The sequence below is a fragment of the Girardinichthys multiradiatus genome, chromosome 1, assembly GCF_021462225.1.
Source record: "Girardinichthys multiradiatus isolate DD_20200921_A chromosome 1, DD_fGirMul_XY1, whole genome shotgun sequence".
Lineage (NCBI taxonomy): Eukaryota > Metazoa > Chordata > Actinopteri > Cyprinodontiformes > Goodeidae > Girardinichthys > Girardinichthys multiradiatus.
Window position 1 is genome coordinate 39791469 of NC_061794.1, and position 121896 is coordinate 39913364.

The 121896-nt window shown below is 39.0% G+C and overlaps 8 protein-coding genes and 1 long non-coding RNA gene across 17 annotated transcripts; 6 read left to right on the top strand and 3 right to left on the bottom strand.

Moving 5' to 3' along the window:
* The first annotated feature begins 19672 nt into the window (after window positions 1–19672).
* On the top strand, window positions 19673–31400 carry racgap1 (Rac GTPase activating protein 1). Its single transcript, XM_047384038.1, has 17 exons — window positions 19673–19833; window positions 20145–20252; window positions 20365–20567; window positions 20653–20792; window positions 21693–21762; window positions 21867–21920; window positions 22494–22571; window positions 22775–22892; window positions 24915–25057; window positions 25292–25456; window positions 25539–25634; window positions 26757–26955; window positions 27246–27351; window positions 27651–27783; window positions 29250–29376; window positions 30279–30378; window positions 30478–31400. The coding sequence occupies exons 2-17, from the start codon at window positions 20168–20170 to the stop codon at window positions 30551–30553; spliced, it is 1893 nt and encodes a 630-aa protein (XP_047239994.1). The 5' UTR covers window positions 19673–19833; window positions 20145–20167; the 3' UTR covers window positions 30554–31400.
* A 4832-nt stretch (window positions 31401–36232) lies between these two features.
* On the bottom strand, window positions 36233–40384 carry si:ch211-210c8.6. Its single transcript, XM_047377306.1, has 5 exons — window positions 40172–40384; window positions 38552–38657; window positions 38250–38356; window positions 36701–36873; window positions 36233–36616 (listed from the first exon to the last, which is right to left on the bottom strand). The coding sequence occupies exons 1-5, from the start codon at window positions 40326–40328 to the stop codon at window positions 36338–36340; spliced, it is 822 nt and encodes a 273-aa protein (XP_047233262.1). The 5' UTR covers window positions 40329–40384; the 3' UTR covers window positions 36233–36337.
* Window positions 38712–47406, top strand: bin2a (bridging integrator 2a). Its single transcript, XM_047377294.1, has 13 exons — window positions 38712–38865; window positions 42158–42265; window positions 42351–42431; window positions 43282–43336; window positions 43424–43518; window positions 43683–43778; window positions 43969–44076; window positions 44173–44258; window positions 44347–44422; window positions 44498–44580; window positions 46217–46790; window positions 46899–46973; window positions 47070–47406. The coding sequence occupies exons 2-12, from the start codon at window positions 42182–42184 to the stop codon at window positions 46950–46952; spliced, it is 1392 nt and encodes a 463-aa protein (XP_047233250.1). The 5' UTR covers window positions 38712–38865; window positions 42158–42181; the 3' UTR covers window positions 46953–46973; window positions 47070–47406.
* Window positions 47244–49977, bottom strand: LOC124875289. The gene is made up of 2 exons (XR_007040007.1): window positions 47977–49977; window positions 47244–47883 (listed from the first exon to the last, which is right to left on the bottom strand). It is a non-coding gene; the product is annotated as an uncharacterized LOC124875289 (long non-coding RNA).
* Window positions 49978–50126: 149 nt separating this feature from the next.
* LOC124875279 (small cell adhesion glycoprotein-like) lies at window positions 50127–58433 on the top strand. 2 transcript variants are annotated; one of them, XM_047377331.1, is made up of 6 exons: window positions 50127–50339; window positions 50708–50740; window positions 53721–53771; window positions 53910–53969; window positions 54909–54956; window positions 55037–58433. In XM_047377331.1, the coding sequence occupies exons 2-6, from the start codon at window positions 50734–50736 to the stop codon at window positions 55207–55209; spliced, it is 339 nt and encodes a 112-aa protein (XP_047233287.1). In that variant the 5' UTR covers window positions 50127–50339; window positions 50708–50733; the 3' UTR covers window positions 55210–58433. The 2 variants fall into 2 exon arrangements, with proteins under 2 accessions (XP_047233287.1, XP_047233296.1); XM_047377340.1 differs by lacking the exon at window positions 50127–50339 and adding an exon at window positions 50395–50523.
* Window positions 58434–59592: 1159 nt separating this feature from the next.
* dazap2 (DAZ associated protein 2) lies at window positions 59593–65279 on the bottom strand. The gene is made up of 4 exons (XM_047377318.1): window positions 65124–65279; window positions 62751–62869; window positions 62405–62653; window positions 59593–62322 (listed from the first exon to the last, which is right to left on the bottom strand). Exons 1-4 carry the CDS (start codon window positions 65134–65136, stop codon window positions 62194–62196), a joined length of 510 nt encoding a protein of 169 aa, XP_047233274.1. The 5' UTR covers window positions 65137–65279; the 3' UTR covers window positions 59593–62193.
* Window positions 65280–66796: 1517 nt separating this feature from the next.
* pou6f1 (POU class 6 homeobox 1) lies at window positions 66797–82807 on the top strand. 6 transcript variants are annotated; one of them, XM_047379959.1, is made up of 13 exons: window positions 66797–67167; window positions 67703–67794; window positions 69899–69979; window positions 70058–70128; window positions 71198–71387; window positions 71507–71643; window positions 73902–74127; window positions 74292–74551; window positions 74652–74780; window positions 78658–78891; window positions 79077–79212; window positions 79298–79466; window positions 81466–82807. In XM_047379959.1, exons 5-13 carry the CDS (start codon window positions 71207–71209, stop codon window positions 81806–81808), a joined length of 1815 nt encoding a protein of 604 aa, XP_047235915.1. In that variant the 5' UTR covers window positions 66797–67167; window positions 67703–67794; window positions 69899–69979; window positions 70058–70128; window positions 71198–71206; the 3' UTR covers window positions 81809–82807. The 6 variants fall into 6 exon arrangements, with proteins under 6 accessions (XP_047235915.1, XP_047235922.1, XP_047235898.1 ...); XM_047379966.1 differs by lacking the exon at window positions 70058–70128; XM_047379942.1 differs by lacking the exons at window positions 69899–69979; window positions 70058–70128 and having other exon boundaries at window positions 66797–66947; window positions 67053–67167.
* Window positions 82808–86474: 3667 nt separating this feature from the next.
* tfcp2 (transcription factor CP2) lies at window positions 86475–102841 on the top strand. Its single transcript, XM_047365054.1, has 16 exons — window positions 86475–86776; window positions 87062–87248; window positions 89306–89457; window positions 92182–92258; window positions 92350–92455; window positions 92654–92760; window positions 94313–94465; window positions 94583–94693; window positions 95227–95315; window positions 95464–95512; window positions 98436–98529; window positions 99084–99174; window positions 99295–99401; window positions 100073–100215; window positions 100356–100407; window positions 101786–102841. Exons 2-16 carry the CDS (start codon window positions 87127–87129, stop codon window positions 101821–101823), a joined length of 1491 nt encoding a protein of 496 aa, XP_047221010.1. The 5' UTR covers window positions 86475–86776; window positions 87062–87126; the 3' UTR covers window positions 101824–102841.
* Window positions 102842–106972: 4131 nt separating this feature from the next.
* Window positions 106973–121296, top strand: csrnp2 (cysteine-serine-rich nuclear protein 2). 3 transcript variants are annotated; one of them, XM_047365038.1, is made up of 6 exons: window positions 106973–107390; window positions 107549–107667; window positions 112116–112346; window positions 112484–112746; window positions 114922–115218; window positions 117580–121296. In XM_047365038.1, exons 3-6 carry the CDS (start codon window positions 112187–112189, stop codon window positions 118510–118512), a joined length of 1653 nt encoding a protein of 550 aa, XP_047220994.1. In that variant the 5' UTR covers window positions 106973–107390; window positions 107549–107667; window positions 112116–112186; the 3' UTR covers window positions 118513–121296. The 3 variants fall into 3 exon arrangements, with proteins under 3 accessions (XP_047220994.1, XP_047220980.1, XP_047220986.1); XM_047365024.1 differs by having other exon boundaries at window positions 106973–107667; XM_047365030.1 differs by having other exon boundaries at window positions 106973–107667; window positions 112174–112346.
* Window positions 121297–121896: the final 600 nt, after the last annotated feature.

Here is a 121896-nt window from a genome sequence, read left to right on the forward strand (position 1 = left end):
GATTGAAAGCAGATTGAAACTGGATAAAGTGAAATCAAAAACTAACTGTAAATAAAAAAATAAAAAAAACTGTTTAAAATTTTGTTTTGGTACTCATAACCGATGCATTCTCCAGGGTAAGAGCACTGGCATGCTCATGCTTCTGCTCTGTGCTGAACAGCTCTGCAGACACATTTACATTTTGTTGCTCCCCTCTCCTGACTTAAAAACACCAAAAAACCTAAACAGTGATCTTTTTCAGGCAGCGCCTTATACATGCTGAGCTCCATTCACCTCTGAATTCAAAAACTGGAGCTGTGAATTATGGTGACTGATTTTCTTTGGTTTTGGGTGAAAAATGATTTGTATGGCTGATCAGCTGCTCCAGTTTTCTTTTAAGTCTGCTCTGTACAGCTGCCGGTAGTTCCTGTTGTCTTTCAATGCAGTGTTTAGCCTCTCTTTCACACCTGGTCCCATTTACTGATAACCACAGTTGTTTGTCATGTTTAATTTTTTTTACCTACAGTTTTCATGCTTCTGGGTTTACATTGTTCAGTGCTAGATCATTTTGACTGTTTACTCAGCCTTTCTGGTCTGTTTCTACTCTGTTGGGTAGTTATCAATGGTCTAAAATAGAGGTTGTGTATCATTTGAATCTAGAAACCCATAGGAGGAATGATTTGCTACTCATTTGTGCTGTCACGCAAATATAATGGAGGGTACCCATTTGTCCCAAATGTGAATTAAATCTTTCCCCTGAATTGTGTTTACACCATCCATCCATCCTCTATACCCATTTGTAATTGAGGGCGCTGATGTCAATCTCCAGAGGTCATTGGGTGAGATTGGGCAGTTTCACAGGGTACCACAGAGGACAAACAACCATGCACATATACACTGTGACCTAAGGGCAATTTAGAGAGACCAGTTAACCTAACAGTTATGTTCTTGGACTTTGGGAGGAAGTTGGAGTACCTGGAAAGAGTCTATGCATGTATGAAGAGAACTCGCAAACTCAATGCAGAAAGACCCTCGGTCAGGATTCGAACTGAGAACCTTCTTGCAGCAAGGTAACAGTGCAACCAACTTCATCACCAGTTTGATTTTACACCAAAACTTAGTTTACATCATTTACATGAATAATTATAAAATACATTGAGGGTAAAAGGAATGTCAAAGACCAGCTCTGTTAGCTCCACAGAAATTGCATTAACTATTTATTCTTTCACCCTAGGAGAGAAAACAGGAAATGAAGTAACCTGCTGCATAACTGTCTTTGTAAAAAGAGGGCAGGAATTTTACTGAGGAATTTACCCTCACCTTGAAGTTTGCCTAACAATCTTAAGAAAGATTTCTGTGATAGACAAATTCTCCAGCATGTTGCATAAATCCAATTAAAGAGATACATTGTCCCAACATCGAGTCAAAGCTGTGGCACTAAAGATATGCATTTATGCCAATTAAGAAATGTCATTCTGATGGCGTTTCCTCCCTGATAAGGAAATTATTTTGCTCTTAGTTTCAAGGAGAACTTAATTATTGTTAAGACTCACTGTATAAGCAAACATTTCCTCTTTCTCTTCTTGATTTTGCACCTGCATATCATAATTAGATTGCCAAGCGAGGAGAATTAAAACGGCAATTTTCATTTACAGATTGATATTGTTTCAAGCAATAATTTTGATGAAAAGCATTGATTTATATAATTTGTGTTACAAAAATGTTGGCCTGCTGAAAAGTTTGTTCGTTCGTTCGTCGTCTTCCGCTTATCCAGGACCGGGTCGCGGGGGCAGCAGACTCAGCAGAGACGCCCAGACATCCCTCTCTCCAGACACCTCCTCCAGCTCCTCCAGGGGGAGCCCAAGGCGTTCCCAGGTCAGCCGAGAGACATAGTCCCTCCACGTCCCGGTGGGTCGTGCCTGGAACACCTCCCGAGGAAGGCGTCCAGGAGGCATCCGGTATAGATGCCCGAGCCACCTCAACTGGCTCCTCTCAATGTGGAGGAGCAGCGGCTCTACTCCGAGCTCCTCCCGGATGGCCGAGCTCCTCACCCTATCTCTAAGGGAGTGCCCGGCCACCCTACGGAGGAAGCTCATTTCAGCCGCTTGTATCCGGGATCTCGTTCTTTCGGTCATGACCATAGGTGAGGGTAGGAACGTAGACCGACCAGTAAATTGAGAACTTTGCTTTTCGGCTCAGCTCTCTCTTCACCATAATGGACCGGCACAGCGCCCCCATTACTGTGGCAGCTGCACCGATCCGTCTGTCAATCTCCCGCTCCATTCTTCCCTCACTCGTGAACAAGACCCCGAGATACTTAAACTCCTCCACTTGAGGCAGGAACTCCCCTCCAACCTGAAGAGGACAAGCCACCATTTTCCGGTCGAGTAACATGGCCTCGGACTTGGAGGAGCTGATCCTCATCCCAGCCGCTTCACACTCGGCTGCGAACCGCCACAGCGCATGCTGTAGGTCTTGACTAGAGGGGGCCAGCAGGACCACGTCATCCGCAAAAAGAAGAGACGAAATCCACTGGTCCCCAAACCAGACCCCCTCCGGCCCTTGGCTGCGTCTAGAAATCCTGTCCATAAAAGTTATGAACAGGACCGGCGACAAAGGACAGCCCTGCCGGAGTCCAACATGCACTGGGAACAGGTCCGACTTAGTGCCGGCAATGCGGACCAAACTCCTGCTCCGCTCGTACAGGGACCGGATGGCCCCTAATAAAGGGCCCCCGATTCCATACTCCTGGAGCACCCCCCACAGGGCATCACGAGGGACACAGTCGAATGCCTTCTCCAGGTCCACAAAACCTGCTGGGGTTGGACTCTTTCATCACCCAGGCTGAAGTCACCGAGGTGGTTAAAAAGCTCTGCGGTGGCAAGGCTTCGGGGGTGGATGAGATCCGCCCTGAGTACCTCAAGTGTCTGGATGTTGTAGGGCTGTCATGGTTGACACGCCTCTTCAGCATTGCGTGGCGGTCGGGGACAGTGCCTCTGGACTGGCAGACTGGGGTGGTGGTCCCCCTTTATAAGAAGGGGGACCAGAGGGTGTGTTCCAACTACAGGGGGATCACACTCCTCAGCCTCCCTGGTAAGGCCTACGCCAGGGTATTGGAGAGGAGAGTCCGACCGATAGTCGAACCTCGGCTTCAGGAGGAACAGTGTGGTTTTCGTCCCAGCCGTGGAACACTGCTGAAAAGTATGTCCATGTATTTATTGTGTAACATTTGCACTTAACAGTTCTTTTGCATGAGTTATGCATTAGCATGCCTTGTATGGAGGCAATCAGCCTGTGAAATGCAGGTTGCTTCAGCTTGTATGCATCCACAGGATTGTAGGCCATAACATTTCTGCATTAAAAATCCTATTTTTTTAAATAGGCCTTTTTAAAATATTCTTATTTTATTTATTTTCATTAGCTGTAAGCCATTATCATCAAAATTAACAGAAGCAAACACTTAAAAAATATCACTGTGTGAAAAGAATCTTTAAAATCTATGAGTTTTAATTTTAGAATTAAATTATTGAAATAAATAAACCTGTATCTATTCAGAATCATTGAACATCGGCTTTTGCAAACAATTTTCTTTCTTAAAACCCTGATCTCTTTTTCTTTATCAACAGTTAGAAGGTGTTGTTAGAAGAAGTAACGAGATGCACTGATTAACAAACAAGAGACAAATTTTACTGGAATGAAATCCAAAAGTGTTCACAAACAACTTATTTCTGTTGAAACAGTAACTGCATTATTTTTGATCTATTTTTTAACTAAACCTGTAGTTTAGATGTGAAGCATACATGTTACGCAATCTTTTTCTTAAAATATGTCTAGCAGGAGCTAGTTGGGTTCCTCAGGACTTAACAACTCTAGATCAAGTTGTTAACAAGGCAATGAAATTAATAAGCATATTAAGAATGTATGAAGATTTGACTAAACCACATCCAGGAGCACCCAGTTTAACCTCACACTTCTGCACACCATCTAAATGTAACCAAGGGGAACTGATGAAATGAGCCTGCATCAGCATTATTTGCAATTAACCACAAGTGTGTGCCTTCCCCACACTGTATGCGGCTCCTTCATTATGAGGGGCTGACACTGCTGGAGTCATGTGCCTGCTGGAGTGAGAGAGCCTGGAAACAGAGTAGCCATAAAACTCAGCCTTCATTATGGTTGCTTTGTCCTTTGGTCTAACTGGAAAACCTGGCCCAGCCCCGCCTTGGAGAGGCAGGCAGCGGAAGAGGAAGGCATCTATGTGCTTCAGCGGTCAGCAGATTGCTGCTTTTCCGTGCCCCCTGGGGGGACACCAACTGTCCCCTATTTAAATATTAGTCCCAATCCATCTAAAATTCATATTTAACAGCTTAACACTTCTCCTGTGCAACCACGTCTTCACCTCCTTTGACCATCTGGCTGGATGTTCCCATAACAGACAATAGATTTGAAATCTCTTGTAAAAGTCTTCATACTTCAGCCTTAAACTTTTTCACATTATGTCACATTAAATCTACAACTTACAATCTATTTTATTGTGATTTGTGTGACTGACCAACACAAAGAAGGGGATATTTGTGAAGTGGAAGGAGAACCGTACATGATTTTGAAAGGTTATTCTTTTCACAATAAAATCTGAAAAGTGTGGCTTACATGTATATTCAGACCCCCTGAGTTGAAACGGCATTCACAAAATTACAGCCGCAGTCCTTTAGGGTATTTGGGGCATTTATACAAAAAAGTTTAAGGTCAGACAGATTGGGTAAAGAGCATCTGTTGACATGAAGTCTTGCAAAAGAAGCGTAATTGGATTCTTTTCTGGATTGTCATGTCCCCTACGTAAATTTTGAGAAATTAATTCAACTTCTTTTGGCTTTCTTCAATACCTGCCTTGCCATTCTTTTACTAAGGCAGGAATTGTGAAGCACATAAGTGTTTATGCACACACAGGGTTCTGTAGGTAGGCCAGAGGTTTTGGGCCAATTTTGTCCTATAGAACCCTGCCATGGCAGGTGTGCAGTTGTGCTGTACTCTTTCCATTTTCAGATGATGGACTGAATAGTGCTTGGTGTAATGTTCAAAGCTTGGGATGTTGTTTATAACATTTCCCGGATTTGAACTTCTCTACATCTTTATCCCTGACCTGTTAGCTGTGTTCCATGGTCCTCACCATGCTGTTTGAGGCCTTCACAGAACACACCGATTTATGCTGAAAGAAAACTGCCTTCATGTGAAACTCATTGGAGGCAGTCGGTGGCACTTCATTTCAGGGGAACTAAATACAAAAACACTCTTTTCCAATATACATTGAAGACCATGTAATCTTCTCCTTAAACTTCACAATTATGCACTATGTTTTGTTTGGTTATCACAATAAATCCCAATAAAATACACTGAAGTTTCTGTTTGTAACATCAGAAAACAAGGAAAACATGAAGGGCTACAAATACTAGTAAGGTATTGTATATCACTTCTGATGAAATACCAAAAAATACTATATTCTTCACTTTTTTAGTAAAGAAAAACTATATCTTCATGATCTGAAGATACAACATTGCACTTTAACTTAAAATTCTTGTTTTATCAGCTTTTCCAACAAATCTGTGTGCATTTTTCACCTAACTTTTAATAATCAATGTCAATAAGATTTCTGATGTTCTGAGATAAGCAAGTTCACTTCATCCTTGAGGTGAGTGAAAAAAACAGCTCTGGTAGCTCAAATATCCCGCCAACACCTCATCTTTTAAAGATCCACTGCAGAATCAAAACATGGTCGGATTAAAACCACAACAAGCTGCAACAGCAGGGACAAACCCTAAGTGAAATTTGAACTCTTAGTGGTTGGGTGATTGATGTCCAAGTGGGTGTATCTGCTCACAAAACACAAACCCTTAGGGAAGATCCATTATTATTCCATCTGAAACAGAAATCTACAGTGTGTGGTGGCTTTGATACAGTCATAATGCACCTTTAGTGCCTCCATTTACAATTCTGAGGCAGAGAAATTTAATTAAACCTAATTAACATAACATAGTGGTTAAACGCTGCAAATATGCACAGCGAGACGCATGTGTCATTGTATCTGTGCACAACACTATTAAGTTTTAAAATAAAGCTGCACTCGATTTCAGGGTCTTGCAGTGAACAGAAACATTTTCAACTAAATTACTCGGATGACTGGCTTCAATATGCAGCTATATTATTTCCATGTCTTCCCTCAAATTATCTGAGCATCCTCCTTCTCAGGAGGGGATACCCGTCTAGTCTTGTTCCCCTGGAGCAAAGACATTACTTCCAATTAAGGTCAAATCACTGAAAAGACAGTGGAGGAGAATCCCGCATCTAAGTGAGTAAGGAGTTTTGACATTCCTGCAAATGGGGTACAGATGCGCTCAGCTGAATTCCCCAGAGTACATGCGGGGAGAAGCTGCTGGTGCCGCCTGGATGCTGGTCATGCTGCATTTGAGGAATCTAATGCAGCACAGTTTGCCAGCACAGGTGAACAGATGACAGGGCCAAGCTGTGTGACAGAGTGGGTTTATCACAGTCAACAGCCTGATTGACAAGCACAAATATCTGCCAGCTGGTTTTCTGCAGAGCAACATCAAGAGGGGATCTTTTGTCAGTTGGCTATCCATTTCTAACAGGATAAAGGTGCAATAGAAGGGGTTTTCGATGAGGCGTCGGACAAATGGCAAAGAGTGTGAGAATGCAAACAACTGTTAATGAATAAATCACCAGAAGGCATGCCCCTGAGAGGATTTTGTTTTTTTGGCAAACCAAGCACAACTGAATTAGAGGCAAGAGAGGGCTGTTTCATTTGCCAGCAGTGCTGTGGGATTTTCACTCATCCAAATGAGGGAATCGATAACGTGGACAATTGTACACGGTCCGCAGGGAAACAATTAATAGCGGGAATACAGCCATGAAGGAGACTTTTAGACAGCCGCTCTCCTTCCTAAACACTGTTACTGGAAAAGTATGGTACCTCCTTGAGGATTTACAACAACCGTTTCCACCATGTCAAGATCATCCCCACAGACTGGAGCTATCCATTACACTCCTCACAAACGCTTCTGTTTTTCTCAAAGTTGTCCAAAAAAATTCAAACCTTCTAACCTATTGATTGAGTTTGCAGACTAAAGAAAACAAGTCACACTGAACACAATTAATCCAATCTACAGAGCGTGCACCACAACTAGGTTGTGCAGGATTCAGGCAGTGCTTAAAATTCATAAATTAGACTCAGGAGACCTCCTTAACTCCATCTTCTGTGTCTTTGAGGCATCCAATAATAAATCACATGAAGAGGAATGAGTGAACTGATACACACTGTTGTTGGATTTACATACATAAAAATCTCCTTAACAGTGGCTGTTGATGTAAATTACATACAAAGCACAGACATAGGCATCAAATAAAAACGATTAACATTAAAGTGAGTATTTTATTGGCAGGGACATACAGGCCCCAATATAACCTATAGGCTGATTTTAATGATTCATTGTTATTGCTCACAGGGGAAAGATGCAGATTGACAAGGAACCCATATGCATTATCTTGTCAATATTTCTCATTACCTCAGTAAAAATAAAGGTCATCATTAGAGCACACTGTAATTTTAGCATGGTTCAAATAAATAGCAACCAAACATCTGTAATGATTAGATACCACGAATCGGAATTAATTTCAATCTTTCACCAAATTAAAGAAATATCTGTGTACCAAAGCAGTACACTGAAATTTCCCTACTCGGTTTGCATTGCAACAAAAAGAGGGTAAAGACACCATATGAGACTATATAGAGATTTCTTTCTCTTCTTTTTTTTTTTTTAGCCCTCAAGGCTATTACGAGACAATGCAGTAAAAGCCTTAGTGAAATGAAAGACCAGCTGCTTAAGTCTACCGCTGCAAGGCTCCCCCATCTTCTTTTCATGCTCCCCATCGCACACAAGAAAATTACATCACAAAAGGATCCTGTACTTTCAGTTGCTGCCTTGGGGAACAAGCAGCATCAGGAAAACACGAGGTGGGGGAGCTATACGGGTGACATGATGTAGAGTAAGAGTAAATATGATGAAGAGCACTCCTTTTTTTCAGCCCGCCAAGGCTTCTTGGAAAAGATTTGCCAGTAAATAACATGTGCACTGTTGAAATTCAGTGCTATTTTAATACTGAGCTTGAGCCGAGACTGTACCAGAACAGTAACTTTTCTGTGTTTAGTAACCATGTAAAAATAAACATTGTTGTATGGAGTTATTGTGGGTAATGTAAGCATGCTGTACTATACAATAGAGCTTTGCATAAGACGTTACACACACTATCCTAAACGATAACTCCAGAGTGGAATTAGGATTTTTTGTAGCCAATACTAATTTCTGAGCTGCAGAACTTTAATTTTATTCAAATCCATTGTTTCTGAAGAATTATAACACATTAAAGAGAAACTATTTGCCTTTAACAGAAGCAGTAGTTATGAATTCAGAAGAAAACAAAGGAATTACAAAATGTTTGTCATTTATGCATTAAGGCATACATCAACTGAGGGGCATCAAACTACATGCTGATGCTTTTATAGACAATTTATGTGAGTTCTTGGTTTGTGGACTTTAATAAAAAGGGAAATAAAATCTAAATGTTCAGTATTTGACCTGTCAATTCCTTGATCAGAAACAATGAAAAGAAAAATGTTCTATTCCAATCTCACTTGATTCATTGGTGCACCTCTCGATAAAGACAGAGGGTGTATGCAAATGGCCACATGCAGTTTACAACCAAATTCAAAAATAATGTTTCCATCTTGGAAATGAGCAAATACGAACTGTTTCAATAGTTTTACTGTTTAAAGCACATTGATTTATGACTGACATGACCTGACATTTGCAGCTAAAAAGGTCGTCTATAAATCCTGTGTTCTGCTGTGGTCCTTTCAGACAGGGACAAATTGCGTCAGGATTATGAAACAGAGGGTTTCTGGCAAGTTTCAATAGGGTTTCATCATGTAAGTGAAAGCCCTAAATACCTGAGTGCCACTTAATGTCAAGGATTAGCTTTCTCAGTATTATACCAACTAGGTATGCATTGTAATGAGTCCATTCACTGCAATCCCCAAAGCTCCAGCAGAGCAAATGTGCAGAGGCTGAAACTCTTTTCCAAGATTGTTGATGGTTTTATTAATAATTAAATAATTTAACATGGATTTTATATTATACTGCACAATCAATTAAAAAGTTCAAAATTGAAGAAAATATGTTGTTATTCAGAGAGTACATACATGGGTGGATATTTGAGGACATACATAGACTCGATCAGATCTAAACAAGTGTGATAATCAGTAGACATTATAAAAAGGTAATTTTGGAGGGTGTTAAATATAATCTAATAAAATCATCTAAATTTAAATCGTGTATTTGCACATATTTGTTGATGTAATTTTCAATAATGTTTGACTTCTAGCATTTGCTATTTTATTTTGTTAAAACTTAATTGTGGCTAATCATTTTGATTATAGAGTATAACTGTTTTAGTCATTTGTTGTGTAAATGGTAAGGATGATATGTTAATATGAGATGTAGAAGTATAAGTTATGACTGTCATAAGACTGCTGTTTGGGAAATTGTCTGACTGTAAGCCTGTATAGCTTTAGCTAGCTTAGCAACAGAGCTAATGCTAAAGTTAAGCTTGTGTCAAGCTGAGACCATAGACATTAATACATAGACGCCTCTTTGACTGGTTTGGCCCGCTGCTGAAACGTAACCATGTGTCCGCCATATTGCTGGAGGCAAGGCTGTGATGTGAACTAATACAAATAAAGGGATTTTATTTCATAAAGCACACTTTAACAGAGATTTACGTTAATGCCTCGCCTTATTTATTCACACATACACGTACGTATGTTCGTAGGTACAACAGAAAATTAGGGCCAGGCTAAGAGAATTTTTTTTTGGTAAATTACAAGAATAAAGTCCAAATTTTTATGAGAACTCTTACAAAAATGCGCAACTCCATGATTTGGTTTGGACACCTAAACGGTTCAAACAATTACATGCTGCACACGTAAGAGGCATTTTGGTTCTCAGACTTGACTCCACAAAAATGGCAGCAACGTTGGAACACTGTTCAGCATTCAATTGGTCGTCTACGTATTAATGTCTATGGCTAAGACTCTTTGCCCTGAGGAGGTTGTTGCTAATGGATGACACATTGTAGCTGTAGTCCCAGGAAACAAGTTTCATTCCAGCTTTTTAGAAGAGAATTTAAAAGTCTAAATCCAGCTTTGGCTTGTTTAGAGACATTGCTAATGCTACAGTCAAACATCCCAGCGATTTCAGCTTCTTAACCTGGAAGAAATCTTTTCCAAGAAACAACCCAGCTGTGTTTACCAGGTGGTTTAATTTCCATCTTCATTGAACAGACTGAAAAGGTTTATGGCTATTTTGTAATGTTTAATGCCTTAATCACAAACCAATTTTTTTGGTTGTTGCGGTTTCCTTTTGACTTAGGAAGACAAACCCGATGAGTAAAACAATCTTAATAATTATTTAGATTTTCCTGTCTATCATTGTATCAATTTTACTTCAATTATAAATATTTAGAACTAAGGAAGTTGTACCCAAGCGTTTTGAAGATAAGTGGAGCAAACCAAAAACCATATATCATTAAAACAAAAACAAGAAAATAAACGTTAAACATAGAAACAAATGTGATGTAAAGTGATCAAATCCGTTTATCCTTGATAATAGGCACCAGCCCCCACGAGTCTTTCAAGATTAAGAGGGCATGGAAGATGGATGGATAGATAGTTATGGTATATACAGTCTTATTCAATAAGTTAGAATATGCATTCCCATGAGGCTTGTCAGATTAAACTTGCATTTTGAAAACAACCTTTAAGCAGGTTATAAAGAAACTTTTCATTTAGCGAACATTTCTGTATAAATTTTATTTTTATTGGTCTGATGTAATTTCTAATCTTAAATGTCATGTTTTCATTCGCTGTAGGCAGAAAATAAAGGCTTCTCATGTAAAGGCTTGTGAACGTCTTAATCACACCTCTGTGATTAATCTCTATGTGTTTCACTGTGAATTGAATTACTAAAATAAATAACTTTTCAATATTTATCAAATTTCTTGAATTGTTTTCTACATTTTAAAAAATGGTAGGATTTGAACTGATTAATTTTAGTGTCTTACATAATTTCTACTCAGGAACAGTGAATAAAATATATTCAAATAAAATGTATGCAAACTGTTACACCAAATGTATTTATTCGGTCCTGTTTTATTTTGTTATCTGTATTCTCCGCTTTCTCACTTGAACGCAGCTCTGCAGACCTAAACAAAAATATTATGGGATCAAATGCTGAAAAAAAAAAAAAAAAACATACTATTAATAAATGCATCCTACATTTTGAGCACAGACAGCTGAAAATAAGGCATGAAAACCAATTCAGTTAAACAACGAGGACTGTTAATTCCTCATTGTCATTTTTTAGTTAGAACTGTTTAAATGTAGTGCAATTTAGAAAAGGTTCTGCTTAATAATCTTCAATCATTGACCATGCACCTTTGCAGCAGAGGGCTAATCAATCATACTGTGCAGGCTGCCCCCCTTTGTCAATGTGCGCGTCCATGCTGGAGGGGACTGGCTGCTGGGACTAATTATCATCTTGGAAAATTAAGCTTTTCTGAAAGGTGCGGGGAAACGCTCTGTGAGGCTGCATGGGACAACAAGATTACACTAAGCCACAGCACAGTGCACACAGGCAAGCCTGTCCGAAAGATGGACAGGAACGGGAAAAGTGTCAAGGAGCGAAATCACACAATTTCCCCGCTGCGTGTCTACATCAGAGCAGAGGACACACAGAAAACCCCTCTAAGAGATAACACACACACTCACACCTCTGCACTGCATACAAGGAAAGGAAACACAAAGTAGGAATAAAACACCTGAAAGGCACACCTACCAGCTCCGTGGTCATGTTTTGTTGAGTTGTAGCAATCATGGTGTAATCCGCAACAAGCTCCGCTCTGCCGTGTGAAGGTAGCCTCGCAAGCCGCCGAGCAGCTGCACTGTTGTTTGGCGGAGCTTTTTCTGCATGCTCTGCTTCTTGCAAGTTTGTCTTCAGCGGGCTGGTGGTCCTCCCTCTCTCTACACTTCTCTCTCTCTCCTTCTCTTTTTCAGCTATTTCAATTCTTCCTTCTGCTGCTGATTTGGTCGGAAATTAATCGTGACGAGGTGTTGAGTGTTAATAGACATAAAAACAGCTTGAACTGTTTCAGCTTTCTCGCAAATTTAAATTAGAATGGCAAACAGGAATGATGAGCCGTGAATTTAAATTAAAAAAACACAGACATTGTTAAAATCCAATAAAAAATTATTGCAATCATATTAACACAACCAAAAACAGTTTTTTCAAGATTTTATGTGACAGACCAACACAAAGTAGTGCGCTTTCACTGGTAATCAGAAGAAAATGATACATGGTTTTCATTTCTTTTTTGTAAGTAAAATCTAAAATCTAAAAAGTATGGTGTGCGTTTGTATTCAGCCAATACATTGTAGACCCACCTTTTCACTACAATTACAGATGGACATATTTTAGGGTACATTTCTACCAGCTTTGTACATCTACACACTACCTTTTTGGCAATTCTTTGCAAAATAGCTTAAGCTCAAAACAACTGGATGGAGAGTGTCTTTCAACACAAATGTTCAAGCCTTTGCTTCAGATTGTATAGCAAAGCAGCTCTGGCTGGATGTTTGTTGCCATTATTGTGCTGGAAGGTGCAGCTCTGCCCCTGTGTCTAATCCTTTGCAGTTTCTAACAGGTTTTCATAAAAAGTCACATTGTAATTTACTCCACATATATATTCCCAATAACAAGTTCCCATGTGGCAAAAGCATCCCCACAGCTAGTTTTCTGCTAAACATGGTGTTTTGCAAGTGCTTTTATAAAGGCCAGATTTGTGCAAACTAATGCTTGTGTGTACGACTAATAGTTGCTGAGGTGTGGATTTTTGCAGGTCCCCCAGAGTTACTGTAGGTCTCTAGGCTGCTTCTCTGATTGATGCAGAGTAACGTCTTCAGTGTAAGACTACAGTCATGTCCTGATAAGTTTGTAGCTGTACCACTACATTATTTGCCTTTTCAAATAATGGTTTGAACGATGCCTTGTGAGATGTTCAAAGGGAATATTGTTTGCCATATTCTTTTGGAATATTTAAAATAATAAATATAATAGTCAGTAATTTTCTATACCACTTCTTCCATTGTGGGTTGAGGGGAATCTGTAGCCTATCTCCAGCAGTCTATGGGCAGGAGGCAGGGACAGATTGCAAGGGCAACACACAAACAACCATGCACATACACACACCTAAGGGCAATTAAGAGAGACTGGTTAACCTAACAGGCATGTCTTTGGACTGTGGGAGGAAGCCAGAGTCCCCGGTGAGAACCCACGCATACACGGGGAAAACATGCAAACGCCATGCAGAAAGACCCCCGACCTTCTTGCTGCAAGGCAACGGTGCTACCAACTGCACCACTGTGCAGCTCATAGTTAAAATAATCGAAAAATAAATAAATAAGAGAATTGAGATCAAAAGAAAATGTAGTACATCATATAGAAAGTATGCAAATTCTAACATTTATAACCTAACCTGTTTCAGTCTCTGCAACTTTAGGGTGTTCTTTGGTCTTCATAATGCTGTTTGTTCACTAATGCACTTGGTTGAACACATTTCATCCAGAAATATCAGAGTAAAAAAGAATGAATATATATATATATATATATATATAAATGGGTCGCATATACCCAACTGGTCAAAAGTTTTAGAAACACTTTCTCATTTAATGGTTTTCTTTCTGCTTATGACTGTTTACATTGCACATAGATTCTCACTAAAAGGCATCAAAACTGTGAATGAACACATGGAACTATGTAGCAACCAAAAATGGTAAAATAATTTTAAATATGTTTTATTTTAGAGTTCTTAAAAGTAGCTGCCCTTTGCTGTAGTGACTGAAATATTAACCTTTGGCCGTCTCTCAATGAACCTCTGAGAAGTTCTTTCAAGACTCTTTGAAAAACCACTTCAGGTGACCACCTCATGAACGCCAAGAGAGCAAAGCGGCAATCAAAGCAAAGGGTGGCTATTTTGAAGAATCTAAATATAAAAATATTTAGAGTTATTTCACACTTTTTGTTTATTATATAATTCCATGTGTGTTCATTCACAGTTTTGATGCTCTTGGTGAGAATCTATGTAAATAGTCATGAAAATAAAAAGACCCATTAAGTGCGAAAGTGCATGTAAAACATTTGACCGGTAGCATAGAAATAAGTGTGTTTGTGTTGAGTGGATGTGTGTGAGTTTGAGTTTGTCACCTGGAAGTGTACATTTGTAAATGTGGCGAGAACAGTAGGTGGCCTGCAATCCCTAGCACCTAAGAGCAGCAAAGGGCAAGTAGATCCAGCTCTGGAAGGCAGCATCCCCCACAGCAACCATATAGAAGTAGAAGTAGGCACAGAAGTAGGTTGCCAGCAGGGCACAGGAGCAGCGACCCTTAGACCAAAGAGGCACAGAGAGAAACCCAGGGCACCAAGCAGAAATTATTCTAGGGTTCTAGAGGGAGGGATGGCGGGCAGCCCCCTGCTGGGCAGCCTCATGCTGCTGTCAGAGACCCCCAGGCCATCCCCACAACCCCAGTCCCTGGGGAAAGTGTGATCTGTTGTGATGAATGTGAATGTGTATGTCTAAAGTACAGTAAAATTGAGGTTGTAGCTGGGGTGTAACCCATTGCTTGTTGAAAGCAGAGTCTCCAACCACCTCAACCCCAAGAGCCCTAATTATCTCTAGTGTATTAAAATTGAGGTGCAGGATGGGGCCAAGTATAGCAGAGGGGTGGGGCACTGCTCCCCCACACCCACAAGGCCCATCATCCCACACTCCAAGACCCTACTGCTGTGTGGTGTTTCATATCTAAGAGAGGAGAGGATGGGTCCCATGGCACCAGCATGAATCCCACCCTTGGGGGTCAGCTCCCCAACTGGCCCCCTCTTGTCCTGCCAACGCCAACCGAGGCCAGGGAGCCCTCAGAGATCCCCAAAGGCACCATGAGGGAACCCCACAGAGTATACCCAGCAGGGAGGTAACAGGGGTAACATAGAGGTAACAGATCCAGCAGGGAAAACCAGGCTCCAGATTTATTTTCCCAGTGACACTTTGTAGCTCCTTACAGGGAACACAATTGCTGTTAATGTCAGATGCTTATATCTAGGATCTTGTTCTTTTGTTAATAATTCATATGGATCATAGATTGGGCAAATCAAGAGCTTAACGTTCAACTTAGCTTCTTCTATGGTTTGTATATGTTAAAAAGGTTTATGTCCCTCAAAGCACCGTGTTGGGGCGTTTGCTGGTGGCATGGTTGCTTTCATGAGCTAGATGGTGCAGTGGTTGTGTATAATTTTTCACAACACTTGTGCTGCCCCATGTCATCAATCTTGTTTGTGGTGTTCATGGACAGCATCTCAAAGCGTAGGCATGGAGAAGAGGGTGTCTGGTTTGGGAACCTCAGGGTCTCAGCTTTGCTTGGCAATTTTTTTTACGTTTGTGTTAATGGTCAACAAAAATTAATAATGTTAGAAAGTTTGATTATTAATTTAACAATTTTATATTGGATTCAAAAAGCGTTTTAACAAGAAGATGACTAATTCATTGAAAGACAATCATTCGATGAATCTCTGTGTATTAGTTCGTGTTTTGTTTATTTCAAACTTGGTTTAGTCTGTGTTTACCTTCTGTTCTGTGTTATAATGTTAATTGGTGTCATTCCCTCTGTCTTCCTGCAGTCTGTTACACCCCTGTCCTGAGTTTCCCCTAATTATCTGATCTTGTTCTTGATTGGTTCTCCCTGTACTCTCATTTGTATTTAAGCTCTTTAGTTTCCATTGTTCCCCACTGGTTCCTTGTGTTGTCTTCCATGTCGTCCAGTCGTGTCTGGTTCAATAACTGCACCAGACCCTGATGTCTGGAACTGTGTACTCTGGTCTAGTTGGAGCAAGTCATACTCCTGGTTGCCTACCTTGTCGTGTAAATAAGGATAATTAAAACTCTACTTACCTTCATTCTGCTGGCTCATGGAACCTTCTCTGCACTTTGGTCCTACCACAAACCGCACATCATGACAATAAAGCGACAGGGTTGTTGAATGTGTTAAAACTGTCTTTTATTTAAAAAACTTTAAAACCAAAAAGATAATTTCATATTTGAGATTTAAAAGCATATAGCAAAATAGGATTTCAATTTTCTTTTTTGATGAGGCTAAAAAATTGTTCATTAGTAACCAGTGTGGTTAACAATAATTAGCAGATATTAGTTGATTACAGTCTAATCTTTAATATTGTGTTATGTTATTATAAATAAAACTGACAAGAGACGCGTTTATAAAGCATTGTGGTGGTAGCTTGTCTGTTTACACATGGTCTTAATTTTACATCCTGCATCTTAGTTTGTATTTCAAACGCCATAACCTGATGTAACCTGACCTAGATAGAGGTAAAAAAATGTTTAACATTCTTATGGAAATTGCTCTTTCATCATACATTTGTCTAAATCTGCATAATTGAAGCTTGCTCACATTAAAGACTGAATATCATAGTGCAGCCCATGGGGATGATTGGATTTTTAATTTATCCAGACAGGATCACTTGGAAAACTGAATTATGATGAGGAACTGTATGTGATGAGTTTTGTCTTATGCGTGTTAACTAAGTGAGGGAGTCCTGAGGTTGAGTTCTGCATCTGTTGTATCTATATTTTAAAAACATACTGAGTTTTACTTGCCTCAGGTAAATCAGATGGAAATTAGCCAGGGGCAATATCTGTGCAGGGCATATCTTCTCTTGTGAGATTAATGTTCCTGTACATGGTATTGAATAAATAAACTCAAACTCAATGCTGTACATTAAAACTGAAATTCCATGTCCAAATCTTGTTATCATATACTTTTTGCACTAGTTGTGTACACCTGAAAATGACTTGAATCTGGAAGTCAGTTGCTGGGGAAACACATTAAAGGAAAATAAAATATTTGACTCATTAGAATAAGATTATAAATATCACTTAATCACCAACTTTTTAAAAAGATAACTGTTTTATAATGCAACAGGGTGCAGTTTCTCTTCTGGATTGATGAAAGATGAATTAATTTACAGTTTACTTTTTATTGCAACTCTTGCTGTTACAATTTCCTGAATTTGCATTTGGTTCTTTAAATTGATTTTAGTCATTAACTGCTTAAGGACTTCCTCTGCAACTCCACGTACACATTCCAGTTATTTCATGAGGACATATGGTCAATATTAATCCATGAAGTACAGTGTTAGCATAACACTAATGATTTGAAGTAGTCTACTGACACATTTACTGAATGTTTAATTCAAAACCAAAACATTCCTAATTTTTAGTTTCTGGTGCTCAGATCACATTTTAAAATGTAACATATTAGATTATATTAACACAACACTCTTTAGTTGTCAGTATAGTGTGAGTGTGCGCGACTGATTTCACAAGATACAGTCAACAGTCCAAATAAAGTTTGCTTGTCCAACTATCGGTGCATTGTGTTCACATAGAATTTCACCAAAAAAGTTCAGTTTCCAAATACAAATAAAATGCATCATAACCCTAACTTCAAAATTAAATTGCATTAGCCATACACTCCGCTCAATTTTTACTGAGAAGTTGGAAAATCTGGGTTCCATGTTATCTAATTTAATGCTCACTTAGTTTAAAATCACAATTTTAATATTGACGATTCCTAAGAAACCCCAGGCCAATCTTCCTCCCATGTAAAGGTTGCAGGAATAAATGTTAACTTAGCTCAGGTGTGATATCATCCCTAGATTTAACATAATTGTTAACAAAGCCCAGAAACCACCCTGACACTCTCCCTTTACCCCACACCCCACCATTTTTTTGCTGACAGGACAACTGTAACCTGCAACTCTATGAGTTACATTAACGCTCAGCTTGGACTCCTGCTTTACTTGCACTGCCATACTTGCACACCGATCACCATTGTTGTACCGCTCTGACATCCTATACTGCTCTACATTTACTCTCACTCACTCAAAACTGTGCACATATATTTATATTATATTGTAGATATGTTTATACTGTTTAATTTGTATTGTATTGCACCGACTACGCCAAAACAAATTCCTTGTATGTCCAAAAATGTACGTGGCAATAAAGCTTTTCTGATTCTGATTTTGATTCTGATTTGACTTCTGACTTCCAAGACAAACCAAAATCACTAACAGTACTGTACAACCTTTAGTAAGCATTGGTATAGTGTTCAAATGTATAAAATTCAGGCTAGTACGCCATTGTATAATTCTCAGTTAGTTAGCCTTGTCTTTAACCACAGTATTTAGGAAATCCAAATAGTTTTCTGATTTGCAGCTTGAACAGTGTAAAATGGGTGTGACATAATTCTGAGATCTGACTTCCCATCTTGGAGGCAAATGGAATGCACATTCTAAATGCAAGTGAAGAAACGAGACATAAATGATCATTAGAATTTAATATGTCATTAAAGGAACTGAAATGATAAAAACCTAGGACAATTACGATGTTTTAAAAGCTAAAATTCTAGGCTGCTTTTTATGTATTGAAACCTGTGAAATATTGTAACCCAGAATCCCAAAAAATGCTTAACCTAATCCTTTTTAGATATTGCCAGTGTTCAACAAACATTTGCTGATGAATGACCTGTATTTTCAATGGTTAAAATAAATGTCAGTTGATTAACTTCGATACTCCTTCGATTCAGGCGAAAAGTCATACTTGTTATGAAGGAATATTATATTTTCACAAAATTTTTATCAAGTAACCACAGCAGAGAATATCCTGTCCCCAACCAGCAAGACATTCAGCTTGTATTCATTTTTAAGTGAAACTTTATAGTTAAATATTGAAATGAAAGTTCTGGATCTTGCGCAGACCAGTTAAGCTAATGGGTACTTGAAAGCATCAATTTACAGAGTATTTGTCTTTGGGGACTTCAGAAATAAGCAACTAATAATATTCTGGATAGATTTATGTTATTTTTTAGAAATTCTCAAAACTGCAACTCGCAATATAAAAAGCTGTTGTTGCAACTGGAGCAAAAACTGGAGCCAAACTCTAACTGACATTAACATGACTTCTGTTATTCGTGTGGCAGCCATGTTGGATTGTTTTTCTGACTTGGAACTCGAAACTTTGACTGCCCTGACGAATTTAATGCATCCAATTATTTGCTTGTGAACATATTCAATACTTCAGAGAGAAAGGACACTTTGGTGTCAACAACGTTGGGATTACATTTCACAGTCGAACCTCCATAAATATCTTGAAAGTAAAGAAAATCATACCCGCTTCAAAAAGTTCGGCTTTAAAAGTAGTGACCGGAAGTGTTCTATTTTCATTCTCATTTAAAGCCTTCTTTCTTTACCGTTCAATTTTATTTGGTTTGTAATCCACCCATAAACTTAGTGCATTACATTGGAATTTATATAGATATTTTCCTTGCTTTAGGTTTTGATTTTTAAGACTCGAGTGACCGTTATGTTATTTTTATTTTGAAAAGAAGCAAACGGATGTCGTAACTGTCCGTCACCTTGACAACCCACGAAGTGCTCATTTATTGGCTAGCGGCGAAATTTGAAAATAAACGCGCTCCGAGTAGATGCGGCTACACAAGGATGTGGACAAAGACGGTGACCACTACGAAGAGAAAATGAGGACAGTCTGCTAAGTGAAACAATTCTCCTGAGGGCTTTACGGAACAGAACTTCTCCACAGGTAACAAACTGTAGCTACATCCAGTGTTCGCAAATAGGAAGGGCAAACAAAGTTAGCTTAGCTGCTGTGTTAACCCTAACTAATCGGCTAACGAGTTTAACGCTACTGTAAAACCTTGCTAGCTAGAGCGTAAAGAGAAACTAATAAAAATAAATTACCTCACAGTAGATTTATGATTTTTTATTTTTTTATTTGTTTGAAAGGTGCAGCATAATTCAAAACGAATCAGAAGTTTATAGATCCCCTCAAGTAGAATTATTTTTTTTTATGGTAATGAACCGTTGTGTTTTTTGTTGTTGTTTTTTTTGCAGAAGGTTTTGAATTGTTGGACATCATGGATACTACGGTGCTGAACCTCCAGAGCCTATATGACAATCTGAGGACACATGTTGACCTTATCAGTGAGAATATTGAGCCCAGTAAGTGGCTTATTGCCTTTGGTTTTTGTCTTTTATTGTCTTCTTTTGCCACATATGCTTTAATTGATTGTATAAATGCCTGCTGTATCACAATTTTGATTGTCCCTCAAAGACTTCATTCAGACAGTGCAGAACTTTGAGGATTGTCGTCGCAAATGGGTGAGGACTCTGGAGGAACTGGGATCTTGCAAGGAGATGCTGAGAAAAGCGGAAATGGAGAGGGGAGCCTTGGATGTGAAGCTGAAACATGCCCGCAACCAAGTGGACGTGGAGATTCGGCGCAGACAAAAGGCTGAGGCTGACTGTGAGATGCTGGTATGGTCAGTCATTGCAAACCTTTGTTTTATGGTTTTCCTTCAAGCAGCTTTTAATTTTCTCCACTTACGATTTAAATATACAGGATCGTCAAATTCAGTTGATCAGGGACCTCTTAACCAGTGAGGGATCCACCAACAGCATCCATCTGAGTGCCGAACAGCGTTCTGCTCTTGCCTTCCTTAATACAAACTGCCAAACAAACAACCAGAATACCAGTCGGAGGTAAGATAAAGATGTTAAATACTGTCACCTTCTAACCTGCATTCTTGGTAGTTTGGTGCTTTTTAAAATAGTTTTAAACATGAAAACAAGCAACACTGGATGGCCATTTATGGCAAATATAAACTAGATTGCTAATATTCCATGTATTTTTATCTAGAGATTTATATCTATATCTGAAGTAAGGCAGGTAACATCTCTGCAGACCACGCACTTACTACAAACTGCTCATACTTTTACCTTCAGACCGGCGCTACTGAGCGCTTTTTACAAAACCCAACCACCACAGAGACGTTTTCTTTCCCCAGGCTGTCTCTCTGATGAACAGTGTGCCCAGATCAATTACATATACAGTTGTGCAATTAAATCTTGTCTTTCTTTTAGCAAAAACGCTGTATATATTCATATTTACAAATGAATATGTTTATTTCCCTCTTTTATATTTCTGAAAAAAAATTTCCTCAGAGCAAAGTAAAACCGAAGCCCAATTTTTTGTTTGTGTGCACAAATTTGGCAACTAAAGCTCATTCTGATTACATATTGCCAATTTACAGAAAATCTAACCTCAAGGCACTTCACAAGATGGATTCAATTCATTTCCAGAAATATATAATCAGATTAATTCAATCATATAGATAGATTTAAAGACGTACATTCCTATTTGATCCTCATTGTAATACAATGCAGTCAAATTCAATTCATAATGCCAATTAGTTAAAAATATTCTAAGGAACCCCAGGCGATTCCATATGTCATTGACTTTGCAGCAATTTGTCATTCCAAACAAGCACATGGTGACGGTGGAATCAGTTGAGTCACACTCTTCCTCTCTCACTTCCACTGTGAGTTTTAAAAAGGATTTGATTTGCCAAAAAAAAAAAAAACATTTGATGCTTTTTGCAGATTGGTGACAATAGACGAGTCTGCCTCCATCTTGTCAGATATAAGCTATGACAAAACAGATGACTCCCTTGTAAGTACTTTCCTCTTTCAGGATAATCTCCAGTCCAGAGAAGATCTCCTGTGTGATCTGTGTTTTAGATTAGTATGTGACGCGATATGTTTTATGTGTTGTAGAACTGGGATTCTTCCAACATCAGGACGGTACGACTCAAGAAACGCGAAAAAAGGGTATGTTTTGTTATGCATTTCATTTTTTATTAAGAACAGAGTCAAGCAGTGGGTATAAGATCATCTTATTTATCCTCGTTGGATGTACTGGATCTGTTTAACCCATTAAAGGCTGTGGTGACTTAAAATAAAATAATAAAATCTAAACATTTATTTGAAATCTAAATGTTTTCTACCAAATGTTATATTTGTCTAATATTGTGTTTATTCTGAAATCCTTTTTTAAGATACTGTTGTGTGTATTGTAAATGCCTTTGTTCTTATATTTGTCAGTATTTAAAGACAAACTCTTATTTTTTATAGAGTGCAATATAATTTGAAACACATGCACTGCAGATCACAGTTCAAAAAGAAAAAGTTGTACCTTATGTTGCGTTCTATCTTCAAAGACTGATCTGAATTGCACTGGGTGTGGTTGGAAAAAAAACCATTGAGGTTTATTTGGATAACACTGGTTAGGAGAATCCTTGGTTGTTAAAATGTGTTCTTTAAACAGAAGTAGAAATTACAGAGTGATGAATGGAAATATGTGGTTAAAAAGCATAGGTGTCATACCTTGTGCCCTGATTTCAGCGCTCCTCAAGAAATCTCATTGATGGTCCTCCAAGTGCTTCTAAAAGATCACGATCGACTGGCAGAACCTCAGAAAGGGTATGCATCGACATTTTCTGCATGCTATCAGGTGGCGTGCAATTTATCACTATTGGTCAAGGCTACAATCAAACGTATATTTCAGGACTTTATTCTTTTAGCAGGCAGAGGCTTCCTGCAGCCAAGTGCAACATTTTCCATACATTTGTCTGATTATTTAGCTTTGTTTGTGATCATTCTGAATGTGAGTTTTGATGCGACAGGGAAGTGAGACCCTTGTGACCAAGACAACAGTGACTGTGCCTGTGAATGGAGGACCTGTTGAGGCAGTTTCTACCATAGAGACTGTTCCTTACTGGACTCGCAGCAGGAGAAAGACCGGTGAGATTTCTGTGACATTTCCATCATGTAAGACTGTTTAGCTGCAGACTCTATGTTCATGATGATGATTGAAATCTGTAGGGATGTGCATTGAATCAAATCTGTGTTTCTGTTTCTAGTGTAGCTCCAAGCGATCAAGAAAAATTATTAATTTATCATAAACAATTGGCAAAACTATTTTGCTACATTCTTCTTTGCAAGGATGCCATTATTTTGTGCAATGAATGCTTTGTGTCAAAGCTCAACTAATAACTGATGTCAATAATGACCAAATTAATTGTGGTGTTCTGTAATCAATCTAGTAATGCTGTGATGAGCTACAATAATTTATATTTATCATCATACTGTGAATGCCATAGACTCCTGTTTTATTAATCAAGGGAATTTGGTTTTTCTGGTTTGCCATAATTATATTGCAGTAGACGAAGTTTATTTCGCTTGTCTTCCTCTGTGAGTGTCATGTACTTTAAAGATTGTGATTAACATTCTTCAAGAATGGTTCCTATGTAGTTTTGGGGTTTTTGGAAAAGTACCACATTTGATTTGATAATTTTCCCAAGTCTTTTAGACTTTAACAAAAAAAAACAAAACAAACGTATTTCTAAAAAAGAACCGTGTATACTTAGATGTCAGCCTTTTTTTATTTTTAATTGGCCACATCACAACTTGAGTTTTTGTCAACTCATTTAGTGTTTAAGTTGAGTTAGTGAAAGACTAATAAATGCCAACGTATTTAAAGAGATATCCCTTTCACCTTTTTTGGCCTCCAGATCTCAACTGAATCAGTGGTTTGTAAAATGGGTCATGCTGAGTCAAACAAAGCCCCTTTTTTGTAAAAAAAAAAAAAAAAAAAGCAGACTTTTATTGATCACTATTTGTATTTAGAACAGCACAATCCAGGTCAAGTATATTATGAGCTAACTTGACCCAGATGACAAAGTATGGAAATGTCCCTTTACTCCACTGCCCATTTGGAAGTCGACTCGAGCTTTGTGCTGTTTCTTGATTTATGAGACATGCACATTAAATTCAGTGTTTTGTTCATATACTAAAAACTATCTTGAAATTGGAGTCTGGAAAATTATGCAACTTTGAAATTGGGAATTTGTAGGGGTTTAGTTTAGATCTCATCAGAAAATGAACAGTTAACTGGTTACATGTATGTTCACGTGTGCAGATCAGTTTCAGGGTTGTTTTTTTTTTTAGTGCATGTTTTAAGCCTGTATCTGCCATCACTAGATTTAAAAACAAGTTTTTCCCCATTTCTCAGAATCTTTCTAAGCGGATAAAACGATGATGGGATTACATTTATAGGTCTAAAGGTGATGTCATAAAATGTTTTTGTAGTGAAGGCGTTGTATTTTCAGCTCTATACATACAGGGTAAAGACATTTACTCAGATTTGCACATTATTATTTTTTGCCTTTTTTAATTAATATACCTAAAGGTTTAAATAATTATCTGGTAGTCAAGCAGTGGCGGCGTATACTGCTGAGGATTGAATAAGATTATATGATTTATCCTTGTTGGATGTACTAATCCCTACTTGGATCTGTTTAACCCTTTTAAGGGCTGTGGTGACTTTTATAAAAAAATTATAAAATCTAAACATTTACATCAGATCTTAATGTTTTCTGCCAAATGTTATTTCTCTAAAATTGTGTTTAGTCTAAAATCCTTTTTTCAGACACTATTGTGTGAATTGTAATTGCATTTGTTTTTACGTTTGTCAGTATTTAAAGGCAAGCTGAAAAGATTGATCTGAATTTGCACCGCTTGTGGTTAGGAAAAAAACATGTGAGGTTTGTTTGGATAAACATATTGGTTACAAGAATCGTTGGTTGTTGTTCAAATCTGTTCCTCAGATAAAAGTAGAAATTATCTGTTGTGACTTATCCAAATAGAGAGAGCACCATATTTCTGGCACAGCTCAGCCTGTATAATTGATTTCTTTTTAAGTGTTTTCTGATAACTGTGGAGAAACTCTGACACAGATATTTCTATTGAATCTCTCCTGCTCAGCTGCCAAGGAGTGGGACTCTGAATCTGTCAAGTCTGAGGCTGTTTTTAAGGCACCTGACTATCCAGAGGGAGAAAATAAAGCTGAGCCCAGCACTCCACAAAGCAAAGGAGGTGTCCGCCTGCACGAGTTTGTCTCCAAAACTGTACGTTTATCATTGATACTAACGCTATTTTCTTTGTAACGGACTTTAAAGTTGGTTCTGATTATCTTTAGCATAAATATTTTAGTTGAATCGTTTCATATCTGTAGATTCTGACATTATTTTGTATCTGAGGTTTTTCTGCAGTTTTGAGAAATAAGACTCCCTCGTTTGTGGCGCTGTTCGTTTCGAGGCATTTCTAAAATGTATGCGTCAGCTAACGGCTGCCTCTTACAGGTGATTAAACCTGAGTCCTGTGTGCCGTGTGGAAAAAGGATCAAGTTTGGCAAGATTTCATTGAAGTGTCGTGACTGCAGAGTGGTCTCGCACCCTGAATGTCGCGAGCGATGCCCGCTGCCATGCATCCCCAACCTGGGTGGCACACCAGTCAAAATTGGGGAGGTATATGGTGACATCTTTATTAACTTTTCACCTGATGTTCAGCCTCAGGTTAACCAGGCTTTCTGCTTCTTTTACACCTCAGGGCGTCCTTGCAGACTACGTTCCAGACACGGCCCCCATGATTCCTCCCCTTGTCGTCCACTGTGTGAGTGAGATTGAACAAAGGGGTCTGCACGAGGTAAGCGGTGCGATACTCTGATTTAATACCAAAATAGAACGAGCAGTAAAAACCTCACATTCCTACAGTTATATTTGATGTCTTGCCCTTTAGTCGAGACAAGAGACTTATAACTAGGTTTTGCCAATCTGTTTTTGTGAGAATACATTTTTATTTTTCAACTGAGCTGCACAAAAGCTTTAAATCAGGCTTGATCAGTTTAGTAAATAATTAAAACAATTGCAACAGTGAAAAGATGATAAACGTTTTGTTCCATTTGAAATGTATTCATACTATTTCAACCACATTTTCTCTTATTAAAACATCATATTATTTAATTTGGACTTTATGTGAAAGAAAGTAAAATTTCAGTCTCTACATGTGCATATCTGGTGGAGACACACGCCAGAAGACCTGCTGCTGTAACTGCAGCTAAAGGTAGTTCTATGAAGTATAGACTAGTACTACATGAATGAAAAACAAAAATGTCAGAAGCAATTATAATGGTAGGCTTTTATAATAATACATGTGTCTTGAGAAATGTCATTATTGATCTATTCAATGTTTAGTTTGTGCCAGTTCTTGAAAGAACATCTCGCCAGTTACTAATGTTTTATTACTTATTTTTTTATTTCAGTTTGTTTTGAAACATATGCCATTTTAGAAACCAGGCTTTTAATAGGAAACTGTATCGTTATAATTATTGAAACCGTTCAAAACAGGAAAAGTATCACAATGGCCTTTTTGTCCATATCGCACCGCCTCAGGCTGAACACAGATTCATTTAAAAATAAAAAGCTAAGGATTGTAAATAAGTTTGAGCTCTGAATCATTTTCCTTTCACTTCATAATTCTGCATCACATGAAATTCCAATAAAATACATAAAAAAATGTTTGGTTCTAATGTGACAAAATGTGGAAAGCTTCACTGAGCCTTAATATTTTTGCGAGTCTCTGTATGGCTGTGTCATATGTCCTGTTTCTACAATAAAATCTTTGTATTTACGTATACCTTGGATGCTGTTTTACTTTTACTTGTGTTCAAACAACACATTTTCCCCCTTTTCAGTGAATTAGAAATGCATCCTCAGGGATATTCTAACAGTGTGTAGTTGATAATGATACCTCCCCTCCCACTTTCAGACTGGTCTTTATCGTCTGTCCGGTGCCGATCGCACAGTGAAAGAGCTGAAGGAGAAGTTCCTCCGCAGCAAAACCGTTCCTGTGCTCAGCAAGGTGGACGATATCCATGCTATTACCGGCCTCCTCAAGGACTTCCTGAGGAACCTGAAGGAGCCTCTGCTCACTTTCCGCCTCAACCGTACCTTCATGGAGGCAGCCGGTATGTGTTAGCTTTATGTGCCTGATCTAAAAGCAAAATGCTGGCATATAAATAAAAATAATTTGTAGCTGTTCTTGAGATAGCCATTACATCAAAACTGTAAGATTTCGTAAATAAACCTAAAATGGCCATTAAATGCAGGTATACAAAAGCTCAATTACTTTCTTTCTTCTTTTTTTTTTTTGGTTTTGGTTAAATTTGTTGAGAAGTGAAGAAAACCCCTGAGAAGCAGAAAAGTATTGATCTTTTCCTCGTTTCATCTGAGAAAAGTGTTTATTTTTATCCCACAGAGGTTTCAGATGACGACAACAGCATCGCTCTGATGTACCAGACAATTAGTGACCTGCCGCAGCCTAACAGAGACACCCTGGCTTTCCTGGTTCTTCACCTGAAAAGGTCAGAGTGGAACAAATGTCTCCTTAATTAGTACAACTTTAATTGCTTTGATATTCCAACTAAAAAGTGGGATTTGTTGACATTTAGAATAAAATTTCCTGCTGTACTCTTCAATTAATAAAGTTGATAGATTTAAACATGTGTTCATGAAATATTAAACTAAATATTTGATTTTCAAACACTTTCTTTTTTTCAGTTTATAAAAACTAATTAAGCATATGATGAATCCACTATTGATATGTGGAATTACATTTTATATACATCAATGAGGTGTTAATTGGTCCAATAAAACCTTGCAGAGTTGCTGACAGTTTGGACACTAAGATGGACATCAGCAACCTGGCCAGAGTCTTTGGCCCAACTATTGTTGGCCATGCTGTTCCCAACCCAGAACCCATGGCGATCCTTCAAGATACCAAACGTCAACCAATGGTAGGTCTGACCCAGCTGTCTTACGGTTTTCCATGCATGTCTCAAACCTTTTACCATTAAGACACTTTTGTGTAGTTTTAGAGAATAATAAATTGTGTTTTTGTTTAAGAAACTGATAAAAGATCGAGAAATGCAGTTTATAGCATCTGAAATCTGCTTTTACCAGTTTTCAAAAAGTAAATAAGAAAACGTTTTTACATAACCATCTGTACTTCTGCAATTTCTTCTACTAAAAGAGAAAATTTAAATTCTAATTTAATCCAATAACAAATGACTTAAACACCCTTTTTTTTGTAAGCCCGGTCGATGCCCTCAAGTCACCATTCCACACAGGCCATGAATAATCTGAATCTCCATAAATTGCCATGTTTAGGATTTGTGAGGATTCTTGGAATTTTGCAAATATTTGGGTTCAATTTGTGACGCCCTAAGTATGATGGATAAAAATAAATCATGAGATTCTGCTTTTTTTGCACAAATATTATCAAGAATTCACTTCAATTTCCAAGAATTTATTATGGATACTGCACAAATATTAAGAATCAGTTGACGATATTACAAATGCATGTAAGAATCAAGTATGATTAAATTTGAAGTTGTTAGTCTGACCTTATTTTTTCCCCTCATTGAGATAAAATAAAAAAAGATCATGTAGAAGTTAACATGTTTTAAGCCTGAATTGTTTTTGCCAACAAAATGTAGATACTAAAGTGCTTGTTATTAGACATAAACTGTAATGAGAAACAAAAATGTGAAAAATTAAATTTTAGATTGTTTTATATTGTGGATTTTATTTAATTATAACTTTATAACGTTATAAAATGATAACGGTTCTAAGTCTGCAGTCATATTTTATGTTTGTGCAGCTTTTCTACCACACTGTTTTCCCTCCACTCAACTTTCCATGAATAAGCTTCCCCATAACAGTTTGTGAAAGACCAGCGTCTTTAGCAACGACCTTTTAAGGCTCACCTCCTTTTGTAGACGGTGTCAGTGACTGTCTTCTTGTCAGATCAGCAGTCTTCCCAATAATTGCGTAGGCCATGACATAAGATCATTTAATTCTGTATTAAAAATACTTTCATTAATGTTCTTCTGAAATATTCTCATTACCTGAGAATTTTTTTCATTTGGTAAAATTATCAAAAACCAGACCTAAATGCTTGAAAAATATAGCTTTTTGTAATAATGTTTTATAATATATGAAATCTACTTTAAATTAATTACTGACAAAGTCCGAAAGGTCGGTACAATAAGATTTTCCCCCTCACAACAATCGGCTCCCACCAAAACACCTATTAAGTCGTGTAATTTCACTCGCCAAGAGACCGTTATAGCCCCAAAGAGCCCTTTTTTTTTTTATTAATTCCCTCTGTCCTGCTCACTGCGAGCTAAATCAGTTCAGCACTGGTGCAACAAAATGAGGCAATCCACTAAAATAACGAAGCACTCCATTTTCTGTTCAGGTTGTGGAGCGTCTGCTGTCTCTGCCGGTGGATTACTGGACTCAGTATGTGATGGCTGAAAATGTGCAGTCCAATTTGAATCATTTGATCATCGAGAATGCAAACTGCTATGCCACCCCTGAGAGAAGTATGGGTCCACTTTCCTTTTCCGTTTCTGCAGCGTTTAAGTGCTGCAAATAAGTTTCCTTCGGATTTCTTCTGTTTTGCTTTTTTTGTTAACTTTTAATGTTTTAGATTGTTAAACACATTTTAATATTAGGCTAAGATAATCTGTAAAAATAAATACAATTTTGAAAGGATTATTTCGTTTATTATCGGGTAAGCCTGTCCAAAGCATCCTGGTCCTATGTGAAAATGTAATTTCCCCTTCATGCCAGTAGGGGGTTGTCCCACCTTGCCACCATCAAGAGATGGTGGAGGGTTTTGAGCATGAACATCCTGTTTAAGGTCATCCACAGCATGTCAGTCAGATTTAGGTTAGACTAGGCCATTGAAAAGCCAGCTTCTTTCTTCTTGTTTTTTTTTTTTTTTTTTTTTTTTTTACCATTTAACTGTTGACCTGTTGGCGTGCCAGGAAACATTGTCCTGCTGTATAACCCAGGCCTTTTGGGACTGCTGGAGTCCAAAGCCTATCAATGACTTCTTATAACTTGTTCTTGAATTGCTTTAGCTAGTAGCATGTTGACCTGCATTTTTGACATCGTTTAGCCTCCTTTGTGTTGTCAGACAGGTTCTGTTTAGGGAATTTCGTGATCAGCTTTTCAAAAAATATGGTTAATCATAGTTAATTTATTATGTCAAAAGAGGGGAAATTACATTTTCACAAAGGCCAGGATGTTTTCAATGTCGGTGAAAATGTTCTTCCTTTTAATAACTAGAAAATTGCCTCTTTTGTTTTGGTCTAATGTTTTAATAAATCTGTAAGGGGAGATACTTAACACAGAATTTTACAAGTAGAGCCATTTATTAGCTTCTGAACATCTCATGAAATCCTATAATCTGATCCTATATTGACTGTTCATGTTGCAGTGAGCATGCTTGGACCCCTTACCACCCCAGAGCAGCATCTAACCAAAACCCCCTCCTCCAGCTCCCTGTCTCAGCGAATGAAGTCCACTCTGACTCCCCGGTAAATAAGCATAAAGTTCTTCGCTGCTGGGCTGTTTTATTATTTTTCCGTGACTTGCTACTAATGACTGATTTCAACATGTGGACGTGTTTGTTGCAGATTTGGGAGTAAGAGTAAATCAGCCGTGGGGTTTCCACATCAAGGAAAGTTCTTCTCTTCTCCACTCCTCAAATAAAAAGCAGCTCCAACTAATCTTTATCCATATCCAGATTCATATTACTCTGTAATAAAAGATGAGTGGTGATATTTTTTTTATTTTTTTATTATTATAAACGAGCATTTTAACCACTTAGTTGGTTTTGCTTTCTGTTGCTTTTACTTGATGCTGAACATACCGCTTCCATTTCAGATCATTATAACAATGTTGATATTTTTTTTTTTTTTTTCTGAAACTTGTTTACTGATAAAAAAAGAAATATGTATTTGCTTTTTTTATTGTGGCTACATGTTATTTGTTTTAAGGATTTCAGCTCATGTGTCGCTTAGAAGCTGAAGAACCGTGAGGCATTTCTTTCTAGGATGTAATTAATTTGCTTATTTCAAAGCCTGAGCTTTCAGTTTAACATTTGTTTCATTTCCTTTGGTTTTCTTTTTAAGAGGAATGTCTTCAGTAGCCGGTGGTTCATAATCTAAATGTGTAGAATCATCCATGTTCTCAGCTTCAAATGATCATTATAAGGCAGATCTTCTCATAGACAAGATCTTGTTGTCTGTTTAATAACTGAACCGGTTGTGTGTGTGTGTGTTTTACATATTGATTTTCTGAGTGTCTTGAGGAAAGCAAAAAGCTAAATGCATCAAAGTTGCACTACCAACGGTCATTGTGGGTTTCCTGCCTGGTTATTTCACTCCTCTGGTGTTTATTCCTATCTGTAATGTTTAGGCTCCTGGGGACCGAATGACTTGTCCCTGGAAGCCAGTTTAGTAACTGTGGCATTATTTGGCCAGATACTAGCACAGTTTGTACAAAAGTGTGCTCCTTAAAATCTGTGTACATTATAAAACACATTTTAACACCTGAACCTGTCTCCTGTTCTTACTGCTGCAGCTTCTAAACTATTTAGTCTTTTAGTGTTTAAGTCTGAAATTCTTTGACCTCAGTCTTGATCTGTTTAAAAATTCATCTGCTCAATCAAAGGAAGCTGAACAACCCATTCCTTTTCTTAAACAGCTTCCTCCTCTGGTGGTTGGGGAATTTCTTGGCATTTAAACCTTGTGGACCTGGAGATGAGAGCGATCGCTGTTATACATTATTAGCCACATTTTTACTTTAATTGAACCAGGTTATGTCTGATGCAGTTATTTTTTAATTCACTATAATGACAACTTGAATGTTAATTTGAATATTGACAGTTTTGAAAAGTGTTATAAGAATATTCAATTGATTTAGGTTTTTAAATGAGGTCATGTGGGACCGATGATAGATTCCTTTAAACAGAGATGTAATTCTGTAAATGCGTACAGTATTGCATCCATTTTGTAAGATATTTAATCAGTGGTTTCAAGAGAAATATATCTTAAAGAAATAAGGTCAGACAAGAGAAAAACAACTGCAGTCCATTGAGTGCTTAAGGTTGCAATATTAAGATGTTCAAGATTTAGTCAATTATGTTTTTATTAGAAGCTCGTGGGAGTGTCTGAACACCTTCACAGTTTAACATCACATAATATCTGTCTCCATTCAAGTTTACATTTCTATCCTTATTGGGTCGTTGCATTGACTTCTATTCATATTTATTAACCCAAAGCAAACTAAACCTGACTATTACCAGTACCTAACCTTAAATCACACCTTGGTTCTAATTACTGTAGGAAGTCATACCACAAAACATCCTGAAGATGTAACGTGTTCATATAGGCAACATTCACACACACGGTTCTACCTACTTATGAATATATATACAGTTAACCCCAAAATCTAAGACTCTTGACAGATTTTATGTTAATCTTTTAATTCACTGACATGTTTCTTCTGTCAGTAATTAAGTTTCTTAGTGACCCAGCCAAAGACCTGACTGGAATCTGATGGACAATCTGAGGATGGGACTAAAGATTAGGGTGATGGCAAGGAGGCCTTCCAACCTCAGAGTCCTCTCAGAGAGCTCCTAACAGCCTATAAATTCCTGCCAAGGAGTTTTAGCTCAAGCGTGATTCAGCTCACAGACTATAGACTGGATTAAGAAATGTTTTAGTCATGATTATGAAACTGAGCAAAATCAAATAATTGTCACACACCATCAAAATGTTGGAACTTTATTTTTTTTATTTACTTATGTTTACTTGCCATGCTGGTCAATTCAAACTTTATCTGTTTGATATTAATGTGGACACTCACCTGTCAACATTCTACTGTGATTACTTTCTTGTATAAAGAGGTTTGGTAAAACAACCAAAACAAAATGGAGAAAAAAAGGTGGAGAAAACCAAACTGGGCAGAGGAGCAGAGCCTGCTGCTGGCACAGCTCATAGAGGAGAATAGAGAAGTGTTAAAAAGGTAGGTTTGGACCCAGGATCATAAAGAGGCAGATTTGGGAGCACGATGACGAGCAGATCAATGCATTGTTCCCTCTGCTTTCAGCACCAGCTACAAGCTAGACAGATTACAACAATCTTCACAGGCAGAGGTATGAATGACCATTTAGGCCCAGGCTACTGACATTGTGTATAATACAGCAAATACTTATTCACATAATTTCCTCTATGTATACAGTGTTTAGATCATTGTACATTATCTTATCTAGAGAGTGTATTTATGTGCGTTTCGTTTTATGGCTTTTTAAATTTTTTTTTCAAATGTTTATTTTTGAAAGCATTTTACAGTCTGTAAATATTTAAATTCTTTTGTGCTATATCGTGTGTAATATAGCTCACTTTTTATTCACGGTTATTCATTGTTATCCTTATATTACCCTACTAGAGGTTCAACTTTAACCTGTCTTGCTGATGAAACTATTCAATTTCCCCCTAGGTGGATCATAAAGTTGATCTAATCTCTATATTAATAATTATAGGATTGTTATAGAAGTTCATGTGCTCATTTGCTCGATTATTATGGGGGTGGATCCCTGCAAGATTGAGTCAGTTTTATTAATTCACTGTTGTTCACTGTAGGAGAATATCTCTCCTTTCCCTCTGTTCTTCCACCTACTTCCCTGCTTAAGACACTCTTAGGCTCACTCAAAATCCTCCTCACTACTCTCATCATTCGTTCACTCTAGGAGTTCTCTTAAGGCCTAAGGTGCTTTGTGAGTAACTTATATCTTACCAAGGGAAAGTTCAAAGAAAAATCTTAGACTTTTAGAAAGTCTAAGATTTTTTTTAGAATGACGTCACCAGAAACTACTATTAGTCTCAGTATTTTTTGGGAACAAGAGCCTTGGAGATCATTACCAAAGATAAATCATCTTTGGTTGCACCATAAGCTTCTATCATACTTTTAGGTAGCTATTTGGCCACTACTCTTTGTAGAATCAGTACAGTTTAAATAAATCAGCGTTTAAGAATAGCAAAAAAAGATGTCAATAGTGTTTTGATCAGTGAACCCAGACACATGTCAAAACTGGTTTTGGTGTGTGTTTGGAGTCACTGTCCTGTTGGGAAACCATCTAACCCAAACTTTTACATTTAAAAGAAAAAAAAGTTTCAGGAAAATTGATTAAAACCCCAAAGCTCAAGCCTGTTGTGAACTGGAAACCGCGGGAATATCAGTGTTATTGTCCAGAGTGAAGCCAGTTTAACATCAAGAAGCTGAGTAGAGGGAGCTGGTGGACCGCTTTGTGGCATGGTGTGGTAGCGATCATCTCATCTTGAACGTCAATAATACAAAGGAGATGACTGTAGAACTTAAGAGAAAAAAGAAAAGGTCAAACACTATTTCTATCATTGGAGAAGAGGTGGAGGTGGTGGAGGAGTACAAATACCTCGGTGTTCACCTGGACAACAGACTGGAGTGGAGATGCAACGGTGAAGCCGTCTACAAAAAGGGACAGAGCAGACTGTACTTCTTGAGGAAGCTTAGGTCCTTTGGTGTTTGCAGCAAGATGCTGCATATCTTCTATAAGTCTGTTGTGGATCAGAGCCAGGGACTTAAAAAAGCTCAACAAGATGATAAAAAAGGCTGGTTTTGCTCTGAGGACTCCTCTCGAACCTCTGGAGATCATTGTGCAAAGAAGGATTCTTCATAAAATGAAGAACATTATGGAGAACCCTGAGCATCCTCTTCATGAGACTGTCCTACAACAACAGAGTGTCTTCAGTCAGAGGCTTCTTCAGATCTGCTGTAAGACAGACCTCTACAGGAGATCCTTCCTTCCCACAGCCATCAGCATCTACAACGACTCTTTAAAGAAACCTTCATAATATGAGCTACAACAACATTTAATTTCCCCTTGGGATGAATAAAGTAGTTTTGAATTTGAATTGAATTTGAATTGAATTTAATCAGCATGGACTGAAACAGTACCAACCAGAAACTAAGTGTTAGGGTTTTTATATCTTTTGTATTGTTTATCACTCATGTAAGTGCTTTTCCTTCCTTACATGTTACAGGAAGGGAGATGGTCACAAGAATGAGTTAAGCTTTTATTATTTTATTAGCAGCATCTGGGGGCTATTCACCAGGACCCCACTTCCCACTTTCTCTGTTTGTTTATAATTAAGACAAATGAACCCTAACCTTTCTGACCCCACACCCACACACCCTGAATGTTGTTTGAACTGTGTGTGACCAAGCATGTATAAATAAAGAGGGAGGAGTGTTAATACTTCGTAGTTTGTAGTGCACAGCTACCCTTGCCGCAAGTAAAACTGACTCTGTCGTTCCTTACCTCTGAGTTGATTAAATAATACCTAACATTAAGTCTCTGCTTCAAAATGGATACTTTCAATCTGAACTATAATTTACATAGACTATCAAAATAAATGCCTTCGGGAGAAAAGTCGATCTATTTGGCCAAAATAAAGAGAACTATCTTTGGAGGAATCATGGTGAGTTTTTCTAACTAAATAACTACCAACTTTCAAGCATGGTGGTGGGAACCCCATGATATCAGAGAAACTGATGCATTGCTCAAAGTCGTTGGACTAATGACTATCTGAAAATTCTTATTTTGCCAAGGAATATATAACCTAATAGTAGAGGGAGTGTGTGTTTATGTATCTGGCAAAAAGAAAAAAAAAAACCTAACAATTGCCTCCATAAAATCCCAAAATGACTCCCAGTCATGGATGGGCATGGTGAGTGAACGTGAACTTTTCATCTGCTCTATATTTCCACTTTACGGTCAGAAGGGCCTGATTTTTGTTAATTTTTTTTCTGGTTCTCACCTTTAACTTTTTTAGGTCAAGATGAAAATGAGGTTTTCTGCAGCTGACAGCCCACAAAAATGGACTCCTTTATCCATCCATTTTTGTTATATTCTTGCTGTTTTTTGTTGTTATAAAAGCCTGTTGCTTTTAGAATGGCACTGCAAACTCATATCCATGAAGGGATCCATCAAATTATTTCTTTTGCAAATGCAAACAATGAGATAATACAAGATTACTTTTTTTTTTTGTTCTATTTGATCTGAAAAAAAAAAATCATTATTCAAAACTGTTTGGTTTTGATTTTTGCTTTATAAAGCCAGATTGTTCAGTTGTTAATTGTTTTGTGGTATTTCTGATTGCATCTTCACTTTAAATTAATTAGCTCATAAAACATTTTCCAAAACTGTCTCATTTGTTCCCCCTGTGGGGTCTCTGATTATACAGAGATGAAAACTGCTGTTAATGATGTTTTTTCAGTTTCACATCAATGACATCATACCACATTTCGGGCCTATTTAAAACATGACTCATTGTTCAATACCGTATGGATGATGGAATATTTTAAAACTCTTATTTATTAGAGTAAAATCATGCAGGCATTCAAAAAAATCCAAATTTAAATTTTTTATGTGTACAGCAGCTGTAAACAGTATCAAAACTTTGGCCATGGCCAGAGAAGAGGAGTGTTTTTAATATAGTCCTGGAAGGCTGGCTCAGATCCCCATTTCTTCAAAGCCTGCCTCTCCAGAATGGGGATACCACTGACGTAACGCAGTAAAAACCACACGAACAGCGGAGACACCACACTCAGGTACTGAGGCCCCTGCATGACAGACGTGGCCGAGACCCACAGACCCGACCACTGCAGGATCTCTCCAAAGTAGTTAGGATGTCTGCTGTAAGCCCACAGTCCACTTTGAATGAATTTCCCCTGCAGATGTAAACCAGAAAGTCTGTTTTTCACACCAAACAAGGCATTAAGGGTCTGCTTAGAATAACAAGCCTGATTACTTACAGCATTATCTGGGTCGCGCTTGAAAAGCCACTTTTGCTGATCCGCAATAGCCTCAGTAGCGAAGCCAATACCCCAAACGGTCCAGCCAATGTAGTCCCTTGGCCCCAGAGGCACATTATGCCTCTCTGTGTTCAGCATAAGGGTGGGCAGGAGGGTCATAAATATCCACGCAGCTTGGAGGAATGGAAACAGATGAATCAGTTTCATTCAGCCTTGCTTTAATCCTTCTATGAAAAAAATGCATTTAAGGCAGTGTAAATATCAGCCCCTTTCTTGAATAAATGCATACAAAGAGCTACAAAGCAGACAGTGATTTATACTGGGAATCTCACCATGCTGTTGTGGGCTGATCTGATGCAGAAAGGGAGGAGTTAAAGAGCCTTTTTCATATTTTGTCACATTAAAACCATAAATTTTGATGTATTTTATTGGGATTTTCTGTGATATGTCAATGCAAAGTAGTAGTATAGTTGCAAAGTGATCAGGGTTTTCTGAATTTTTCCTGATAACATCTGAAAGGTGTGGTGTCTATTCACATTTAGAACCACATTTTGCTGCATTTATCTACAAATCTTTTGGGGTTTATATATCTACCAGGGTAGCATATCTGGAGACTGAGCTTTTTATTCTTCTTCTTTGTAAATAAGCTCAAATCTATTCAGATTTGATTCTGAGAGAATTTGTAAACCTCAATTTCAAAGTATTGCCATAAATTCTATGTTGATTTAGGTCTGGACTTTGACCTGACCATCCTAACACATGTTTAGGGTCATTGTCCTGCTGGAAGGTGAACCTGCCCTTGTCTCAAGTCTTTTGCAGCCTCTAACAGGTTATCTTACGTGATTTCCTATCAACTCTCAACTCCTTCCCTGTCCTTTCTTAACAGAAACATTTCCACAGCATGGTGCTGCCACCACCATGTTTTACAGCAGGGATGGTGTGTTCAGGGTGATGTGCAGTGTTAGTTTTCTGCCATACATAACATTTTGGCTTACATGCAAAACAGAAAGCTCCACATGGCTTAAGGTAAACTTGGAATTTGCCACCAGTCATGCAGCCTACCAGATTTGTGGGCTGCATGACTAATAGTTGTCCTGTCGACTGATTCTCCCACCTGAGCTCTGGAACTCTGGAGCTCCTCTAGAGTTACCATTGGCCTCTAGGCTGCCTCTTGAATTATTGCTCTCCTTTCTGGACTTTCAGTTAATGAGGAAAGCCATGTCTTGGTAGGTTTGCAGATTTTTTTTCTATTTGGGGAAATTGTGTTATAACCTAACACTGCTTTGAACTTCTCAACTTTCTCTCTGACCTGTCTGTTGTGTTCCTTGGTCTTCATAATGCTGTTTGCTCACTAATATTCTCTAGCAAACCTCTGAGGCCTTCACAGAACAGATGGATTCATAAGGAGCTCAAATTACACACAGGTGGACTCTTTTTGCTAATTAGGTGACCTCTGAAATTTATTGATTGCACAGTATTTTATGTGAAGGTATTAGAGTAAGGAGGGCTAAATGCAAATGCACGTTTTCGCATCATAATATCCAAGTACCTTGAACACTCCAGTATACAAAGAAAGTCCCTGGGCTGTCTCTGACATTGTTGAACCTGTGATCATGACCGTCCTTCAAGATTCTTAGGAAAAGGAATGTCCCTAGCCTGCAGTGAGAAAAAAAGTGGTTAACATTCATTTCCATTAACTAAGGCGTTATTCATTAACTCAAATGACATGACTTTAAAGTGTAACGTTCATTATTTCCCGTTCTGACCTCTCCAAGAACCATCCATGCTTCAACTTAACACAAAACCCCCTCTTCGGTTTGCAACATTTGGGATCTTTGCTGCCTTACATACCTGAGTCCCCATGCTGTCACCAACCCAGTCTGCACCTTCTGTCGGGTATGACTTGCTCCTCCCCAGATACGACTCAAGTGTGCCAATAGAATAAATGTGCCAGAGCCTTCAAAAAGACAGACAGCTGAATTACAGAGGTTGGGGTGAAGATGAAGGTGTGTTGCTCTACTTGTTGCAAGGCAAGGCGTGTCCAATAAATCTTTTACCCAGAGTGCTGTAGACAATTGGTTCCAAAGTTCAAAGCAGAGTGGAGAACGAGAAGAGAACGAGTAAAGAAGCGTCAAGTTGTTTCGTTCTTTTACACCCATCTATAGGTAAGCTATGTCTTTTGGAAATCTTGAAATATAAAAATTTACTGTTTTACAAACCACCTAATTCTGATTGTCTAAATTACTTTGAAAATCTGTAACTTCCTGATTGGACTTTACTCAGATATTTCCATGTGAGGTGTTGTAGATATCTATTTTATCATTTAACTCACAGTAAGTCTTTAAGACACTGCTGATTTTCGTTGTTTTTGCATTTAAATGTCTAATCATTTTTCTCAATTCACTAATAAATTATTAGGTGCATAATGTTGGATTTGTGCAAAACCAATATATTAACTTTGGTATCAAATAATAGAAGGAAGATATTATTAGCTGGAAAAATAAAATAATCTGGAGCAATTTAAGAAAAGCCATACTATTACCTATTCTCTCCTGTTTATCTTGTTAAAGCATCTTGGAAAGGACTAAACTGCTGGAAAATATCATATCAATACACAGCATGCTTTTTTCTGAGGTATTAGAAATGCCAAGAAACATCTACTGCAATGCTTAACATTCCTCAAAGCCTTCCCTCTTCTCTTTTTGATCATGCAAGACGTCCTGCTCATATGTGTTGTCAGACCAAATTTACTGGGGCAATGAGACTGCTTTATGAGGTTGCTTATAATTCAAGAATGCACCATAATAGTTAATGCTATTAAAGAAATGTTGCATATATATGTCCAAACTTGAAAGTTGTGAATTTGTCAGAATGTCTATTTCAACTGTAAATTGAAACATGGTTAAACAAAAAGATCAATCACAAATTGAATAGGAAAGAAGGTGCATATATCCAGTTAAACCTCAAATTATTAATAATCCTGCCAGATTTAAAATAAGTTCCATTGTTCGAGGTTTGATGGCCTCCTTGCCACCGCCCTAATGTTTAGCTCCCTCCACAGATTTGCTTTCAGATTCGTGTCAGGATTCTGGTTGCGCCTAACGTGTTGGTGACTATAAAAAACTTTATATCTAAATATGCGTCATGTCAAGCAACGCCCCTGGTTCCATGATTGCTTTGTGCGCCCCTGCTGTTGGAGGCGCTGATTGGCTCTGCTCGAAGGAGCTTTGCCTTGAGACTTGTTTCACAACAAACCCACATTAGATAATGCTAGAAAACAGCTTTCATAATCATTACATTTCATTATCTATATGCATAAAGCACGTTTTTCAAAAATAAATCACATAATCAACAATGAGTGGTTTTCCAGTTTGACTTCATGTGGTTTAGTCGTGCAACATACAAATCTAAAATGAAAACAGACGCTACATGGCTGAAGATTGTTGCTCAAAGAGATCTGTTCTGCATTACCTGCCAAATCATAAAACTTCTCGGTTCTGAAAGCTGCAGCCAGAGCCCAGCCGGCCCACTGGATCCCCAGGTCGGTGAGGGCGCATTTGGCGAGAGTGCTTCCCATGATCATGTCCTGGAGCTCGGCGAGCAGCTCTGTGATCTGAGCGCCTGTCATAAAACCAAACAAATACGGCGGTTTGGGTAAAGTTCACCACTGCGATGCTACAGGAAGCCGATTCAGCAGGGAATGCTGGGTAGTGTAGTTAAAAGAAGTTTAGCGCAAATGCTCAGAAGTTAAAAATACTCATGACTGGTAGGTTAAGTCACCACTGGCAATCAGGTTAAATAGTAATTGTTTTAATCAACAACTGATGTTTGAATTATTGATAACACACTGGGTTCCTCCGCAGGTCATTAGTATGGAATTTGATTTAGGTATAGAAAATTTAACTTTAAAATAATTGAAATAAAGAAAATAAAGTGTGCAAAACATTCACATTTATAGACTGTATTCTTGCTATTGCGTACATGATGAATATCTAAAATGATAAAAAAAAAGTTGCTTCAACCAGTGTGTTTGAATTGCTGGTGATTAAAGAAAAGATGCACATGATGTGTCCATCTTTGATAATGGTGATGTCCATCATCATCTAATTTATCCATCCTTCCTTTCATCCATCAATCCAACTATTCATTCGTTTACCCATTAGTCCCCCCATCCAGTCCCTGACGACTGTGGGAATATCAGAAGTGTGCATTTAACCTTTATATGCACAGACAAACAATGCCTCAAACATTAACTTAAAAATCTGGGAATTTGATTCTGGAAAAGCATTTTTTGTCTTAGAAAATATGTAGGAAATACTGAACAGAATGAACACATTTCACAGAAGCTCTGATATCTACAAACATGTGTTTTTGAAAATAATACATACATTTAGACAACTCTCTTAGGGTATGCTGCCAGTTTTGTTTTTAGTGACACTATTAAAACTCCGCTTAATTTTGAAATTATGAATGGAGAGGGACCTTTATGTTGTGAGTTTTAATATCTAGATAGTGTAGAGACAGTCTGAGGTGAACCTCATGTTATTGGAGCAAACTCACTGATGCTGCTTTCATTTATTAACATTTAATCCCTAATTTTTACCATTCATGGCCTCATTTAAAAAAAAGGTACAATAATATATAATTGTAAACAATATTAAAGGATATCCAACAGTATTAGAAACATTAGTTTATAAAAAGAGGTTCTCTTTGTCTGAAGTATCTGATCTTTATCTCATGTTTTGTTAATTAAAAAAGGCATAAAATGTTCTATCATGTTTGGTTTGATTTTTTTCTATTTTCTTAGTCCATGATTTTTTAAATAAGTCAGTGCATGTTTGTGGTCCTATTTACTATAAAGTTAAAATTAAAGCAAAAAACATAGTTAATTAAAGACAAAAGCTGTGTTGTACCTAACATATTTAAGACGATTTGAAAAGTTCCCATCTGCATCAACCATCTGTGCTAGAAGGCCAAATTTGAAACTAATTCTAGAGTTATGGTCGTGGGTAACACAAAATTAATTCAAAGCCTGCAAATGGCACTTGAGCCCTACTTTGGAGACCCCCATTGAACACCCTCCTCAATCCATTATCTCATCTGAACAAAACACCTCATATCCACTGTTAACTATAGTGGAGGATCCATGATACTGTGGGGCAGTTGTGACCAAAACACTGTTTTAGATAAACTCCCTGCAACGTTTGTAATGTGTGATGACAAGATAACTATGGGTCCTCAATCTGTCTTTTTTGCCACAGTTTCATTATTATATAAGTTGTATATTTTGTTGCATCAGTTTTCTGAATAATTAAGATTATGACACATCTGTCTTGCCTTAAAATCATGTTTTACCGTCTTTCCCATTTTAAACAGTGACTAAGAGAAATGGGCTTCTGTGTCACATCCTATTTATAAAATGTATGTCATAAGGTTTTTTTTTCTGTTTCTTCTCAGGATTAAACTCTGGCAAGCTCAAACATGGCAGACAGCACAAGTCCAAAAGGCAACTCTGGTGTTTTTGCTAAAAAAGTGCAAAGACAGCTGAGTAGAGGGAAAGAAAAGGTGCACACTCCACAAGATCTTGTTCCTTAAATACTAAAACAAAGGAGGAAGCGTGAGACTTAGATTTCACTTTACTTTAATGCAGGTGATGCAAAGGCTGGGAAAGTCGCTGGAGACCAGAGACGATCACTTTGAACACTCCCTCCAGATGTTTAATGACCAGCAGGTAACAAATGCCCACATAAATTGTATTAATACGCTTTGAATGTGTTTATTTTAAGACTTCTAGAGGCTTAATCATATCTTATTAATTATAGAGGACTTGTTCTAAACATGTTGCGGACCAAACATGCAAAAGTATTCATCTCTCATACATTTTGTCACTTAACACAAAACAAACTTTAATGTTTTATTGAGATTTTATCTGATAAACAAACACAAAATAGCTCAAGCTTGTGACATAGACGAAATGAAATATGTTTTTTTTACAAATAAAAACTTGAAATGTTTTGTGTGTAATTGTATTCAGCTCCCTTTACTCTGATATGCCTAATTAAAATTAAGGTCAAAGGTCACTGGATAACATACAGCCAGAGCTATAATGAAATCATATTCACATGTTAGTTAAAGTCCTGACCTAAATCCAATTGAGAATCTATAGAAAGACTTGAATATTGGTTATCACGGACTCTGTCCATGCTTTCTGGCTGAGCTTGAACTATTTTGTAAACAAGAATAAGGAGCAAATTAGATATGCAAAACTGTTAGAGACAAACCCCAAAAGACAGCTATAACTGTGGCAAAAAGTGGTTCTACAAAGTAATGAGCATGGCTGAATATAAATGCACATCACATTTTCAGATATAAAAGGTAAAAAAAGAACAACAAACAACTAAACATCATTTTCATAATTCACAGTTATGAGCTTTCTATGCTGTGTGTCACATATGCATTCAAATATTTGGCTGTAACATAAAAATTTAGAAAAATTCAAGGGCTGTGAATATATCTGCAAGGCAATGGATTGGAAGTTATAAATAAACACAATTTATTGCAAACCCTTTCTCTGTTTACAGACAGATGGGAACCGGATATACAAGGACTTAAGGAATTACATTAATGCAATAAGAGGTATGACATGTTTTTGCTATTAGATGCTGCAGGGATGTAGATTTGTGCAACCTGCACTTCTCAAATAAGTTGTTCTTCTTTTTGCAGACATGAGGGAAGCTTCAAGACGGCTCTCTCAGTCACTGTTTGATGTTTATGAAAGTGAATGGGCAGGGGAGGAAGATTTGGGAGCCATTGTAGAGGTGACAGGAAAGAAACAGCAACATGTGTAGGACAGAGCATTTGATTTTAACAAACAGGCTAAAGAAGGAGGAAAATCAATTCATTGCCATGGGGATGAAACCCTTACTTCTCTGTCTATTTATGAATAATTAATGAAATGTTTACGTCTGGCCTTTTAATGAAGGGGGAGGACCTCCTGTGGAACGACCATGAGGTGAAGCTGTTAGACCAGGCCGTGCGCACCATGGAGTCCTATGTGAGCCAGTTCCCAGATGTTCGGGTAAGGCAATGAGGAAGCAATAATGCAGGCAAACACAACTGAATATGTGAACAAAAGGAAGCCTAAGAGCAAACACACACACACACACACACACACACACACACACACACACCCACACACACACACACACACGTTGTTCAAACGAACATGTGTACTCAGAGGATTCTATGAATCTACTTTTAATCTTTAGGAGAAAATTGCCAAAAGAGGAAGAAAACTGGTGGACTATGACTCGTCTCTTCATCACCTGGAGGCTCTGGAGATGGCCAAGAAAAGAGACGACATCAAGATAAACAAGGTCTTCAAAAGAAGATTCAAACCTCTATAAGATTGGTTTCTTGTGCCTTTATTTGTTTAAATATGCCTCATTAATGTAATGTTTTTCATAATGCAGGCAAAGGAAGAGATGAAAGATGCCAAAACTGTCTATGATGGGATCAACAATGAGCTGAAAGAGGAGCTGCCTGTTCTCTATGACAGGTCTGCCAGTTGTCTTTGTAATATTAGATTATTTTTCCATCTATACTTTTTGCTATATTAATTGTATATGTGTGTTTTATCCCTCTAGCCGCATTGGATGTTATGTGGCAGTCTTCTCAGCTGTGTCTAATTTACGGGACATCTTCTATAAGGAAATGAGCAAGGTATGCCTCACTTTGAAGTGAAACACAACTATATTGCAGCAAGACTTTTTTTTTACGATCTGTGTCCTCTTTTAGCTCAATCTTGATCTGCAGAGTGTGATAAAAGAGCTGCAGGCTCAGTATCCTGACAAAGTGTTTTCTGTGAGGGGGCTGCAGAGGTACGTTTCCCCCTTTAGGCTTTAAATCTTGTTGATTTAAAAAAAAACAGAAGCTTGTCACATCTATTTATCACAGCTGGAGGTTTATTGAACCGTAATGGGTCAGAACACACTAAATCTATTCTCCTTTTCTTGGCTCTTTCCTTATGAAGTGATTAAAGCATGATTTTCATCTTATTTTATACAGTGCCTTGCAAAAGTATTAATACCCCATGAATTTTTGTATTAGGATTTTATGTGACAGACCAACACAAAGTAATGCATACTTTTGAAGGAGAAGAACAAGACATGGTTTTTAAAATGTTTCACTGATAAAAATCTAAAAGATGTATCATTATTTATATTCAGCCTTTAATCCGAAACTCTGAAATGAACTGCTGTGCATCCAACTGACTTCTAAAATAAATTCCACCTGTGTGTAATATTACCTCGCTGTAAATAGAAGCTGTTCTCTAGAGGCATCAGAGGTTTGTTAGAGAACATTAGAGAACAGACAGCACTATGAAGACCAAGGAACACAAGCAGATGCTTGAAGTAGAGTTTGGTCATAAAACAAGTTATAAAACAATATGGCAAGCTTCTCACAGAGCTCTGTTTAATCCATCATCTGAAAATGGAAAGAGTACGGTACAACTGCAAAACTACCTAGACACGGCTATCCAGCTTACCTTACAGGGAGGGCAAGTACGGCATTTATCAGAGAAGCAGCCAAGACGTCCATGGTAGGTCTGGAGGAGCTGTGGAGATCCACAGCTCAGGTGGAAGAATCTGTTGGACAACTATGGACTAGACCGGACAACTATTGCACTCCACAAATCTGGCCTTTATGGAAAAGTGCTAAATAAAAGCCACTGTTGAAAGAAATCCATAAGAGATTGCCTTTAAAGTTAGGTATGTAGGGAACACAGCAAGCTTGCTGAAACAAAAACTGAACTTTTTGGCCCACAAACAAATTGTTTGCTATGTTTTGTGGAAAGCTTCTATTGCATATTTGTAAGAGTTTATGGGAAGATGGATGGAGCTAAATACACAGCAGTCCTGGAAGAAAACCTGTTAGAGCCTCCAAAAGACTTGAGTCTGAGATGGAGGTTTACCTTTCACCAGGACCATAACCCTAAACACACAGCCAGAGGTACTATGGAGTGGTTTGGATTAAACCACATTCATTAGTTATAATGGCCCAGTCAAAGTCTAGCCCTAAATCCATTTGAGAATCTGTGGCAAGACTTGAAAATTGACATTTAGATCTGACTGAGCTTATGCTATTTTGTAAAGAAGAATAAGCAAACATTTTGGTGTGTAAAACTGGCTGCACACACCCTGGAAGACTTGCAGCTATAATTGCAGTGAAAGGTGGTTTAACAATGCGTTGACCCAGAGGGGATGAAGACAAGTGCACACCCTACTTTTCAGATTTTTATTTGAAAAAATGTTGAAAACCATGCATCGTTTTCCTTTCCCCACACAGTTATGTGCTACTTTGTGTTGATCGGTCTCATATAATCCCAATAACTGTAAGGTGATATATTGTTGGATATAATTTGAAAAGGTTTGTTGGCTATGAATATGTTTGCAAAGCTACAAATTAGTTTTATCTCTTTGTGTAAAGAGATCACATTCCTGTAAATTATTTCAGGTATGGTTCCCTGAAGAGAAGGAGTCTGATCTCCCCTAAGGCCTGGAAAGCCAGTTTTTCTGAATTTCACAGGATCTACAATCCCAGGATGAGCCAGCGAAACAGTTTCAGGTCTCCAGACAAGCCCCCCCACAGTTCTCTGTCCAGAGGGAGCAGCACGCTTGGCTTCTCCTCACGGTCATCCACCCTGGAGAGAACCCTGACCGAACCCAGAGAGCTGGACACAGCTTCCTGTCACAGTGAGAACCAAAGCGCTGAGGCACAGGGGACATCTGGAGAAGGGCAGAAGTCAGGAGAAGCCAGCAGTCAAGTTGAAGAGGAGAAAGGCTCCAAGGAGACAGAAGATAAAAAAGATGATGAAAAAGCTCCGCCTAGTGAGAGCAGCTCTGAACTGAACAACTCCTATGAGTCTGGGAGCTTGGATCTGCAGCTGTCTGCAGCCCACAGTGGAACGCTTCACATTGAGGAAGATGAAACCCCTGCAACCACTGACTCTAAGGAAGCAAACGAACTAAAGAACGGCGACGTCGGTGGGTTGAGCTCTGACACCAAGGACCTGAGCATTCCTCAAAAGGTTTGTCTCCTAACAAGCTCACAGCTGAGGCATGGTGGTTCTATTTCTGGCTTGTTTTAACACATGTCTTGTCTCATAACTCTTGCTGATTTTTTTTGTCCTGTCTAGGATGGACCAGGGGAAGAAGCAGCACCCCATGACTCAAAAACCACAACCGTTTGAAGTTTGCACATTTAAAAAAAGGTTTGTGTGTTTTTTCATTGAATCATAATGCCAATATACCTTATTTGGTGTTTATTTTCTGTATTTGACGTAATTTTTCTCATCCTCCCTGAACAGAAGACTGAAGACATCTGGTCGAGATGCAAAAATAAAAAGAATGAGGACAGCCGTGCAGACGAGTCCAACTGTTCAATGACTGATGTTCCCATGCTGTTAGTTTTCTCATTTATCTTTAAACAAAATCAACTTTGCATGACGCTGCAGGAAGAGCTGATTAATTTAATCTATTTAAAAAAAAAACCAAAAAAAACAAATGTCCTTTAATTATCGGTTTTGGGTCAATATAAATGCACAACAGGTTTAGATAGTTAAAGACTTCTGATTGGCTGCGTCATGGTGAATGCACACTGATATATTGTGCTCATCTTCCATTAAAGAAACTAAACAGCTTAAACCAAAAAGAGCTGAGTCTTTTATTTCCCCAAGGAGAGTCAGGGATGAACACCTTACACGATTTATGTGTAAATATTTCAACATGAACCACTCAAAAAAAACAAAATCAAATTTTGGCAACATCAGTGTGTTTGGCCTACTAAGGGCTGAAAATGCTTTTAACTTGTACATGTGAAGTACCCTGCAAATGTGTACACCTTGAACTTATTTACATTTGATCACATCACAATCATTAGCTTTGGTGTAATTTATTGTGGCTTTGTAATAGACCAAAGCCAAGCTGTACACAATTGTGAGGGAAAAGACAAAAATACATGTTTTTCAAACGTATTTTTACTGGTGTGCATGGAGGAAATGAACTCAGAGTTGACAGGAGTGTCTGTCATTTTGTTTGCAATAGATCTGACCCACAAACAGAATATATAGAAGATGTTTATTGTGACAAAGATGATCGGGAACGTAACTGATGATTCTCCAACTGTATGGGAAGAAGGGAAGAGAACTGGTGAAAATGGGGGAACTGAATGATGTCGAAGAACAAGGAATTAATGCAATTAAGAGAACCGCTTACTAAATAGGTATGGTCAGGTCACCAGGGCAAGAGGCATTCAGGATCCAGGTTTGTAGAAGTTTCTTTAGGTGCTGTTCAGTGTGAGCTCGGAGCAAACAGGACTGAGTTCGGTGTGCAGATGCTTACGTTGGAGGGTGGACAGGGTACGCTTATGGCTTGGTCCAGGAGGAGAAGGTAGCAGGAAACTGCCAGCTAGATGCGAATCCAAACGAAGACTGTAGATAGGAAATGAAATCCCCTGAACGTAGATAGCCTTGATCATCCAGGAAGAACTCCGGACACGTAGTCAGTATTCAGTGACATAAATCCAGGGTTCAGGTTTACTTAGCCTGCGAAGGAGCATAAACAAAGTTACGAGGTCGAAGAACAAAACATAGACTTAGTGTTTGGCTTGAGTTTGTTACCACTGTGGGCAAAACACTCTGGCATCGAAGTGCTGGCAGGCTCCTGCTTAAGTACTCCTCAAAGTAATCAGTAGAATAAGTCACACCCGTCACCAAACACACCTGAGAACACTGAACACATATAGCAAGCACAAAACACAAACACAACCCAGATCCTGACAGTCTGTGAACATCCCTTTCAAATTTTGTCACAGATTCTTAATTAAACGTAGGTTTGGACTTTGACTGGGACATTCTGATACATGAAAATAATTTCTGAACTATTCTTTTCAATCCCATTTGTAGCTTTGGTTGTATATTGGGTTATGATGCTGCTGAAGCTCTGCCCTCAGTATTAAGTCTTTTGGAGCCTTGAACCGGTTTTCCTTGTATTTATCTTTATTTATTTTGGACTACTTTCTGTTGGCCTATCTCCTAAAATCCCAATAAAATACACTGAAGCCGGTAGAAAAATGAGACAAAATGCAAAAGAGTTCAAGGGGTATTGACACATTTGCAAGGCATTTCATAAGGGACATTTTAACTAAAAATGTTTATTTGAGTGATAAAATGCAGTTCATTAAAAATTGTATAACCTGGGATTTAACAAGATGGCAGAAACATCTTGAGCGATCGTTGCTCACATAAAAACCAAAACAATTTCTCTCTGTTTTTGAAAAAGAATTGTCTTGCTATTCTCGGCTTTTCCCAGACAATATATGCTGTTTAGTTATCTGTCACACACTTTAAAATGTGTCATGTAAACAGGCCTTTTGAGTCTGAAGGTGTAAGTCTTGTTTACCTTTTTTTGAGATATAAAGTAATAACTATGATACATAACCTTTAATTGAAAAACTCAGACATAACTAAAAACACAAAAGGCACACCTCAAATACACCCCTTCTCTGTGTGACATAATCGAAACATCAAAATAGACAAGACAAGACAAGATTTCAAAAAGATAATTGTGGACGTCCATAAGTCTGGTGCATCCTTGGGTACACATTTCTTGATGCCTGAAGAAGCCAGGTTCATTTGTTCAAACAATTATTATACATAAGTATGAAAAAACATGGGACTGTCCAGCCATTATAATGTTCAGGAAGGAGACGAGTTATTATCCACAGTAGAAGCCAGTCCTATATACATTCTTGATGTTGACAGCTCCCATCATTAAAATAAAGCCTGTACTTCATGAGATGTGGCAACACAACTTTTTAGATTTATATTGACTTCGGCTGATTTTGCATTTACCAGAACATTAACACAGCACTATAGTACTGCTGTAGCACATCTTATAGTAGACTATTAATATAGTGTATAGTAATTATTAATAGCATAATAGTCGTTATTTGCTAAATACGTAGATGAAAAAAGAAACAACTAATAGGAACAACACATTTATGAAAATTGTTTTAATAAATGAAGCTTGAAGATCTGAAAAACCGTGAACCATTTTTTTGTTTGGATCTTCATAACAACACTGATATGTAGGAGTGTGTGTATGCTTGTGTTTAATAAAGACAAAACTATCTATCTATCTATCTATCTATCTATCTATCTATCTATCTATCTATCTATCTATCTATCTATCTATCTATCTATCTATCTATCTATCTATCTATCTATCTATCTATCTATCTATCTATCTATCTATCTATCTATCTATCGCTCGCTCGCCTGTTGGGTCAGACTTTAACTGCGAGCGTGAGGCGTCTGTTTCATAGAGGATCTGTGAGGCAGAAAAAGAGGAAAGGGCGGGGCGGAAGCGGAGAGCGTCACTCACGAGTCTTCTCAAACTTTCTGCTCTTATTGAATTTCACCCACGCAAGTTAAGTTTGATTTAGTGGATTCGCGGGGAGTTAAAAGCTTAAACCTCGAAAAACAGCAGTGAGTGTTACTTTTAGACGCCGTAAAACAGTTAGCTTGTTGACGCTTTGTGTCGCGGTTGATCCACAGCGGCTGCTGCTGCGCCCTCAGGTAAGCCCAGACAACAGCTGCGGTGAAACAATGTCTGATTGATGAACTGCTGGATGGAGGAGCGGGAGAGCTTTATCTGGGAACCATGGCCTTTAATGGGTCTGGTTTTATCATGGAAGTCGAACAAGTGAACTGACAGTAGTGAGAGTTGGCTAATGTAAAGAGGTTTGGGTCTGTTTAAAAGGTGAGAGCATTCATCTAACAAAATAAGTTCAGCTGGTTAGTGAAGTGTGCTGGTAACGAAGCAGGAAATGTTTTCTGAGCTGCTACTGGAACAACTACACCTGTTAGAGAAATGCCAGAAAGCTGTTGGCATGTTGTTTATTAATATATATATATATTTTTTACAATTTGTGCCTTTCTTTCAGGTTGCCACACACATCCAGCATTCACAATGAATAGTAAGTTCATATTTTGGTTAAATTAAATACATATTGGCAGGTTTTCCTCAAGTTTATATTTCTTTTTTTCATTCTGATTGTAAGTATTTATGAAGTCTATGTTTTTGTAGTGACTAATGTAGGACTGTTGGTCTCAGAGCTGACACAAGGCATAAGCAAACCTGGACTCCTCAGAGTCCTTGGGTTTACACAGAATATGTTTACGATTGCCAGTGATATTCATTGTAAGGAATGCGTTTATAATCTGAAAACTGTCAGGTAAGATTGTATTAATTCCCCAAAGGGGGTACTTGAACCTGCCACGGAAGCAAGACACAATAAAAAGCTGCACAACTAGGAAGAAAAAATATTGATGAAAACAAATAGTGCAAAAAAACAATTAACGTCAAAGCTAAAAATAAAACTAATATCTACATAAAAAAAGAGACATAAATGAGGTGAAACATGTATTAGCAGTATTGTACATTTATAAGTTATTGTAGAGTCTTGTTGCTGAAGGGAGGAAAGACCTTCTGAAGCGTTCCTTCCTGCTGAGAGAAGGGTGAGAGGTGTTGTTCGTGATGGATGTCAGTTTCGCCAACATCCTCCCCTCCCCCACCTCCTCTTTACAGTCCAGTGCACTGCCACAACTGAACTGACCTCCTGACCAGCTTTCCCAGTCTACTCCGGGCCCACTCTGTGCAGCGGTTCCCTGAGCCGACCACAGCATAGAACCTTGCAGAGGCTACCACCGTGTCGTAGAACATTTTGAGCAGAGCCCTGCATGCATTAAAGGACTGGACCTGGGTCTCCTCCAAAAGGTGGAGGTGACCCTGGCCCTTTTTGTACTAGGCATTGGTGTGCACGGACCTGTCAGTCATATCGTCATAATGTTTGTATGATCTTTGGCTACATTTTATGGGAAATATAGTTGCTTGTATGTAGATTTACAAGTAATGAGTGTGTTGGTCAACATTTTCAAAGAAGATGCATGTCACTGGTCCTGTTCATAACTTTTATGGACAGGATTTCTAGACGCAGCCAAGGGCCCAATGGGGTCTGGTTTGAAGATCTGCTCCTCCAAGTCTGAGGCCATGGTTTTCGACCGGAAAATAGTGGCTTGTCCTCTTCAGGTTGGAGGGGAGTTCCTGCCTCAAGTGGAGGAGTTTAAGTATCTCGGGGTCTTGTTCACGAGTGAGGGAAGAATGGAGCAGGAGATCGGCAGTCGGATCAGTGTAGCTGCCGCAGTGATGTGGATGTTGTGTTAGTCCGTTGTGGTGAAGAGAGAGCTGAGCTGAAAAACAAAGCTCTCAATTTACCGGTCGGTCTACGTTCCTACCCTCACCTATGGCCATGAACGTTGGGTCATGACCGAAAGAACAAGATCCCGGATACAAGCAGCTGAAATGAGCTTCCTCCGTAGGGTGGCCGGGCATTCCCTTAGAGATAGGGTGAGGAGCTCAGAGTAGAGCCGCTGCTCCTCCACATCAAGGGGAGCCAGTTGAGGTGGCTCGGGCATCTATACTGGATGCCTCCTGGACGTCTTTCCTTGAGAGGTGTTCCAGGCACGTCCCACCGGAAGGAGCTGGATGAGGTATCTGGGGAGAGGGACGTCTGGGCATCTCTACTGAGTCTTCCTGATGATGCAAAACACGACGGGTACGAGTGCATGTCAAAACAACTTATTCTGAAAGAACACTGGACGATGCAAAGATCATGTTTATTGGGTAAAAATTAAGACAGGTATTGTTTTAAAAGCTATAATTCATATCTAACAATTTATACTGAAGGCTCTGCAATGAAATGTTCAGCAATCAAATGAATTATCAACTGTTTTAAAGATGTATAAACAGTTGACTTAGAATACAATAGAGCAGAATAAATCATATTGTCCACCAGAGGGGAAATTTGCCTAGTCCTTTTTATTTAGGCCAAAGGTCATGTTTCTAAAAGTGGAACATATTTTCCTTAGGGCTGCACGATATTGGAAGAATCTTGCGATAAAACCACATTGAAAATTTTCAGCGGAAATTAACTCTTAACAGCAACAGGACATAAAAAGCAGTGCAGTCAGTAAGGGAACCACCAACCAAGTGGTTGATGGTAGATTGGCTGATGGTAGCTGCCAGAAATTCAAATAAAGTTGTTTGAGCGACTTTCTGTCAGGGTTTAGACCTCAGGGGGGCATTGTTGCTTTTTTCTGACATGAAACTCAGAAATTCAAACTTTGAGAATAAATCGAAGGCAGCATTAGTTCCACTGAGCTACATTAGAAGACGATAAATAGTTGCATAATGTAAATAAAGGTAAAAGGCATTTATCTGGTAAACATGGGTTAATTGTTCTTGACCAAATGCAAGCTCAAAGGTTTATATACTCAAGATTTAATGCTGAACTATTCAAAAACATAACTATAAACTTATACTTTTGAAAATTGTAGTAAGGTTTCTTTCCCTAGTATAATACGGCAGCAAAAATAACAAATAAAGCTTTAGTAATGACCTTAATTTCCAGCTCCTTTAACTTAGAAATGCATGTGAATATTGAATAACAATGACTCTCTAAGATTGGAGCCGGTCTGACACCTACTGAATGCTTTAGGTATATGAAATATATTCTGATTACTGCATGCAACTGTTCAGTGAAAATCAAATGTCTTAATCAGTCAAGAATAAATACAAATAAATTCTAACTTATACACTCAAATTTAAAAGAAAAAGTTATGTTTTATATCATTCCAACCTGGTTCAAATAAATTGATAAAACCTAAAATGAATGACATTCCTGCTGACGAGTGCCGCTGATATATTTCTCGTTTTCCTTTCTCTCCTTAAAGTCATTAGGTCAGTGTCTCCCAGATAACTGAGAGGTTGATATGTTAACTCCTGGTCCAAAATAATCTGATTACGTTGTCACAACTTAAACATGCTGCTTCAAAAGTAGCTCTTGTTCGTCTAGATTGTGCACTCTGACATTTTTAATGAGCTCCCTTATCTTGCAGGTACAGATCTGAACTCAACGACCACGTTTACAGGGCGAACTGTGACGAGGAGTGAGTATACCGTGTTTAACAGATGTGTTACCAAAGTACTGCAGCTTCTTCAGGAGCAGAATCACAACAAACAGATGTTCTGATATCACAGCCTCTTAAGTTTGTTCTGTTTCATGAACATATTTATTGTTCCACCAGCTTCAGCTCTGGGGTCGCCGTCACCATTTCCCACACAAGCCGCCAAAACCGCCTTTCAAGGTAACACCTTCACTCCTTGTTTTTTACTGTCTTGTTCTCCTAATGGACTTACTTTGATATGCAGTAGAAGAAGAATTAGCTGTCTTACCTTTTTCAGTGCAGCTCAATAAATTAAAATTCATTTATTTCAGCTGATCAGTCGTTAAACAAATGGCTATATTTCAATTGTTTACATCTTTTAATTTGAACGATTATGGTTCACAGCTTCTGAAAACCCAAAGTCAGTTTATTAGGAAATTAGATTATTTAAGACCAATAAAAAGATTTAATACAGAAACAAAATCTTAATGAGAAGTATATACATCTTGTCTACTGTATCTGCACTTGATGCTTGGTTGGTGGTCCTCAGTTCAGCCTGGTATAGAGAAGATCAGCCTGTGGCTCTGTTGAAGTATTAAGGAAGCTCAGGTTGCATTAATAGATGCCTTTAGCTTGTCTATATTTTTGGGTCTGTCGTTTTTCACCTTCGTATTGACAATGCTCCATAGATTCTCTACAGAGTTAAGATCAGGCCAGTTTGCTGGCCACTGGTCAGTCAAGCACATTGATACCATGGCCAGCAAATCAGATATGGTTAGCAGTATGGATGGGTTCCAGGTCCTGTGGTAAAATGAAATCAGCACCTACATGAAGCTTTTCCCCTAAAACACTTGAATTGTCTTTGGCTCAGTTTTTTCAAGGCTGTGGCTATCCCTGTTGGTTGAGCACCTTTTACATCCACACGTTTTCCTTCCCCTAAACTTTCCAATAATTTGTTTGGATACTCTGTGAACAGTCAACGTGCTTAAAAATGATCAGAAATAAACACCCTTGACCTGTATCACTGTCTGTAATAAATCTGAGTTGAACGGTTTTAACTGCATTACTGAAATAAACCTTGATGATGACATTCTAGTTTGAGAAACACAATGAGCACCGTTTTAATTTGTCTTTCCACAGTGGTAACAACAGTAACCCCTGCAGGTTCAGATGGTACTCTTATTGCAGGTATTGTTTTATACTCCAGTTATGTTTCCTATATCACTTTGAGGATATGGTTGGGTTCTCAATTCGCTCTCTTATTTTAGTGGTCATAGTTCTCATCCTGGTGACGGTGGCTGTTTTAGCCTTCCTGCTGTACCGGTACCTGTGCCACAACAAAGGCGACTACAGAACGACGGGGGAGGTGGCTCCAGGAGAGGATCCTGATGAAGATTTTAGCAACCAGGCTGAAAGTGAAAAGAAGGAATACTTCATATGAACCAGGGAGAGAAAGAAATAGGTGGAAAAATAAGAAATGGGATGAAATTATTTCCCAAGAGGCTGCTACAGGCTGAAGAAACTGTCCACCAGTGAAACCAAAGACAGGAGCCAGACTGTAGCCATGAATGTTGATGGATGTGAAGCAGCTGAAAGACAACGGACGAGTGCAGAAAACCAAAGCTTGGTATGAAAAAGTGGGTGGGATTTTAAACGTGTCTGCAGTCTGCTATAAGATCAGAAAAACATTCAGCAACCATCGAAATGTAACCTTGACACTATTATCATGATTATAAGCCATGTTTTCAGTTTCTCTCCTGGTTCCCTGAGACTTGCGGTGTTTTTTTTTTTTTTTTCAAACTTTAAGATGTGCTGTGTGGGTTTTTATTCTGAGTTTTATGTTCTTTTAGTTAAAAAAAATGATTTCAAAGCATCTGCGTTTGTTGCACCTGTTTCTCTATAAACTGTTACTGGAGACTTTATGTATCGAAGATGGTAAAGATTGTTTTTTTTTTTTTTTAACATGTTATTGTGTGAGAATATTTCTTCAGAATTTTTAAATTCATTTTGAAACATCTTTCCTCCAATAAAAACATCTTCATACACCAATGTGTCCCCTTACTACGAAAAAGGTTTGGGAAAAACAGGATTATGTTAAGTGTAAACATTATGCAATGATTTAAAATAATTTAAATTCAATATTTTAAGTGATTAAAGTGTATTCTCGTTCTAAAACAAAAAAGTACACTGGCTCTTTTAACTTATGTATAGAAGATGCGCTCGTCAAATTAAAGTTACGTAAGATTTATTGAGTACATAATTAAAAAATATTTTACGAAATCATACACAGTTTACCAGGTTAGTGATTGTCTCCATGCCTTTTTAAAAATAGAAACATACCCACATTTATCAGGTCCCTGGAAGGATTCACTGCTGGCCACAAGATGGAAGATGCACATTACAGGTTGGTTAAATTATAAAAGGACACCCTAAAGATGTGAAGTAAAAAGTTCCTGCTTGGGTATTTGTCTTGCAGCATACGGGTAACTTGACATGAATTTTGCATTAAAAATAAATTGATGTTAGTGTTCCTGTAGGTGCAGCGCTGAAAATGGCAAATGGACAGAATTTATAGTCATTTTGACCACTCGTGCTTTATTCTAGAGCCACATTCACATCCATACACTGATATGCAACCTGGGGTTAAGTGCCTTGCTCAGGGGGCACATTGACATGTGACAGGATGAAGCTGGAATCAAACCTTAAACTTTGGGACTGGGAGACAACTACTCTTCCCATTGAAAACTATTAGAGAACTATTGTTACAGCTATATTTTTTTAATATCCTTTCTATGTAGAACTGAGCTGAGTTCATGCCTCAGATTGGAGTGAAAACACTGTACTGCCAAAATAATCTACCTTTACAGGTACATGAACTTTGAAAACATCCTATTCTTAATCTATAAAGTCCAATTTGTTGATGCACCCACCGTTGCCAGCATTAGCAACTTTAACTAGTCTGTAAACATCTTCCGAAAGGTTTAGGAGTGTGTTCATAGTTAGAACACCAGAATTGAAGACTATGTTTTAATTAATCCCAAATGTGTTTAAGAAGGTTGGAATCAGGACTCTGTTCAGGCCAGTCAAGTTTCTCCACACCAAACTTTCTACACCTGCAGCCATAGAAGTGATTGCAACACCAGAATTCATTGATTTGGTGGTGTGACCCAATACTTTTGGCAACATGGTGCAGTTGAACACTAATTGCAATGGTCCAATCAAGTCCAAACCTCAATATATTTGTAAAATGCTGTTTTGGGATCATAAATAAATGTCTGCTCAATGAAATGAAGCAATGTTGTAAAGAGGAATGAGCTAAAATTCTTCCGTATGAGATAATACAGACTTTGCTTGAAGTTACCTCTGTTGAAGATAGATCTACAAGCTCTTGAATAATGGGATGTACTTAGTTTCTACATTTTGGCTTTGTTCCTGTTTGAATAATAATGATGTGGTGGTTATAGGGTGTTTTTGTACATTTCTGATTAGATTTAAAGACTTTTAATGGCCTGGCGAACTCCAAATCATTTATACCAAGTCCCGATACATGAAACCTTAAATCATAAATCATTTCTGTTCCCATGACTGAAAAGGCTGGATCAAAATCTCCAACATGATTGATTCCCAGGCCCAATAACACACCTAACTGGGGCCATATGGCCCGTTTAACCTGCTATGGGTCTACAGATGAAAACTAGCCTCTCTAGCTAAATCTGGCATATTTACAGGATGTAATTCATGTTGATTAATATGCATTATCCCCTTTATCAAAAATAAATAAATCTAAATCTAAAAATAAATATGGCAGCTGTATTGACAACGCTGTCTTAAAAAGGTGAATAAAGCCGTGTTGGCTGTAAAATGAGAGATTGTTGCTTTCATCCCTTTTTGTGCGCATTGTAAGGTTGTCAAAGACCAGATGCACAGTAAACAAATCACTAACACTCACTGCCCCTCTCCAGGCCAAAGGTTTTAGTAGACCCGCACCATTTACCAGTCGGCAAGGCAAACAGCACACTGGAAAGGTGGAGCTGTGTTTGAAGCTGCAAGCAGAGGAGGTCCGAATTAACCAAGAGGCTGACAGATATAAAAATGTTTGGTTGCTGAGATGACAATTTTGCCACAAATGAATGAGTAAAGTCAATGAATTAACTAAACATGATGATTTCCAGGCTGCACATTAACCAACAGGTGAACTCCTGCAATTCACGTTTTAATATAGCAAATTTATGTTGTTGACAGTTACTGACATTACAAATCATCTCCTTTCTCACTTGGTCTCCATCACTTTACCCAGGTCATACTGACAGTTCAGAGATCTGCTCCTCCCTCCACAGTCTGGCATTAAATATCTAGTTTGTAACATGGCACTGGGCAAAGAAGCTTACACAGGAACAAATAACAGTAGACCTGTGGGTTTTCTTGGATATTACCTTTAATATGTTTTTTGGATGAGGCCCCATATTTTCTAAGTATTGTTTAAGGGTATAGTACCTTGTAGAAGTATTTGTAGGTCTCAAGCCTTTCCACATTTTGTCACGTCACAACCACAAATGTCAAAGTATCAAAACTGGATTTTATGTGACAGACCAGCACAAAGTAGTGCATAATTGTCAAGCAGGACGTAGTTGTTGCATGGTTATATCATATTTATTAAAAATAAAATCAGAAGAGTGAGGAGTGCATTTATATTCAGCCTGCAGTACTCTGTCTACCTAATCTAACAGGCTGGGCAAAGAGAATAATAGTCAGTGAACCAGCCAAGAGGCCCATGGTAACTATGGAGGAGCTGCATAGATCCACCGCTCAGGTGGGAGAGCCTGTTATCACAAGTTGTGCACTCCCCAAACCTGGCCTCTCTGACAGACTGGCAAGCAGAAAGTCATTGTTAAAAGAAACCCATAACACCTCCCAATTGCCACAAACAATGAATAACGGAGGAATACCACAATGAAGCACTTTTGTCGAATTAGCCTTAAATAGACCTTAATGCAAAGCGCCATGTGGTGGAAAACTAACTCTGCAGATCTCCCTGATCACACCATTCCCAGGGTGATATATGGCACCATGATGCTGTGGGGATGCTTCTCTTCTCCAGGAACAGAGCTGATGGACAGATGGATGGAGCTAAATTTAGGGCTATCCTGAAAGGAAACCTGCTAGATGCTGCAAAAGACTTGAGACTAAAAGGTGGAGGCTTACCTTTCAGAAAAAAACAACGGACCTAAACTTACATCCAGAACCACACTGGAATAGTTTGGATCAAAGCATATTCATCTGTTCAATGTCCTAGTCAAATACTAGCCCTAGATCAATTTAAGAATCTTTCCATCCAATCTTACTGATCTTGAGCTGTTTTGCAAAGAAGAATGAGCTAAACTTTCAGTTTCTAGATGTGAAAAGCTGGTAGAGACGTACGCCAAATGATCTACTGCTGTAATTTCAGCAAAAGGTGGTTTAAGAAAGTACTGACTCAGTGGGGGGCTGAATACTAAACCTTTTCAAAGAATTATCTGTATTTTAAAGCACATATCATTGTCCTGCTTTCCAATTATATGCAAACACTCTTGAAGGCACTGTATGTTCTAGAGCTTTCATACTGGGAAACAAGTTACTTAAACTAGTTGTCAATTCAACAAGTGAATGAATCACATGCCTGTCCCTGTGCCGTTGTGTTACGTCATTTACTGTGTAAATATTGGGTTTAAATAACTGTGCTCTGCTTGACAAAGATTGTTTGCCTTTTCAGAAACAGGAAGAACATTTATTAAACTATTAATTGCCAGTGGAAACAAACCAAAACCAAAATAATAACAAAAACAAATCTCAGATGATGTTTAATCGTTAACATAAGAAAGCTTTTACTATTCTACTAAAAGACTAAACAAATGCATACAAGAACAAACTTACCACATTTCAAATTTCCAAAATAACCTTTATTCTAAACTTACATTTTAAATTTTAAGTTTAGTATAAAAAAGTTAAGTGCACCTAAGTTCTTTTTTTCAAAGTATTTCATCTTTGACATGTCTCAGCAAACTGTAGTGACACTCATCTCCTTTAGTAATCTTAAAAGATAGAATGTGTACCAAAGTACGTCACATCACTTTAGTACATACATCTATTTTACAAAATGTTGTAAAGAGAATCCCTGAACTATAAATGTCCATAATCCCTCAACAAAGAATGTCCCGTTTGCTGGCTGTGGTTGGCATAGCATCTACTGGTGAGCTGTAAGTTTACAGAACTTCATATTGCTTGGAATGAAGCCACTATTATGCTGCTTTACAATTGGAGCAGAGATGGAAAAACAAGAAAACTTCCGTTTGAGTTACAGCTCTAAAGTTTTGATAGCCGTGGTCTTTATTTTCAGTTGAGCTGCCTGAATTGACGGCAGGAGTTGTGAGACGTGTGCATCACAGAATAGGTTTCTGGTCATTTCGGAAGAGCAAAGCAGGTTTCCAGAATGTTGGCTTTGGATTTTACTAATATTTATATCATTAATTGTTCGCTGACAGTAACAGCCTTTCTGTTAGCCACAGCTATTAAAACTTTATACTGTGTCGGATACCCAGCGACACTCATTCACACCACAATGATAAATGCTTAGAAACATTAGTTCGTGGTATCCATACAGACACGTTTAGCTTCAAATACTTTATTTAGTTTTCATTGACTCCAAAAATGCTTGAAAGCATAAAAAGAAAATGACTTAAACATGCGGACAGTCATGTAGCCTCGTTGCAAGGTCTTTGCATACTCTTTCAGGCTTTGTAACAACATGGCACATCTTTACATAAGTTTTTCTAATGGAATAAAAATGGACCCAAAACTGTAGAAAAATGTCACAGTTTTTTCACTGAAAAAGTCGTGAAAACAGAACATAAAAAGAGATTAGCCCCTTTTTTCTGCAACTCCTCAGTTTTGCTTAGCAGTACTGGTATTTCAGATAAAAAGGTACATTAGCAAAAGGTGCAAAGTATGCAGCAACTGAAAGATGCAGGTGACCTACACACAGTGACAGAAAAAAGAAAACGCTAAAGATTGCAGTCATGGCAGACCGAAAGCTGGAGGGGCCGACAGTGTCACAACTTCTTGTTCAAGGATATGTTTGCTTTTTAAAACCGTGACGATTAAAATTTGAAGTTATTATAAATGCATTGTCGGCTAGATCTTTGGTACAACCAGCTCATTGGTTATACTGTCAAAATGTTTTTATTAGCCTAACTAAAACACACTCAAAATATTAAGCCAAGAAAGCAAAACAGAAATATTAAATGAATTCTTGTGAAATGGTTCCAATAAGTTTAACGATGTGTGTAAACCAAAAAAAAAAAAAAACCTAAAAGCATAGCTCTGTATATGTGAACAATAACAACTCTGGGTATCCGACTGTGGAATAGAAACAGGATACATAAAAAGCTAAAAATGTTATACCAACCACCCCTTTCTAATCATCTTACTATTTGGATTTACTTTAAAATTCTTTCCTTTAAGTTTACTGAAGTTAATTTGCTTCGATTCAGGGTTATCCCCAGTGCTCTTTGGCACTTAACTATGTTCATCTACAAGTTGCCCAACAAGGTACAGTAAACCACTTGAGATATTGCATTAACTCCTTAAAGACATTTTGTTTTGCTTTAAATTAAATTTATTTCATTTACAACTGATTGAAATGGAACAATCTCTCAGACAATTCATTGTGCAACAAATTTATTGTGGTGTTTTTTTTTATACTGTGCAAAAGACAAGACAGTTCTAACTAAATGCATCCAGGATGCTGGTTCTTTTTTTTTTTTTTTTTAAATATATAGCAGAGGTGTTAACATCCCCTGATCATCATACTGGTATTTACACAAAACTATTACACTCCTATTAATTAAACTACACTAGAGATTTTTAAAAACGACAAGTGGAGATTTCTTTTAGTTTGCGCTTTGCGACTTTGTTTCTTTGCGTTTTACTTTCACCATAAAGCAGCTAAACTATATAACGTAGGTCTGTTATTTCAACATTTCATCTAAATAGTTGTACAGGAATACATGAATATCTCAGTGTTATTTTTGACTATTTGATTAAAAAGGAGAATAGCTCTCCTGAGGAGACACAGAGGCCTGAAAAAAGTCCAATCTGAAGCAACCACAGACTTTTGATCTAGTAAAGAATTATGGAGAGACTTATATTTTAAATCTGTAGATTTTATTTCCTCTCAGGCGATGAAATTAACCATTTGATCTTTAGGTCAGAAGTGGAATACTGTACCTTTAACAAGGGCTCTATAATATTACATTCCGTTAGGTGATATCAGTATTGTGGCATGGCCAAGCAGCCTGAAGAGGAAGGCGTATGGAATAAAGAAGGAACTTGGGAATCATCTGGGATGGGGGCACGGTTTAGGCATGAACAAGGAGGGGAGTAGCTGCTGTTACCAGATAGTATAACCTCCATTGGATCCACCCAGGAAGAAGTTATTCTTGCGCTGCGCCATGACAACATTGGCGCCCTGCATGGCGGCCAGCTGAGCCGCATTAGGGGGGTGTCCAGGAGGTGGGGGCTTAAGAAGGAGGAAAACAGGCTCAGTGACTGCTAGACAGTTGATCAGTTTTGCAAAAGAAATGCATTTTGACAACACTCACTGGGAGGGAAACGCTGCTGCCGGTTGTGAAACGAGCGCCGGCGTCAAAGCCACTTTCCACCATCACGGTTGATCCAGGTGGGTAAACAGCTCCCATGTGGTAGTAAGCCATGGGGACATTTTGGCCCATCGGACCAACCTGCATGTGTGGCTGCATGGGCATATACACCTGATGGCCAGCGTAGGGTGAGGACATCTGTGGCACCTGACCAGGCACCTGAGCTGGAAGCACATATCTGGGCTGGTATATCTGCACACACAGAGATGGAAAATAAAATTAAGACAATTAGAAATTATATTCCGAGACTTGACTCTTATCTTGTTGAATTTCCAGATGCAACAGTTACCTCAGAATATGCAGGTGGTGTGTCTGTGTAAGGAGGTGCCTGAGGAGACATTTGCATAGCAGGAGGGTATACAGGTGCACTACTCTGCTGAGGGTACACAGACTGCTGTGGATATGAACCTGCAAAACAACATGTTTTGTTTTAAATTAAATACTTATACTTCAGGGACTGATGGGGAATTCCCAGGTTCAGTGAGGGAACATTCCACCAGCAAAGGATGGTGACAAAGCCAGGAAATCTGTGTGTGAGGTCAGGACAAAATTAATGGAAATGGCATTGAAAGCAAAGTAGAATAAAGAAATAGTACAACTAATTATGATAAAACCCAAATGTACCCAAAAGACCCAGATCAATAATTCTGTACAGCTTCTGATGTCATAATAATAATAAATAATAATAATATTACTCTGCAAACATTCTTGACCATGACCAAATTTTACATTTAAGTGAAAAGCAAAAAGAAATAAAATCTCAAACATCACCAGCATTTCTCTTGGGATTAGGAATGGGTTGATTACCAGTAGGAAGGTATTCCAAGGTTTGAAAAATGTACAGTTTTAATACTGCAAAAAATGTCCTATCATAACATTCTTACAGTTTAAAGTCATTTTAATGAGATGCCAGAGAAATGCCAGGGGCTCTGAATTTTTCTTTCGCTGTATGGAGCCTTAAAAAAGGGAAAAAATGCTGCCCCTGCCCCACTTGTTGCTGCACACTGCCGGTAAGCTGGCTGAAGAGAGGCTCCAACACATTTCTCTAGCTTACATAAAAGACATGTTTGGCTGCATAGAAGTATTTCTGGTCACGAAAACAGTCATGGTGTGAAAACTAAAGACTCCCCGTCTCTTGTAATAAGGTAACCTTGTTTTAAAACTAACGTTTACAAACTAAAAGTGACAGCTAAGCAGCCAATTACAGGCTGGCTACCCGAACAGACCACCTGACCAATTAACCAACTATTAGCTTGTTAAGACTTCTGTTATTCTATAAACAACATAATAGCAAAAACGGATAATATTCTGCTTATAAGCTATTAAGAAATTACTGGGGAATTTAGTGTATCGTGTTAAAAATAACATTATTATAACTGTAAGAATCAATGTCATTTTACTCAAGCAGCAGTATGTTTTTGCTTTAGTCTACTAAATAAAGTCAATTGTACAATTTTGTGTAAACAGTGATATCATATTTGTAAAAAAGACTACTATACAATGAGAATCTCTAACCCACCCATGCCATTGAGAGGAAGCAAAATAGTGAAAAATTAAGTAAAAATTGTGATGAAATATGATATTTAACTTTTATCTTGATGTTTTATGCAAATAAGAGGGAAAGAACATCTATTGATTACATGATGATAGATAGATGATAATAGCCAGCTCAGTCAGTTGCAATCAAACCATTATGCTTTAATAGGAAAGAACAAAAATATAATCTTTAAGATGATATCAAAATCTCAAAACGTTTAAACACGTGTACAAAGAATAGGATAAAAAGAACAAATATAAAAAATATATTCAAATTAAAGACAAATACTAAATAAATGGATGTAACCTAATTGCATTTTAAAAAGGAAAATGGTAGATAATTTCTAATCTTGATATTTCACATAGCCGTTTCTGCAGTTGACATAGTAAGGAGACTTATTTTATACAACCCATAACCAGTTAGTATCTATTGGTTTCCAGTCAATTCACTTTATTCTAACAGTCAGGCAGAAATCTGTGACGTAGTTAAAATAAATATAAACAGCATTAGGAAATTTCACATTAGGTTTATAAGATTATTAAAACGTTGCATTGTTTTTCTATGTGGTTGATTTTCAAATAAGCGGGCAATTAAGGGAGAACAAAATGGTTAACTTACTGTGAAAGCAAAAATAGCATCAGCCCTTTGTTCATGAAGCTAAGCGTGTTGACCCGCTATTATAATCTAAAACGGTCAAATAGACAATAAAACAACATGTTCACCGTGGCATAGCTGTAGCAAACTGCGGTGGAAACGAAAACATTCCATCAGACTGACTGGAACAGAACGGGACTTCCATGTTAACAACACTACAGCGACCCAAAACAGTCCGGTTATGGCAGCCTTGCCTTTATAAACGATTATAGCTGGCAAAAAAACAAAACACGATCTGATCAGAATCCGTACAAGAATATAACGAGAAAGTAAAAATTGTATTTATGACAGCATTTCAGACGCATTTGGATTAAGTAAGTGAGCTTCCCAGAAGTCGTCAATTTATTGTTATGTACGTAGCTAAACGTGAAGTCCGCTTTAGATAGCGACAGCCCGTTCGGCTCTAGTTCTAACAGCAGCGACGACTGACGGACAGCTAGCTGACAAAATGAAAACGCTGTGGAGAAATACCTTTGTTATTCATTGTTGTGGATTAATTCGGAGGCTGAGGAACATCAGTTTTTACGGAGCTCAGCGTATCTTGTCTCGGCCTTGTTACGGGTTTCGGATTGACACTTCCTTGTTTCTTCTTGTTGTTGTGGAAGTGGTTACGTCACCCGTTCTTTATCTGCGGCGGCACGCACGCACGGCTCACCTGCACGCCTGCGCCCCTCTGTGGTGGAAACAGGAAAAGAGTTCCAGTGAAAAATAAAAATGAAACAAAAAATAAAAAAGCAAACTTTAAAGCAAAAAAACCAAAAACAACAAACAACAACAACAAAAACCTACGATAAATAAATAAATAAACTTGAATTGCCAATAAACAAAATATCTTTACTAATTACAAATAATTAGCTTCCGCCCATGGATTGCTGGAGATAGGCACCAGCTTCTTCCACTATGGAAGAAGCGATATAGAAAATGACTGACTGACTGACAAATAATTAGCATTACGGAGAATTACGGCTTACGCTATATAAAAAGAATTTGGTTTTATTAAGAAATAAGTTCAAGTTTAAAATAAATAACAATTAAACTTAAATTACAAATAGAAAGGACAGGAAAATAGTATATTTTCATTACAGATCTTCATTTTGTCCAAATCAAATAATCAGGTTACCAGATTTAAGTCAGTAATGCAAGATTTCATAATAACAGATTAAATCACCATAGAATTGTCATTTCTGACAACATTGTCCGATTACTTTTTTGTAAGTAAAGTAGGTATATTGTCCTTGCGTTTATTTCTTATGTTAATTACTGAATATTAATGGGTTTTTTTTAAGTTATTTATTTTATCCATATTATAGAGAATACATTTGAAAATTAATAAATGAATGTAGCATACCCAACTGCCAAAATACCGGGAGAGAACCCCCTCATGCACGGAGAGAACATGCAAACTCCATGCAGAAAGACCGCCGCCTGGGAGTCGAACCTAAGACCTTTTTGCTACAAGGAAACGGTGCTACCAACTCCACCACCGTGCAGCTCATAGAATAAACATTGAAATAATAATAACTAAAAAAACAAATAGAAAAATAAAAAACTTGTACTTCTTTATGTTAAACAAGCTAACAAAAAACAATCAAATAAATAAATAAAATTTCAAAACAGCTAAATATTCAATGTTTTATATTTTATCAATAAAAAGAATAAATAAATGATAAATTAGGATGTACAAAAGCGCCATGCCTCTTTCACATATAATTTACTGTCTGACCAGACAAACAGGAGACATTTTAAACCAAAATCAGCAGAAAGATTACACAAATTGACTTTGAAAAAAGGACAACATTTTACCCCAACAATATTTGTGAAAACATGATTAATGTAGCCAAGTAGCTGATGTTCCTGTATGCATTATGTTTACTGTATAGTAGCCTAGTAGGGTGGCGTTTCTAGTCTTACATAAGATTTTTTTTAAAACAACAGATTTTTGGGTTTTCATTAGCTGTAACCAACAATCGTCCAAAATGAAATAACATAAACGCCTGCCATCATTTATCGCTTTAAGATTCACTACGATGCAACTGTATCTGTATTCCCCCCCCCCCCGCCCCAACATGTTTATTTCAGTGTCACAAACACTGCTCGGCTTTCTTTATGAGGTGTACGTCCCCTTTAAGAGAACCATGGCACCGCTCAAGTCGAGGCAGACATTTTTCAATGCAAGATTTTTTTTCTTGCATAAATTATGTTCATGACGTAGTGCAAGAGGACAATTTGGGGACAATTTTGTCCGAGTTTCCAGCTCTGGGGGGATTCCGGGAGACACCTGGAGGATTCCTGATGGTGTGAACTGTTGTAGAAAGGCCACCGTCATTAAATATTAAGGCAGAGGAGATCCTAACATTGCAGCCCTCCTTATCAATGCAAATACCTCTCTTTTGTGTGCAGTCACAGCGCCTGTCTGGAAGCTGAGATGAATTTCTAATGATGTGTGACTGAAACAAACTGTGACAGGGAGCCTTTTAAGAGCGGCGGATTACGGAAAGTAAGCTGCATTTCCGCGGTAAGTTGCATATAATAACCGCACTGTGTTGAAGCTCGCTGCTGGCACGGAGCAGCGAAATGGCGAAAGGAAATGAGTTTTGGTTAATATGCAATGCTCGTAATTAGCATAATTTATATATTTATGATAAAGAGAGGGAAATGCATAAAATGTGGGCTCTCGGCACGGCTTGACAGGATTTCCCTCGGCTCTGAATGGTGCTCGTCCTCAAAAAAGTGCCTTTTATTGGCCAGGATGGGGGTGGGGTGCCCATCAACAGCCGCTGAAGTTTTGACAGGTCCTCATCTCTCTGGGGGATTTGCTGCAAGAAACGCACCATCTTGAGCCTTTTTGGACTTACAGGCCCCATTAAACAGTCAGTCTGCAGTGACTAAAATGGCCAGGAATAAAAAATATCAACATCTCGTTTTTTTTTTAAAGCAGCAGTTCCAAACAAGTACAAATGCAACAAAAATCAAGAGATCTCTATCTTTCTAGATGCATGATCATTTTAAAAAGCTTGTGATAATTGCATAATGAGTATTTGTTCATGTAGAATGCCAGCAAGACATTGTCTGAGGTGGTGCAGCAGCCATGAACTCCCAGGATCCTCCTGCCAAAGATGCCCCGCTCACTGTCAATGAGCAGGTAAAAGCTCACCTGTTTATCCGAAGCCTTTTCCAGCAACACTTCCATGTAATAGTATTCCCCTTGAACTTTTTCCACATTTTCTCACAGCACAGCCACGAATGTCTGTAGTATTTATGATGTATTTTCTTTGGATATTGTGGGATTGACTAACAAAAAGTAACACATAACTGTAAAGGTGAAGGTAAATTATGCCTAGTTTTAAATCAAAAATCTCAAAAGTGTCACCTGCATTTGTATTAAGCCACTCTGACTCAAACCTTTGTAGAACCACCATTCACTGGAATAACAGCTGCAATTCTTTTAAAGTATGTCTACTAGCGCTCCACATCTTGAGGCTGAAAATTTCGTTTGTTCTTCTTGGAAAAATAGCTCCAATTCGCTTCAATTGGATGGAGAGGATTTGTGCATATTAATTTTTAGGGCTGCACGGTGGTGCAGTCGGTAGCACTGTTGCCTTGCAGCAAAAAGGTCCTGGGTTCAATTCCCAACCAGGGGTCTTTCTGCATGGAGTTTGCATGTTCTCCCTCCCACAGTCCAAAGACATGCCTGTTAGGTTAATTGGTAACTCTAAATTGCCCTTAGGTGTATGAATGAGTGTTTGCATGGTTGTTTGTGTGTTGCCCTGCGATGGACTGGCGACCTGTCCAGGGTGTACCCTGCCTCTCGCAACCCACTATGGAATAAGCGGTAGAAACTGACTAATTTTTAAGTCTCGCCACTGATCAGTTGGTTTTATGTCTAGACTTTGACTGGGCCATTCCAACATGTACTTATACTGTCATCTAAATTAAGGCTCCGCAATATTGTCATCACATTAATGTTTGCAGTATTAGAATCACAAAAGGACTTCTTGGGTGTAATATTTAGTTGGATATATTTTACGTGCCATGCTCTCACACTCTGCATGCCAATTATATGCTGCATCTGCCCAATTGGATGGTCTTTAACTTCCCTTGAAGCACATGACATGTATGTTTAGTGATCATAAACCCTATCAGGAAATTATGGGTGAATTGTAACAATGGAACATGTGGCTGAATCATAACCAATATCATCATTGGCAATATTCAGAAATGGTATTGAAACTACATGTTTTCCTGATATCATGTAGCCCAAACCTAATCCAGTCCATGGCTGTATTGTCCTGCTGGAGGATGACCATCCTCTCCAGTCTCCCCAGGTGAACTTCTGCCTTATGCAGCCTCTAACAGATTTACTTCCAGGACTGGCCTATTTTTAGCTCCCTCCATTTTCAAATCAACTCTGAACAGGTTCTTGCCGAGGCAAACCATCCCAACATTATGATGCTAACACCACCATGTTTCTCTGTGGAGTTAGTCTGTCTGGGGTAGTGTTTCCCACTGCAAATAGTGCAGACCAGAATGTTTAGCTTTATCTGACCAGAGCAACTTCTTTGATACATTTTCTGTGCAATGCAAACAGGATTTCTTATGACAATTGGTTAAACACAGTTTTGATTACATATATTTGTTTACACACTTCACATTTTAAGCAGTGGACAGAAGTAATAATTTTCCTTCCACTTCCCAATTATGTTCTACATTTTGTTGGTCTGACATAAAATCCCAATTAAATATGTTGAAGTTTGTGGTTGTATTGAGAAAAGTGTGAATCATTTCCAGGAGTATAAATACTTATTTAATGGACTGTATGATTACAGTTAGCCAAACCTGGCAGTTTCCCATACCTTCAAGTTCCTGTAATCCCTGCTCCTGTAATCCCCTCATGCAGTATTTTACCCCATCACAATAAAACATAGCTATCTGCCGCACAGCTGGCCACAGGACCCAGAGACTGCCTAATAATACCTGCTACTCTATGCTTCAGAGATTATCAGTGTTTAAACTGCCATGCTTATTAATACTTTTTGTGGGTTTCTCACCTGTAATGCTCTGTGCAGACATAGCCAGCAAGCCAAAGCAATGCTGTTCACAAATGCACAAAGAACTGTGTTGCTTGAGCTTCTTGTTGGCTGATGTTCTCTTTGTCATTTCGGTGAACTCATACGCCTTTTTACGTTAGTTTTGTTTTTGTTTGGTTCATCTTGTCCTAACGTGCTCGGCTTCTCTGTCCTCCGTAGCCATTCACTGTCTGACAGCAGAAGTATTTTTTCAGCCATTTAAATCCTGCACTTTGAAATTCCCCTGCCAGGGACAACCAGGTACGCATTACCCCTCTCTCTCCCTGCGTTGTGTCTCCTCTGCATCCTGTCTTCCAACCACCTTGCTGTCTCTGCTAGGTCTTTCATCATTTCACTCCATGAATCATCAACTATAAGTCAGCACTGGGTTTAGACCATGCAGGCAGCGGGTGAGAATAACTAATGTTGGCACACTTACACTGCCTTGCAGAAGTATGCATACCTCTTGAACATTTTGTCAGGTTTCAGCCACAAATTTCAATGTATGTTATTGGGATTTTATTTGATAGACCAACAAAAAGTAGAATGTGCAGAAAAAATTATATATGGGTTTTATTCATTTTTTAATAAAAAAAAAAAATCTGAAAAGTGCAGCATGCATTAGTATTCAGACATTGGTTTGTTACCTCTAATTTTAAAAGCCGCTGTTCTGTAAAGGCCCCAAAGGTTTATTTATAGAATATTAGTGAACAAACATCATCGGGAGAACACATCCGACAGGTCAGGGTTATAGTTTTGACAAAGCTTAAACCAGGGTTGGGTTATAAACAACATTCCAATCTTTTAACAGTAAGGCACAACTACAAACCTAGCAAGACAGAACTGTTAAGCTAAACTAACGGGCCGGACAAAGAGAGCAATATTTAGAGAAACACATTAAATACGCCATTCTCACCTTGAAACACGATGGTTTCAGCATGATGCTATGGCGATGCATTTCTTCTCTAGGAACAGAGAAATTGGTCCTTTGATGGGGAGATGGTTGGAGCAAAATACAGAACAATGTTGGGAGAAAATATGTTGGAGGCTGCAAAAGACTTGTCCTTTCATCAGGAATCATACAGCCAGAAACTTACTGGAGTGGTTCTAATCAAAGCAAACTCATGTGCTAGAATGGCCTAGTGAAAGTCCAGATCTGAATCTAATTGAGATTCTGTGATGAGTGAAAAATTCATGTTTACAGAAGCTCACCATACAATCTGACTGAGCTTGAGATGTTATGCAATCAACAATGGGCAAAGTGAGCGCTGGTTCTACAAAGTATTGTCTCAGAGGACCAAAATCTCAAAATGTTTAAGAGGTATAAATATTTTTGCAAGAACCTGTGTATGATTTGTTTCAGTTTAATAATAGTTTAATAGTTAGTTCTCATGTCTTAAATTCTCATCCTGTTTGAAAATTATTTGGTGGACCATGCAGGATTCTAATCACATCATAATTTGCTCCTTGCTACTGCAGGTTATTGTCATGTCTGGTCATGAGACTATTCGTGTACTAGAAGTTGAGGTTGATGCATCTCTGCCATCATTAGCACCTGATGGGAAGAGTGAAGGCAAAGCTGAGGAGTCAATAACTCAGGGTGCAGAGAATGCTGAGGCCGCCAGCACCCAGGATAGCCCCACCGTGCCCCTCAGCACTGGTGAAGCAGGTAAATCACTGTTACACCGGAGGGTGACGGATAACAGGCAACTCATTTCTCATACATGACAGAATTGTGTTGTGAAATGTAAATAACAATTCAAACATCTGTTGGCTGTTCTACTGCAGGGATTGGTGAGCAGCAGGTGGCGTCTGTTGATGTTTTGGCTCCTGCTCTCCAAACAGTGAATCCTGCTGTTCCCTTCAGCGTGTCCCTATCCCAGCCCCAGGCCACCATGCCCTTTACTGTACACGGCTGTCCACAGGTACTAACTGTGACAATAGAGACATGCCATCATTTCTACACATTTTCTTTATTATGTAAGGTTTGTCCCATCAAGATCATGGATCTCATTTGCAAAGGAAACCTGGCAAAGGTGGCATCAACAAAATTCAAACACAAAGAACAGAAAACAACATAGTAAATTAAATAGCAAAGATATGTCCAGAAACACTTGCACGCCGTTAGCCTAGAGTCCAGGGTTGTGACCCAGGCTTTGAGTTCATCCAGGGTTACTGAGCTTTTTCAGGTGAAGTTTTGTCAGAAAACTTTTCCAGGTGTACCCAAAAAATCCCAAAGGCTTTGTTTTTAGTTCAGTTTTTACCCTGGGAGACATGGTTTATAAAATGACCATTCAATGAAGAATGTAATTTCCTTGTTTCCATACCAAAAAGGGTGATAAATAAGAGAGAATCTTAGAAGAATGGTTTTATGACCACATACACAAAACTGAAGTAACAAGCATATAGAGTTGACAGGTTTATGTTAATAATATACAGCAATGACGAGTGAGAAATCTGCAGTTTGGAAGATATCTCAGTGCTTCGTGATATAGATTATCCCTTATGTAAAGACAATCAGTAGATGCATTCATGTACAGCATGTCTTCAGAGTCACAGACAAATAAATGTTATATTCTACCAGTTTCAATTTTAAATTAAAAGAAATTAGTGAAACACTCGTTCACTCATCAATAATTAAACACTTTAGCCAAAATAGAGTTTGAAGATGGGTCTATAGTTACACTACAATGCCGAAGGTGTTCACTCACCCACCGCAGTAATTGATTTCAGGTGTTCTAAGCATTTCCATGGCCACAGATGTCTAACATCAAGCAATTAAGCATGTTATACAAACATCCCTGGAACTCAGTGAAACCCAGCGTGGTACCAAGATAGGATGCCATGTTTCCAAAAAGTCCTTTTGTGAGATTTCCTTCCTCCTAAATATTCCAGTCAACTTTTTGTGGTATTATAACAAAGTGGAAGCGATTGGGAATAACAGCTACTCAGCCATAAAGTGGTAGGTCATGTAAAATCACAGAGCAGGGGTGCCAAGTGTGGAGAGGTCACCATGTTTTTGCAGACCTTTGAATTTCATGTGGCCCTCAGACAAGCTCAAGAACAGTGTGCAGAGAACTTCATGTTGCATCCAACCCTTACATCACGCCTATGTGTTCTCTGCAGGGGTGAATCAGGCCTCTGTCTGTGAATTCAGTGGACGAGTCTGGGTATGGTAGTTGCCATTTTTGTCAAGAACTTGGTTGACTGCATTGTTACAAGTGCAAAGTTTGGTGCAAAGGAGATTATGGAGTAGAGTTATTTTTCAAGAGATTGTATTGGCTTCTCACTTCAAGTGGGAGTAACTCTTAATGGTTCACCATATCAAGACAGTTTGGACAATTTCATTCTCCTAAGGTCCATAAAGACATTAGTGAATGAGTCTATTCAGGAAGAACTCGAATTGACCTGCACAGAGTCCTGACATCGACCCTATAAAACACTTTTAGGATGATTAGAGCACACGCTGTGAGCCATGGTTTCTCATTCAATGTCAGCATCTGACCGCACAAATTTGCTTCTGGCAGATTGGTCAAAAATTCCCATTAAACACAAAACCTCGTTAAAGCTGTTCTAGCTGTAATGGGTGCAGTGATACCATTAAAATCCACCACTATGGATTAGGAATTAGATCCCACTGGAGTTCATGTGTGCGAAGGTTGATGAGCAAATACTTTTGACAATATAGTGTATTTAAAACTCCTGAATCCACTCTTTTCAAGAGGACAATGACGATGGCTGATTTTCACTCTTTGGAAATTTCAGTGGGGGATTGTTAAATTAAAACTTTGTATATCTATGAATTCAGATGTCACTTTAGAAAGCCAGGATCAGGTATTCCATATCTATCCATATTCATCATTTTTCAAGGAAACAAAAATTGTGGTCATTTGAGATTGAGGCAAATGTATGATTGGATAGAGGAGGAAGAAAATGATAATATAAAGATAATATAAAACCCTTAGATAATGTAAAATGACTTAAAAAAGGCATCATCACAATCGTTCTAAGTTGGGTTCAAGTCTAACATACTCTATACATTATTATTTGGATGAAGATAATTGTCTCTTCAAAATGAAACCAGTTTATTGAGAAGACATATTGCAACATCTAGAGTAATTTTCTTGTACAGGCCTAAAAGTCAATAGAAATCATTTTGCCCTTCTGTGTTCTACAACACCAGGTTCTGACACAGGAAAGTCTGGCCACTTTAATGACTGGTATGATGGCTCAGACGGGGTCACTGGGCCAACCCTTGCTTATCCCCTTCAACATGGCCGGTTCCATCACCGGCCAGGGCGGCTTAGCTGTTCTCACTCTGCCAACCACCAACGTAGCCACTCTCCCCGGCCTCACAGCAGCTAACTCAGCGGGAAACCTCCTCAAACTGCCCTTTGCTGGCCTACAAGGTAAAACACAGTTTTCCTGCTGCTTGTTTCCCTTCTGTCGTCCAGAAATGTGTGAACATTAGATGTTTTTGGGGGAGTTCTTCGACTTTCCACAAAAGCTGCATAAACCTTTAAATAGTAATGATCTCATTAATTAATAGTTACATTTGGTCTTTTTTTTTTAGCTGCAACCGTTTTGAACTCTGTCCAGCCCCAGCTGCAGACAAATACACAGACAATGTTCCAGTCTCAAGCAGCATCTATGCAGCCGGTCCAGACAGCTATGCAGCAGGTGCCTCCTCAGCAAACACGGGTTACCAACGCACCGGTCCCTTCTGCTCAGTCAACAGTTGCCCAGATGACCTCTGTTGCCAACACTGTCTCTCAGCCCAGCATATCTGTGGCAGCACTTCAGACAGCAGGACTGTCCTTTAACCCGGCCATTGTAGGGCTCCAAGAGTCTTTTTTTGCTCACGCGTCACTTTTCACAGCTCGCCTGTTTGCCTGTCATCTTTAACACATACATTGTTTGTTTATATGTTTAGATCAGTGCTGCTTCGTTGGGTGCACAGCCTCAGTTCCTCAGTTCTCTCACATCAACCCCGATCATCAACAGCACCATGCCCAGTATGGCTGGCATCACCAGCCAGATAATCACAAATGCCCAGGGGCAGGTAGGTTCCATTAACACTGCGATATAATGAGAGATTCAATTCTATTAGTTAGATGTACTTTTGGTCCTCCTTATGTTTACCTCATCTGAACCAATACCAGTATACTGCCAAAAGGCTGTTTGAACAGTATCTATAGTTGGCTAATATATTTTCCCAAGTGCCATGCAATCATGCATATTAGAAATATATTTGGCAAATCAGAAGATTAATTTCAATTCAGTTTTATTTGTATAGCGCCAATTCACAGCACATGTTGTCTCAAGGCACTTCACAACAGTCAGGTACATACATTCCAATTAATCCTAATCATTGAACAGTGCAGTCAGATTCAGTTATTTATTCAAATTGGATAAAATATTTTTCTGTCTAAGGAAACCTAGCAGATTGCATCCAGTCAGTGACTTGCAGCATTCACTCCTCCAGGATGAGCATGTAGAGACAATGGACAGTCACTGGCGTTGACTTTGCAGCAATCCCTCATACTGAGAATGCATGTAGCGACAGTGGAGAGGAAAAACTCCCTTTTAACAGGAAGAAACCTCCAGCAGAACCAGGCTCAGTATGAGTGGCCATCTGCCACGACCCACTGGGGGTTTGAGAGAACAGAGCAGAGACACAAAGAGAACAAAGAAGCACTGATCCAGGAGTACTTTCTATGGGAAGGAAAGGTAAATGTTAATGGATGTAGCTCCTTTAGTCGTTTCACCTAGAAAGAAAGAACAGATAAACTCTGAGCCAGTTTTCAAGGTTAGAGTCTGAAAGAGAGCACATATAATTAGTTACAGTAAAAGCTCAGTCAATTTCCATGTCTAGGAGAGAGAAAGGGTTAAACACTAAAAGACAGGGCTATGTGGATCATTGGTAGAGGGTGAGCATTAAGTTGTTACCAGCAGAAGCTTAGATGATGCCCCTCTCCAGAAAGGTGTCACAGGTAGACACAGAGTCAGGCCAGGTGTAGCTTCTAGGAAGAGAAAAGAGAGAACAAAGTTAAAAGCTGAAATAACAGCAAATAATGCAAAATTGGAGAGTAGTGTGAGAATGTAGTGAAGAGGGTGAAAGTGGTCCTTATGTCCTCCAGCAGCCTAAGCCTATAGCAGCATAACTACACAGATAGTTTCAGTTCAGATTATTTAGTTAAACGGTGCTTATTTACAACAATGTCGTCTCAAGGAACCCCACAAAGGGTCCCACTGATGGTCATTGTTATACTAAAAACCACAATGATTGGGATACCTCCCTCTGTCAGACTGATTATAACCACTGGAAAAGAGAAGGGGTCATACAGGTAGCAGAAATGGAGGGTGTGTTTGCAACTCAACCATAACTGAGCCGGTTTAGACTAAACCTGACTCCCCCTTACTCCAACCAATAGGGAGGGAGGAAGGCTCCCTCCCTGATAGCCTAAGCCACTCTAACTATAAGCTTTATCAAAAAGGAAAGTTTTAAGCCTAGCCTTAAAAATAGACAGGGTGTCTGCCTCACGGACTAAAACTGGGAGCTGGTTCCACAGGAGAGGAGCCTGATAACTAAAGGATCTGCCTCCCATTCTACTTCTAGAGATTCTAGGAACCACCAGTAAACCTGCAGTCTGAGAACAAAGTGCTCTGTTAGGAACATATGGAACAATCAGATCTCTGATGTATGATGGAGCTAGATCATTAAGGGCTTTATATGTGAGGAGGAGAATTTTAAATTCTATTCTGGATTTAACAGGGAGCCAATGAAGGGAAGCTAAAGTAGGAGAAATATGATCTCTCTTTTTAATTTTCATCAGAACTCTTGCTGCAGCATTTTGAATCAGCTGAAGGCTTTTAACTGCATTTTGTGGACATCCTGATAGTAAAGAATTACAATAGTCCAATCTTGAAGTAACAAATGCATGGACTAGTTTTTCAGCGTCACTCCTGGATAGGATATTTCTAATTTTGGCAATGTTCCGGAGGTGAAAGAAGGAAATCATAGAAAAGCGTTTAATATGGGATTTAAATGACATGTCCTGGTCAAAAGTAACACCAAGGTTTTTTACTTTATTACCGGAGGTCAATTTAATGCCATCCAGGTTAAATGATAGACTAAGCAGTTTCTTTTTTAAAGACTCCGGTCCAAAGACGACAACTTCTGTCTTGTCTGAATTTAGAAGCAAAAAACTTAAAGTCATCCAAGTTTTTATATCTTCAAGACATGCTTGTAGTCTATCTAATTGGTTGGGTTCATCAGGATTTATGGATAAGTAAAGCTGAGTATCAGTGTAACAGTGAAAATGTATCCCATGCTGCCTGATAATTTGACCTATTGGAAGCATATATATAGTAAAGAGAATTGGCCCAAGTACTGAACCCTGTGGTACTCCACAATTAACCCTGGAGTTTAAAGATGATTTATCATTTACATGAACAAACTGGAATCTGTCAGACAAATAAGATTCAAACCAGCTTAGCGCTGTTCCCCTGATCCCTACAGCATATTCCAGCCTTTCTAAGAGAATATTATGATTGACTGTATCAAATGCAGCACTGAGATCTAACAGAACCAGAACAGACACAAGTCCATTATCTGAGGCCATAAGAATATCATTAGTGACTTTCAGCAGAGCTGTTTCAGTGCTATGATGAGCTCTTAAGCCTGACTGAAACTCTTCAAACAGGTCATTGCTGTGTAAATGCTCACACATTTGATTAGTAACTATTTTCTCAAGAACTTTAGATAAGAATGGAAGATTGGATATAGGTCTGTAATTTTTCAAGTCATCTCGATCAAGCGAAGGTTTCTTAAGTAAAGGTTTAATTACAGCTACCTTAAAAGCCTGTGGTACATATCCATTTACTAAGGATAGATTAATCATATCTAAAATGGGTCTGGTAATCAGAGGGAACACTTCCTTAAATAATTTGGTTGGGATTGGGTCTAACATACAACTTGAAGGTTTAGATGAAGCTAATATTTCTGATAACTCAGGAAGCTTCACAGGATCAAAACAGTCCAAACACAAATCAGGTTCTGCAGTTATTTCCAATGTTGTCTCACTTTCTGAGGATGAAGTAATCATCTTTGGGAATATGTCAAAGATTTTATTTTTAATAGAATCAATTTTATTTAGGAAGAATCCCAGAAAGTCATGACTGCTAAGAGCTAAGGGAATGGATGGCTCAACAGAGCTATGACTCTGTGTAAGTTTAGCAACTGTACTAAAGAGAAACCTAGGATTATTCTTGTTCTCTTCTATTAATGATGAGAAATAAGCTGTTCTAGCTTGACGAAGTGTCTTTTTGTACAACAGTAGGCTATTTTTCCAGATTAAGTAGGAATCCTTTAGGTGTGTAGAGCGCCATTTTCTCTCCAATTTTCTAACATTGTGCTTTAAAGTATGCAGCTCTGAATTAAACAAGGGAGCTAGCCTCCTATGAATAATTACCTTCTTTTTCAAGGGGGCTGCATTGTCTAATGCACTATGCAATGATGAAGTAGCACTATGAACAAGAGAATCAATTTGTGAAGGGGCAGAAACAGAATTATTGCCCTCCACTGTGCTTTTCTGTGATAATGAGGAAACTAAAAGTGGAACAGATTCTTTAAAGGTTGTTACAGCATTGTCTGATAATGATCTACTATAATGAAATTTTCTTTCAGGTGTGGAGTACTCGGTTAAATTAAACTCAAAGGTTATTAAGAAATGGTCAGACAGGACAGGGTTATGAGAAAATATTATGTCTTTAAACTCAATGCCATGTCAGCACAAGTATATAGCAGTTAATTGTTAAGAGTATTGAAACAATGCAAAAATGGACAAAAAATGTGGAATCTGTTAATTGTCACTTACAATTGCAGCATTATTGTTTTGTTGTTTAAAACCATTTTTTTCCCTTTTCACAATATGCAGGTTATAGGGACCTTCCCCTTGCTGGTGAACCCAGCCTCTCTGGCTGGAGGGGCTGCAGCTCCCACGCTGCCCCTGCAGGGTCTCCAGGTCCAGACCATTGCTCCACAGCTGCTTCTCAACACCCAGGGCCAAATTATTGCGACCGTAGGAAATGGACCTGCTGCGGTGGCAACTTCTGCTGCAGTTCTGCCTAAAACTACAGCTCCTCCTACACTTACCATACCAAGCACACAGGTAGAAGAACAAATTTTGTTTCTACTGAATGAAAAAAAAAAAAAACTGAATTAAATAAAAATGAATAGACCCTGGAAATTAAAAGATCACAAACTATTTCTCCTTGTCATGTAGAAGTTTCCATTTAGTCTAAAACAAATGGAAACTTCTAGGAATTATAACGGTTACTGTTTGCACTCTCCTAGGCTTCAGTAACAAGTGTTACTCAGTCACCTGTTGTCATTGCACCGCAGCCGTCTTCAATGAAGACCTCGACCACACTCGCCTCAACAGCACCCATCCCTTCGGGAGAGATGGCAAAAGTGGGGCAGCTTGTCAGCAGTATGTACACCTGCTCCTCCTCCCTCGGTAGAGGTATGTTTTAAAAGCAGCTAGATATTTTTAACCAGACTCTTCGCAATTGCAGAGCCCCAGCAGGCAGTCAGCAGTGAGGAAGGCATTAATTTGGAGGAAATCCGAGAGTTTGCCAAGAACTTTAAGATCCGCCGGCTGTCGCTGGGTCTCACACAGACACAAGTAGGGCAGGCCCTTACTGCAACGGAGGGTCCGGCCTACAGCCAGTCCGCCATTTGCAGGTAAATGACTCACCTATTCTTTTTGCTATCATCCTTTTGAAGCTTTTTTCTTTAGTTCTCATTGTATAATGCCAATGATTTATCACTGACACAGAGTGTGCAATGCCTCAGACAGCCCTTCTTCACAGCCAAAATGTTGACTCATAAAGGAAAAGGACAACTTTAAGATGATTCTGTTCTGCTGAGGAACAAAGGAAGGGTCCACTGTAAGACAGGATGGGGTTTTACGTTTTTTTATTGAAAATGTGTCCTACAAATGTTTATTTATGGTAACATTAAAGTGTATCCCCCACAAACATCAGTTGCAGTGCTTATGCTAGACCTTGCAAAAGTACTTGTATTTCTTTTTCACATTTTGTCGTCTTTCAGCCACAAACTTCATTGTAGTTTATTTGGATTTTTTATGTGGCAGACAAAATCAAAGCAGTGTGTGACTGGTAAGTTGAAGAAAAAAATATAAAAAATGTTTTGCAATAAAAAATCTGAAATGTGTGTTTGTATTTAAAGCCCCTTGATGTGCCCTTGGTAGCCACCTAATTTTTTTAATAGAGTCCACATGTGCGTGGTGTTTAATCTAATCTCAGTATGTATACAGCGGTTCTGTGATAGCCTCAGAGGTTTCTTAAAGAAAGTTAATGAACACACAGCATCATGAAAAGCAAGGAACATAGCAGACAGGTTTGGGGAAGAAAATACCCAAAACTGACAGGCTGGGGAAGGAACACGTTAATCAGAGAAGCAGCCAAGAGGCCCATGGTAACTCTGGAGGAGCTGCACAGACTCTGGTGGGGTAATCTGTTCAGACAACTGTTAGTCTTGCAGTTTGTAAATATGGCTTTTATGGAAAAGTGGCAAAAAAAAGCCATCATTGAAAGACATGCATAAAATGTCTCTTTGTAGTTTGCCACAAGCCATGAAGGGGAAACGGAGCACAAAGAAGGTGCTCTGATCAGATGAGGCAAAAAAAATTTTTTTGGCCTGCATTTGAAGCATGGGAGAAAACTAACCCTGAACACACCATCACAATGGCTGGAATATGGTGGAGGCAGCATCATGCTTTGAGGATGCTCGTTTTCAGCTGGGACAGAGAAGCTGGTCAGGCTTGATGAGAATATAGATGGGGCTAAATGCTGGACCATCCTGGAAGAAAACTTATTAGAATATGCAGAAGATGTGAGACTGGGAAAGAGGTTCGCCTTCTAGCTACAATTGTATGGCTGAAATCAGAGGTCTCCAGCTCCAGTACTCAAGAGCTATTGTCCTGCAACTTTTAGATACATCCCTTCTCCAACACACCTAAATCAAAAAACAAATCATCAGCATTCATTCAGCTCTGCAGGCCTAGTATTGAGCCATTCATTTGATTCAGGTTAGGTTTAGATCAAAGCATATTCATGTGTTAGAAAGACCCAGTCAAACTGAAGACCTAAATCCAATCGAGAAGCTTTGGCAAGACATGAATGCTGTTCACTGATTCTCTCCATCAACTCTGACTGAGGTTCAGCTACTTTGCAAAGAAGGAAGGGAAAAATGTAAGTGGTTAATTTAAGTCTTGAATGTGCAAAGCTGTTAAAGACACCCCAGAAGATTTGTAACTATTGAACCAGAAGTGCAGAACACATGTGCAAAGCACACTTTTCAGATTTTTTATTTGTAAAAAAAAGAAAAAAAAAGTTAAATGGTGTATCTCTTTTCCTCATCTTCACAATTATGCACTATTTTGTGTTAGTCTTTCACATTAACTCTGAATGAACTGAATTAAATGATGATTGTGGATGTAACTTCACACTACAAAAATGTTCAATGTGTAAAATTTTATCCAGAATTTATGTAATGTCCATTGATATACTTTAACACTTTTAGTATTGTTTAAAGCTCCATTTTGAACGGTTTATGTTGAGTCAGTGGATTGGTATTGCTGTTTTTAGTCTTGTTTATGGACCTACTACAGTTCATACAATGTGGCTTGATGAAAATGTTAACTCTCCTTTTTGCCTAGGTTTGAAAAGCTTGACATCACCCCCAAGAGTGCTCAGAAGCTAAAGCCAGTTTTAGAGAAGTGGCTGGCTGAGGCCGAGCACTGGAACCAGAAAGGCCAGCAGAACCTCATGGAGTTTGTCGGTGGTGAACCGTCCAAAAAGCGCAAACGGCGCACTAGTTTCACACCTCAGGCGATCGAGGTCCTTAACTCCTACTTTGAGAAGAATGCTCTACCCACAGGCCAGGAGATTACAGAGATCGCCAGAGAGCTTAACTATGATAGAGAGGTTGTGCGGGTGTGGTTCTGCAACAGACGACAGACACTGAAGAACACGAGCAAGATCAATGTCTTCCAGGTTTAGGAGCAACCTCGTTCTCATCCCCATTAGGGTGGGAAGAAAATGGATTTTTGTTTAAAGTAAAAATCAAGAAAATTGTAAAGTCATGTTTGAAAAATGAGTTGGAACTGTCTTCTAAGGTTCTGTATGCGAACACTAAACTAGTGGGGTGTGTACTCAGTTATACTGCATGGTCCTTTTATCTCAGCTATAACATGCCATATTTAAGATACATGATAAACCTTTTTTTATAATTGGTTTTATAAGCTAACCCTTTTCATTTATTTTAGGTGTTTGTGTATTAAATCTTAGTTTTGGTATTATGTATGTTATTCTGTTGTCAGCATATTTGAGAAATATTCTGAATAATAGGACAGTTGTAATTGGTAATTTATTTCATACCTGAAGCATTTACTTTTTTTCTGAAAGACTGAAGGTTTGTCAGAGTCTGAAAAGGCAATAACCTTATTTTCAGTTTTTATTGTCTACAGAACTCCAGTTACAATAGGTCTGCCCAGTGCTTTGGGACAATCATCCCTTTGATGGATAATCAGAAAGATGAGAACAAAATCTGCGCTCGCTGTTTATCATTTTGCAATTCAGATTTTGTTCAAGCTGTGTGAACTTGGTCACGTTCTCAATGTTGACACAGAACGTCATAGCCGACGCTGCAGACGCGATAGGTTTGTAGTAAACTAAAGTGGATCTCTTTTTCATGTGTCGTGGCAGAATGAGGGACTTTGCCAACTATGATACATATGTGTGAAAACAGCAATCTGTTTGACTTTACACTTTAAGTGCTGGTAGTGTTTTGAGGGTATTTCTCTCTTTTAACTGTTTTAACTCTGCCTAATAACCTTATATAATATCTTTAAGTAGAAACTTACAGTCATGAATAGATTTATTGGCACTCCTGGTAAAGATGTATAAAAAGCCTTAGAATACATTAATCTTTCATTGCAGTAGGTTCATCTCAAACTGAAATTTTTTTTCAGTGGGGTAAATAAAAAACAACCCATGTTATGCAGTAATTGTTTTATTAAAACACCAGTGACACAAATATTTGTACCCCTGCTGTACAACCCTGTTTTTCCAATTGGACAGGAATCAAACCTCTAATATTACAAAAGATTGGAGCAGGCAGGGAGATGGACCTTTGATCACTCTGAGTGAAGTAGAGAAAATGTGCAAACAGAGTCCTGGGTCTTCTTTTCCTTTCTGTTCACCCCACAGGATTTCTATAGGATTCAGATCTGAGGGCTGAGATTGCCATGGAAGAAGGTTGATTTGTAATAACCTATTTTTACTTCACTGGCAGAGGCCAACAGATCTTTTGATTAAAATTATCTCGTATTTCAAAAACATTCAGAATGCCAACAAGGTTCCTTTGGAAGAGAAGCTGGCCCACACCATCACACGCCCGCCACTTTATTTAACAATGGGAGTGAGGTGCTTTTATACATTCATATCCAACGGTTCATGCCAGACCCGCATTGAATGTTCGTTGGTGAGAAGTTCATTCAGTCTATCTTGTGCAAAACATTTTTACATTTTTGATATTGGGACAGATGAGGCTTTTCCCTGCTATACCACTCAAACGACTCTGTATGTAGATATGGTGACCTCTCTTTGCAGGTCTCCAACAACAATTCTGGATCCTCATCAGATGAGCAACTAAAAGAAAATGCTCTCTGCGTCATGTTGTATTTATACCCCAGGGAAACAGAAAGTCAAGGATTTCTAACTAAAAGTAAAGCATACATTTATGCTTTTATTTATTTAAAAGGGATTGTTAGCATGGGTTTGGGGATTTTATTAATAGTATTTTTTTTTTTAAATAGGTTGGTGGGAATCTTTGACAAAAAAAGATGGCTTTATTTTAAGGCTTTTTTACAAATGTTTACCAGACAACAAATGCATCCTAGCTGGCCTGTGGGGAACTGAATATAGTTTTATGTAGATATAGGTGTAAAGTTTTTTTGATATTCCTTGTTAAAATCAAACTCCATAACTTAATAAAAAATTTAATTGATTAGCAGAGAGTAGACATGCAGATTGTTGCAGAAAAACACCGTCTGGACAAATTTATGGACAGTTAAATGGAAAAGTACAATTCTGTTTATCTTTGCCAATATTTAAGGATTTGTTTGCACTTTAGTGAAAACAGTGGAAGTAATGAGTTACTTGCAGTCATGATTTCAGTTGATCAGATTTACCTGTGTTAAAAAGAGGTTTTTGTTTACTGCTCTCGATTAGTAAGCTTGGCCAAATGTAGCAGTAGCCTACTGGCAAAATTGCAAGTTTATTATTTACTATATATGCAGATGAAAAATGTAAATTACCACAAAAAATAACTAATATGCATAAATAAGACAAATGTTTTGAGGTTGTGAAATCATATGTTAAAATATGCATTTTATGCTCTGTCATATTTGCCTTGTAAATAACTTTAGGCTTATAATGCAGTAAACCCAACCACAAAAACATGAGTCTTGCTTTAAAATGTCTACCTTTATGCTCAGCAATTTAAAATATATAATTATGTTTATTATAGTAAGTTATGTAATAAAGAAAAATAAATTATTTGAATTATTTGAAACTGAATAAAAGGTACTGCTCATTTCACTCTGCAAGTTGTTAAAGGCCAGATCTGAGCAAAACAAACTTAATGTTTTTTTTGTCTTTTTTGTCAGAAAAATAAACCATCTTTAACAAATACTTTGGTGCCTTATTATCTTTGCATTTGTTGCTATTTATATTAGTATTGTTATTGTTATCATACAACCCTGCTTGCTCTTATCTTCACTTCTCTTTCTTTTCTACCCGTTCTGTCTTTGCATTTCAGGCATACCATATGGAGAAGCTAGTTGCCTGCATGTGCCATGGCAGCTTTGCTCTAAGAAAAAGGATATCTGAAGATGGTGTCCTGATTGACTAATTGATATGCATTGCATCTGGCATCAAAGTGGACAGGTCACATTAATGAAGAAGGAACCTATGTTGGATGACCTTGCACCTTTTGGATTACCTTGTATAGATGTGTAAGTGTGTGTGTGTGCTAATTTGTCACCTGCAGATGAGAAGGTATTAGAAGTGTAAGAATAGAGCACCAAGAAGCAGGTAAAACTTGATGCTACAGCCCCGGCAGACAAACACCAAGCAACCCCACACAGTAGCCATACATCGGACCACAAGGCAGGTCAGTAACACAGTAGCAACAACCCACAAGACCAAAGAAGCAGAGGGAGATATACAGTCCACTAAACCCATCTACCCCACTGCGCCACCATGCCTTCTGGTGTAGACCAAACCCAGAACTTGGTCACTCAGGTGGACAGCCCAACACCCCCATCACCCAATTCTGAGGTGTATGCGGTCTGTGTTAAAGTCTTGGAAATATTGCAATAAATACATGTCTATGTCCAAAGTGAATTAAAATTGGGACTACAGATGATATTTCGCAGACCCCACTGCATGCTGACAGGAGTCTCCCCCACCTCAGCATTAAAACCCTGTGTGTCTCTGCATTAAATTGAGGTGATGGATGGGCATTCGTTTTCTGTTTTGCTGTCGTGTACAACTCTGGTTTGAAAATGTTCTTGCCCCTTACTTTTTTCCTCCTCTCTTTATCAATCTTAGATTCAAATAGATTAAAAATAGCACTCTAAGCCTCTTAATCAACTTTGATCACAATAACTTTTTAATGATTATTAGCCTTGCTTTGATAAGTGATTTGTAGATTGGTAACAAGCCTTTCATTTGATTTGTTTGGCAAAGTTTTGCATGAATGCCAGAAAGTTCGGCATTGGTCTCATATGACACATTTGCTGTGTTCCCTGCATGGATGCAAATGCAACAATGACTTCTTATGGTTTTCTTCTATCACTCTCTATAAATGCCAAATTATTTAGTGCATGACTAGTGCACTAGTAATGCACAGATTCTCCCGCCTAAACTGATGTTTATTCACAAAATAGCTATAATTGTATTAAGAGAAACAGAAATAGATTTAATCTAAAGAGATTTAGGAGCATTAGAGTAAATGGGGTGAAAACAAATACATGCCTCAAATTTGTGTTTTTATTTTCTTTCATTTGAGAACTGTGCTTACTGTGTACTTAATACTTGTTGCTTGTCTACCACATTTCATGTAATAAATGTAGAAAAATACTTGTCATCTTCCGCTTTATCCGGTACCGGGTTGCGGGGGCAGCAGACTCAGTAGAGACACTGAGACTTCCCTCTCCCCAGACACCTCCTCCAGCTTCTCCGGGGGGGGGAGCTCAAGGCCAGCTGAGAGACATAGTCCTCCTGGTGAGACGTGCTTGGAACACCTCCTGAGGGAGGTGTCTAGGAGGCACTCCGCATAGATGCCTGAGCCACCTCAACTAGCTGCTCTCGATGTGGAGGAGCAGTGGCTCTACCCCGAGCCCCTCTAAGGGAGTGCCTGGCCATCCTACGGAGGAAAGTTGAGTAGGTTCAATTACTTTTCCAAGGCACTCTACATGCCCTGCAACAGTCTCACATATTCTCTGCCACGTGTGGCCTCATACAGTAAATTACCAGAGTTCCTCTCAATTGCTATCCAGGGACAAACACTTCACACTTCACAAACTTTATTTTGCGTCATATATTATTATGTCCAGCAGGAGGCAGTGGTGGGCATAAACATTCTTTTGCTCTCCCGGTCAGGTCGAGAAGAAAAATAAGAGAAACCGGAAATTACGGCAACTCATTTTCCGACGAAGCAAGATAAACAAACGACATAAAATTACATTATTTAATATTAAGAACTCGGACATAATTTTCGTTGCCATTGTCCGTATAAATAAAGGTAGCAGCAGCAAACGGGTGAGGAGGATTGCCAGAAGCCGAGAGAAGGAGGGGATATCAGCATCTTCGCGTTGCTAAGCTAAGCTGGACATGTTTATTTTATGGCGAATGAGCGCGACATGATCATGGCATGAAAGCGTTCATGTGTTTCATCTAAAGGTAAGACTTATTAGTGAAAGCATGAAGTTTGTTCACACTGAAAAGGGTCTTGACATTTGTGTTTTACTGTAGTTTTGTCGGCTTTCTAGCCTGACTGTGGCAGAAAAACGTGACAAGTTGAACACTCCGTTTATCTAAAAGCAAACCTGTTACTGGCAGCTTTATTTCTGTTACTGTTTATTATCCTATTAAATGTTTTCTCCTGGCATCATTATTTCCCCTCTGGACGCTGATAATGAATCATGCATTTAACATTTTTTTTTTTTTTTCTGCAAACATTTGAAGGTTGCAAGAAACGGGTGAAACCGTTGCTTCTTAAAAAAAGAAAAGCCCCGCAGAAGAACGTCAGCATGGCGTGGGCTCTGAAGCTGCCCCTCACGGATGAAGTGATCGAGTCCGGACTTGCCCAGGACTTTGATGCCAGTCTTTCCGGGATAGGGCAGGAGCTTGGTGCTGGGGCATATAGTATGAGGTATGTTGTTAACCTTGATCAGGCTAAGACAATAATACTGCTTTTGGCGTTACCGTGAACCTAAATGCTGCATTTATTACAGAAAATAGTGCATCTGATTATATTAGAAAATCATCGAAAGGTTTATTTATTTTATCAATTTGTTTCGACATATATATTGGTTAAACACCAAATTATATATTCAAGTGTTTATTTCTGTTCATTTTGTCTTTTGTGGTTTACTGCTTATGAAAACTCAAAATCTAGTTTCTTAAAAAATATAGAAAATTACATTAGCTAAAAGTGATTTATTTTTTAATTTATAAATGTTACATTTTGGACTACACAATCATAGGGACAACTGATGTCTTGACAGTCCTTGCAGTTATTGATGAAAAGTTGAGTGGAAGGAAAAAGTATGGTATAAATGGTCTACAAGACTGAGTGAGAACCTAGAGCCATTTGAGGATTTTGACACAAAGCCAAAGAGTTTGGGTGAGAATTACAAGGCAAGGACTGCAGGCTGGGGTTTGTTGTTCAAGAACCACCACACACAGACGTATCCAGGTTGTGGGCAACAATGGTTTCATGCATACCTTGTTTTTAGCCACTTCTGAAACCAAGACAGAATGATCATAATTTCGCTTAGAAGGAAAGGTACTTGGTTGTTCCTTAGTGTTCTGAAGTTCTCTTTTTGGATGAAATTAAATTTTGAATTTCGTTTGGAAATCGGGGTCCCAGAGTCTAAAGGAAAAGTGGGAAGCACTGAATACAGGATGTTTGAGGTCAAGCATGAAGCTTCGGCAGCCATCCGCTGGAATGGGTCTATCGTGTCAGAGCAACTGTCTATCAGTAAATCTTAGAATGCTTCATGGTTCCCTTGTGACAAGCTTTAGAAATATGCTGATATATTTTTTCAGCAGTACTTGGCACATGTCCACATTGCTAAAAGTACCAATAACTGCTTTAATGACCATGGTATCTCTGTGCTTTATTTCTGGCCTGACCTAAACTCCTTTGAGAATATATTTAGTATTGTCAAGAGGAAGAATGGGGACACCAGGACCAACAAATCAGATGAGCTGAAGGCCGCAAATGAAGCACCCTGGGCTCAGCAGAGCCATGGGCTGATCACCACCATGCCATGCTGCAGTGATGAAGTAATTCATCCAGAAAGATGCCCGACCACTGAATGTATATACAGTAATAGTCCATCCAGTTACAGGGAAAAAATTCATTATTTCCATCTGAACAACAAGGTTTTATTGAAAAAAGTTGCTTCTAGTTGGGGCTTGCTGTTTTGGAATTACTACCTCTTTACCATCTGAAACATTTCATGCTGCATTCAACAAAAAGTGTGGCCAAATATGTTGAGGGAATAGAGACCATGAATGCATTGTACTTCTATAATTAGCTTACACTTATTGGAGTCCAGGCAGTTCTTCACGATATGCATATTGCGTAGGGTGATGTAGTGATAGCGTTTAAATTTGGGAGACTCTACATCCCTAGAAAACATGCAGATGAAATTAAACACCATCCAGTCTCAGACTCTCACAGTGTGATAACCCGTAGCAAAAAGGACACGGTTTCCAAAGTTCCCAACTCAGTTTTTACTTTTTCAACTGTTTTGATAAATAAATAAGTTTACCTAATTTTTATTGAGTTTTAGATCAGTTCAGTACTTTGCTTTGTGGGAAATGAAGCGTTCTTTGAGTATTTTCCCAGCTGATTAAAGATTCCCTTAAGTGCCTGCTTGTGGCTAAAATTCCTGTGTTGAGAGGAGCTGTGACACACGATCTAGAAACGTTGGTATTTAGTACTGTTGCCCCCAGTTATACTTAATGAGCTGCACAGCAAGGGAACATCATAACTCATGATTCAGCATTAAGCTCTCTCTGGTTAGATCTGTCTTCATAATAACCACTGAAATGTATTAATTCTAAATATAGGTATAGATTAGATCTGGTTACCTCTAGGTCTGTTTTGTTTATGGAAAGAATGAACCTTTCTCAGAGTGAGGTGAGAGGCTTTTGGCAGCTTATTGATAGGACTTTTCTTATGGCTTTTCTCTCCAGCGACGTGCTCGCTCTCCCCATCTTCAAACAGGAGGAGTCCAACTTACCTCCAGAAACTGAAAACAAGATCCTTCCCTTTCAATATGTTTTATGTGCACCTACCTCGCCAGCTATTAAACTGCACGATGAAACACTCACCTACCTCAACCAAGGTCAGTATCAGGATCCCAGCGATGGTATGTTTTTTAAGTTTGTGCAAAAATTGCAGGCTCTAAAGGGTTCAGTGTCAAAAGCAAATTAATCTGCATTTACCCCCAGTGCATGTTGGGTTGGGAAGGGCAAGAAACATTCACGAAAGTGTGAAGCTTTGAGTTTGTGACTGTTCTGTCTATCACATTTTTATAAAGCATGAAAAAGCCTAGGTTGTAGCACGGCGCATACTGAGACAAAAACAGTTTTTTTCTTTAATATGAATTAATCTGGACATTTTTACAAGAAATCAGCTGTAAAAACAGCAGCAGAAAATAGTATATTAAATACCCCTTTAATGATTTCACATTTAATCACATTACAACCACAAACATGGTGATAAACCAACACAAAGTAGTGAGTAGTAAATTCCTATCTCAAAAAGGAGGTGTGGTTGACCCCATTGCTTGGTGTGACGCTGTCTTATAAGAGCTGTGATTGGTTGTTAAAAGAAACGACAACAAAAAAAAACAATGTGCTCCTAGCAATCAATGGAGAGAAATTAACCAATGATAGAATGTACAGGTCCTTCTCAAAAAATTAGCATATTGTGATAAAGTTCATTATTTTCCATAATGTCATGATGAAAATTTAACATTTATATATTTTAGATTCATTGCACACTAACTGAAATATTTCAGGTCTTTTATTGTCTTAATACGGATGATTTTGGCATACAGCTCATGAAAACCCAAAATTCCTATCTCACAAAATTAGCATATAATTAAAAGGGTCTCTAAACGAGCTATGAACCTAATCATCTGAATCAACAAGTTAACTCTAAACACCTGCAAAAGATTCCTGAGGCCTTTAAAACTCCCAGCCTGGTTCATCACTCAAAACCCCAATCATGGGTAAGACTGCCGACCTGACTGCTGTCCAGAAGGCCACTATTGACACCCTCAAGCAAGAGGGTAAGACACAGAAAGAAATTTCTGAACAAATAGGCTGTTCCCAGAGTGCTGTATCAAGGCACCTCAGTGGGAAGTCTGTGGGAAGGAAAAAGTGTGGCAGAAAACGCTGCACAACAAGAAGAGGTGACCGGACCCTGAGGAAGATTGTGGAGAAGGGCCGATTCCAGACCTTGGGGGACCTGCGGAAGCAGTGGACTGAGTCTGGAGTAGAAACATCCAGAGCCACCGTGCACAGGCGTGTGCAGGAAATGGGCTACAGGTGCTGCATTCCCCAGGTCAAGCCACTTTTGAACCAGAAACAGCGGCAGAAGCGCCTGACCAGAGCTACAGAGAAGCAGCACTGGACTGTTGCTCAGTGGTCCAAAGTACTTTTTTCGGATGAAAGCAAATTCTGCATATCATTCAGAAATCAAGGTGCCAGAGTCTGGAGGAAGACTGGGGAGAAGGAAATGCCAAAATGCCAGAAGTCCAGTGTCAAGTACCCACAGTCAGTGATGGTCTGGGGTGCCGTGTCAGCTGCTGGTGTTGGTCCACTGTGTTTTATCAAGGGCAGGGTCAATGCAGCTAGCTATCAGGAGATTTTGGAGCACTTCATGCTTCCATCTGCTGAAAAGCTTTATGGAGATGAAGATTTAATTTTTCAGCACGACCTGGCACCTGCTCACAGTGCCAAAACCACTGGTAAATGGTTTACTGACCATGGTATCACTGTGCTCAATTGGCCTGCCAACTCTCCTGACCTGAACCCCATAGAGAATCTGTGGGATATTGTGAAGAGAACGTTGAGAGACTCAAGACCGAACACTCTGGATGAGCTAAAGGCCACTATCGAAGCATCCTGGGCCTCCATAAGACCTCAGCAGTGCCACAGGCTGATTGCCTCCATGCCACGCCGCATTGAAGCAGTCATTTCTGCCAAAGGATTGCCGACCAAGTATTGAGTGCATAACTGTACATGATTATTTGAAGGTTGACGTTTTTTGTATTAAAAACACTTTTCTTTTATTGGTCGGATGAAATATGCTAATTTTGTGAGATAGGAATTTTGGGTTTTCATGAGCTGTATGCCAAAATCATCCGTATTAAGACAATAAAAGACCTGAAATATTTCAGTTAGTGTGCAATGAATCTAAAATATATGAATGTTAAATTTTCATCATGACATTATGGAAAATAATGAACTTTATCACAATATGCTAATATTTTGAGAAGGACCTGTAGACTGGAATCAGAAATGTGTAAATCATGATGATAAAACTTTGCAAGATTAAATATATTGTCACATAGCATCAAAATGTTTGAACGTAGCTTATTTTCATGCTCATCATTATTTTCATTTGCTTATCATGTTTACTTCGCATGCTGGTTGTTTTCATACTGCATCGATTTCATATTAATTCATTTCATATTAATATTAAAATTCAGCATTTTACTGTGATTGCCTTCTTGTATAATGAGGTTTAGTTTGGTAAAATAACCAAAATATAACGGAGAAAAAAAGGTAGAGAAAACAGAACCGTACAGAGGAGCAGAGCTTGCTGGGATCACGGTGTGAACAAACAGGCATTTTCAGGCAGATCCGTGTGTCGTTCGCTCTGCTTTTTCTGCACGATCGAGCCGGTAGCGTTTTATTAATGAATAAATTAATTTTATTAATTAATGTCTGACATATTTTATTCACAGCATGATTTTTTTTAAATTGTATCTATGATTAGTATGAGGGAAAATAGATATGAGCTTTAAATGCTTTGGAATCTCTACTTGTCTTTGCAGGGCAGTCCTATGAAATCAGAATGCTTGATAATCGGAAGATTGGGGAACTTCCTGAAATCACCGGGAAAATGGTGAAGGTAAGTTTTTGATGTTTTTGCACAACACTACATCTGCATTTACGACTCTTGTCAACAAATTTCTGAAAACTTTTTTTTCCCTTAACTTTAGAGCATTATTCGCGTGGTGTTTCATGACCGACGGCTTCAGTATACAGAACACCAGCAGCTGGAAGGCTGGCGCTGGAACAGACCCGGAGACCGGATTCTTGACTTGGGTAAGGACTAAAGAACAAGCAGCTGTTGCTGTTTGAGTACTTTACAGTTGTTTTACCCTTTGGTCTAACAGGAATGTTATGTATATAAACTATAAAAGTTTATTTTTCATTTTGTTGCATGAATTGAACTGATTATAGTGGTGGTATAAATCACAGAGTCCTTTTAATCACAGCTTTTGCTGTTTTGAATCATTGCAGATATCCCCATGTCAGTGGGTATAGTCGACCCTAGGGCAAACCCCACTCAGCTTAACACTGTGGAGTTCCTTTGGGACCCCTCAAAGAGAACGTCTGTCTTTATCCAGGTAGCTCAATTGCCAACATCTTTGTTTTTCCTTCACCTAAGTGTTTTCCTCTGTCATGCAGATTTATTTCAGTCCATAAAATAGAACACATTCAGCCTTATCATTTCAGTTTTGTATTATGGAGACACGGAATAATCCGTTTTCAAATGTCTTAAAGTCTTTTACGTTGGGGGAATAACAGACAACAGTAAATTCTGGCAAAAGTAACTCAAATTTAAGTGAAATTAGCATTAATTTAAAAAATAGCATGAATTAGTCTTTTTAATTCTAGGACATTCGTTTGAACTGGAGATAAGCCTTAATTATGTTCAATGTAGGGAATTTTTTTAGTGATCATCATAAAGAAAATAGCATTATGTGCCTCCACCTCTGGGTTAAATAAACTGATTATGGCAAGAGATGAAGACATTAATGCATCCAGAGAAACGTTCTCTCTGACGTAGAAAAGCTGTTGGATAAACTTAAGAGTGTGATTGATTTTTACGTTCTAAATTTGACCGAGCCACAACACGACATAGAAAATGGGCCAGAACGTGGATGGTCTCTGCCAGGTATTGGAGAGGCTTTTTGAGATGCATGAAAAATGCAGTGCCCTCCCCATTGTCCAATATAAACAGTCCCCATTTGCTTTGTGCATACACAACAATTTAGTGCTGTGGTCCTAATGATTCATTATTTTAGTGGCAGCATATCTGGCTTGCCTGCACCTGCATATAATTTTCTAATCATAGGATTTGAAGAAGTGGCTACAATGATCTCTTTTGGAGGCTAAACTTAATCAGGAACCCCAAATAATCCTTTTTTTTTTTTAAAAGCTCCCACATATTCGTACGTAATTTTTACGTACATGGTGTCACGCAAAAACTACCCGGCGGGAAAAAATCTCCACATCGAACTGTTTTATATGTGACACACTGCTCTGGGTTACCAGTTCACGCCAATTCCATGCCACTCACAGTAAGCCCAACTATGTGGGAGCCTTTACTCTGAAATCTGCATGGTGTCACATGACTCACCTGAAACTATCTCTTCAACGTATGGGTGTGGGTGCAGAAAATTCTATTTATAGTCAGAAAATATCATCACCGTAGATGTGTTACCTTTGGTGATAGCTTTGACCATGAGGGGGAAATATTAAAATAGATGGGTGTAGAGGAGAGATTAAGCCGTAAATGCTTAAGAAAACGTCTTCTGGGGTGTCGTAGAACTGGCCTCTGGTCCTTTAAGGAAATAAAGCTGGTCCTTGTATCAAAAAAGTTTGATATTTATGCAACTGCTAAACAACGTAATTTTTCAGGTAATTGAATCATCCCAAGCTTTTATTTTCAAGCAAATAACAGGCATTCATTAAGCGTTTTGAGCTTTTTTGTGTCTGTTTCTATAGCGATTATCTGTAGCATTTGATGTAGTCGTATATTACCATACTAACAAGGAAGAGTCAAGTTGCCCTTACTTACACTGCTGTAGATATGGTGATACATTTGTTTTACTCCTCTAAGTTATGCCATAGCTGTACATGTTTCTTTTCAGCTTAACCTCCCTTCCTTTTTAGGTTCACTGCATAAGCACCGAGTTCACCATGCGCAAGCACGGAGGAGAGAAAGGCGTCCCTTTCCGCATCCAGATCGACACATTTGAAGAGAATGAGAATGAAGAGTACACAGAACATCTCCACTCTGCATCCTGCCAGGTCAAAGTCTTCAAGGTTAGAGAAAGGAGTAAAAATGAACTGAAAGCCTCACTGAACTGCAGTACATTAGTTTTATTGAAATATTGTGTCAAGGTGGTGTTCACTGGCTGACACCTTCATGATGCATTTAAGCCCAAAGGTGCAGACAGAAAGCAAAAGACCGACAGAGAGAAGATGGAAAAGAGGGCGCCGCAAGAGAAGGAGAAATATCAGCCCTCTTATGAAACTACAATTCTGACAGAGGTGAGCATGTTGGGAATACGTTAAAGGCCTGAATGTATGGGTGCGAACCGAATGAAGAACTCATTTGCAATGCAAATGTAGATGCATTAAAAAAACAACTAAAAAGGATCCTATAAGCATAACTGATAGGTATCAGCTTTGTTACAATAAGTTACAACCATTATTGAGTACACAATCTACATGAAATACAATATACATAGACATACTATCAAACATCAGAAGCATAAGGGCAAAAAGCTCAGAAAATATTCAGTTATAGTTCTGGTGAAAAGTATTCAGATTCTCAACCAGGACAAAAATGTCATTAAATTTGGTTCTTTTATTGTAGCATTTGAAACATTATTTTTTTCAGTGTGATTTTATGATATACAAATGATTTCAGTGAATAAGTTTGGATTCATTGTCGCGCAGTCATGCTGACATGCAAGTGATATGTATCAATTCAACTTGAAGGAAAACAGATGCTCATAACTTGAAAGTTGTATTTGATGCCATTCAGATGGCACACTGACAGAAGTGATGGTCTGTTGCAGTGCTCTCCTTGGCCTGAGGTTACATATGTCAGCAACTCTCCATCTCCTGGTTTCAACAGCACACAGAACAGCTTTCCAGTTGCTGAAGGGTATGGGTGTCTCACAGTTCCTGCCAGTGCCTTGTGAATAATGTCATTTGCACGAAATTTAGAGAAGGCAACATGATTAATTACTGGAACAGATTTCATTTTTCTGTCTGCTTTCTAGCACGGTTGTTTTTTCTTTTTTCTTTGCTAGAAATGGATCACCAAACCACCAGCCTGAGCCTGCTGTTCAGGTTGCAGATGTAAGCTGATGCTACTTTTGTTAATTGCATTTTTACTGTTTCCTTACTTTCTTCATGACTAAGACACTGCAACTTAATAACACAAATGAAAAGCTCAGATCTGCATGTTCAACCTCTGCCTGCCGGTGGATTCACCAACACGCTGTCGACATTAAAAAAAAAAAAAAAAAGGCAAAAAATCTCCATCATGATCCTGAAAGTTTAAATTACAATGTTGTAATCTGTAATAATGAGTTATATATATGTAGTGATGGGGAAACAAGAAGAGCTGTAGATATCTGGTTAAAATAATATAGATCAGATCTTTAACAGGGTCTAAGTTATTTAAATCGAATTAAAAAATGTACAAAAACATTAAAACGTACAAAAATTGACATTCTCATATATTAAGCAAAAATTAAGTCAAAATTAAAAAAGCTGTGTGAAAATTTAAGCATAATCCTGCAGTTTCTATATGATTTCTAGATGTGTTTTAACACAATCCTGAACAGAAAAGGCACGACCAATGACCTTTATAATCTGTAAAGGGTTTTAAGATAATTTCCAAACAATTTGAAGTCCCTCTTGTGGAAAACATTTTTCACAGTTGTCGAACCTGCAGGAAGCAGGATTGGACTTCCCAAAAATGTATCTCAAGATCAGATCATCCTTAGGGATAGTCAAAGAAACCACAAAAACCCAAGAGCTCCATCTCAGAGCCTCATCTGACCAAAGCAGACATGTTTGCAAATTAATGTACCGCAGCATGTTTGCCAAAATCCAAACAGCCTATCAGCATGAACACTGAATACCAACTGTCAAATATAGTGGTAGAAGAGTGATGAAGTGGGCTTGTTGGGCAGCTACAGGACCTAGCCACCTTGAAGTCATTGAATCGACCATAACCTCCTCTATATACAGGTCCTTCTCAAAATATTAGCATATTGTGATAAAGTTCATTATTTTCCATAATGTCATGATGAAAATTTAACATTCATATATTTTAGATTCATTGCACACTAACTGAAATATTTCAGGTCTTTTATTGTCTTAATACGGATGATTTTGGCATACAGCTCATGAAAACCCAAAATTCCTATCTCACAAAATTAGCATATTTCATCCGACCAATAAAAGAAAAGCGTTTTTTAATACAAAAAACGTCAACCTTCAAATAATAATGTACAGTTATGCACTCAATACTTGGTCGGGAATCCTTTTGCAGAAATGACTGCTTCAATGCGGCGTGGCATGGAGGCAATCAGCCTGTGGCACTGCTGAGGTCTTATGGAGGCCCAGGATGCTTCGATAGCGGCCTTTAGCTCATCCAGAGTGTTGGGTCTTGAGTCTCTCAACGTTCTCTTCACAATATCCCACAGATTCTCTATGGGGTTCAGGTCAGGAGAGTTGGCAGGCCAATTGAGCACAGTGATACCATGGTCAGTAAACCATTTACCAGTGGTTTTGGCACTGTGAGCAGGTGCCAGGTCGTGCTGAAAAATGAAATCTTCATCTCCATAAAGCTTTTCAGCAGATGGAAGCATGAAGTGCTCCAAAATCTCCTGATAGCTAGCTGCATTGACCCTGCCCTTGATAAAACACAGTGGACCAACACCAGCAGCTGACACGGCACCCCAGACCATCACTGACTGTGGGTACTTGACACTGGACTTCTGGCATTTTGGCATTTCCTTCTCCCCAGTCTTCCTCCAGACTCTGGCACCTTGATTTCTGAATGACATGCAGAATTTGCTTTCATCCGAAAAAAGTACTTTGGACCACTGAGCAACAGTCCAGTGCTGCTTCTCTGTAGCCCAGGTCAGGCGCTTCTTCCGCTGTTTCTGGTTCAAAAGTGGCTTGACCTGGGGAATGCGGCACCTGTAGCCCATTTCCTGCACACGCCTGTGCACGGTGGCTCTGGATGTTTCTACTCCAGACTCAGTCCACTGCTTCCGCAGGTCCCCCAAGGTCTGGAATCGGCCCTTCTCCACAATCTTCCTCAGGGTCCGGTCACCTCTTCTCGTTGTGCAGCGTTTTCTGCCACACTTTTTCCTTCCCACAGACTTCCCACTGAGGTGCCTTGATACAGCACTCTGGGAACAGCCTATTCGTTCAGAAATTTCTTTCTGTGTCTTACCCTCTTGCTTGAGGGTGTCAATAGTGGCCTTCTGGACAGCAGTCAGGTCGGCAGTCTTACCCATGATTGGGGTTTTGAGTGATGAACCAGGCTGGGAGTTTTAAAGGCCTCAGGAATCTTTTGCAGGTGTTTAGAGTTAACTCGTTGATTCAGATGATTAGGTTCATAGCTCATTTAGAGACCCTTTTAATGACATGATAATTTTGTGAGATAGGAATTTCGGGTTTTCATGAGCTGTATGCCAAAATCATCCGTATTAAGACAATAAAAGACCTGAAATATTTCAGTTAGTGTGCAATGAATCTAAAATATATGAATGTTAAATTTTCATCATTACATTATGGAAAATAATGAACTTTATCACAATATGCTAATATTTTGAGAAGGACCTGTACAAGGTATTCTAGTGTCAACCCAAACGGGTCATTCATCTTGACTGATCTCAAAAACAGACCAGATTAAAACAGAATGGCTGCAAAAATAAAAGAATGAAGAACTTTCATTGGCTAAATGAAAAGCTAGACTTCAACCTGAATGATTGTTATGATGTTGATTTAAAGAAGAACGGCTTTAAATTTCTTCATGAAGATGTGAGACTGATGAAGTCAGACAGTAAAAGGCCTACTTGTCCTCAAATTCCTATATAAGTAGCATTAGTATTTCAAATTACCTTCCAGATTGTTCCATAATTGTACCCTTGCACTGAAATGCTCATCTTCTTTAATGTATTTTATTAAAAGCGAACACAAATTAATCTTAAGGTTGAGTCCGTAGGGTTTGACTATAATTACTGTTTTCCCATTTTAGAATTTGTTACCCACAGCGACCCCGCAGGACGCGCAGCAGTGGCTTCATAGAAACCGCTTCTCACCTTTCTGTCGACTCTTCACCAACTTCTCCGGTAAGATTTTTTTCTATTGTTTTACAATCTTGGGCCAATCATAGCAGGGACGTCCCCTTTTCAGAAAATCATTTGACAATGAAAATATTGGTAATTATTGTGATACCACAAGGTTTCCAGCACTCTGTGACCTTTAGGATCTTGGACGCCGTCATCTGTGTCAGCAGCCTAAACAGGCTGTCATATTGGCATGCGAAATGAATCCTTATGACACGTGAAATATATTAGCCATTGGTTATTGGATTCCAAACAGTCCGTTGTGAAAATAATATTGAGCCCACTGATTGTCATGATGCGATATCGCGCAGCCATACTTCATTGAACAACTTCAGGGATGATCTTGATGATGCCACTGGTCCAGAGTTTGGTTTTTTTGTGGTGGTAAAAGCAAAGAAAGCGAGCGGTGACATGAGCTTTTATGATATGCAATGTCTTCGCTAACTTTCCTGTTTTCCCCTGTTCTTTTGGGAGAGGAGGCGTTATCAGACTTCCCATGGATCTGTGCTTGTCATTTGTCACAACCTGTAAACTTGGTGGTTTTTTTTTTTTTTCAGGGGCAGACCTGCTGAAGCTAACCAGAGAGGACGTGATTCAGATTTGTGGCCCTGCTGACGGTATAAGACTCTTCAATGCGCTAAAGGGACGGTGCGTCACTTCATATGTTGTTCTGTACATTTTATTTAAACATTTTCACTTGTAGTTATACAAAAATAATCTCCGGAGTTATACAAAAAGTGTTGTATGGTTAATTCTGTCTGTTTGCAGGGTGGTTCGTCCGAGGTTGACCATCTATGTTTGCCAGGAGTCCCAGCAGGCTCGGGAGCACCAACCAAAACATGAAAATGGAGACGCTGCTGCCAGCACTTTCTTTGGTCAGTACATGCTGACCAAAGCACATAAATCGGTCTCTGAGATATAAAATGTTAATTACACAGACGACAGAAATCAGGTGGCTTGAAGAACTGCCCCTTGTAATATCAGTGATTTATATGTGAGAAAATTCTTGTGTTTATGAGTTTCGCCACGTTTCTGTTTTGTTTTTTTGCCACTGCTTCTAAGCTTAAGGGAAAGAAAATTATGACATTTGAGTTTAAAAATTTGGTTAAAACCTTCTAGAAATTTGTTTTGCTTTAAACTCTAAGAAATCAACATGATAAGAAAAAACCCTGAACTTTAAAGACAATAAAACGTATTTTACATTTTTTATTTGTTCCAGTAAAACCAGACCTCCTTCAGCCTTTTATGGCTTGTTTTTCAAATTTATGACCAAATATCAAACTTGCCTTAAAACTCACCATCTGCAGTTTCATGGAGTGCAATGAGAACATAATTGCAGGAACAAAGCTGAGGTTTAGGTTGATCAGCAATGATGAATCTCAATCTGATCACAAACCTGCTAAATTTCATTTCAGTGTTTGAATGTGGAAAACAGTTTTTGAACAAATGTTTGTTTTTGAATCAAGTGTTCAATCCTTGGAGTACAATCAAGTCCACCACTTTCACCTTATTCTCCCTTCTTGTCTTTCATTGTTTCTTCCCGCAGTATATCACGCTATTTACCTGGAGGAACTCACAGCCACCGAGCTCACAGAGAAGCTCGCCCAGCTCTTCAACATCTCACCCAGACAGATAAATCAGATCTTTAAACAGGGCCCCACTGGTATCCATGTGCTGGTCAGTGATGAGGTAGGACCCCTGCTTTAAATACTAATATACTAGACTGCACAAAGCAAACTTTGACATATTAATCCTTACGGACATTATGAGAGAAAAAACTCCTGGTTTGTTTTACCTCCTGCAATAAATGTTTCCTCTGTTTTTAACAGATGATTCAGAACTTCCAAGATGAAGTATGTTTTGTTTTGGACACGATGAAAGGTAATTAATTAGTAATAATTGTAAGATTTTTAAACCTTGATCATTTATCTCTAGGCATTGCCTTGCAGAAGTATCTACACCCCTTGAACTCTTTCACATTTTCTCACGTTTCAACCACAAAAAGCTGTTTATTTTATGTGACAGACTAACACTAAACTGTATTCATCTCACTTTAGTTTCATAACCCTAAACAAATTCCATTGCATTCAGTTGTATTAAGTTTAACCTACTGACTAAATGGAATCCATTTGTGTTTGACTTCATTTCGGTATAGCGTTGATGTATGAAGGCCTGAGAGGTTTGTTAGAGAGCAGCAAACAGCATCATAAAGACTACGGAGCATAACAGACCAGTCAGGGAGAAAGTTGTGGGGAAGGTTTAAAGCAGGGTTTGGTTTTGAAGCTTTGAACACAGCACTGTTCAGCCCATCATGTAAGGGAGGAAAAGGTGTGGCACAAACCTACCAAGACACTGGCGTCCACCTAATTGGACATTTTGTGCAAGAAGAGCTTTATTCAGGGAAGCAGGAAAAAGGCCCATGGTAACTCTGGAGGAGCTGAGCAGAGACCCACAGCTCAGGTGGGATAACCTCTTTCTATACTTCACTAATCTGGCCTTTATGTAGTACCAAGAAGAAAGCCGTTGTTGAAAGTCCTATTTAAAGGTTGCCTCAAGTGGTATAAGGAGCACTGGTCAGATGAGACATCTATAGCAAAACACTGTGTGGAGAAAAACTAATGCTGCACATCATCCTGAACACACTATGCCCACAGTGAAACGTTCTGTTGGCAGCATCATGCTATGGGGATGCTTTTCTTCAGTGAGGACAGGGAAGCAGAATTGATAACGATGGATGGAGGTAAATACAGGATCATTCTGAAGGAAAACCTGTTAGAAGTTGCAAAAGACTTAACTTGGGCAAAGGTTCACTTTTCACCAGGATAACAACCTTAAACATGCAACCAAAGCTACAATTGAACGGTTTAGTTGAAAGCATATTGTTCTTAATGGCCCAGTCAAAGTACAGACTTAAATCCAACTGAGAATCTTTGGCAAGTCGCAAAAATTGCGGTTTAAAGATGCAACCTGACTGTTTCACAAACAAGAATGGGCACAAATCTCAGTCTCTAGATGTGCAAAGCTTGTAGAAATCTACCCTTAAAAACCTGCAGCTGTGACTGCAGTAAAAGGTCGCTCTACAAAGTATTGACTCGGGCTGAAATGCACACAACACCTTTCAGATCTGAAAACCCAAAACATCAGATGTTGTGGTTTTAATGTGACAGAAAGTGGAGAAATTCAATGTGTATGTTTAATTTTGTGAGACCCTCTAAAAGCTGATTTTTAACAAAAGCCCCTGTGGTTCTTCTCTTTGCAGACGACACAAGCGATGGCTACCACATCATCTTAAAATGAATTCTCAACCGAAGAATCATCTGACCTTGTTTTATTATATCGACCTGCTGCAGTCTGCCACCCTAGACATTCATACTCCTTGCTGTTTTAGGATTATGTGAAGTTATCCTGAGTAACCCCTTGTGGCAGCTGGGAGGCCGGTGCCAGTGAAGCACCTTGACCCTCTCCCCACTATACCTTAATGTCCTTCTTTTGTGGAAGTGACTCCTTTAACAGTGGTGTAACGGGCTCCCCTTGCCATCATCTCACATTTACTGTTCTTTTGTCACTTATGTTTCAGGACAAGGTTTGTGACACCAAAGCTGCTGTCGGCTGTGCATCTGGTGTGCCAAAGCTTCGAGCTTTAGAACCAGTTGCTTTTGAAAGTTTCAGTGGCAGCACCTGGCTTTCGGTTCGCATTTCAGCAGGATTTGTTGTGTTTATGCTCAGTTGCCTTACATTGATTAGGCCAGTCGGCAGGAAACCCATCGTATCTAAAACTATCTCATCAAAAACCACAAGCAGGACGTTAAGGGAAACTGCTGGAACTTGGCAGTGTTTAAAATCGCTCCATTCCTTATTAACTGTTTTTTCTCTGAGAAATAAACAAATGCGTTTTGAGCCCCATAGGTTGTGTAGACAAACAAACCTGCACCTGGGATTGTTCCCTGAGTATCTTGAAAGTTGATGAGCACTGTTTATTATCAGTGATCACCATGGCAACGCTAACAAAGTGTCTTCACATGCTTTTCATATCTGTCAACTTATTTCATTGTGTGTCTTGGCCATTTACCCCAACATCATTTTAAGGTGCTTTTTCATAATGAATCATGCTTGACAGTATTTTAAAAATAATTTTTAGCATATCTTCATCTCTTCAGGGTTGTTTTTGGACTTTTAACAACTTCAAATGCTTTTAAACGTAATTGCTCCATGTAGCTAGGAATAACGTAGCCCTTTGTACATTCAGTTGCCTATTTTTTTTAGATATAAATTTTTGTTCCATCTCATCGCCGTTATTAAATTAATTACTAATGTACTCACAACTGTCTGTTTTGTGATTTAGAGAAAACCTCCTAACAGCCATCCGCTGTGTTCTGCTTGTCTGATTTTGGGTCACAGATGTAGAAGGTTTCAGGAGGGAGGCCCAGACATCTCTCTCCCCATCCCAAGGAATTCCCAGGCCAGAAGGAATATTCAGTCCCTTTAGAGATTTTTGGGTCAGTCATTTATCCAGTCTGTTCCCCAAAAACTTCTCAAAAGGAGGCATTCAGAAGACATTTTTATAAGATGCACATCCAAGCTTTGTGATCTTTGTTGAGCTCCTCATATCTCTGTGGCTAACTGTCCACCTTATGGAGCATGTTCTTATGGTCATGATTCGTATCTCGTGTCAATAGTTTGGTGTTGGAATGTAAATAGAGCACTAGAGAGAGAGTGTGGCCTTTCAGCTAAGAGTTTTCTTAACCAGAACAGACAGGGAAGTTCCTGTATTACTGCAGATGAAACTCCAGTCTGACCACCTCGCAGTCCATCCTGCCATCCCTTTGAACAAGACGTGAAGATACTTAAACTTGTAGCTTCTCTGGAATCTGAAGCCATTTCCAGTCCTAAGGGGATGTACAGGTCCTTCTCAAAATATTAGCATATTGTGATAAAGTTCATTATTTTCCATAATGTAATGATGAAAATTTAACATTTATATATTTTAGATTCATTGTACAATAACTGAAATATTTCAGGTCTTTTATTGTCTTAATACGGATGATTTTGGCATACAGCTCATGAAAACCCAAAATTCCTATCTCACAAAATTAGCATATCATTAAAAGGGTCTCTAAACGAGCTATGAACCTAATCATCTGAATCAACGAATTAACTCTAAACACCTGCAAAAGATTCCTGAGGCCTTTAAAACTCCCAGCCTGGTTCATCACTCAAAACCCCAATCATGGGTAAGACTGCCGACCTGACTGCTGTCCAGAAGGCCACTATTGACACCCTCAAGCAAGAGGGTAAGACACACAAAGAAATTTCTGAACGAATAGGCTGTTCCCAGAGTGCTGTATCAAGGCACCTCAGTGGGAAGTCTGTGGGAAAGAAAAAGTGTGGCAGAAAACGCTGCACAACGAGAAGAGGTGACCGGACCCTGAGGAAGATTGTGGAGAAGGGCCGATTCCAGACCTTGGGGGACCTGCGGAAGCAGTGGACTGAGTCTGGAGTAGAAACATCCAGAGCCACCGTGCACAGGCGTGTGCAGGAAATGGGCTACAGGTGCCGCATTCCCCAGGTCAAGCCACTTTTGAACCAGAAACAGCGGAAGAAGCGCCTGACCTGGGCTACAGAGAAGCAGCACTGGACTGTTGCTCAGTGGTCCAAAGTACTTTTTTCGGATGAAAGCAAATTCTGCATGTCATTCGGAAATCAAGGTGCCAGAGTCTGGAGGAAAAATGGGGAGAAGGAAATGCCAAAATGCCAGAAGTCCAGTGTCAAGTACCCACAGTCAGTGATGGTCTGGGGTGCCGTGTCAGCTGCTGGTGTTGGTCCACTGTGTTTTATCAAGGGCAGGGTCAATGCAGCTAGCTATCAGGAGATTTTGGAGCACTTCATGCTTCCATCTGCTGAAAAGCTTTATGGAGATGAAGATTTCATTTTTCAGCACGACCTGGCACCTGCTCACAGTGCCAAAACCACTGGTAAATGGTTTACTGACCATGGTATCACTGTGCTCAATTGGCCTGCCAAATCTCCTGACCTGAACCCCATAGAGAATCTGTGGGATATTGTGAAGCGAACGTTGAGAGACTCAAGACCCAACACTCTGGATGAGCTAAAGGCCGCTATCGAAGCATCCTGGGCCTCCATAAGACCTCAGCAGTGCCACAGGCTGATTGCCTCCATGCCACGCCGCATTGAAGCAGTCATTTCTGCCAAAGGATTCCCGACCAAGTATTGAGTGCATAACTGTACATGACTATTTGAAGGTTGACGTTTTTTGTATTAAAAACACTTTTCTTTTATTGGTCGGATGAAATATGCTAATTTTGTGAGAGGAATTTTGGGTTTTCATGAGCTGTATGCCAAAATCATCCGTATTAAGACAATAAAAGACCTGAAATATTTCAGTTAGTGTGCAATGAATCTAAAATATATGAATGTTAAATTTTCATCATGACATTATGGAAAATAATGAACTTTATCACAATATGCTAATATTTTGAGAAGGACCTGTACACTCACTAGCAACTTTATTAGGGGCCCCTGTTGAGCTGCTTTTTAACACAATCAATCAATCACATTACAGCTACCTCATGTGTTTAGGGATCTATACATGGTAAAGGAGTTCGAAACAAGCATCAGGATCGGGAAGAAAGTATATTTAATTGACTTTGAACATGGCATGGTGTCAGATGGGCTGGTCTGGGCATTTCAGAAACTCTAAATCTACTGGGATTTTCATAAACAGGTTTAAGATTTACAAACCTTGTAACAAATGGACCACAGCAGCAGTAAAAGACCACACTGAATGCCACTCCTGTCAGCTAAGAAAGATAAATTGAGGCTATAGTTTGCACAGGCTTACAAAAATTTAGCAATATTAGATCAGAAATACGCTGCCTGGTCAGATAAGTCTTTATTTCAGCTGCGACGTTCAAATGGTAGGGTCTGGCTAAAACAACAACGCATGGACACCATGTGTTCAGAGGCTGTGGCCCTCGACGTTGCTGTCCTCTGGTTTGAGTCCTGGCACTGGTGACCTGTACTGCATGTCTTCCTCCTCTCTTCACCCCATTTCCTGTCTGCCTACTTTCAAGAAAAGACAAAATGCCACTAGTGCCACCAAAACAAACAAAAACAGTATGAAAACATGGATCCATCCATTAGTGATTTTGTCTTGGCGCATTGTGGGCCTCTTTGTATCAACTGAGTCTGGTTTAATTGCAAGAGTACAGCCTGATCATTGTTTCTGAACATGTTCATCCTGTTATGACCACAGTGTTCCCACCTTCTGTTGGCCACTTCCAGCAGGATAATGCACCATGTCACCAAGCTCAGATTACCTTAAACTGGTTCCCTGAAAATGACTATTAGTTCACTGTACTCCAGTGGCCTCCACAGTCAAAAGATCTATTTCCAGTACAGTAGGATGGCTAAAGAGTTTAACATAAGAGATGTGCAGCTGGCAAATCATGTCAATATGGAACAAAAGCTCCGATGAATGTTTCTTACACGTAGCTGAATCAATGCCATGAAGAATGTAGACATTACAAAGGATTCAGACCTTATATTCAAGTGCACGTGGATTATGCAAAAGAACAATGATCCAAAGCACACAAAGTCCACTATTCAATCTGTCAAAAGAACTCCCAACTAATTAAAAGATTTTGATGTGGCCTAGTCAAACTCTGGACCTAAATCCAATTGAGTAGCTGGGGTATAACCTTAGATAGACCATTCATACTCAAAAATCCCCAAAAGTGACTGAATTAAAACAATTTAGCAAAAAAGAGAATTAATTCGCATTGATGTTAAAGCCTAATTGCTTGATATCTGGTAATGTTGTCACTTTTCACATACGGTGAGATTTAATTGCCCTTTTTTCCCCCTAACGAAGGAAACCTTTATTTGTAAACTGCATTTTGTATTTTCTCAGATCATCTTTGTCTAATGTTAGAATTGGTTTGATGATCCAAAACATCTCAGTGCAACAAGAGAGCACAAACTGAAGACAGCTGTATGAACTGGAAACGGAGAGTGGTAGGGCCCGGGAATGATCCACAAACAGGATCCTGAACTAGGCTCAGGCCTGGTAGAGTCCAGCTCACACCAGAAACAAGCTTGACCTTGTCCAGATAATGTGGAAGCACCTCCTGCTTTATAATAACATGTTCTGAAAAATGATCCAACTTATATTCTGGTGTTGGAGGTGACAAATTATTTTATTGGTGTTATTTAGTTTTATTTGTGTAATTTAAAGAACATCGGAAATCTGTGGTTGTGTTCGCATGGAGCCATGTGTGCTGACGACTCTGAAATGCCATCAAAGCTAAAAGCTGGAGTGAACAAAGAGATTGAGAAATGAATCCAAAAAAACTCAACTTCCCAGCATGCCTCGTCGCAGGGCGAGTTTGTGATGTCACAATAAGTATAAATACGTCCGCAGGAAAGAATTTCTTCCTCCATTGTTACATTGTAACAAGCGGGGCCGGGTCGAACCGGGGTGGAGGTAAAGCCTCTTCTCGTTAGAAATTCTCCAACAATTTGGCACCAAACGAAACAAACTAATCCGCGGCGTATTTTTTTTTTTCTCCTATTTTGTTTTATTTAAAAGCGAGAAGACGGCGAAGTGAGCCCAGCCGACCGAGCCGGTCCCGGTGAGGAAACAGAAAGGGAAAAAATGCGTTAAACGAGCACAAATGTCAGCGGATTTGTCCAATATTACAATTTCCTGCCTTATATTGGGAAGATAACACACCCGACTGTGTGCGTTGTTCATCCTCCACCGAGAAATGTTGGGAAATAACCCACCGCCAACCCAATGACGCCCCTCTTTCTTTTTTTCTCTCGGCTGTCCTTTAAACAGAGAGGTATGACACATTTAAATAAAAGCTGTCGCTCCTGTCAGGCAACTGTAATCTGTCGGTGTGCAGAACAATGAGCTTGCAACCCAAGTAACCTCATATAGCTGGAGAGGGACAGAGAGAAGTGTTGCAAATTGACAATCAGCCAGATCACTTTGTTGCAGGGATATCGGTTTTTGCACATAAAAAGCCTCCCAGAGCGCGTTAAAAGATTGATGTGCAGCTCTTATTGAACAGACGACCTCCGAGGCTGTTGGATTAAGGGTCCCTCTTTCTGCCCCAGGTAAGGAGGTTTAGTGTCTCTTAAATGAAATGGGGGGGCTTTGCCTTTGTGTGTGTGTGTGTGTGTGCATGAAAGGGAGAGGGCGAGTGGAAAAAAGGGGGCTATAGATGATTAAATGGTGATAGGGGGACCGAGGATTTGCCTGTTAAACTGATAGTATTCAGTATTTGACGATGCATTTTGCCACTCATTATCTCCACACTGCAAGTCATTGTTAGATTGATACACAGCAGCCAGCTTCGGTGAAAGAAACTCCAGGTCTGCTTTTGTTCACGGAAAATTCACCTCTTATCATTTTCAGCGCCAGTTCTTGCATGGATGGTGCTCTGGGCACTACTTTGTGTGCACAGATGCATAGTAGAAATGCACAATATATTGAATTGCAGTATCAGTGTATGTGATGTTGCAATCAAAAAGGATTGGTTAGATGTTTATACCAGGATCCATGCCTTAAAACTCTGCTTGCCAATAACACATTTGGTCACCTTGATGGACTTTCATGGTCCTTGATGCCTACACCTCATGTAGATCTAGTTAAGATCTAAAGCTCATCAGGAGAGTGGTGAGAACATTGTGATGGGGGAACGAAAGAGAGGACTGCAATCAATGTATATATATATATATATATATATATATATATATATATATATATATATATATATATATATATATATATATACAGGTCCTTCTCAAAATATTAGCATATTGTGATAAAGTTCATTATTTTCTATAATGTAATGATGAAAATTTAACATTCATATATTTTAGATTCATTGCACACTAACTGAAATATTTCAGGTCTTTTATTGTCTTAATACGGATGATTTTGGCATACAGCTCATGAAAACCCAAAATTCCTATCTCACAAAATTAGCATATTTCATCCGACCAATAAAAGAAAAGTGTTTTTAATACAAAAAACGTCAACCTTCAAATAATCATGTACAGTTATGCACTCAATACTTGGTCGGGAATCCTTTGGCAGAAATGACTGCTTCAATGCAGCGTGGCATGGAGGCAATCAGCCTGTGGCACTGCTGAGGTCTTATGGAGGCCCAGGATGCTTCGATAGCGGCCTTTAGCTCATCCAGAGTGTTGGGTCTTGAGTCTCTCAACGTTCTCTTCACAATATCCCACAGATTCTCTATGGGGTTCAGGTCAGGAGAGTTGGCAGGCCAATTGAGCACAGTGATACCATGGTCAGTAAACCATTTACCAGTGGTTCTGGCACTGTGAGCAGGTGCCAGGTCGTGCTGAAAAATTAAATCTTCATCTCCATAAAGCTTTTCAGCAGATAAAAGCATGAAGTGCTCCAAAATCTCCTGATAGCTAGCTGCATTGACCCTGCCCTTGATAAAACACAGTGGACCAACACCAGCAGCTGACACGGCACCCCAGACCATCACTGACTGTGGGTACTTGACATTGGACTTCTGGCATTTTGGCATTTCCTTCTCCCCAGTCTTCCTCCAGACTCTGGCACCATGATTTCCGAATGACATGCAGAATTTGCTTTCATCCGAAAAAAGTACTTTGGACCACTGAGCAACAGTCCAGTGCTGCTTCTCTGTAGCCCAGGTCAGGCGCTTCTGCCGCTGTTTCTGGTTCAAAAGTGGCTTGACCTGGGGAATGCTGCACCTGTAGCCCATTTCCTGCACACGCCTGTGCACGGTGGCTCTGGATGTTTCTACTCCAGACTCAGTCCACTGCTTCCGCAGGTCCCCCAAGGTCTGGAATCGGCCCTTCTCCACAATCTTCCTCAGGGTCCGGTCACCTCTTCTCGTTGTGCAGCGTTTTCTGCCACACTTTTTCCTTCCCACAGACTTCCCACCGAGGTGCCTTGATACAGCACTCTGGGAACAGCCTATTCGTTCAGAAATGTCTTTCTGTGTCTTACCCTCTTGCTTGAGGGTGTCAATAGTGGCCTTCTGGACAGCAGTCAGGTCGGCAGTCTTATCCATGATTGGGGTTTTGAGTGATGAACCAGGCTGGGAGTTTTAAAGGCCTCAGGAATCTTTTGCAGGTGTTTAGAGTTAACTCGTTGATTCAGATGATTAGGTTCATAGCTCGTTTAGAGACCCTTTTAATGATATGCTAATTTTGTGAGATAGGAATTTTGGGTTTTCATGAGCTGTATGCCAAAATCATCCGTATTAAGACAATAAAAGACCTGAAATATTTCAGTTAGTGTGCAATGAATCTAAAATATATGAATGTTAAATTTTCATTATGACATTATGGAAAATAATGAACTTTATCACAATATGCTAATATTTTGAGAAGGACCTGTATATGCTTTATTAATATTGTGCAGCCTTAATGCATAGATCTAATACAATTTTATTCAATCCCAGATGGAGTAAAGGCGTCACGGATCACAAACTGTGTTTTAAAGAATGTGTCATCAGTGTTGAATAATTAAGTCCTGGTTCCACCGCTCATTGTTACTCGTGCTTTTTATGCCTAATGAAAGGTGGTCCGAATGCCAAATCAGTTTGAAAATGCTCCTTTTTTGGCTGTATGTACAAATAGAACACCAGTGTAATAAACCACAAACTGTGGCTTAAAGAGTCGATTCAGTCTAGAATAATCCAATTAACTAGATTTTAAACTAGAGATGATTAAAGTCTTGATTCATAAAGAATTTACACTGAACAGCATTAGAATGGCCCCCATAGCATACCATAAGGTGTTTCTTCATGACCAGGATGAATAAAACTGCATTCAAGTTCCTTAAAACTCTTTCAGTGGCATGCTGACTGCAGCTCTCGTCTCAAACAATAGGAGTCACTACTATGATAAATAATACCGCTCAACAAGAAGAATGGCAGCAGAAGAAGAGTCTTTAACCTTTTATCAGAATGGATACAAACATTTGAAAACCAATGGAGCAGGACAACACAACCTGCATCTAATCACGGCTGGCCTACCGATGCAGTTGTGGCATGAATGAGTCCGACTTGATTATTCCACACAACAGTGTATGGAAAAAAACTGTCATAGGCTTTACATCGCGGTGGCCACTCCAGTTTTACTAGACATGAATTTAAGCTATATTAAAACTCGTTTGAGGAGCAACCGACAAATGATTTGTATTTTCTGAGTGGTTGTGGTCTCCCCTAGACCATGCTGCCCTGGATGGTGAGCCATCTCCTCTATGTCAAAAACTGTCACTGTCACACAGACAGCAGCTGTACAGTATCCTTAAAACCCTCTCACATGCTGTCCCCATTTTAATATAATCACAAGCTTCCAGCTAACAGTAAATGAGTTCTCATAATCAACCTTGGACCAAAAGTGTTTTCCTTTATTTAGGAGATATTTTGTTAGCTTTAGTTATTTAATTTTTTACTTCATCATGTCTTTATATATCTAAGGAACCAATGCTTTTTGGAGGGGAAAATTGTTCGTATTCTATTTAATGTTTTCATTAGAGATGTTAAAAGCAACATGGGCAGTTGACCTTTCTAGTCAACTGGACTATTTGAACAGGACTTTGTTCAAATGGACCATTTAAACAAAGTCCTGTTTGGAAAAACTACTAATCACCATCAAAATGACCTTATAGGCAGTGGTTTTTAATACTGGTGATATGGCTCAATGCCCAGGATGGAGTAGGGAGGTTCCACAAGCACTTACAAAAAAAAGTAGTCTGTAAGCGGAAGAAGTTTACTTATTGATTATAATGGAGTCCAGTTGAGCTAAATTACCCACTTCCTTGAAGGCCCTGTGAGAAATTGTATGCTTATCCTGAGAGTGGCTATTGCTAAAGTTGAAATCTCACTCACAGCTTTTAATTTGGCAGTAATTCAAGGGGCCATTTCACTGATTTTGAGGAATCTGGACTTAACTAGTTAAAAATCTAAAATGCTTAGACTTGTCATTCTACATCTGTCTGTCAGTCAGTCTGACCGCCCATCTGTCTTTGGAGCTATTTATCTATCTATGAATCTGTCTGTGCTTTCTGAGTGTGCTTTCATTTGTATTAGTAATACAGATTCAAAGCGAAATCTAAAATAAAATGTTTAAGGTGCTTTCATTCACTTTGATTAAGCTGCAGATGTGATAAATTCCAGCTTGTGCTGTCTCGAACAGAATCAGCTGGGTTAATGCCATAGAAACCGTTTGCTTCGAAGCTCTTCACACAAACTATGCTTGCCCAGTTGCTATGGTTACAGTTCTACACTTGATCATTTCAGAATAGGATTTGATGTGCGATGTTCAGGATGGAGTGGTGGTGGGGGGCAGACAGATGAAATGATGGAGGTGGAATACAGATGAAAGCAGGCCGGATTGCGCAAATGTCGTCTATGTTTTTTGTTTCTATGGCGAAGGCGTAAAAATGGACCTTATTCAGAACACTTTGACCTGCTTGTCTTAAAAACGACACAAATATTTAGTCTTCAAACATGCAAAGACATTGTTTCTCTCATGAAACCTCTTCACAGGTATTCATACGCTGTGCCTTTTGTTCCGGTCTCGACCTGTGCTGATCTGTGCCCTCAGATAGCAGGTTTCCATGGAGGCAGGTCCGTCCATAAGCCTCAAAAGAAGATATGAAGAGGTGGACAGCGGCTCTCTGTTCTCTACACCTAAGGACTCGGACGATGACATCTCCAGCAGTGACAGCGCAGATAGCTGTGACAGCCTCAACCCACCTTCCAGCACCCCATTCACTCGTAAGTAACTGGAAGAGACATGCAAGGAAAAAGGAAAAGCAACACACCTGCTCCAAACCGCAGCGTGATATTTAATAGCTGACATGAAACGCTCAGTGCTAAACATTTGTCTCTTTCCCTCCCCGCCACTACAACAGCCACCTCCATCCTCAGACAGCACAAGCCGTCACCCGGGGGGAAGCGGGTACGCTTCGATGTGGTGACGGTGTATTACTTCCCCCGGCGGCAGGGCTTCACCAGCGTGCCCAGCCAGGGGGGCAGCTCCCTCGGCATGGCCCGTCACCACTCCTCCATCAGGCACTACACGCTGGGCGAGTTTGCACGCGAGCAGGAAAGCAGCCACAGACACACTCTGCACCAGCACCTACGTCAGGAGAAGCTTAACGCTCGCAAGATGAAGGTAGCCCTCTCCTCCGAGACTCTGTGACAAACTTAAGAGATCTTTTCTGCATTAATTAAGAACATATCTAATAAAGGTTATTGACTTACATGCACTGATCCGGCATAACATTATGACCACTGACAACTGTTTAACATTGACTACTGCTGGTGTAAAAGTATTTGCCTCTTACAGATTTAGTCTTTTTTTTTTTGCTTTTTTTGTCACACTTAAATGTTTTTTCAGCAAGCAAATAAAAATATCAGACAAACATAACCTGAGTAAATATAGTTTTCGAATGATGAATTTATTTTAAAGTGCCACAATTCAGAAATGTAATAAGTAAATTGTAAAATGGCCTAGATATTTTTCTATGTACAAATTTGAATAAAAATGAAAATTCCCTCGATAAACAATTATTTAAACATTTCCATAATTTATAAAATACCTCACTAAAAGATTAAATGTAAAAATCATTAATGAAAAGTTGAATTCATTTATGTTATAAGCATTTATAATGATTTCACTATTTATTTAATTGACGGTTAAAATTATTTCCTGATGGCTGCATGGAAATATGAATAAGGAATGATTAAAAAATACTGAAATAAATGTCCATAATATTAACATTTATTGAACTAAAGTTTCAATTAATACTTTACCAACTGATTATTTATTAAATACAGTATCAAAACACTTACATAAATATAATTTCTTTTTTTTAATTTTTTTTATTGTTTTTGTTACATTTTTATGCGTTTATCTGTAAAAATGTTTGTTTGTTTTACTGGTAAAGACATCCTTTCCAGAGAGTTTAAGATGTGTTGCAGAGAACAGTCTGGATTTTCCCTTTTTTATCTGTGATCCAGGATACATCTTATTTTTTTCTTTAAACTAAAAACGGGAATATTGATTTATACCGTCCTTTTTTTCCTTGCATCATACAGCTGGAAACATGTAATCCTCTCAGTCTTTCTTTGAGGAGGATCATTTTCTAAACAAAAACTGATTCTGTACCCACGTCTGCTTTTTCATCACTAATACCATTTTGGACCAAATATCCCCAGAGACAGTGATGTTGAGGGCTGTAGTTTGTTGCAGCCTATTGCAGTCATTTTTATCATGTAGTTTTTTTGTCTTTGGATATTCTCCAGATATTTCACAGGTTTTCCATTGGTTGTTGTACTATTTAAAGAGTCTTCTACTGTTATTTTCATTCCTGTTTAAAATTCTGCTGCTTAACCAAGAGAGTGGAAAGGTTTTCACCTGCGTTAAGCGCCAATTTGTGTGATGTCATCAGTTCAGTTGCTGCAGGCTGAACTTCAACACAAACTCCCAAAAGGGCCGATGGCCTCTGGAGGTTTTAGAAACTTTATTCCCCTAAACATTTACTGCAACACTGTTGTTTGTATTTTTAACTTAATAAAGTATTAGATAATTCCATTCATATGTTTGAAATAGGATCAATGAATTGTACTGGCCCTAAATCACCCCTGTCTAACATTTTTTTAATAGCTTGTGGGTCAGTTAAAGAAACTGGTGTAAATTGACAAATCACAGAACAACTGACTCGTCCAAATGCAAGATAGATTTTGTTCATACTATAGTAATTATTAAAAGTAGAGATGTGGAGAGGAAGAGATTAGAATCAGCCAGTTTTCCCTTCATCGGCAGGTCAAAAACCGGAAAATCAGATCTTGTTCATCCTATTCATTAGGTAAATTACAACCACTCTTTGGACTATAAACTTATCAACCAACAGAGTGCATTTATTGAGTTGATAAAAATCGGAGAAATGCATCTGTCTTTCCCAGAAAATAGGGATAATACTGTGTATCGTTCATTTTCTGTTGGATACACACTGGCTTCTTCTATCAAAGAGCCTGCAGGATAGTTTCTCTGATTTTTCTGCTGTATTCTTTAGGAAGAACAATCAGAATTAGCAGACTTAAAAGAAAGTAAATCGGTATAAGCCAGTAAAAGCCTGATTGGCACATCTCAGAATAAAATGATCTTTATAATAAAAACATAGTTTTGTCATTTTAAAATCTTTCCTTTTATAAAACGAGCTGGATTTTCCCTCTAATGGAAATCCAGCGCAACTGAAGCTGATCTTAAGTTCTGACATTTTAACCTTTAATCTTGCGCCTGAATGAGGAAAGCAGTCTCTTCACAGCTCTACATTCTCATCCACAGCTGACGAGGAATGGAACGGTGGAGTGCGCTCAGGCAGACCTACTTACTCTGGAGGACGTATCAGACGAGGACCTCGATGTGGACGCCGTTGAGGTAGACGACTGTTTCTTCCTTCAGCCTTTGCCTACGAAGCGTCGCCGAGCCCTCCTGCGAGCCTCTGGCATTATGCGCATAGATGCCCGGGAGAAAGCTGAACTCAGAGCCATCCGCCTCTCCAGGGAGGAATGTGGCTGTGATTGCCGCTTGTTCTGCGACCCTCGCCACTGCGGCTGCAGCCAGGCAGGAATTAAGTGCCAGGTAAGCCTTGTTGGCCTGAAGGACTTGCTAAAAGAGAAGAAAAATCATGCAGTTTGCAAAGATTCCTTGTCTAAAGTACAGGTCCTTCTCAAAATATTAGCATATTGTGATAAAGTTCATTATTTTCCATAATGTCATGATGAAAATTTAACATTCATATATTTTAGATTCATTGCACACTAACTGAAATATTTCAGGTCTTTTATTGTCTTAATACGGATGATTTTGGCATACAGCTCATGAAAACCCAAAATTCCTCTCACAAAATTAGCATATTTCATCCGACCAATAAAAGAAAAGTGTTTTTAATACAAAAAACGTCAACCTTCAAATAATCATGTACAGTTATGCACTCAATACTTGGTCGGGAATCCTTTGGCAGAAATGACTGCTTCAATGCGGCGTGGCATGGAGGCAATCAGCCTGTGGCACTGCTGAGGTCTTATGGAGGCCCAGGATGCTTCGATAGCGGCCTTTAGCTCATCCAGAGTGTTGGGTCTTGAGTCTCTCAACGTTCTCTTCACAATATCCCACAGATTCTCTATGGGGTTCAGGTCAGGAGAGTTGGCAGGCCAATTGAGCACAGTGATACCATGGTCAGTAAACCATTTACCAGTGGTTTTGGCACTGTGAGCAGGTGCCAGGTCGTGCTGAAAAATGAAATCTTCATCTCCATAAAGCTTTTCAGCAGATGGAAGCATGAAGTGCTCCAAAATCTCCTGATAGCTAGCTGCATTGACCCTGCCCTTGATAAAACACAGTGGACCAACACCAGCAGCTGACACGGCACCCCAGACCATCACTGACTGTGGGTACTTGACACTGGACTTCTGGCATTTTGGCATTTCCTTCTCCCCAGTCTTCCTCCAGACTCTGGCACCTTGATTTCCGAATAACATGCAAAATTTGCTTTCATCCGAAAAAAGTACTTTGGACCACTGAGCAACAGTCCAGTGCTGCTTCTCTGTAGCCCAGGTCAGGCGCTTCTGCCGCTGTTTCTGGTTCAAAAGTGGCTTGACCTGGGGAATGCGGCACCTGTAGCCCATTTCCTGCACACGCCTGTGCACGGTGGCTCTGGATGTTTCTACTCCAGACTCAGTCCACTGCTTCCGCAGGTCCCCCAAGGTCTGGAATCGGCCCTTCTCCACAATCTTCCTCAGGGTCCGGTCACCTCTTCTCGTTGTGCAGCGTTTTCTGCCACACTTTTTCCTTCCCACAGACTTCCCACTGAGGTGCTTTGATACAGCACTGTGGGAACAGCCTATTTGTTCAGAAATGTCTTTCTGTGTCTTACCCTCTTGCTTGAGGGTGTCAATAGTGGCCTTCTGGACAGCAGTCAGGTCGGCAGTCTTACCCATGATTGGGGTTTTGAGTGATGAACCAGGCTGGGAGTTTTAAAGGCCTCAGGAATCTTTTGCAGGTGTTTAGAGTTAACTTGTTGATTCAGATGATTAGGTTCATAGCTCGTTTAGAGACCCTTTTAATGACATGATAATTTTGTGAGATAGGAATTTTGGGTTTTCATGAGCTGTATGCCAAAATCATCCGTATTAAGACAATAAAAGACCTGAAATATTTCAGTTAGTGTGCAATGAATCTAAAATATATGAATGTTAAATTTTCATCATGACATTATGGAAAATAATGAACTTTATCACAATATGCTTAAATTTTGAGAAGGACCTGTAGGTCTCGACTAGTGTGGACTAGGATTTCTGACTTCAGTTACAATGCCTTGCACAATAACTTAAACCATTTGAACTTTTTTATGTTTTGCATAACAAGAAGAGAACCAAAATTAAATTAGTTAAGTGTGATAGAAAACTAACAATGCGCAACATCCCCACATGAAACATGCTTGTCTTTAACTCAGAACATTTTATCTAATGCCGGAGACGAGTCTGAGATGGAGTTGTTTGGTTTTTCACAATTCCTCTGAGTCTGGACCTTGACAGGTTATCCAGTACTAGAAAGGAAGATCAGTAACTGTCTCAACTGTTTTCTTGTCATGAATAATCATTCTCAGTGCAAAATTGTTTCATTTGATCCACATCAAGTGGCTACTGCTTATTGATTTAATTGTTATGGATTCATTTCTAGATTTTGATTGAATTTTAACAGTATATTTCCTGACCTACACACCTTATTTAGTTTGTTGTAGTTATTGTTTATATTTTTAGTCATTAGAAATCTCAACCCGACAGTATTTAGATAATGTGTTTGTTGTCTTACATATTTTTGCCTAAGCTCCATTTGTGATGTGCATTCAGTGTCATTTTTCCTGATTTAATTTTCTAGAGTTGAAGTGTTTGTCCATTAAATAAAAAAGGGAAATTGAAAAGTATCTACTTTGTTCTGCAGGTGGATCGAATGTCTTTCCCATGTGGCTGCTCAAGGGACGGCTGTGGCAACGTTGCGGGCCGCATCGAGTTCAACCCCCTGCGTGTCCGAACGCACTACCTACATACCATAATGAAGCTGGACTTGGAGAAGAGGAGGCTCCCAATACAAGGACCTGGGGAGCCATATACTGACTCCGACCCGATGTATTCACCCTCTTCGACGTGCCCCACATCCCCAACCTTGTCCTCAGGCATCGGTCTGGACTCGGAGCTTGAAGAGAGCGAGGTCCAGTCAGTGGAAGAGGTTCATGATCTCATGGTGGAGCAGGATATTTTGGAGCGAGAGAATGAGACAGCTGTGCTGCACCTGCAGAGCGCAGAGGAGCAGGAGAGGAGGGAAAGGGAAGAGGCAGAAGGGGAGGCAGTGCAGCAGGAGCTGAATTCTGGTGGGGTCTCAGAGCACCCTCTCTGCCTCCTACCTAGGCAAGCAGAAGCTCCAGGTGTGGATCAGATCCTCCTGCAGGGACCTTTTCCTACAGGGGCTACGGTCTTTTGCATCTCTGACACCCAGGAGGAGAGCCCCTCTGACCTCCTCAAAGACTCCTCCTCTCTGCTCTACTATCAGCTCAGCACCATAGAGCCCGCAGCCTTTGAGACGCTGCCGGCAACAGAGGAAGATGAACAGAACGAGCCCTCGCAGAACACGGGTGGAACTGAGCATGCAGAGAAGAACCGAGAAATAGTCGAGGCTGTTGAAGGGGATACACATGATGACATTTCCAGCAAACAGAGTGTGGGCGAGTGCTTGACCAACATGAATTTGTGCACAGATAAGTGTGCAGTTGAGGTAAAGGAGAGGCCCGCAAGTCATGATGAAAATGCCCCTAAAGAGCAGAACCAAGAGGAGTCCTCCTTGGAGAAAGAAGTAAATCTGCTGCCTCTTGAAGTTTAGCATTTACGTCTTTGCAGATATTTTGCACAATAGCTTCATCTAAGATGAGTAAAATACATATTCCACATTTATCACTGCTATCAACGTCTACAGGTCTCTTAGAGTAACATTAAGTTATGTGCAGAAGGTATTAGAAGGCAGGAGGAGAGCTGCTGGAAGCACATAAAGATCACTTCCAAGGTGTAGTGAAAATGCAGTTACAAACGGCAACATTGGAGGGAGTTCTGTTGGGGGTGATAAATGCAGCCTTATTTGGAAACCATTAAAACAGCTACAGAAACAGAGTGTAGATGCTGATGTAAGCTTTTTGTTTGCTTGATGTATAAAGCTATCAACGCTGAACAACAAACTGTTAATTGTGCGCAAGATGCTGGTGTAACTGCTGGCTCTTTTTCCACTTCTGGCAAACCTTATGCTGTAGTCATGCCAAATGAAGGCCCCTGATCACACCGAATGATCCTGGAAATACTTGTTTTTGCGTACTGTACATGCAGAATTAGCGACATGCTGGAGAGCTGCTTTTTTTTTTATCTGTATGCACATTGTGAAGTGAAAGCAGCTCTTTTTGGGGCTCCACCGCCCAGAGATATGAAGGAAGAACCAAGAGAGCGGCAGATTAGCACCGGCCCTAGTTGTTACTATCGCTTACTTTGAACTGCTGGCACAATTGCAGTCAAACAGACAAAAAGAAAAGGTCACTTACAGCTTGTTTACTGACATTACTTCTTGAATTAATATGTCTTTTGTGAATTAGATGCTGTTGGATTTAAAGTGCTTGCAGTTTGTTTGCGAATGAAAGGAATAGTTATTTCTTTCACAGTGCTACATTATTACATCATATTCAGTCATATCATGTTCTGAATATGCCAGAATATACATTTTTAGTCATTTAAAGGCTTTTTTGTGTAAGGACGTTCTGATTAGAAACGTTGCCAGTACCTTGCAAAAGTATTTGTTTCCCTGGAACCTTTTAAATGTTTTCAATGTTACAACCACACATTTCAGTCGTTTTATAAAGATTTTATGGTCATAGACCAATCAAAAGTAGTTAATTGTGAAATGGAAGAAAAAAATATATGTTTTTTGTCTTTTTTTTTTTTTTTTTTGCTGTTAGAAATCTGAAAAGTGTGGAGTGCATTTGTATTCTTTGACTGGAAGTTTGTCCTTTGCACAGCTCAGATTGGATAAGGAACAGCTTTGAAGAGCAATTTTAAAATCTTACCACAGATTCTCAGTTGGAATAAGGTCTGGACTTTGACTAGGTCATTCTAACACATCACTATCGTTTGAATTTAACCATTATGTGGAAGCACATAAATCACATTAGCTTTCTTTCAACACTGATCAATAACCTAACCCTGCTTTAAACCTCTCCACAGTTTTATACCCGACCTGTCTGTTGTGTTTCTTGGTCTTCAAGATGATATTTGTTTTTTGATGTTCTCCAACCAACTCTTAAGGCCTTCACAGAACAGCTGGATTTATACAGAGATTGTATCGCACACAGGTTGAATATAATTAGCGATTAGCTGACTTCTGAGGGCAGATGGTTTATTTAAGGGTATCCGTGTAAAGGGGATTTTATACAAAATGTAACATGTGGTTGCAACATGACAACATCTGCAAAAGTTCAAGGGGTGTGAATGCATTTGCAAGGAACTTTAGAAATAAAAACAAGCATTTAATGAGTCAAGAGTGAACTGCAACATATGTAGCTAAAAGTACTTACACCAATCAATGTGATGTTAATAATTTATGGATCAGATTTACAGCCTGATTTTGTGTGTGTGAAATGTGTATTCACCTACTTTACTGTTGTACGTCTATGTCTGAGAGAACGGTGCATTTAAATCTGTGTGCATGCACCTGTGGATGTTTATTAGACTGTATTAGACCTGGAATTTTAGTAAGAAAGCGTATTTTAAACCTAAAAGGTGCTGATGTTATAGATTTACACTTTACTGTTGCGAACCGTTAGGAGGAATGATTTCATGGAGATATTTCTCGCTGATTGATCCTGAACTAAAAGTACCGGAGAGCCTCCTGTAGAAACGCAGTAGCTCCGACACTGCAAATTCTAAACGTGCTGACGAGAAAATGAGGCGTTCCTATGGCCGAGTGTGTAAATGCAGTCGTGTAACTTTTTCTGGTTTCTTTTCTTTAAGCTCTGTCTGAAGAATACGGCGCTGCGGAAGTGAGCCGACAACTCTTACACAAAATCAGTCCTTTGTTTAGTTGCCTGAACATCCTACAGTTGCTTTGGGCATCGGTTTGCCTAACACAGGATGTGCTGCTGTGTATAAGTTGTCTGATGTTTTTCTTTAGCCTTTTGTATTGTCCTAATATAATCCTGTTTATGAGCTGCAACAAAGCAGTGGTTTCAGACCTAATTAAACGACGCTGCCATCCATCAGGCTTTAACAAAGCAGTATCCTGTAGTAGTTGTGAGGCTGCAGATTTTTCGTGGCTCTTCTGTGCTCGTGTGACTTGCCTTGACATAATACCATGTTTGAAGTAACGATGATTGCAGGCTGAGTATCGTTAAGCTTTTGTCCTTGGCTTTCTGCTTATAGAATTAGGTTTGGGACCACTGTACCAAATTAACTCTACTGTCTGTGTTTGTGTGTTTAACCGTGTGAAAGGAGTGTGTGATTGTTGAGAAGACTGATGACTTCTGACTTCATCTAAAAGCTGTGAGAGCGACTCTCATACTACTTGTTGCCTAAAGTGGAAAAATAAAGGTTTTTATACAAAATAAAAACAATAAAATACTTCATGCAGAAACTGTGTTTTAATCTGTCTATTTTTCATTTAATACTTTTTTTGTTTGTTACAAATTACAAGTCTAAAATGTGATTCACAAGTTAGACAAATGTTACTGATATTACTAAGATAAGTACAGTGTTTGATCCACTGGAGATTTTTTAAGCTTGCTCACTTACAAACAATTTGATTTAGGAAGAGACCAAATTACAGGAAAACACAGCACATACATAAAAGTCAAAATGAAGACTTAGGAACCTTTGTTGGCAATTCCAGCATCAAGTCGTTTCTTGTAGTTGGTCTCCGGGTTTCCACACGTCTCAGGAGGGATTTTGATCCACTCCGCTTCACGGAAACTCTAAATCCTTTAGATTTCTTGGCTACTGCCTGTCAAGTCAAAGCTTCAGATCTTGTTACAGATTTTCTAGAATTAAGGTCTACAGACCCCGAAGCTCATATACAGTTCAGTACATGACCTTAATGTTCAACTTTTGAAGCCAATCCTTAGTTGCCTTTATAGCGTTTTTGAGGTCTGACTGATCTATGAAGTACTTTCACTGGTCTGGCTACGGGATGAAGGTTGCTGTCCATTTCACCGTGCACAGTCCTGTCTATTGGCTC

Coding starts and splice junctions, on each gene's coding strand:
- bin2a (XM_047377294.1), top strand. CDS start 42,182: ATGGCAGACAGCACAAGTCCAAAAGGCAACTCTGGTGTTTTTGCTAAA. Junction 43,519..43,682: donor ATTTGGGAGCCATTGTAGAG/GTGACAGGAAAG, acceptor CTTTTAATGAAG/GGGGAGGACCTCCTGTGGAA. Junction 44,423..44,497: donor TCTATAAGGAAATGAGCAAG/GTATGCCTCACT, acceptor GTCCTCTTTTAG/CTCAATCTTGATCTGCAGAG.
- dazap2 (XM_047377318.1), bottom strand. Junction 62,654..62,750: donor CACCACCTGCATATTCTGAG/GTAACTGTTGCA, acceptor CTGTGTGTGCAG/ATATACCAGCCCAGATATGT. Junction 62,323..62,404: donor GCAGCAGCGTTTCCCTCCCA/GTGAGTGTTGTC, acceptor CTCCTTCTTAAG/CCCCCACCTCCTGGACACCC.
- si:ch211-210c8.6 (XM_047377306.1), bottom strand. CDS start 40,328: ATGACAGGCGCTCAGATCACAGAGCTGCTCGCCGAGCTCCAGGACATG. Junction 38,658..40,171: donor GAAGTTTTATGATTTGGCAG/GTAATGCAGAAC, acceptor GTCTTTTTGAAG/GCTCTGGCACATTTATTCTA. Junction 36,617..36,700: donor AGCGCGACCCAGATAATGCT/GTAAGTAATCAG, acceptor TTACATCTGCAG/GGGAAATTCATTCAAAGTGG.
- LOC124875279 (XM_047377331.1), top strand. Junction 53,772..53,909: donor AGGGCGAACTGTGACGAGGA/GTGAGTATACCG, acceptor TTGTTCCACCAG/CTTCAGCTCTGGGGTCGCCG. Junction 53,970..54,908: donor CGCCAAAACCGCCTTTCAAG/GTAACACCTTCA, acceptor GTCTTTCCACAG/TGGTAACAACAGTAACCCCT.
- racgap1 (XM_047384038.1), top strand. CDS start 20,168: ATGGATACTACGGTGCTGAACCTCCAGAGCCTATATGACAATCTGAGG. Junction 21,763..21,866: donor ACAAAACAGATGACTCCCTT/GTAAGTACTTTC, acceptor TATGTGTTGTAG/AACTGGGATTCTTCCAACAT. Junction 25,635..26,756: donor AACAAAGGGGTCTGCACGAG/GTAAGCGGTGCG, acceptor TCCCACTTTCAG/ACTGGTCTTTATCGTCTGTC.
- csrnp2 (XM_047365024.1), top strand. CDS start 112,187: ATGGAGGCAGGTCCGTCCATAAGCCTCAAAAGAAGATATGAAGAGGTG. Junction 112,347..112,483: donor TTCCAGCACCCCATTCACTC/GTAAGTAACTGG, acceptor CCACTACAACAG/CCACCTCCATCCTCAGACAG. Junction 112,747..114,921: donor TTAACGCTCGCAAGATGAAG/GTAGCCCTCTCC, acceptor TCTCATCCACAG/CTGACGAGGAATGGAACGGT.
- tfcp2 (XM_047365054.1), top strand. CDS start 87,127: ATGGCGTGGGCTCTGAAGCTGCCCCTCACGGATGAAGTGATCGAGTCC. Junction 92,456..92,653: donor AGACCGGATTCTTGACTTGG/GTAAGGACTAAA, acceptor GAATCATTGCAG/ATATCCCCATGTCAGTGGGT. Junction 100,216..100,355: donor ATGTGCTGGTCAGTGATGAG/GTAGGACCCCTG, acceptor TGTTTTTAACAG/ATGATTCAGAACTTCCAAGA.
- pou6f1 (XM_047379935.1), top strand. CDS start 67,741: ATGAACTCCCAGGATCCTCCTGCCAAAGATGCCCCGCTCACTGTCAAT. Junction 74,128..74,291: donor GCCCTTTGCTGGCCTACAAG/GTAAAACACAGT, acceptor TTTTTTTTTTAG/CTGCAACCGTTTTGAACTCT. Junction 74,781..78,657: donor TCACAAATGCCCAGGGGCAG/GTAGGTTCCATT, acceptor CACAATATGCAG/GTTATAGGGACCTTCCCCTT.